A 144,036-nucleotide genomic window follows, 5' to 3' on the forward strand; every position below is an offset into this window, starting at 1 on the left:
GACAACTGGTTAATATTCTAGAGATAATAATAGTCACCCAAAATTACCAATCATGTCGAAGGTAGTTGGCTCTCAAGATCTGTATATTTGACGTTGTAGAGTGAGGTATATATCAAAGTGCTTCACTATTCATCATTTCAGCCAAATGATAGAAGTATGACAAATTGACAATAGGTATATATTACCCCGTCGACGATGGGATTTATCCGATGAGGGCGACTTTTGTCAAGTTTTCGTACCACGAAATGAAAATTGGAAGTTGTTCGATAAAGGTTTGTGCCGACAATAGATATGATGTCCTTCAAGCCTTCAAGGAATCAAGGTTGTTAGAGACAAGAGTGGTTGCGAAATCAGGACTTTTTGTCTCATGTAGCCGAATATATAGTTTACAAGATATTAACAAAAGTCGATAAAATAGACCAGTAACTATAAATTCAGTCTATAGATCGAAATCTAAGTGAACTTTTTTTTGGATGGCCAATTAACCTTAAGTAAATTTTGTAAGTCGTTATGAGCCCCAGATTAGAAAAAATCATTCCCGAAAGTCGATATGAGTTTTTGTTCTTTTTTTTTTTTACTCCGCATTAAATTGAAGTTGAATATCTGACTCTGCTGTTCAAAAATACCAACGCGCACCACTTTTAGTTTTCTAAATAAAATTCTAGATGTGAAAAATGCTTTACTTTGACGTGAAATTAAATCACATCTACTTCCGTAAATAGAATTCCATTTGTGGATATAGTGACATCACCATGCCATTTATGTGACGTTAGATATGCCATATATATGTTTCTTTCAACTTCTTGCATTTTGGATTCTTGACTCAATCTATGCCTCCAAATAGTATGCAATGGCAAATTAGGCCAATCTAATTGAGTTGTAAATTTTTTTTGAATTGTGAATCATTTTGCTCGCAACAGGGTATTTTGCTTACGTTATTTTAATCGGGTCTGTGCTAGATAGAGAGCTCTTTCACCTTCAATACCTAGTAGGAGGAGAAACTTCTAACTAAGTTGTACCTAAATGGTATCACTCTTATATTATGAACTTTTATGATGAGTTCCAACACATAAATAAAAACTAAAATGAATTTAAGTACAATAATACGAGTATAATATAATAATATTTTTTCTTTTTTACTATTTTATCAAACGAACTATTTACCCTTTAAGTTTTAAACTTTCTATCTTTAAAAAATCAAAATATACTTAATTTTGAACACTTTTTTAAGCAACACGTCACAACTACTCAGAATACCCAAAATATTTTTTAGCCCATATAGATACACAAACTACTCATCTCCTTTATTTATTAATTTAAATATTTCGATATAATATATTTATGATATTGTTAATGAAATTATCTATAAAAAAAACTTTCATCAAACCTTAAAATAACTAGATTATCCTTTTTTACATTAATAACTACTTTTACATTAATAACTACAACAACGTTACCGTCATTATTGCTAGCAATCATTCAGTTTACAAATTAGAAAAATGAAAATGTTGCTTCTAGGGATGAGCATAAAGCCCGGAAACCTGAAAACCGGCCTAAGACCGACCGAACCCGGACCTACCCGACCCGGACCGGATGCCAAACGGTCCGGTCCTCGGTTCCTAGTTTAAGGTAAATTCGGTTCTCGGGTCGGTTCGGTCCAAACCCGGTAAAAACCCGGAGACCGAAAAAAACCCGAAAATAACACTAATATGTATGTTGTGGGTATTGTGTTAGGCTTTTCTCGTGTTTATACTGATATGTATTAAGGATTCGACAAATCTTATCTATAAAAATAAAATTAATAAGTTTTAGTTTTGAAAAACTAGACGTTTTCCTCTACCTCTCGATCTGATCATACACACGTACTGAATATTTAAATACCACTAAATATTCAACTTAAAAAAAAAAACCTACAACAATCTTCCTTCATTTTTTTTTCTTTCAAAAATCATATTACAAGAATAATGTCATGGAATGAAATGAAAATTTGGAAATGTAATTTTATTGTTCTCGTTCTTCTGTTTCTTTTGGTTACATAATGTAACTTAGATTCTGCTTTGTAATTTTGCATTTTGTTGATGCGTATTATGTTTCTTGTTTATGTTGATGTATGTCACATACATATAGGTAAGATGAAGCCCAACTTTTATAGCCCAACAAAGTTCATGTCAAAAGATGGGCCTAATCGGGTAGAACCGAGACCGGACAGATAACTTTTGGGTTAGACTGGACCGAACCGATCACTAATTAGGTCGGTCTTCGGTTCCTAATTTGTGCATTTTTCGGGTTTCGGGTTTTGCCGGTTCGGTCCGGGTTCGGGACCGTGCTCATCCCTAGTTGCTTCATTGACTTCAGTAGGTGGGTTCATTAGCTTTTGATAGAAGTTTTCAAAAAGGATACGACAACAATTTGCATTATCACATGATTTTTGATTAATTTATATAAGTGTTAAACATCCTGGTATTTGGAGATAGGGGTCATAGTTTCGATCCCCATCCCATGCAAAGGTTGGGGGCGTTTTTTTACCATTTAGGTAGAAAATGAAAGCAATCTCTCTACTTAAGTAGAAGTAGAGGTAAGATATATGTTTACATCCTAACTTCCTCCATACACAGACGAGGTACTGAGGCTCAAAAACCAAGAAAGATGACACTGAGCAGTTTTTTTATTTCTTTTTCTTACATGATTTTTGATTATTCTACCTTTTAATATAGAATAGGTGTTCAAAATCTCTAATTTTACTTGGTATTAGGTCATAACTTTTTATAACGCTCCAAACTCTTTTAATGATCATTTAATAAAATATTGCACAAGTTGGAAAAATTTTGGTACTTAGAAAAATAATGCAAATTTTCGTCGAAAATCAAAATGTTATAAATCAAGAAATGACAAATTGAATATTCTTATAATGGTATAATAAGACTAATTTACAAGTTTCATGACTCGGAAAGTTCAAACGAAGGCTCGGTAAAAATGATGTCGAGGACAGCAGATGGAGGATGGTATGGCGGATGATCCGCGTTCTCCTGCAGATGCTCTGAAGGATGATAAGCAGCATCCGCAGTAGCCTGCAGTTCTACCACAATTGACAACCTTTCTTGACAACATTTTTATGACCAAAAAGACATATCTCATACTTAAACACACAAAGAAGTTATAATTACACAATCCAACATTTCAACAATGACCATTTCTCAAAAACACAATTCTTTACCATGACGGGTCGTCTTACCCAAGTTGCACTTTTCATGTCAACCACCATTCATACTTTACAATTCCAAAAGACACACTTATGACCATTTTTGCAGAAATGTACCAAACAAAGTTTACCAAAAGAGACATTGCATCAAGAGCCATGGGGATGAGGGATTTCTAAGTCTCTACCAAAAGATCGTCATTCTTCCACGAATGACCTAATTACCTTAAATCTTGCAAAAACTTCGCTTCAAACACTTCAAGCTCTAGATCACACTAGTTCCTTCTTCCGGAACTACCTATAAGAGAGTAAACATCTAAAAATATAAGCAAAGGCTTAGTGAATATACTTGCATACATTTACGGATACGAAGGAGGGCAAAGTACAAGGACTTTTACATGTAACTTATGGCATCGTCATGTCACATTTACATATTCACCTTGTACACTAACAACACATATATGGATCCATATAAGCTAAACAATCATAACAATCATGTCAATCGGGATTCTTAGGCCCCGGAGGTTCTTAGGCCTCAAATCACATCAACTATCGGGATTCTTAGGCCCCGGAGGTTCTTAGGCCTCATAAACAATGCCTCACATGGGCTTAACACCGAACCAATTACCATGCTTGGAACATTCACATCTCATGGTAATTGGCCCAACGTATACATAAAGGTATGCAAATATACTCACCTCCTCCGCAACAAGGACAATAAAGCTATAACAATAATGCTCAACAAGCTCAACCTATAATCATATCATAAAAATGCATTAAACTTACATTCACAACTTGACTAGCTCAACCTAGTCTTACTCAATCACTAGCCTTTCTAAACCCAAAACCTAACCCATTTGTCATTGAGTTACTTCCATTCTCAAGATTAACATTAGGTAGTTCAACCTACCATTTTCATCCATATTCCATTAACAGCAAAAACTCATATTTTCTCATAAACTCAAATTATCACATAACCCTATAAATTTCATAATCAAATGCATCATATAACTCAATGACAACTAGGTTAACTAAGGAATTGGGGAAAAACTACCATAATTCAAATTCTAGCAAAACCCCCAAAATGGTTCATCCATAAACCCTAATTCTCAATAGCAAATGAAATAATGAAATAGAAATCAATACCTCACAATAGAAGATAATAGCTTAGGTTTTCAATTCACCAATTTTTCCCTTTTCTTAATTAATTTCGGCCACCACCTAGAACCACCAAAACCCTAACTTTTAAACTCTTGAATGGAGATAAATTGATGGTGATGATTGTTAGGGTGATATCTAGTCTTGAATTTGAAAGTATTTTGACCTTGATTTTGAAGGAAATGGGGGTGGATTGCATGTGAAAGAAGAAAAAGAAGAATATTGGAAAAAGAATTAGATGGGTGTGTGTGGCTGACACATTCTTTGGGTGCCACGACCCACTTTCATTTTTGAGGGTATTTTACACGCTATCCGTTAGTTCCAACTAAATTAACCCCATATTCAAAAATAAAACACTAGGAAATTAACTTAATGCCAAAACTATAAAAAGAGTTTAATTTCTTTTACCTTAAAATCTTGGGGTGTTACACTTTTTGAATATTATAAATGTAAATTTTTATTATGATTTGTGAACTTTGTAATAACGAATATTAAACAACTTGTTTATTTTTTGAGAGTTAATATAATTTTCAACTGTTAATTATTTATTGTTCGAGTCTTGGTGGGAAGTTACTAGTGTAGAAGGAATAAGCACTTTAAACTAAGCAGATTGGTACACGTGAGAAATTTAAAATAAGCAACCCCAATCACATCACTTACCAGGGTGTATTGTAGAGTGTAGACAACTAGACATGTTATTTTGGATGTTGTATAGGATTAGTAGAAAGTCTTCTTGGATCTACAGTTCTACACATTTGGTGTTGACACTCCGATGACTCAAGGTTTGACCGAGTCCTATATGTTGTCATAAACCCTTAAACTTTTTAAATAACGCATTCTCAAGCAAAATGAAACAAATTTATAGACCCAGAACATTTTCTTATACAACGATGACCTAAACGAATAAAACTTGATAAATGAGTGAAATGTCGTAAAAAAAAAAATCAAACCGGATATAAAAGTAATTTCCAAAAATCGTGTAATCACTTTTGGATTAAATCATTTTTGCAGTTCATTCAAACTATCAATCAGATTTAATATAGATATTTAGAATTTTTGTGTCTTAATAACCAAGTGCCACCAAACGTTTGAGACAAAGACCACTTCATCAGCCTTGCATATGTTATTAATTTAGTGTAATTGAGGGATATGTTATGACACTTGATAATGAGTTAGGAGATACGGAGTGTACACCCATTAAGTAAATAACCTCCCTGACCCAAAAGAGTTTTTCCTTGATCCACAGTTATTATAAATTAAATAAATATTTTAAAGATTCTCTAAATCTTTAATAGATTTCGAAAAGATTATGTAATCTTAAATAGATTTTGTAAAGATTCTCTAAATCTTAAAATTTTTTTGTAAAGATATCAATCTTGAAAAGATTTTGTAAATATTCTCTAAATCTTGAAAAGATTTTGTAAAGATATCGATCTTGAAAAGATTCTGTAAAGATACACTAAATCTTGAAAAGATTCTGTAAAGATTTTCTAAATCTTGAATCGTCTATATATAGTTGAGAATTCATTTACAGAATTCATAAGCAAAATAGAATTATATAGAAAGAAAACAAGTATCTAGTTTTCTTTGTTTACATTTTGGTATTCACAAGGGATCAAGGATAACCTTTTGAATTAATGCAATAATTAGATGCATTAACAGGGTGTCTCTATAAGAGAAAATTATACATAAGGAAACACACAAAACACGAAATACTATATAGAGAACGGGTTCTTGATTTTTGCCAAAATCAAGTTCATTGCTCTTTGTATTATCCCAAAACAGAATTCGTGTAACCCAGGCATATAGGGTCGAATTGTTGTTTTTGGAAAGTGATATCACGATATAAAGAGATATCCGGTCATTGATTTCTAACCCGTGTTACACGGATTCTTCTCCTCCTCCCAAATATATATTATATTATCTCTAACAGCATACACATTCCCATGGATTTCTTTTTCCATCTGGAGGAACAAAACCCATTTGTTCGAACCTTTCACCACTGAATTCCAGCTTGAAGTCGAATTAGAATTGATATGGAATGAAAACTCTCACCGTGCTGGCCGAACATAAACACCTCTATAGGTTAATACGTATTTCCAAAAAAGTATGTTTAAAACCGATTTGTCTAAAACATTTCGGCATTTAATTTGTTACTTGTTAAAGACTTTGGAGATCCGTATATTACGAGATCTGTCACTTCGGCATAATCGCCTACTTAACTACCTAATGAACAAATTATTCGCAACTTCTTTTATCTATATCAAAGAAATCTAGAATATGTAGATAATGCAATGCCAAAAAATAAAAAAAGAACTAAACTAAATATTATGGACGTCTTTATCAGATTATGTTTATCATAATGAACAATAGATCGCTTACCACGGGATACACAATTTCATCATCACTTATCAGAAGAAATAATAAACACTGGAGAGGAGTATTACCATAAAACAACTTTGATTGTGAATGGTGAATTCTGATTAGGTTATGTTACATTGTGAGAATGAAAACTAGCGGCTTATTTGGCACTCTAAAGAGGGTATTATAGGCATTATACAGTTTAATGATTATTACTATTGATTTTTCAGTTTTAATTGTAATTAAATTGATGATTTTGGGGAAATTTGATATTTTTTACTGGGGTTGGGGATATATGATATTTTTAATAAGAATTGGGTATATATGATATTTGTAGTATTTAATGAGGGGAAATTTAAAATTCTCTCATAATTATATATTTAAGACAATTATGAAAAAATATTTGGGTTTTGTTAGTGACAGCCCTTAGGGTTGTCAGTAAAAACTAATTGGGTATATTAAAATTTGTACGTTGCTGTTTTTAATATATAATGTATAAGTTTTTAAGCATGTAATATGTTGTTAGTGACAGCCCTTAGGGCTGTCATTATCATTTTCCTAAATATTTTTAGGGGTTTTGTTTGTAAAATTTTATTTACTTAAAACCCACTCCAAGTCTATGCGTTTTATATATTCCTGTTATATTGTGAACAATAATATAATCTTCTTTGAGTTCTTCCTCTGATTCTCTCAATATTCTCCTACTCTATACAATTATATTACATACATATTATCAACATCTTGTTAAATAATTATACGGTTTTAAGGTACGATTTTTACTCTTCAATTAAATAATTGTGCTTGGTTGTTTATATATATGACTTCCAAATCAATTACAAAGTGCATGTTTCGTTTTTATTGATATGATATGACCGGAGGTATACATTATGTTTTATTTCAAGTGGCTTATTGATACATGGTCTTTTCCACTTATTATTTAAAATCGGTGCTTATTATTTGATCGTCAAATATATCATGGTTTCGTGTCTCATGAACAATAATGCTTATATGCTATTTTGTTTTGTTATAAATAGTTATTTTTATAGGATTGATGTTTAAGATTGTTGATTGGTGTGATTAATTTTACTTGGATCAATTGATTTTATTTCTCAAATTTTATCACAACAATGAAGTTTATATACTAAGTAGTAAGTACTTGATTGTATTATTACGTTTTGAATTATCAATTCGTTTTGTTTAACTTTGTGTTTCTCTTGATCATATGAAAAAAAAAAATAAGTAAGTATCTGCTCAGTGACGCCTTCTGCGGGTTTTGAGCCCAATACCTTGACAGTGTATGAGGAGGTTATGATGTAGGCAGACCTTACCTCTACCTAAGTAGAGAGGCTACTTCCAGTTTCTTAATCATATGACTGATAGCTTAATTAGATATTTAAGACCTACCTATGTTTATTATTTGATGATGATTTATGTATACATATTATATATTGGTTCAAAACTTTGTGAATAGTTGCTACAATTAGCCTTTAAACGATCGATATAAACTGATATAAGATGCCTAATCGGGTTCTATAAGGTTTTCAAACATGAGTCATCTCGATTGCAAAACCAAGTTTTATCATTTTTTATTATTTAACCCGCTTCTTTTTTAGGCCTAATTAATTTGTAGTGTTTAAAGAGATATATGTTTCTAACTTTTTATGAGTGCATCACGCGGATACATATATCACTTCCATTGACTTTCCCAATGTATAATGACTTTTTGTTGCTCGAAGACTACCAATTAAGGCTGACAATTTTGACACGGAACCTGTTAATATGACATGACATGTTTTTAACAGGTTTCGTGTTTGATCTTAACAGGTTTCGTATCTTAACAGGTCCGGACCTGTTAAGACCTGTTAAGATTCGTGTCTTAACAGATCCGGACCTGTTAGGACCTGTTAAGACATATTAAGATTATACATATATATAAAATACCAAGAATTGATATTATGATTTGATATATGATTTTTATAAGGTAAGATGTTTATGAACTTTTGTAATGTAAAGATTATTGTCCCTATATAATTGTTGGAATTTGTAACAATTTTTGTATCCTTAAGTTTTTTTTTTCAATATTAGTCAAACATTCTATAATATACATGTTAACAGGTTCCTTAACAGGTGCACCTGTTAATTTTCGTGTCATGTTCGTGTTTGAAAAAAATAACACGATTAGTTAACAGGTCGTGTTCGTGTTTGACCTTAACAGGTTCGTGTCTTAACAGGTTTCGTGTGACCTGTTATGCCAGCCTTATTACCAATGTTACAAATGAGTGTATTATCGGTGTTTTTTTTTTTATAAATCTTTAGCATTTATGTAGTTTAGGTGTAAGAGTGGATAGATTGTGATTAAGAAAAACATATTTGAATGTTACATTATATAATTTTTCTTATACGATAAATCTTAGAACTTTGACCAATATCAATCTACCTACTTATTTATTGTTTGAATATAGAACTTACTAATATTTATTCCTTTTTATATAGGCTACAAGAAATAATTCCATTATTAGCTTATTCCTCGTTGATTATATAATTCTTCCGTCTTATATTAAAGCTGAAATAATATTTCAATTGATTATAGTTGTTCTCTATACTAGCTAGCATACAACTACCGAACTACGTACCTTTGATACACTTACATGTGTTAACTTTTCATATCAAACGTTGCAAAGCCTGAATTTTTGACTTTATATAATACTGGAAAAATTTACTTTTCATGGATATTAGATGCTAATATCCACTTGGCAGCTAATGGTAGGAAATGATTTTCCTACGCCATCATCTCCATGAGGCTTTAAAAGATCAATATCTTACAGCGAAAGATCCATTTGTTCTTTGAAATGGTCTAAAAGATCGCTATGACTACCAAGGATAGATAATAATGTCGAATGCTCATTATGATTGGACTCTCCTAGGGCCGCAGAATTTTAAGTCGGTTAGTGAATATAATTAATTTGGTTTTGTTCCGAATAATTTCTCCACCTTTCATACATCAAATGTGGTTTTTGCAACGACAATATCATGAATTTTTTTTATAAATGTATTGTGATTGATATCATGTTTACTAGTTTCTAAGCAAAACAATGAGCTATTAATGAAAAATCATAAGACCCATCCATCTGGTAATCCATACTCCACGAAACAAATATCACTTTGTAGAATGATCAAATTAAGTAGTTCTTGGGGACGCGTAAAAGATTGTGGGTGTGGGCATGCTCGAAGAAGTGGTCGTGGAAGCGGTCATGGTCGTGGTCACGATTGAGGCTTCAGATATGGTTGAGTGGATTCTCGTGGTATTCAACTCTAGCATACAACCAACCACCAAAAAGAGCAGGAGATGGAAAAAATATAAGCGTGAAAGAGATGGAAAAGTTAAGGCTAGCAAATGTTATCGTTGCAGAAGCGTGGATCATTGGGAGCATGTATGTTGCATGCCTGAGCATATAGCGGAACTTTATAAATAATCCCTCTAAAAATTAAAAAGAGACGAAACCAAATTTTAAGAGAATGTTCATAAGAATTTGCCCCCATTGGTTTATGTCCACCATCATAAACAAAAGTTACTTCCGCCCCTTTTTATGAACAACTTCTTAAATTTCAAGTCCGTTTAAGATATTATTTATAAAGTTCCACAAGATGCTTAGGCGTGTGACACACATGCTCCCCATGATCCATGCTTCCGCTATGATAACATTCACTGGCTTTAACTTTACTACCTCTTTCATACCTATATTTATGTCTATTGTCATGCCTTATTTGGTGGTTAGCCGTATACTTAAATTAGATACATCGGGAATCCACTCGAACAAATTCGTAGCCTCGAATGTAACAATGACCATGACCACGTCTAGGACCAACTCCTCAACTACGTCCACGCCCACAATCATTTGCGCGTCCCTGAAAAACACTTTGGTCATTCTACAATGTAACATTTGTTTCGAAGAGTGGGGCACTACCAGTTGGACGGATCTCATGATTTTTCAGCAGAAACTTGTTTTGCTCGGCAACTAGTAAGCATGATACCAAAACAAAATACTTTTTAAATCCTCTTTTATTATGTTTGTTGCAAAAGCATTTTTGATGCATTAAAAGTGGAGAATGTTTTTTCAAACATCTCTTGGTTAGTGATGATGTCGCCACATAAAGTCAATTGAGAAGTTATTCGTAACATAACCTAATTATTTTCACTGACGGACTTAAAATCCTTCTATCTCGGGAGAGTCCAGTCATAACGAGATTTCGATACTATTATAGTTCGTAAGTGGTCATAACGGTCTTTTAAACCATTCCAAAGAACAAGTGGGTCTTTAACTGAAGATATTGAGTTTTTAAAGGCTGATGGAGGCGATGACGTATGAAAATCATCGCCTTGGCCTTTATTGAGCAATACATTGGTTTCCAGTTTTGATTGTTTCGTCTAGACCAGTAGCCGCTGAGTGGATCTTAGCATCCAATATTCATGATAAGTTAGTTTTTCCAGTGATGTTTAATGCTAAATATTCAAGCTTTGCAAACAAAATAAAAGAATATGATGACAAAAACTCGTATATCGAGTTGATACATACTCATTGCACGCCGCTAGGCTAAGAGAACCGGTAATCGCTCTTATGTGTTAACCCCCACATGGAATCGGTAGAGACAAGCCTCATACCCGTGTTGGCTCCTCCGTACATGGGGGTTCCCCATAAATAGAGACGGGTGCCAAGTGGCCATCACATAATGCACTAGATCGAGGAGGATCAAATCGATCAGTATCCCTTATGGGAGAAGTAGGTATATTGAACACCTATAATCAAGTTTCATATATATTATCTCCGTTTTAATATAAGACAAAGAAATTATATAGTCAACAAGTAATAAGTTGATAATGGAATTCTTTCTTATAGTGTTTACAAAACGGGATAAATATTACGAGTACTGTATTAGTATATTCATAGAATAACAAGTAGGTAGTTGGATACTCGTTAAAGTTCTAGGATTTATCATATAGGAAATGTTATATAATATAACATTGGTAGTCTTTGAGCAACATAAAACTTGAAGGAAACGAAATATTATGTATCTACATGATGCAGTCATTAAAAGATATACCACTCTAAACTTGATTGAACAACACAAGTTAATTAGAAAGAGAGATAAGACTTGGTTTTGTAACCAACTTTATCCGGCTAAACTTAGCTTTCCTATCTCTACTTAAGATCTAAGTGAAACAGAAGGTTTAACATCGTCTTTTCTATTATGAAAACACAATCATTTTGGTAGCTCCGTAAAATCCCAATGGGCGTGTGAATGACTATGTAAAAAATGATTCAAAATTCTCAACCACTGTGAGTCTTTGACCCAATCATTACTACTAAACTATCGCTCTACCTACGGCTTGACAAGCCCTACAAGCATAGTTCCACAAACTCTCATTATTTGAATATGGAAACTTACTAATATTTATCCCTTTTTTTAAACACTACAAGAAACAATTCCATTATTAACTTATTACTTGTTGATTATATAATTCCTTTGTGTTATATAAAAGCAGTGTCCGGTATACGTACTAGCATAGAATTGAACTATGTACCTTACAATGATACATATATGTGTTAACTTTTCATGTCTCACTATAATAGTTCTATCATGTCCAACCTTGCAAAACTTGAATTTTTGACTTTAGACATTACTGGGAAAATTTACTTATCATGGATATAAGATGCTAGCTGATGTCAACTTGGCAGCTAATGGTATTGACAAAACTGGAAATCAATATAATGGTCAAGAAAAGGCCGAGGAAATGATTTTCCTCCCATCACCTATACGAGACTTTAAAAACTCAATATTTTACAGCAAAATATCTACTGGTTCTTTGAAACGGTTTAAAAAACCGCTATGACTACCAACGAGCAGTAATATTGCCGAAAGCTCGTTATGATCAGACTCTCATGCTTTTGTAGAATATCAAGTCGGTCAGTGAATATAATTTGGTTTTGTTCCGAATAACTTCTGAATTGACTTTATGTGGCACATGATTACTGACCAGGAGATGGTATGTAATATTTGCTAAAGTGTGAAATGAACCTTTAAGATAAATGGAATGTAGGTTTTAGTGGAGAATGTAGGTATTGGAACAATCAATAATTAGTTGGTCAAAAGGTTATTTTTTCATTTCATGAGAGAGTTTATATATGCTTATAATTTGCATATAAACCCCTTAACTAATTACAAACAAGTACATGATTAATTACAAGACAAACCCTTAATCTAAACATATTAAACACCAAGGACATATTAAATACAAGTTTACAAAACACGCACTACAAAATATAAAGTTAACAATCTCCCCCTTAGTGTTGTTTTGTAAAAGATCAACGATTAGCTATTTTCTTCTTCCTTTGGCGTCTATTTCGCTTTTTTGTAGATGATTCTGGTTTGTCGTGAAGAAAGGTTTGATCTTTGAAGGCTCGTTTTTCGTACTTGCGTTTTGATTCCTTCCAATATTTCTTAGGCACAAAATGGTATTTTGGGTCATCAGGTCGATTGGGTGGTTCGATAATATTGTCGAAAAAATTAACTGGAGGCATATTGTGAAGACCTTGTTCATTATTGGGCGAATATCTGACCCAGGTTCCTAATGGATGGTGAATTACACCTTGTGCTTTTGGCAATCTTGCATGTTGGATTTTTCTTGATCTCGTTCTATGATCCAACCTAGACTTTACCTTCTTGATCACTCTTTCAATTCTCTTCTTCTCCTTTTCATTATCTTCAAATTCTTTGAGACTTTCAAACACCACAGCACACTGTCTCAATGTCCCATCAGAGTATTTGCAAAGTTCTTCAAGTCTGATGAATATTTTGTGTCCTTGATCACTGACGAATACAAACCCTCTTGGATTATCAAATATAGCACCAGTATTGAAGTTTTCCAGATTGATTCCTTGGATTCTCTGATTGGGCACCGTGAGATTAACTTTCTTTCTTCTCTTTTCAATAGCCAATTGAAAGTCATTTTGTGTCTGACTTAGGATAAGGCTGTCCATGTATCTCTTGATCGCATAATATGCTTCTTGATTCTCAGGATCTTGTTGAACAAGCTTACTTCCAAAGTGATGAAGAAGAAAGATCAAGTCATCAGCAGACAGAAGATTGAGTCTCGCTTCTCCGAACATGTACTGACGCCCATCTTCTCTTTTAACAACAAACCACATAAGCCCTGGAGGTCTCGCAAATCCTGGTTCACGCCATTCTTTGAAGTGGAAACCAATTACTTCAACAATTTTCATTCTAAACTGGTTTTTCCACATTTTGCTAGCTTTTTGGCTTTTGGCTTTCAACATATCTTCTAAGTACTTGTTCCTTTGGTGATCAAACTCGTATGCTCTTCGTGCTCTTAGTTCATCAATGTTGATCTTTTTCAGCTCTTGTTTTCCTGAGAAGATTTGAGAAGCCTTTTCTTCAAGGAATTTTGTTAATTTGAACAGATTTGGGTGAATGGTGAGGTAATTGATTCTTTTCCTTTCATTAGATCGAAAACCTCCTTCATTATTTTGGACAGGTGGCGCTCTTGGGTTGATATGAATTTGGGGATGATTGAGGTGATGGATGAGTTGGTCAAAGTTCATTTGATTGAGTGACGGTTTTGGTTGAGGGACTTTTGGGTAGTTATCAAAGCTTGGGGGAGGAAGATCGTCATTGTCAGAAGAGTTGTTGTCATCATTAAGATCATTTTCATTACCTCCAAAATCAAAATCATCGATATCTTGAGTTTCATCATTATTTGCATCTTCAACAATCACAGTGGGATCAAGACTGAGACCTCAAGATTGAGCATCATCTCTCATGTCAGAACTATGAATAACTTCTGTTGCAGCGCTAGCTCCAGCCACTGAATCTTCCACATTAACTTCTTCAGTTCGCTCAATATTCTCCCCCTCGTGCTGATCCTGATCATCAGGATCATCACGCCTCTGAGGAGTTGCTGCAGTTGATTTACACGAAGCTTCTAGCTCGGTTATTCTTTTAAGTGCTGCTTCGAGTTGAGCCTCTTTTAAGAATCGATCTTGAGCTGCTTGATCTTGGGAAAGTTTGAGTTGGTGCATATGATCAAAGCGAGCTTGAATGGATGCTTGAATTGCTAGATTGAAAGAATCGGTTTGTCCCTCAAGAGAAAGAAGATTGGCAAGAAGAGAATCATAGAGAGAGTCAAGAGTTGCACGGCTTTCAGAAGACATTGGACCAGAGAATAGTGTAGGAAGAGAGGAAGATAGTGATGGGTGGGGCGAGGATTGTTCAAGAGGTAGCGTTGGTTTTGATTGGCGAGGATTAGAGTGGGGAAGGAGTCCAGCGGCTTCAAGATCTTGAAAGAGTTGTCTTTCTTCAGGATTAGCTTTAAGCCTAATGCCGTCTGGATTTGGAGGAGGGCTAGAAGTTGAAGAGGATGATGGAGAAGTGACCGGGGCTTTTCCTTTATCCATAGTAGTACGGAGCACTATGGTTGGTGGAGGTTGAGGTGAAAGAGCATGAGCGACCGACGTAGATGTCGTTTGCACAACTGTAGGCTCCGTAGGGTTTACAGTGTGGCCTGAATGGTTTTGACCATCAGGGCTTCCCAATGATTTATGACGCGACTGCTCGACATTGGTTGTTTCAGAACGAGTTGGCTGAGCACTAATGCCAAGCACAATGTTCCGGTAGGTGAGATGTCCGGAGTCTCCAAGAGAGCCCGTTGAACTGGGAGTTTTACTTTGAAAATGCACGGCAAGCCTAGCTTCTTCAAAGCTTAACTCCGTAGTGCTTGTCAATGTAACTTGTGGTAAGAACATATAGACAGGACTTCCAGACACTCCTTGAGCTGGTGGAACCACCGTCTCTCAGTCTGTTGTAGCAACATTCAAAGAATGTGCGTGCTCAAAAGTATGTGTCCTAGGGGATCTAGACTCTATTGTGTGAACAAGCGAAGTTGGGAGAAAGGCAGAAGTCTCCACTGCTTCAATATCAACATTCTCCGAATGAGAAGTCGATAGTGGATGCGGTTGGTGCCTGTGCAGTGATGAAACTGGATCCTGTAGAGAGGATCCAGAGTGGCGAGAAGGTGAGGAATGCGAGGTTGGGGAGTCCTCGGCTTTTATCCTAGTGGTGGCATCCCGGTTAATTGGTTGAACTGTCGGAGGGCCATCGTTTTCTTTTTGCCCTATACTTACCCCGGACCGCACAATCTCTCCATTATGTTTTTCAACCTCGCCCTCAAGACCACCTTGTTCCTCCGGAAATCGAATAGAAAGTCATTCAAAGGAAGTTCACTATCATGGTGAGATGAGGATTGTTCTTCATGAGATTCCTCAGGAATTGGTAGGAGAGGAGTTCGCACACGGACAACAAATTTTGGAATTTGACGTTGTCGTTCGGTAGAAGATGATGAAGATGGTGACGAATGAGTTTCAGAAGAAGAAGATGAAGTAGTTAGAGGAGAAGGAGCGGTGAAAGATGGAGTTGTTGATGATTTAGACTTTGATTTTTTAATTTTCTTTCTTTGAGGAGTAGATGATTCAGGTATTTCGGTTGCAGAAGAAGAAGAAGATGAAGGAATAGATGAGCCAGGTGCCAATTCTACTCCAGACCCCTCTTTTCTTTTCCTAGACCTATGACCCTCTCTAGGCGACCTATGCAAGCGTGGGGAAGGCACAGCTCGGTTGTGAGCCGCCATACCTCGTCTAAATACTCTCGGTACATCCTGAGATCAGGATTATCTATAGGCACCTGGCGAAGCAGAGTTTCAGGAATCGGCATGAAGTGAATTGATTCAATTCTGTTATTTGTATAAACGCTTCGAAAACTTGAAATGAGTGCACGCCTTGAGTTGGGAAACCGTTGAATGTTATCGTTGTTGTTGACAAAGTGTGCTACAATGACAGACAAGCAACGGATGAAAGCAATATATTTCTTGTTAGCTGTGAACTTTCCATTTACTTGTAGTCTTAGATGATCAAATGCAATTGCTGCAAAGTCCAGATGTACATCGAATGCAATCCCAAAAAGATAAGAAAGAGTAGCCTTTGTAAAGTCATCTTGACCTTTGCGAGATGGTGACAAGCAATTGTTGATTATTGAGCAAAGTGTGTGCCACAGCGGGTGGAAGTTCTTCTTTCTTAATTTGCTCAGGGCTGCAATCTCTCCATCATAACCTAACTCATGTACGCGATGTAACATTTCAAGTGTTGGTGGAGTTGCAACAAAACTTGTTTCTCCTGGTCTTGAATCAGCAGCAGGGAATTGTAAGATAGTACGGAAATCACTGAGATTGAATGTAAACTGCTGTGAATCACCATCAGTAGTTTGGAGAGAGAAACGGAAGAAGGGACAAGCTCTTCCTCTTGCGGGAACGTATTCAATGGTTCGCCACATTTGAAATAGGAGTTCCTCTTCTATGCCTTCGGCTGTAATAGTTAAAACATTGAGCATTGGGTGATATGAGAGCATCACCGGGATTATTCCGAAAGGACATGTGAATGGGATCATGAGACGAAAATTATTCGTCATTTGTTCTGTAGCACCAGCTTGTAGAAACTCCATTCTGAAATTAACAAGAAGACGAATGGGAAACATTGTTTCCAGGGTTAAGTTAAACACCAAGATTTATCTAACACTGTTTATTCACAAAAGATGTAAAGGTAGTACAACTAGGCGTTCGATACCTTACATAACGAAAAACAATGTAAGATGGAAGAAAAACTCTTAGTTTTTGTTTGAAAAATAAGTTGAACATACACCCCGTTTTACAGAAGATGCAAGGACAGTACATCAAGGCGTTCAATGTCTTGCTTCTAAAGAAAACTTGATGTATGGCAACCGTATGTTTGAAATATATTAATGAATATATAACCTTTTTCACAAAAGATGTAAAGGTATTACATCAAGGCGTTCGATACCTTACTTCTTAGAGAAAAAGGATGTCTAATCAAAAATATGTATAAGAGGAAATGTGGCAACAAATATGTGTGATCTCAGGTAGATTAATGAACATTAGATTGATCACAAATGAAGCTGAAGTGAGAGCACAATGAAATGTATCTTATGTATAGTAAGATCTGAAGATGAAAAAATTTTGGGCAGAGTAACATTTTATAAAGATGAAAATTTTAAGAATCAATACCAGTATGATATACTGATATTATGCAAAGCATCAAGATATCAAGTAAATACTTGATATCGATGCACTAGTAAAGAAAATACATTCAACAAATATAGATAAAGCGCAAAAATAACCATTTAAGCATTCAGTACAGATAAGTATGCATGTATGAAAAATAATTCTAGACATATAGTATATTCACAAAATAAGCATAAATTAAATCATGAATGAAATAAGAAAGATAGAATACCCGAATACTCAACAAGGATAAATGATACACGAAGATCACGTAAGAGTCAAGTAATCACCCCTGGGAAAAATCATGAAAATCTTATGAAAAACAGGTAAATGAGTATTAAAAAGAATGAAAACCGGTATTTCAGAGACAAATGATATGAAAACCGGTATTTCATAATCAAAAGATATGAAAACCGGTATTTCATAATCAAAAGATATGAAAACCGGTATTTCATAATCAAAAGATATGACAAACCGGTTTGACAGTATCAAAAAATATGAAAACCGGTATTTCATAATCAAAGGATATGAAAACCGGTATTACATAATCTAATGATATGAAGTCCGGTAAATGATAAGCTAAACATATGAAAACCGGTTTTTATAGTTTGAAAAACCCGGTAATAGTAAGTACAAAGAAAATGAAAGCCGGTTTTTGCCTGATGGAAGAATAAATACCGGAAATCCTTGAATCAAAATATGTGAACTAATGCTGGGATTTAGAGAAAGCCGGTTTTAAAAGAAGGAAAAGAAAACTTAGAAAATTTTTGGAAAAGGTTAAATGAAGGTCAAAGAGAGGTATTTATAGCGGTCAAAGCCGGGATTTGACCCGGTTGGTTCGACCCGTTTGACTTGACCTGACCTGACCCGGTTTGGTCAAAACCGGTTTTGTTTTTTTTTTTTTTTTTTTAATAAAAGATGGTACTTAAGGTAAAGGAATATGGACAAAACTCCCCCTAAGAAAAAACTCATATAGACATACACATATAAGAAATTTACAAACTCCCCCTAAAAACATGCATTCTACCCTTTTTCTCCCCCTCAAACATTGCATATAAGAGCTAGTAAGCAGATGGCAAGCGTTTGACCAGGAAAATAAACATAGATAGCATGTTATTTAAGGCATATTAAGTTTGTAGATCAAGCATACCTAACTTAGTGATCAAATAAGTAAACCGTTGGCGATCTAATGGTTTAGTGAACAGATCAGCAAGTTGGTAGTCAGTTGGAACAAAGTAAAGTTCGATGTTACCTTTTTCGACATGGTCTTTGATAAAATGATACCTTACATCGATGCGCTTTGTCCTTGTGTGTTGAACAGGGTTGCAAGAGATGGCGGTAGCACTTTTGGAGTCACAATAGATTGGTATCCGATCATATTTGAATCCATAGTCAGAGAGCTGAGTTTTCATCCACAGAACTTGTGAGCAGCAACTTGCAGCAACTTGCAGCAGCCACATATTGAGCCTCAGCAGTTGAGGTGGACACACAAGATTGTTTCTTTGAAGACCAACTGACTAACTTGTCACCTAGAAACTGGACACTCCCTGAAGTACTTTTGCGGTCTAATTTGCATCCAGCATGATCTGCATCTGAAAAAGCTATTAACTCGAATCCGGTATCTTTTGGGTACCATAAACCAAGATTTATGGTTCCTTTAAGATATCGAAAGATTCGTTTTACAGCTTGGGCATGAATTTCCATAGGGTTAGCTTGGAAGCGAGCACACATGCAAGTGGCAAACATAATATCCGGTCGACTTGCTGTCAAGTACATGAGTGATCCAATCATACTGCGAAAAAGTTTCTGATTGTATGGTTTTCCATTAATATCTGCATGAATTTTAGTTCTTTGATCCATTGGTGTGGCAATGGGTTGACAGTTTGACATGTCAAATTTTTTCAAAATATCAAGAATGTATTTATTTTGACAAATGAAAATCCCATTGGAAAGTTGTTTAACTTGTAAACCAAGGAAAAAATTTAGTTCACCCATCATGCTCATTTCGAAATGCTTGACCATTAATGCAGAAAAGTTTTTGCAGTACTTAGGATTAGTCGAACCGAATATAATATCATCTACATAAATCTGGATCAGAAGGATATCGGTACCTTGCCGTTTGATAAACAGAGTAGTGTCGATAGTACCTTTAGAGAATCCTGATTTTAGAAGATATGTGGTAAGAGCATCATACCATGCACGTGGTGCTTGCTTCAATCCATAGAGAGCTTTGTCGAGTTTGTACACATAATCTGGATGTTGTGGATCAATGAATCCTTCTGATTGTTCAACATATACTTCTTCTTTGAGGATCCCATTAAGAAAAGCCGATTTAACATCCATTTGATAAACGGTAAAGTTCTTGAATGCTGCATAAGCAAGAAAAATGCGAATGGCTTCAATGCGAGCAACAGGAGCGAATGTTTCATCATAATCAACTCCATCTTGTTGAGAATATCCTTTAGCAACAAGTCTAGCTTTATTGCGAACAACAATGCCACTTTCATCTTTCTTATTCTTGAATATCCATTTGGTCTTTATTGGTTCCTTGTGAATGTAAGGATTAGAAACCAATTTCCATACTTCGAGACGTTCGAATTGAGACAGTTCGTCCTGCATGGCTTTCACCCAGTCTGGATCACATAGAGCTTTTGTGACATTAGTAGGTTCGACCATGCTTATGAAATTGACGAACAAGCATTCATTTGCGGAGGCGGCTCGAGTGGTTAGACCAGCAGATGGATCACCAATTATTTGACTTGGTGGATGCGGAAGCATGGAGCGTGACCATTTTCGAGAATGAGGCAACGGTTCAGCTGGTTCGTTATTTTCATCGGGATTAAGAAAGGTGGGAGAATGTTGTTCAGCAACTTGTTCATATGTTGGTTCATCAGGGAGAACCATTTCTTCAGAGACTGAGTTGGAGCTAGATGATGGACATGAGATTGATGAATTTCTTGAAGATAGATTATCTGGGGGAGATGGAGTGGGATAGTTTATTGATGATGTAGAAGAGGTTTCTTGATGAGGTGAAGTTGAGCTTTCGAACAAAGAATTCGTTGAAAATGGAGATCCAATTTCAGAGAAGGAAGGTTCTGCTGGAGAAAGAGAGTCATGATAAAATTCTTCAAAAACTGTGTCTAACTCTTCAGAGGTTGGACATGGGAAATTGTGAGAATGGTCAGATACTGATTTAGGGGGCTGAGCTGGAGTTGGAACAGAGGATGATGAAAAATGATGATCTAGGAGCATTCCAGATAATTCATCAAATTTGACATTCATGCTTTCTACCACTTTCTTGGTTCTGCGATTATAAACACGATAAGCAATAGATTCACGTGAATAACCAATGAAATAAGCCTCATCTCCCTTTGGTTCAAATTTTCCAAGATTGTCATGATCATTGAGAACATAGCATACACATCCAAAGATATGAAAATAATTCACATTTGGCTTTCTCTTGTTGATGACTTCATATGGAGTTTTGTCGAATCGCTTATTGATAATCGATCTATTTTGAGTGAAACATGTTGTAGCAACAAAATGATTAACTTGAGTTTCTTTTATGAAGTCAATAATGATTTGAGAGTAAAAAATGACTCGAAGTAAAAAATGACTCGAGAGTTGTGTTTTTGAACTCAGTACCATTGTCAGACCGAACGGAACGGACAACGGTTTGAAGATTAACTTGAGTTCGTTTTATGAAGTCAATAATGATTTGAGGAGCTTCACTTTTCTCACGAAGAAAGTAGACCCACGTGTATCGAGAATAGTCATCAACGATAACAAGAATGTATCGTTTACCATGAATGCTTTGAACACGCATAGGACCACATAAGTCAATGTGAAGGAGATGAAGAGGAGCATCAGTGCTCAGATGTTTCTTTGGTCTGTGAGATGCCCTTTTTAGTTTGCCAACAGCACATGCTGAACAAACATGATTGATGTCATACTTGAAGTCAGTCAGTCCTTCTACAAGTTGTTTATCAACAAGAGCATTGATGGTATGAAAGTTGAGATGAGACAGGCGTCTATGCCATAACCAAGATTGTTGAGCAGAAGCTTTTGAGAGAAGACAAATTTCAGAGGAAGGTGATGGAATGTTATTGAGATCGATAGTAAACAGGTTGTCATCTCGAAAGCCACTCAGAATATCTACCCCTTCTTCAGTTTGCACCCTACATTCATGTCGTCTAAAAAGAACTTGGAGATTATTGTCACAAAATTGACCAACACTGAAGAGATTGTGACCAAGACCTTCCACATATGAGACACGTTTTATAGTGATCCCATTCTGAATGATGTCACCATATCCAAGTATTGGAGCAATATGATCATTTCCAAAACGAACGGTACCCATGAACTTTTCAACAAAATTCTGAAGAATAGACCTGTTACCAGTCATGTGTCTGGAACATCCGGAGTCGATATACCAGACACAGATGTAGAATTCCTGACAAAACAGGAAGTATTGGTTTAGGTCCCCACATGAACTGGGTCCATTGATGGTTAGAGGGAAAACTTGCAAAATGATTTAAAAGATGTAGAGTTAGGATAAGAACAAACCATGCATTTCAAATTGAAGAAACAAATAATAAACACACACAACATTTATACATTTATTGAAGAACCAAAACGCAGTCACTTAGTTTAAAAGAAAATTACAGAATACAGACATTCAAATAGTTCCAAAAGAAGAGAGAGATTAAATAGAACTAGTCCTACAAGACTTGTGATTATCTAATGAATTAGTCCTACGGACTCTCCACACTTGTTTCACAGGAGATGACTCTTTATGATGCTCGACTTTCCTAGATGCAGCTAAGTGTCTATCTTTAGGAAGCCATTTACTTCGACAATCTAAGCACAAGTCACCTGAAACATGAAAAGTTTTTAGGTTAGAAGAAAACTGCTTAAGGTGGGTTGGTTTCGGTTGCCTTTTAGGTGTGGGATGGATGGGTGTTGATTGTTTTTTCGTGTTCAAAGGAAACCAACCGTACTGATCTTGACACCTAGTAATCTTCCCAGAATTATCTTTAAAAACAGTGAGCTTAGTTTTGGTTAGATGAGGTTTGGTAAAGTTAGAGTACTTTCTGTCCTTTGGTTGTTGTGACAGTTTCATTTTGGTAAGTTTTCTTTTTGGTGATGGGGTGTTAGGTTTGACAGGAGTGTTTGGAGTGTTAATTGTCTTTGTGGTATTGTCGGAGAGCTTCAGGTTTGAACTAGTGGTTTTTCTCCGTGGTGTCTTCCTTGGTAAATAAGTGGCTGGTATGGGGTATATGTTGGGAGTCTTTCTTAATAAGGGATCTTCCTTTTTCTCCTTGTTAACAAATTTTCTTTCCAATTCAGGATCATAAGTGTTATTTTCTTCCAAGAAGTTGTTAAGATCCGGGAGGTTTGAAAGATCTAAGTCAGACTTTGGGTTCTTTTGATCGGGTTCTTTAGTCACACTAGGGACATTGGTTTTTGAGGACATCGAAGTCTCATTGAATGACTTTGTTGCTTTGACATTTGGTAACTTAGGTTTGTAACCATTTAGTTCTTTGATGATTTTGCAATATCGCCATTCTTTAGTTGCAAAAATGGTTGATTTATTTTGAAAAACCTTTTTGTCTTGTTGATGAGAGTCGTATATGGCGATTTTGCTCTGCTTTTCCTTTTCTAAAGCTTTTGTCAATGCAGCAATTTCATTCAAGTAGACTTGTACTTGAATGGATGTTTCAGTTGATTGAGCTGACGAAGGAGTAGTATCAGTGGAAGTATCCAAAGTACGAGTTACTTTCAAAAATTTTGAGAAAGGACTAGACTGTAGTAACTTTGACGCCTTTTCCTTGTCATTATTTGCAAAAGCTTGAAGTATGATGTTTTTATACTCCACTTCTATCTTAAGTTTATTAACTTCAGTTAAAAGGTTTAAACGTTGAATTCTTTCAAGTTCAAATCTTTTGGTAACAAAATCAATTTCACTTAGATAAGATTGAGTTTCTTCAGAAAATTGAAGTGGTTCAGTATTAAAAACATTTGGAAAGACATGTTCAGATTGATCCACTGACACTTTTCCTTCTTCATCATGGTCATTGCAATTCATACTGTCTTGTTCGGTTTGGGTGGCAGCATTGTAGGTCTTAACATGATCCCAGTTAGTTTGTACAGAAGCATCAATACATTCACTAGTACTACCAACAGAAGAGCAAGGTGTGGGATTCAATACTACACATACTGGACAGTTAAGATCGGAACAGTCATAGACAACACTGGAAGTTTGAAATTCAATATCAGGGACATCTTTGTTATAGTGATTTTGAGACAGAAGAGCATCTATCACATTTTGTTTCTCATTTAATGTTTGTTTCAAATCTTCTATTTGTTTTTCCAAAACACTTTGTGGAATGTATGGTCGAACTGGAGCTGGTTTTGGAGGAATTATTTCCTTTTCAGATTTGGACTCACATGACTGCTCAACAGTTGGTATATCAGTTGAGCTTTCATTAGAGTTTTCATCTAATTCGACAATTATAACCGAGTGTTTTTTGTTTTTAGGACAAAGTGGAAGATTAAACAATTCATATGAATCATTGATGTGATCATAGTTAATTTTAACTTCACATTTGGATAATTGTTCTTCTGTATCAAAATCATTATAACAGGGTCGGACAAATTGACTGAGCATACCATACTGCATCATGTTCTCATCATACAGTGGTGGTACAATGAGTTGTCCAGTGAGTAAGTTCTTTGGATCTTCAAATCCTAACCCTTTAGTGAAATCTTCAAAATCTCTTGGTTTGTTTAAAAAGATTTGCTTGTTGGATTGATCAATTCTGTAGACCTTAACTTTATAAAACTTGACTTCATCAATGAGTTCATCAATTTTATGTTCTAGTTTTTGGTTTTGAGAATCTTTGATGCAACATGCATGATTTAAATCAGAAATTTGATTTTGTAATTCTTTTACTGTAGGGTTGGAAATGTTGAACTTGGACTGGGGAGCTACAAGATCCTCGGCCAAAGCATTTGCTCTAAACATTTCATTTGATTGTGCAATTTTTAAGTCTTTGATGATTTGATTTAGTTCAAATACTTTGAGCTCAAGTTCTTGATTGGAAAGAAGCAATTCAGAAGAAGTAGTAAAAGAAACCGATGCATTACAGGTTGTTAATTCTTTAAAATTCTTTTGAAGAGTGTAAAACTCTTGTTTGACTTTAGTTAAAGAATTTTCTTTTTCTTGTAAAGCATAGGTTAATTTTGCAACTTCTTCTTTCAATGAGAGATTTGTAGAATCAGTTTGTTCACAATTGTTCACTAACTAAGCAAGATCATATTTAGGAATATGACATACCTCATCATCATCAGATTCTGAACTGTTACCTTCTACTTCAAGCTCTTTGGATCGTTTGATTTTGGTCATGAAGCAAACATTTGCAGCCAGTTCCTCAGTTTCTTCATCTGACAGATGCAACCATTGATCGTCCTCTGCAAGAAGTGCAACTCCACTTTCTTGTTGCTTAACAAGTAAGAGTTTATTCTGATAATAAGCAGAGTTCTTCTTCTTTGGTTTGAGACAATGGATAGCGAAATGTCCTGTTTGACCACAGTTGTAACATTTCTTGTCTTCAGACTTCTTTTCCAGAATCTTCTTCTCAAATGACTTTGGAGCATCAAATTTCTTTTCAGGTACAACATTCTCAGAGGGGGTGTGAAACTTTGGTGATTGATTGTTACGAGCATAAGAGGACACTGAAGATGTACGAAGTTGATTATTTGTTGGCTTCTTGTTGAAGTACTTTGTCTTGAAAGATCGGGTGAAACATGCCAAGTCATTGTACATTTGTTGTTCCTTGTCATCCAACTCAGAGGCCAATCATATTGCAAGAATCAAGATCTGGAATGATATTAGCAACATTGGAATTGAAGAGTGGATGAGTCATTCTGTTAGCAACTAAAGCAAGAGGATCTGAAATGAGTTGTTCACAAGAGGAGGCTTGTTTTGCCTTGACATCACGAACATTGAGCTTCAACTTCTCATACAGAGTGTGAATGGTAAGGTCCTTAAAGTCAGAATGTTGGTTTAGTTGAGTACCATACTCATGCCAGACAGGATCAAGATAGTTCAAGAATTTGATCTTCAATTCCATCTCAGTCTTCTTAACCTTCTCTTTTCTTAAAGCATTAATGACAGTGCAAAAACGAGTGTAGGCATCTAAAAGAGATTAACCCTTTTCTTGTTTAAAGGTTTCATATAGATGAAGAACATTTGAGAGGCGAATGGTGGATGAGAGATCAGATCCTTGAAGTTGTCTTTCTAATTCATCCCAGATGTCCTTTGCAGTGTCATATGAGTCTACATTACAGTAGATATCATTTGGAAGTGCCATGTAGAGATGATGTAAAGCAAGATTATCACCTTGAGTTCTGTTTCTTTGAGTAGTATTCCAACTCTCAGGGGGAAGGGGTTCTTTGGTGACTGGATTGATGTGTTCAAATGGACCATCATTGATTGAAGCAAGGATATCAGTCCCCAGAGGTTGTTTCTTAATCCAGTTCAAGAATCTATTCCTCCAGAGTGGGTAACAGTCACGATACAGTACAGGAGGTCTTGATTCGTTACAAAGAATTAAAGAATCTTGAGAGGCCATTGTTCAGAAAAGAAGAATCGATTGTAAGTCTGGTAAAATTTGAACAGAGTGACTTTTCCTAGAAATTGATGAAAAGAAAGACAAATACCGGTTTTGATGTAAACCAGGTATTTCAACACACAACACCAACTGATGTCAACTAAAACCGGTTTTGAAAATAAAAGAACTAATACCGGAATTGGTTCATGAGGGACAAATACCGGTTTTCAAATGAAAAATTGAGCAGAATCTTGGTTTATCAAAGTAAACAATAGAAGAACAAATACCGGTTTTGGAGTAAACCAGGTATTCTCACTTTCAATCTCAATCAACAGTCAAAACCCGTACTAATACCGATATTTAGTGAATAAGAGTACTAATACCGGTTTTCAGCGACATACTCGAAGATATTAACTAAGTGATTAATAAGGGAACAAATACCGGTTTTGGTATAAACCAGGTATTATTAAAGATAAAGGAAATAGCAAAGATAATCAACTAACTGATACCAGTATTCTGATGATCTTCAGAAAAACCGGTTTTCAAGAGGTTAGTTATTGATTATGAGTAGCCTTTGATTAACTGTGGATAAAGTAACCAATACCGGTTTTGGTGTAAACCAGGTATTATGATTAAAGACAAGAACAGAAGACAGATAAACCCGGTAATGAATCCCGGTTTTAGAACATGTAACAAACTGATGAATTCCGGTTTTATAACTTCTATTCGGAAAATCTGAAAAACCGGTATTGAATTCCGGTTTTCAGAACAGTGAATGAAAAACACAATTTAGCACAAACAATGAACAAAATCAAGCCATGGATCTTTCACATGATGTGATTTCGCTCTGATACCAAATGTAATATTTGCTAAAGTGTGAAATGAACCTTTAAGATAAATGGAATGTAGGTTTTAGTGGAGAATGTAGGTATTGGAACAATCAATAATTAGTTGGTCAAAAGGTTATTTTTTCATTTCATGAGAGAGTTTATACATGCTTATAATTTGCATATAAACCCCTTAACCAATTACAAACAAGTACATGATTAATTACAAGACAAACCCTTAATCTAAACATATTAAACACCAAGGACATATTAAATACAAGTTTACAAAACACGCACTACAAAATATGAAGTTAACATGGTAAAAAAACATTCTCCACCTTTCAAGCATCAAATGTGGTTTTGCAACAACAATATCGTGAAATGGGACTTAAAGAGTATTGTGACTTGATATCATGTTTACTAGTTGATGAGCAAATCAACAAGCTTTAGTGAAAAATCATAAGACTCATCGAACTACTAGTAACCCACTCCCCAAAACAAATATCACTTCGTAGAATGATCCTAGTACTTTTCGTGGATGCTCAAATGATTGTGAGTGTGAGCATGGTCGAGAAGGTGGGCGTGGTCATGGTCGTGGTCATGATTGAGGCCTCTGATATGGTCGTGTGGATTCTCATGGTATTAAATTTTAGCATACAACCAACCACCAAAAGGACATGAGAATCGCACAAAAATAAGTATGACAGAGATAGTAAAATTAAGGCTAGAAGATCTTATCGTAGCGGAAGCATGGATCATTAGGAGCATATATGCTGCACGCCTAAACATATGGAATTTTATAAACATTTTTTCTTTTTTTATAAAAAAGTAAATTTTTAGAAATTGTTCAATCTGCCCCTTTTTGATATCCATCATCATAAACAAAAGTTAATTCTACCCCTTTTTGTTGGTTGATCATATGATCCATGCTTACACAACGATAATATCCTCTAGCTTTAACTTTACCACCTCTTTCATACTTATTGTTATGTCATGTCGTCTTTGGTGGTTAGTCGTATGCTTAAATTAAATACGAGAATCCACTAGACCAAATTCACATCCTCGAACGTGACCATGACCACGTCCACACCAAATCCTCGACCATGTCCACCACCATGTTCATTTTCGCGTCCCCGAATACTACTTTGAGATCATTCTATGAAGCAACATTAGTTCCGGGGACTGGGGCACTACCAATTGACGAATCTCATGATTTTTCATTAGAAGCTGGTTGTTTTCTCGGCAACTAGTAAGCATGATACTAAAACACAATAATTTTTAAACCTTGTTTCATTATTGTTTTTGCAATATCATATTTAATGCATGAAAAGTGGAGAACGTTTTTTCTAACATCTCTTGGTTAGTGATCTTGTCGTCACATAAAGTCAATTGAGAAGTTATTCGGAACATAACTGATTTATTTTCACTGACCGACTTAAAATCCTGCAATCACAGGGGAGTTTAGTTATAACGAGCTTTCGGTACTATTACCGTTGGTAGGTCTTTTAAACCATTCCAAAGAACAAGTGAGTCTTTCAATGTAAGATGTTGAGATTTTAAAGCCTCATAAGGTGATGATGTATGAAGATCATTGTCATAGCCTTTCTTGAGTAGTACATTGATTTCCAGTTTTGATTGTTTCGCCAAGACCATTAGCTGCCAAGTGGATCTTAGTATCCAATATCTGTGATATTTCATAATATCATGATGTTGAAGGCTAAAAATTCAAGCTTTGCAAGGTTTGACATGGAACTATAACATCCCAATATTTTAAGGTAAATAAAAATCAACCATTATCATAGTTTTGACATTTAAATTAATTTTCTAGTAATTTATGTTGCAATTTATGGTTAATTTAGTTGGAACTAACAAAAAAACGTGGCATATGAAGAGAGTGTACAACCATTCTTTTGTGTAGTGACTCATTCTCGATCCCTCCAACATCCTTTCTCCATCATTTTCCTATCTTCTTCATTTTTGTGTGTGTGTTTAGGAATTAAAAAAAAATTCAGTCCAATTCATCTTCAACCCTAAATCTAAGCAAATTAATAAGAAAAAAATAAAAGAAAATTTGGAGGTGTTGATGTGTTTGTGTGTCAATTGGGTAAGAAAAGAAGAAGAGCAATTGAGTTCCAACTAATATATATTTTATTGTTTATTGAGGTATGAATTTTTAGTTTATTGCTCATAAAATTAGGGTTCTTATTCTTAAATTTAGGGTTTTTGTTAATTGAGAATTTTTAATAAGAACCCTAGTAATTTCTAATTAAGAAATGGAGGATTTATGTTAGTGAATTTGGTTATTCCATTGTGGTGTTTGGCTAGTAATTTGATATGATGAAATTGTGATATGAAATTGTTTTGGAAATGTGTTGATTAAATACCCTAAGTGGGTTAGTTTCTTTATGGAATTGTGTTGAACTATGGAAAAGTTATAGAGCTTATATGTTATATGTAAATTTGTTAGATTGTGAAAAAGATTGCATTATTAAGCCTTGTAGCTAAGTTAGAGGTGAGATCATATACATTTATTCATATACATAATACATGTTAATAGAAGTTATGGGTGGGTTAATTTCTATGACTTGTTTGTTGATTATTAAAGACTAGTAGGTGGGTAAAGTCCTATTAGCAATTTGTTATGAAAGGCTAGTAGGTGGGTAAAGTCTTACTTGCAATTTGTTGTGAAAGACTAGTAAGTGAGTAAAGTCCTACTAGCAATTTGTTATGAAAGACTAGTAGGTGGGTAAAGTCCTATTAGCAAATTTGATTATGGATCCATAAAATTTGTAATTGTGTTGTTAATTATATGCAAGAAATGGCATGATAAATGTTGAAGGCTAATATGCTAGTCAATTGATTTTAGGTAACTTGTTTATGATAATATGTGTATGTATTCGCTAAGCGTTTAGCTTATTGTTTAGTTGTTCTATTTTTCTGTAGGAGAAGCTAGTAGTCGAGGTAAAGAAGCGGCTAAATAGAAGTGTTTTGAAGAGCGTTTGGGTAAGAAACCATGTTGTGTTGATTGGAAGTCTTAGATGGTTAGAAGTCCATTTTGGTCCATGTATCCCAATTTTTTTTATTATTTTTTGAACGACACAAGTTAATTAAGCCTGGAAGGAGCGGGTTAATTAGAAAGAGAGGTAAGACTTGGTTTTGCAACCAATTTTATCCAGCTAAACTTAGCTTTCCTATCTCTAGTCTCTACTTAAGATATAAGTGAAACAGAAGGTTTAACATCGTCTTTTCTATTATGAAGACACAATCATTTTGGTTGCGCCGTAAAATCTCTATGGGCGTGTGAATGACTACATCAAAAATGATTCAAAATTCTCAGCCACTGAGTCTTTGACCCAATAAAGACCCAATCATTACTGCTTATCTATATATCGATTTACTATACCTACAGCTTGACAAGCCCTACAAGCATGGTTCCACAGACTGTTACATTTTGAGGTTTATTCGTTGTGTTGGCTTGAAAGACTAACTTTTCACTCTTGAACATTCATTAAAACTTGATTCTTAAGGAACATTTTCCAGCTCTGTACAATGGGTTCTTTTTAGAACAGCAGCTCTGTACAATGTATTAGCAGTATCTACCGAAACTTGTGCGATTGTGTACGAGTTTCAAAAGACAGACAAACTCCTGTAGAGTCATCCCATTTTGGTCGGATTAGTAATTATAAACCACACCAATAAAGACATGGGACAGAAATAAAGAAATATCATCGCAGTCAAAAAGCTAGTAATACATATAACAAAAGCATCCTTATATTTGTACATGTTCTGCAATTGAAGATGGCAAAAGCTATGTTTGTTTACACTCATTCCAAATATTAAAATTTGAAAAAGAAAAAAAAGAAAGTTTGCTACAAGGTGTGCAATATCTTTTATCTCATTTCTTCTGCACTTGTGTTCAAAATCCTTGGGTCTTTAGCATCAACCACTCAAAAAACTGAACCGCTTCCTATGAACACATCAAGATTGACACATGAAAAAACCATTCACTCATCATCCTCATCACAAAGCCTTTGTGAGTCTACACGCAACTCCCACGGGGGAAGACATCCTTTGTAGAGTGAATGCTTATACAATGAAGATATCGACACTTTCCTCAACTTATTATGTGTCGAAAATGATGAAAAGCAACTAAATGAACTTTTCAAACTCTTCTTTTCATAGTCTGAAACATTTGATTCGTTTCTAACGGCAGAACCCTTGATGGATTTTGGGAGTATGCATCGACAACATGAACCTAAAAAACACATGTAAAATATGAGCTCACAAGACCAATATACCCCAAAAAGTAACAAAAAGATGATAATCTTTAATGTTTGAAGTACCTAGTCTGGCAAGCCGGTTGACCCATTTGGGGATTTTATTCCCGGTTAACTGGTAACACATATCTTCACAAAAATGGTTGCAGTTCTTCCCAAATAAGTGGTATGTGTCACCATAGTAGTTATTAGACTGCAGCTCAAAGAATCTATGAACTTGACTCGAAGTTAGCTTTGTTGTACCCATTAAAATCGACTCCCTAAACTTGAAACCAGGACATTTACGAGGCTCAATCTCAAAGACACCACTTTCTGATTCTTGGTGACATCCAAAACCATATTCCACACCATGAACTGTAATCAATCACAACAAACAGTCAGAAAAATGCCATGTAATATGACTATTTTATGCAGTCGTTTTTGGGGTTTAGTAAAGATAACTGACCTTCTAAACCGGTGTGAAAGGCACCCAGACCTGTCCATGATATACAATTGTTGATATTGGAGATGTCATACACATTAAGGTAAACAGGAACGGTACCAGGAGGGTAAAAACGTGAAGAATCATCCCGTGGCAGGATGCAAAAAAGGCTAGATGGAGTTCCATTCATATAGTAAGGAACGATTTTTGATTTCATGCCTCTAAAGGGTGTGAAACTAGTAAACATGGTTCGACGATTCACCTAAACCTGCACAATAAAGTTATCATAAACATCACACATTTAATAGCAATGCTTTGTCCCAAATTATTCAACTAGCTAAAATAATCAACAAATTCGAATAATGCGAATAATATTTTAAGAATTCAATCATATATATTGCATTCTGTCTGTCATTTCATGACAATAATTGAACAACTTCGTAGCCAAAATAGAGAATATGTATACACAATGATAGAGACAGATAACAACATGCAGACTTTGAATTCAATGACTAGAAACAATCAAACAAATGAAGTAAGACCAAGTTCTTGAACTTTTACATGGCAGCCAAAAATCAAAAGTTGGTAGTATAAAACCAAGGAAATGAACAAACTTGAAATGTGATATATCTTAAATTTAGAAACAAATTTTAACTTTTGTGACCAAACTGTGACAAAGATATATAAACTTCAAATTCAACTCATATATACCTTTTAACACCAACCATCTCCAAGATGGCCTGGTAGTAAAAATTAAATAAAATTAGGCTTCCAGAAAAAAGTCTAAGAAATCGACAGGGTAAACGGGTTAAGCCATGTACATCCAATTTTTCTAGAGGTAGCCTAAAAAGAGATTACTCTTGGTTTATGCAGTTTTTAACATCTAAAATAAAAATACTAGAATCCATTAAAAAAATTATTAGGTTCAACTTCTACTATAATACATATACAGTTTTATATATATCTAACAATTCTGTATACTAATAGAGACTAGCTACCCTAAAAAAAAAATCCCAATCAAGAATCCAATTATAGTAAACAAAAACCCACAAGATTGAACAGAAAACAGAACCAACTTACACAAATTTACACCCATTATCATAAAAAAAAAATTGTATAATCAAGAGGGATAATTGCAGAAAAAACAAGAAATGAAATTCAGATTCATATATGCACAAAAAGATGGTACTAAAGGTGAATCTTGAATAAACCCAGAAAATGAGTTTTCTTGAAATTACCTTATTTGGCCTTGGAGACAAGGAAAGAATGATTGCAGACCAATCTTTATATGTGGGTTATAAATTATATCTATGTATATGTATATATTGTAATGAAAGTTTGGAGCTTGAATGAATGAATGCAAGATTTCATACCTTGAGAAGTAAAAAAGGAGTGATTTTTATTAGTGATGATTTCAGGGAATAAAGTGAAAGTGATTGATTGGTCAAAAATGTTAAGAAAATGAGGTTTGAATCTTTGAAATTTGGGTCAAATGGTGGGAAGTAATTTTGTTTACTACTTTACTGCCTTTTATTTTTGGTTGTATTTCGTGGGAGTACCTATAGAATAAGGAGTGTTCGTCTTTAGGTCTCAACAGTTCAATCTCACAACAAAACCAAATAAACCCTAATTTGAGAAACCTAAAAGGCTAAAATGAATTTTAAAGTCAGCTTATGGATTGGGTTGAACCAAATTGATTTCATAATTTCTTTTTTTCCATAATCTATTTTATAGTTTGGCTTTTGGCTAAACTAGAGTACAAATTTGGCTAACCCAAGAAATCCCAAGACCCATTCTAAAAAAAACTCAAAATGATTTTTTCTTTTTTAATTTATAACACTAGACCTAACTAAAATACACCAAGGCTAAAAAAAACCCAAAAACATAAATAAATAAATAAATAAAACTTAACCAAAAAACCTTTAGTCTTGTTATTAAGATAAAATTAAAAAAAATTAGGCCTTTGTCCTCCAAATTTCATGAATCCGTCACTGGATCCATATTATCTCATCCAAATTTTGATTTCTTGCAACTTGGTTTTAGATTCGGTACTTAGATTTATAATGACTATCTTTTATATATTTGGTGACACGAAAATACTTTAGTGGTATGTCAGTGATTCAAACTCATTTAAAAATTTTTCTTGGCGATTTATCGAGCCATGATTACATTATTATTACCTTATTTTGGCTTTGAATATAGAAATCTTGAGATGGTTTTATTGAAAATGGAGATCATACTCACTAATCAATACTCAATTCCCATGTTTTTTGAGATACAGAGGAAACAAAAGAAATGGCTATATACCTAGAACGTCATTTTCTAATAATTGACACACGGACTAGCCAATCAATCAACATACAAGGACTACAGCTGAATAGTTTCATACTTTCACCTTTTATCAAAGTTTTATGCTTTATTTTAACTTTATTTACAGTATCATTTTTGTTAAAAACTTATCCATTTATATACATTTCATTTTAATACCTTTAAACATTGCCATTACAGAAATTCCTTTAGCTGCGTATATTATAGTTTATTATAGAGTACTATAAAATTATTCAGAAATATCTAAACTAAATTATCTACCCAACTATCTAAATCGAATAGCAACGTTACAATGAGCTTATAAATATGTGATAGTATTATGAAAAGTTGTATCTTCTATTATTATTAAATATAAACATCATCAAACTTTTTTTGAATCAGGAATCACAAAATTAGTTGAACTTTTAAAGTTTGATGAAATAATTTTGTATAGGTTTTTGCCTTTTGGAGTAAATACCTTATTCAATCCTTGATAATGGAGTAAATTATTACTATTTTGTGTGACTTAATAGTTGATATATTTGTAATGGTTAAAAAAATATGAAGCTAGATACAAGTAATATACATTTTACCGTACACTATGAGGTTTGAAGTTTGAACCTTTGGTTTTTACATAAAAAAACCTTTTGAACAAATCTACCTAAGCTAAATAAAAAACATTTTCACATAATATATAGATGTGAATTTTGAAAAAAAAAAAAAAAAGATCGAAATGGAAATATCATTATTTTTTCATTTTTTATTTATTTTTGAACAACAAAAAAATATCATTAATACAATTGAAACTTTCAACATTAAATTTAAGTTTCAAACAATTCAAAAACCAATTTCTTTTCGATTTTTAACATTGAATATAATATTCAACAATTTATCAAACCACGTTATATTAATAACATACACTACTCCCCGTCGACACCACCAACTGCCGCCACTGTCGCGCGCCGTCATCACGGCCCCGCCATTACATCATCACCACCCATCACTGTCGCCGTTATTACATCATCACATCGCGCGGGTACCGTTCTAATAGATATAGATAGATGTAGAAGATAGAACATTTGGTTTTCATTTAAAAAAGCCATATACAATGAATCAATGATCCTATATTTCTGCTCGAATAAGGAAGGTCATATGCTCACATGCTATACATGTGAAGATTTATCAAAGCATTAAAATGGAAAAAAGAAAATAATAAACAGATTATTGGGATAAAAACAAAAAAAAATTAGTAACGCTATGCTGGTATTCATGGAGGAGGATTCCCTCAAGTTAGCCAAGCTCTGAAAATTAGTCTTTCACAACAAATTGTAAGTAAGACTTTTACCCACCTACTAGCCTTTCACAACAAATTGCTAGTAAGACTTTATTCACCTACTAGTATTTAACAATTCAACAAACAAGTAAATCAAGGTTTAATAGTCTATAGTTACCATTAATCAATTATTTTAAGGGATTTGTCAAGTCCAGGGTTGTCAATAAAGGAATCATATACATTGCACCCAAACCCAATATGGCAAACAAAGTCTCACCATCATTTCTGTCCCTCTTAAAACACTGCAAAACCCTTAAACCCATTACACAAATCCACACCCACATCATCAAATCGGGCCAACATTCTGACCCATTCATCACTGGACACCTCATTCTCCAATACACTCTTGTAACCCCCAACCCAAACACAAAAACCCTGCATCATGCCCATTCCATCCTGACCCATTTCCCTTACCCAACTTCATTCATGTACAACACCCTCATTCGGGCTTTCTCCGAATCCGATCACCCCCGTGACTCGTTCGCTACGTTCCTCACCATGTGCCGAAACAACGTCCAGCCCGATAGCTTTACTTTCTCATTTGTACTTAAAACAGCTGCTAGCATACAATGCAGTAACATAGGAGTTCAACTGCATTGTTTAGGGGTGGTTTACGGGCTAGATAATCATTTATATGTCGCGACTACGCTTATTAGTATGTATTCTGAAGGCGGGTTGGTTCAGTATGCAAGAAAAGTGTTTGATGAAATGTCTGAACCGAATGTTGTCGCGTGGAATGCTATGATTAATGGGTGTGTTAGGTGTTGTGATGTAAAGGGTGCAGAAATGTTGTATAGACGAATGCCGGTTAAGGATTTGGTTAGTAAGAATATTATGCTTGATGGGTATATGAAAAGTGGTGAGGTTTTGCTAGCTAAGACGTTGTTTTTTGAGGAAATGAATGTTACAGATGATGTTTCTTGGAGTACTGTGGTTGTCGGGTTTTCTCAAAACGGGTGTTTTGATGAGGCATTTGGTCTTTTTGTAGAGTTGCATAGGCTCGGGTTGAGGCCTAACGAGGTAAGCTTGACGGCGATTCTTTCTGTGTGTGCACAAGCCGGGGCGTTTGAGTTTGGGAGAGTTTTACATGGGTATGTAGAGAAATCCGGGGTTGTTTGGTTACGTTCTGTGAATAATGCATTGTTGGATACTTACGCTAAATGTGGTAATATTGATATGGCGCGTTTAGTTTTTGAAAGAATGCCCGGGAAAAAGAGTATTGTTTCTTGGACAACAATGGTGGCAGGATTGGCTATGCAAGGGTACGGTGAACAGGCTTTAAACGTCTTTCATCAGATGGAGAAATCTGGGATTAAACCTGATGGGATAACCTTTGTTTCCATTCTTTATGCTTGTAGTCATGCGGGTTTGACTGAACAAGGGTGTCGGTTTTTTTACATGATGAACAATCAGTATGACATTGAACCAACTTATGAACACTATGGTTGTATGGTTGATTTATATGGCCGCGCTGGGGAGCTACAAAAGGCTTACAATTTCATAATTGAAATGCCAGTTAAACCGACCGCTGTTATTTGGAGAACTCTTCTAGGGGCTTGTAGTATTCATGGTAATGTAGAGTTAGCTGAGAAAGTTCAGATAAGACTAACTGAACTAGAACCTAATGATTCTGGTGATCATGTTTTGTTATCAAATATTTACGCTGTTGCTGGAAAATGGAAGGATGTTGCGACTGTAAGAAAGTCAATGAGCAGTCAAAGAATCATGAAAAACCCCGGTTGGAGCATGATTGAAGTCGATAAAATCATGTATAGTTTTGTTGCAGGTGAAGAAGAAAACGAGGCCACGAAGGAGGCTTATAAAAAGCTTAGAGAGATTATGTTGAGAATTAGAGTTGAAGGTGGGTATGTTGCAGAGGTAATTAGGAGTGTTTTACATGATATAGAAGAGGAAGAGAAAGAAGATTCAGTATCAATGCATAGTGAGAAACTAGCGCTTGCATTTGGGATGTCAAGATTATGCAATGGAAGTATGATAAGAATAGTCAAGAATTTGCGGGTATGCAAGGACTGTCATACAGTTATGAAGCTTGTTTCCAAAATCTATAGGTTGGATATTGTATTGAGAGACAGAAGTCGATTTCACTCTTTTACAAACGGTTATTGCTCATGTAGAGATTACTGGTAAAATGATACAGTAATTATACAGAACGGTGACTTGATATAGTACTCTAATTTGACTATAAAAAAAAATAAGAACATATATACATAAACAAAAGCTGTTAAAAGAATCTGATTTGACCAATTGCCTTGATGATCTCTTAAGTTGCAGCAACGGTTACATAACCATCATCATCATCCTCGTCATCATTATTATTAGAGTCCAAGGTCTCACCTTGTTCACTTTGGTTTGCCATCGCACTTCCCTCTGGCGGCGGGACAGGTGGGATAGGTTGACTGCCATCGTCGATAAAATGTTTCGCTGAATCAAGAAATTGAGCAAAAAAATAGACTTGGAATCAGTCATCATATGATGCTAAATGAAATAAGCATATAAATTGGAGCCAAGAACACTTGAAGAGTATCTACACTTAATACCTGATATCATAATCTTCATTGCAATTGCCTTTGCAAACTGAAATTCTCCTTCGTGAGCACTAATAAATTTACCCTGAAATAGGGTACGTGTGCAATAAACGTTAGATGTGAACGGATAATTATTAATAAGGTCCTTTTTTTGTTGCTTCGAGAGGTTTGATAATGAACTTGTCATATCTGCCAACTCTTCTGATAAACATATTACATATTTCAACATGTAAAATATATGTAACAAGGGGGACTGGATGCAAGTTATATCTACTGAATCTTGTTTTCCCTATATTCTTGAAATAAGGACATTATAATGGCAGTTCAATATTTACTTACCTACAATATAAAACTACAACTATTCAAGGCTAAAAGTATTGTTTTAGAATGTAAATGGCAGGTGCCAAATTTCAAAAAAGTACATTAAGAACTTTACCGATTCCCTGTACACGATTGCCACGAGTTGATCAAGTTTAATTTGATGCCTCAAAAGAAAAGGACGTAAATGCTTCATGTATAGCTGTTTAGCACCCTGTAGAACAACATAAGATTTGAACATGATTATTTCCTTGAAATGCCATTTATATTGGGTCCTGTTAATATACTAAAAAAGCATGCTTACATCGGTAGTGGGAAGTTGAAGCCAAACTAGAAAAGCAAACTTCATGTGATGGTAAAGGGGAACCCTGAAAAGCCACCATTAGATGTGTACCATCATGAGATTTTGTTAAACAAATTGGATTAAAAATGATACCATGATATAATTTTGTCAGCAAACGTCTCTGCAATGCTAAAAGTCCCATATGCTGCAAGCAAATGAATAATTGTTAGATTTGAAAGAAAGAAGGATAATACAACAAATAGTTGATGAAATATCTGATACATGTTAAGAGAACTTCCATTGAAGTATAGGTCACGACATCACTAACCTGCCCAGTATACAAGACACTTTTGTTGCTCAATTCTATTGCGTGACTCGATCGCTTTAAAAGTAGAGTAAACAGGTATAATAACTCCCACAGAACAGCTGCAGAAAGAACACGCTATGTTAAGTATAAGGTACACATGTTACGCATTTTTTAACATTAAAGAACTTAAGAACAATCAACTTAAAGTAATTGAAATATTTTAAAATTCAGAAAAGATAAGATAATAATAAGTCTTATTAAAATTAACTAGAAAAATCCTTCTAATTCTATATCAGGGGCAATGATTGAATGATATGAGGTCTTATTGAAAATAACTGAATGAATACATAAGTATTCAAAAATAACACTAAAACTCTGTGCAATCCTTACCATGCGGTTTTTAGGACTACGTTGGAACCAAGTGGGCAAAGAAGCAATCGCAGACCAACCTACACGAATGATAAAATCGCATGAGTAGTTGCATTCAACATGCAAGATGGAAGTTATCCTATAGATCCTGTATTCATGCCTGTTCGAAATGCACATAACAACTCCTCTCATAACCTGAATCACTCCCCATTCTAATATACCATGGTTCGATAACCATGAATATTATGTTAATTGTTTTAGCGATAAACAGTTTTTTTTTTCTTTCCAATATCCATGTTTGACAGTCATGTTTTAAAGAAAAAGATGCAACAAATCTATACAGAAATAAAGAAATTTATCGTTTTCTTTCAAAGAACTCTTTACCTATATAATATACAACATTTAGCTTATCCGTTAAATCATTTAGAGTCAAGTGTTCATATACCATTCGATCATGTTAAAATAAATGGACAATCGTCTGATACATTTTAATCATGCATGATTCCATTATATACAAAACTGAGTGATGAGTTTGCATCATAAGCCAATTACATTCACAAATTGAGGAGATAAATGTGTATTAAATACCAGATTGTCGAAAATGGATTCAACTTGCCAGTATAGATGAATTCATATAATCTATGTTCTTGTAATTTGAGTGAGATTGTCATGGCGTAAAAGCAGATATGGTTCAGTATTCCCTTGTTCCCTATATTGGTTATGTTCTTTCCGATTAACCTTGTAGAATTAGACACCCTAATTCTAAGGTATATCTAACTCTAACTTGCTCAATAAAAGGCATAGTTAAGGTGCATTTAACTTATCGAGATTTTTTTGGAAACCTGAAAAGGGCATATAATACCCGATAATGTCCTTCAAAATTCTTCTTTAACATGTACAAACACAAGAAGAATGTTGGTGCATCAAATGTATTCTAACAAATACGGTCAAAATTTAAATCATTGGTACATTGAAAGCCAAAAAATCTATAGATATATACACATTTTTTTTAAAAATTTAAAAAAAAAAAAAAATCCAAAACATTTTTGAAGGCTAATCATAAACAAAATTCATTGATGAAGGTTAAAGAAACAAATTCATTTCAATAACAACATCCTGGCAATTTGAGCTTCCTCTGTTTATCTAATTATTATAATTTGTAATGCATAATAAACATTCATCAATTTTAATAACTAAAACATATATCAATTATATGATAATATTTATTATAGAAAAAAAACGCAAAAATTACAGATTTATTAAAGGTTAATAATCAATTAATCATTATAAAAATAGAAACAAAAATCGCATGTCTGGGAGTTTAGGAATGATTACCTCGTTTGGCATATTTGGGCCTAAAATCGACATCCTCCTATGATAGGAACCTGCAATCAGATTCTGTTTCCAAACCTCCTTTTGTAAAACAAATAAGTACGAGTAGTATTTTAAGGTTTCTTTTTTTGTTTTCTAAATTTAAAGTTGTCGGCAAGATCCCGTTGTTTTCCAACCCAACTCTTATCATTATTTTAGGTTCCAGTCCTTCAAGTTTGCTGTATTAATAAAAACTTCATCTAGCGTAAATGGGTTGGTGGCACATTCGTAATCAATACCTTGAAATTAGTCATCCGGGTTCAGTACCTGCTCCTCATATATGTGTGGGTTACATACGGAAGACCGGGTCTAATCATAAGGATTCGTGATAGTTTAGAGCAAAAGTAAGATAATTTATTCGTTTAAAAAAAAAAAACTTTGTTTAAACAAAATATAGTATGTTGAACCTGCCAAATAATTTTATACCTTGTGATTTATAGTATTCAGAAAAGAATGTTCTTCTGTTTCATGCTATTCTTTATGTGAAAAATGAAATGGCCAAAAAGTGGTTCGAGGTTGATTCGGCCTGCTCTACTTTGCCATATTACCCAAATCATTTGCCCCACCCATGTTGCCTCTAGTCGACAGATATGAAGCTGAAGTCCAAACATCATGATTCATTCTCCCGATAAGTAGTACAAAGTATAGTAACATTAGATACACAAATCAATCTCATCTAAGTTGTTCATTTCCATGCCCAAAAAATCCAGAATACCATACACAGGTTCGGCTTCTGAATGATATGTGTCACCAGATGTAAAACTATGAACTTTGCCCCCAACATGAACCCAACTACAACCCGCGGTCTTACTAACCTCAATCCCTCTCATCTTTTTCCGAATCCTCCCCATATTATCCCATTGTCCTTCTGATGCATAAACGTTAGCCAACTGCACATACCTACTTCCACTGTCTCCCCCAATCCTTAACAACTTTTCTTCTGCTTCTCGTGCTAGTTCAACATTCCGGTGCAGCCTGCAAGCACTCAAGAATGTTCCAAGTATAACCACATCTAGTTCTATGGGAATCTGTATCATGAACTCTCTTGCTCTCTCGAGTTTGTTTGCTCTTCCATAAAGATCAATCATACATGCATAATGATCAATTTCAGGTGTTAAATTATACTCTTCTGTCATAGATTTGAAGTACTTTTCACCCTCTTGAACTAAACCTCCATGACGACAAGCTGATAAGACTGCAATAAACGTTACCGTGTCAGGTGTGAAACCACTTTTGAGCATTTTATCGAAGAGTACAAATGCTTCATGTTCATAACCATGGTGAGCAAAACCAGCTATCATGATATTGTATATTACTAAATCCCTAAACTTAACTTGTTCAAAAAATCTCTGTGCATACTTAATGTTTCCACATTTCGAGTACATATCAAGTAAGGCACTTATTATTCTCCCATCCACATGAATCCTCATCTTTAATATGTATGCATGAATCTGTTTTCCAGGATCCACGATTGCTTGTATAGAGCATGCACCAAGCAAGCTTGCAAGAATCGAGTTATCAGGTACCATTTTTTCTTGGTCTATAAACATGTGAAATAGTTCAAAAACATTGTTACAACAATGACAGTTCAGATAACCAGAACACATAGCTGACCAGACAACAGAATTCTTCGACGTTAAAGAATCAAAAATCCTTCGAGCTTCTACCATATTGTGTTTTGAAGAGTATCCCACAATCATTGAACTAGTGGAAAACTTATTCTCAATACCAATTGTTGAATGAACCGATTCAGCATACTTCATATTGCCACACTTGCAGTAAACATCAACAATCCCACTACTAATAAATGGATTCACACTCGTTATTTCTTTCAGGATTCTAGCATGAAGCTCTTTCCCCATTTTCAAATTCTTTAAAGACGAGCAAGCACTTAAAACACTACCAAATGTGTGTTCATTCCATCTAAACCCGTTTTTCTCCATACAAACGGCCAAACTAACAGCATCTATATCACGCCCATTTTGTGTATACCCTGTAATCATAGTATTCCAAGAAACGACATCATTTAACTCCGGGTCACTTGAAAAAAGCTCCACCGCCATGTCTAACTTTCCTTCTCTACAACACGCAGCAACAACCGCATTCTTAGAAACCACATCCACTGATCCACATTTGCATCCATTAAATGCCTCGTACGCTTCACTAAAACACCCATTTTTCGAATACATATCTACTAAAGCACTCACTGCAAACCCGCTAACATTATTCCCAGTTTTAACCATAAACGAATGCAACTGTTTCCCATACCACGAATCTTTAATCTTTGCAGTCAAGTTACACATTCTAGTAAGCGTAAACTCATCAATCCATGTATCGTTACTCATACAATGCAACTGCGCGAATAAATCAACCGCCTTCATTTCAAACCCCTCGTTGTTTGCATAACCTGACAACATTGAGTTGTAAGTCACAGAATCTTTACATGGGGCGATATTGAACAAATTTTGGGCCTGACCCAAGTTATGGGACTTGATATGGGTCGATATTATGGCGTTCCATGTGAAAACGTTTCGTTCAGGCATTTCATCAAACAGTTTGCATGCTTCTTTTATCAGACCATGTTTAGAGTATAGATGTATCAGCTGATTGCATGCATATATTGTGGTAATATGACCGGATTTAATGGCGTAGTTGTGCGATTTGAGACCATCGATTAGTAACCTCATTCGTGATATACCCGAACCCGACCCGATTATGGGACCATTAATCAACAATTTCTGATGGAGATACACGGAGTAAAATCTTGAGGAGGTATACTAATATTGTACGAGTAATTTGTACATTATTTAATTTAGAATGCCACAAATGGTCCTTGTGGTTTGTCACTTTAGCGTTTTGCTCTCTGTGTTTGTTTTTTGTTGCAATTGATCCCTGTCTTTTTCATTTTCATTGCCAGAAGCCCTTGACACTGACTTCTGTTAGGTCAAAGCCGTTAGTAAGGCCGTTAGTAAGGGTATAATCGTCCATTTAAGTGTTAATAAGCCTCCTCACTGTTGCTTCTTTCCCATAACCATCTTTCTTCTTCAACCTGCTTCTTTCTCCTCCACCATACATTTATGACAATCAAAACCATTATATTCTAAATTCTTCCAAAATAAATATTAACATCAACAAATCCATCGAAACCTCGTTCCATATCTAAACCCATTATTGTAAATCAGATACAATATCTAATGTATAAATACAAATACCAACTAAACAAACTTTTTGTCACAACTAGATGAAAGATGTCGTACAAATTTAGATCATATAAACAAAAGAAAAGATTCAGATTATGTAACCAAATGTAAAAGACTAAAACTCATTATGTCACACACACATACACACACACACATATATATATATAGAAAGATTATTTTGAGAACCTTCAAAAAAAAAAGGAACTTTTAAGAACCTTTTCAATCAATTGTAACCATTAAATGAAAATGATCAAAGGCTAATAATTATAATGACATCTTTGTAATTAAATTTACAATTTAATGAAAAAAAAAGTGTGCTTTGTTGCTAAAAGGGCAAAAAAGGAATTGATTTTGACTTTGTATTTATTAAAACGGATCTTCAGGGGTACAAGGATTTTTAAACTTTTAGTGTTCATTTTATTTTATTATCCACTTTTTGGAATTTGTGTAGCGGTTCAGATTTGAGAAATAATATAGTTTAATTAATACAGTGACATTAGGAGAGACAATATGTTCACACACGTAATTGTTATATATATGCATCAAAAAATCTCGTAAAACTTTTTTTGTAAATTACTTACATACATGTTTGTTTACATGTGATCACCAACCATTCTCAAAAACATTCATTTATATATTTGCTACATACATAGACATTAAGTGAAACAATATGTTTAGACACACGTAGTTGATAATATATGCACCAAAATATCCCAAAAAATATTATTTACATAATATTTTTATACATGTGCTTATATGATTGTCTATGCACATCTGATCACCAACTAAACTTATGAAACATTTATCTATAGAATTGTTATAAAATAGTTGCATAGATGTGTTCATATGATTGTACACATGTGATCACCAACTAATCTCACGAAACATTTATTTATATAATTGCTACCTACGTATGCTCATAATATTATTAGGAGAAACAATATGTTTAAACACACTTAATTGGTAATATATTTAGACTAAAAAAATCCCATAAAACATTATTTATAAAATAGTTGCATACGTGTGTTCATATGATTGTCTACATGTGATCACCAACTAAGCTTATGAAAACAATCATCTAAAAATTGCTATAAAATAGTTACATACATGTGTTCATATGATTGTCTACATGTGATCACCAACTAATTTCATGAAACATTCATTTATATAGTTGGTACCTACGTATGCTCATAATACTATTCATGCCTTTATAGATCATGCATCGACATTAGGAGAAACAATATGTTTAAACACACTGAATTGGTAATATATTTGGACTAAAAAATCCCATAAAACATTATTTATAAAATATTTGCATACATGTGCTCATATGATTATCTGTGCACATATGATCACCAACTAAGCTTATAAAGCAATAATCTATAAAAATTATTATAATATACTTGCATACATGTGTTCATATGATTGTCCACATATGATCACCAACTAATCTCATGAAACATTCATTTTTATAATTTCTACGTACAAATGCTCATAATACTATTTACGTACATTGCTACGTAAAAATATGAATAGATGAACAATTTGTATCAAAAGCATAACTCATTTACAACATCTACTAGAAATATATGGGAAGATATTTCTAGAACTAAATTAGGCTATTAATCCGTATTCAACTTATATTACCGATCATTCTGACGGGTCAAACATCACCCTGTGAAGTAATGCTATATCAAGCTATTAATATAAAAAAAATAATAAGTCCAAGATATAAAAATTAGAATATTACTTTTAAAAAATAGTAATCAAGATTGAAAAGTGTATTAAATCTGTTTCTAATAAAACTCAAACAATAGAATGATAGATAATAAATGAACGAGATGATAATAATGATGATGGACACATTGAGAAAAGAGTGTGATAAAAGTTTTTGTAACAACTAGCATAAATTGATGGAGAAAAGATAGGATTTGTTTTCTTAATAATCTAATTAATTTAATTGTTAATAACAAAGTACAACAATACCCTTACATTCAATTAATAAAAAAGGTTCTTGCTTTTTTAACAGTTCTCAATATAACTTTTATCTAAATTATATATATATATATATATATAAAACAGAGAAAGCTGTGTGCTTCTTGAAAACCCACAACAAAAATACGATGAAAATCGAGATCAAGATTCTAATTACACATCATCACCATTTATCAACCATATAAACCACTGTAACATCACCACATTCGGGTGGGTTTGTCAGATCTGTACCCGTTTGGAAGAATAGGTTTAACCACTGTAACACCACCGTAACACCATCACATAATCAAGTATAACCACTGTAACACCATCGTACAACTTATTCGGTAATGAATTCGAAATCACCCACGGTAGTCAGTTCATCAAGCCCATATTGGGGTTGCGCATCCAAATTCGAAAGCAATGGAGGAAAATCATCAACGGGGTCATCAAGATGAGTGTAAGATCGTAGATGGTATTTAGGTGTGTTTGATTGCCTAGGTGAATAAGATCTGCTTTTCTTTTTATTCTTCTTATATGGTATATTTGTGTATGGATTGAAGTAGAGAACATAAAAGAAATTAATTCTTTCATTTTGATGAAGTGATGATGAGATAGATTTGTGATATAGGTAACATGGATCTATAAATAAGTAAGATAGAGATACATTATATATATATATATAAATATAAATTAAAAATATTTTTATCACATATAGTCCATGTGGTTGCTAAAAAGACGATTATGCCCTCACGTGGTTCGCACGTGATGGATTTAAAAGACCCAAACTAACAGAAGTTAGTGCCATGAGCTTCTGGCAACAAAAATGAAAAAGACAGGGAGCATTTGCAATGGAAAAAAAAAAGCACAGGGAGCAAAACGCTAAAGTGACAAACCACATGGACCATTTGTGACATTTTCTCTTTAATTTATTTCTTGCAGAAATTATTTATAGAGAAATTATCACAAATTATCCATTAGGTTTCCTTGTACTTTTCATTTTGAAAAAATTTCATTAGATCACCCTGTGGTTTGCTGCATTATCATTTTTTTACCCTATCGTATTTTTTTATTATTACTTCACCCTATGATGACTTTTTGTGTCATTAGAAACCCCTCTCTCAAACGGACGTTAGTATGGCTTCGTCAAAGCTCTCATGTGCACTGCACATGAGGGTAACTTAGTCATTTTGCTTATAAAACACCTATTTCACTTTCCCATTTCAAATAATCAGATCACATCCTTTTTTTTTTCAAAACAAACTATGAATGAAAGATGAAAAAGTTCTTAGAAAAAAAAACAACTAATCAAATCTATCATATCAATTAATAAAGATATAAACCCAATATCATCAACATCATCAGCATCCTCAGAAAAACTTCATTTCAGATTTCTTAATACAAATCAATCAAAATATATATAAAACCCATATAAAGTTTATACAAAAAAAAAACTCATATCCAAATCAAATAACTACAATACATGATATTAATAAGATATGAAAATTTCACAACCATATCTAAAAAAAATAAGACATCTAGCTGCTTATACTCTTTCATATGGATGTTGATCGTTTTATTGAAACTCAGATCTGCAAGATCCATAAATCAGAATCAATACATATCTACATATCAGATGGAGTCTACCCACCACCACCATCGGAGCACATACCGCTACCTCCGGAGCTACCCACCACCATCAATTGAGAAAAAAAAACATTTAACTGTTGCGGTGGTCCACCACCACCACCATCATCTTCGGTTGTCCACCACCGCCACCATCAACGGTTGATTCCAAAAGAACACGGGGATGATGTTCATAACTGATCTGGAGTATATGTATATATGGATCTTTTTTGGGTATTGTATAGATACATTATGTTTGTGTATGTGTATATATATAATATATACATATCTATACTATATTACAAAGCAGATTCTTTTTAGATTTTCAACATTGAGTTGAAATTTTCAATATTGATTTTGAATGAAATTTTCATCTATTCTATATCTATCTAAAATAACCATAATACTCTTTCTCTCTCCTCAAATCTCAACCAATCATCTTTTTTTTTCTCTCATCCATGAATCATTTATTCCTCCAATTCATTCAAAATCTTTTATCTCAAAAATCATACGTCAATAAATTATAAAAATTTTTATCTTAAAATTTCATGCTCTTTCATTAGAGATGTCATTCAATATATTTTCGACGAATTTTTAAATCTGAGGGTGGAGGCCGTAGATATTTGACTATCACACTCTCTGACCTAGCTATCACCCCCACCATCTCACCGCCGCAACGCGCGGATACTTACTCTCGTATATATATATATAAAAGATTTGATCGACTACCCTTTTGAAAATTTTTTGCTATTCATTTGGAAAACTTTTATTATGAAAGTTGTTTGTGTGTGGTTGGAAGAGTAAAGTTTTATCCATTATAGATATAGATAGAGATAGATAGAAAGACATAGTTCTATTTTGGTGGATGTGTGTGATATAGATATAGATGTAAAAGTGGAAGAACCCTAAAAGAAGCAGTAATACAAAACTATAGATATAGAATATTTTTGGGTGGGTGTCACATCTGGAGGAAAAAAAAAGAGTGTGTTGTATATGTATTTATAGAAAATGAACATGTTTAATACTCGTAAATCTTTATAGTTGTGTATATATGTAGATTTGTATACGTAGATCTGAAAAAGAAGAAAAAGAATAAGGGTTGGGTGTTTTTTAGTTGTAAATGACGAATATACCCTCATGTGCAATGCACATGAGCGGGTTAACGGAATCCAACTCACAGACGTTAGGATGAGGGGTTTCTAATGATACAAAAAATCACCATAGGGTGAAGTAATAATAAAAAAATATGACAGGGTAAAAAAATGATAATACAGCAAACCACAGGGTGATCTAATGAAATTTTCTCTTTCATTTTCATTGTCAGATGTCCCTGGCACTAACATCCATCAAAAAAGCTCCGTTAAACCCCTCACGTGAGGGTATTTATGTCACCTTTATAATCACAGGGACTATTTGTGATAAAATATTCTTTAATTAATGATAATTATCTTATTATCTTCGTCCATTACCTATCTATATTTAAAAATACATAAAAAATAATCCTGTAATTTCCAAAAAATAGAAAACTACCGATGAATTATCAAACTCTTTCCTAGTTATCGAAGCTTTTAACCAATCAACAATCAACAAAAAGAAAAAAATTAACCACCACCATATTTTTCCAAACACCCATTTTCAGATCTGAGTACACCTACATCATAGCTGATTATCTTTGTGTGCAGATTGGTCACTTATTTCAAAATGTTATTGGTATTATGTTTTTTCACTCGGATGTGGCGGTGGTTTTGTTGGTTGTGGTTGTCTATGATTTTGCACTACTGTCAAACAAAGGAATGAAAATCATCACATAAGTGGGATGTGTCATGTTATAATTGGGTGAAGTAATTAAATCTCAAATGTCTTTGTGGGGGTCCTCGAGCAACAAAACAAGAATCAAAATAATAAGATAATGTTAGGATTTATTGTTTGTTTAAATCCCATTCCAAAACCAAGGGGCTGGTTTTTGTTTGCGGCGTCTTCAAGGTAGCACTACCATTTCCATTGCTTTTGTAGTTTTGTTAATAAGATTGGTTTGGAATTTTTGGATATTAAACACATATCTAATACTTGGATAGTTATTGTTTTTGGTCTTTGAGATCTAATAACATCTATAAGAAATCTTTCTCGAATGGTTATGGTTTAGTGATATGTCAGGGATGATGTCGTTATTTGTGATATATTTGGTCCCCTATTCCTATATCCCCATGACATGAATCTTGATTTTTGATTGATTCTCTTAATATTTTTTAATGGTTGATTTCGATTTGATCTCTATAGGAATTCAATTGTGTTTTTGTAAAATTTTGTTGTTTTAGATTTGATGGTGTGATTTTTGTGTTTTTGTACATTGGTGTTTTAGATATGTATGTGGTGGTCGTGGTGGTGGTTTCAAACATATACAACAGAGTCAAAAACATATAGATAGATTTAGAGGAATCTAGTGGAAAAGACCAATGTATCCTCATGTGCATTGTATGTGAGGGGCTTGACAAAGGTAAATTAACGGACGTTAGAGTTAGGGACGTCTGGAAATGAAAATGAAATGTACAGGATACCTAATGATAAAAAATTACATGGACAAGGTTAAATAAATGAAGTTAATTTTCATTTTTAAGCGAAAGTTAAATAAATGACTTGTAAGCGAAATTATCTTCATTTAACCCTATGACTTGTAATTAACAAATGAAGTTAATTTTTTTTATTTAAATTATTTCAAAGTTTTTTCTACATTTAAGGAACTCCCGAACAACGTCAGATGTATCTCAATGGTGACTTATTATTTCGATGAATCATTTTTTCATACTGGAAAAGATTATGGAGACATTAAATGTTTGTCGAGATTTTCCCATTGTATGAGGAACATGTATGTTATTACATTCTGTGATTAAAGATGAGCATATTTTTTCAAGTCCCGATCTCGTCTCGATATTGAGAAATGATACTAAATGAAACTCAGAACCGAGACTGATATTCATTTCTTTTGAGATCGTGGTTCGGGAAATGCTTCCAAAGTTTCAGGAAATGTTGCCGAACAAAAAATGAGACCAGTACTTATTCAAATTTTAAGGAAATTCAGAATCAGTAATGTTGGTACGGGACCCAATTAGGGGTGTTGATGAGTCGGGTTATTTGGGTTTCGGGTTATATGGGTCGGGTTATTCGGGTTTGAGCCATACAAAATGTGACCCATAAACCGAACCGAATAAAGATTTGGGTTTCGGGTTAAATGGTTCGGGTTAGTTCGGGTTGGGTTTTAGATTAAACCGAAATTAACCAATTGAAAAGGTTTTGAAACAACTACAAAAACTTCCACTGTGAAAAATAGGGTTAGTTGCCCATTGACATGTACAATACTGTATTTTAGCTACATAACAATTCCAACATATGAGTATTGAAGTACATCATCCTAAGATAGTACATGCATTATAGTCTAAAAGAATGTTTTTTCTTGTACTTCCAAATCAAATTCTTATATATCTTGTTACAGTGAAGAGTCACTCTAAATTCTTATATATGATGTTATAGTGATTAGTCACTCTAAATTTGAAATACAAATAGTTTTTGTTTCCAATTTTTCAATAACAAATAACATAATATTAGACAAAATTTATATATATTGAAAGATGTAATGGAGAAACAAAATTACAATTGTTAATTTTCGTTAGTATTCTAGTAACCATGTCATAATTATTACTATAATAATTCTACAATATATAAAAAGAATTTAATCGGGTTATTTGGGTTAACCCAAAATAAAGTTTTATCACCCACAATTCAAACCGATTAAGTTTATATGGGTATGGTTAACCAAATAACTAACTCAAAACCCGAATAATCCAACCCGTATAACCCAAACCCAATTGAGGGTCGGGTTAAATAGATTTGGTTATTTTCAACACCCCTAGCCATCCCTATATGACTAATACACCTGTCCCTCAAGAAGGCTATTAATTGTTTAATCAATCATTGGGTCACTAACAATAAGTGTGTTTTCTTTGTGCTTAGTTGCTTACAAATAGTTTAGTAAATAGTTCGTATCATGTCAATCTTATGCATGTAACTAATTTCAGTTTATTGATTTATATTGGCATATTGCAACAAAAATAGTTAAATTACTAATAGACAGAAGATCAACAAACCCATCAATATTGGTTTCATGCATACATTTGTGGACATTCACCTCATTTGTTCATAGCATTTCATAGTATCTCAAACTTAATATTTTATTCCTCTCAGTCTCATTCTTTCTTTCCTTTCACACAAACATCTTTATATATTTTATTCACATCATTTTTTCCGTATGTTTCAAACTTTTGGTATGTTATTTAATATATATTTATGTTGGAAGTTTTCTTAATATATAATTTTCGTTTTCATAGTCTTGTGTTTTTCTATATTAGATAATTGACAAAATCCTTAACCATGTTTCAATTCTGGATGTAAACAGGAATGTAATTATGTAAATATGTTTTGATTTAAAATGAAGTTGTAATTTAAATGTAGGAAGAAAAATTATTTGAACCACGACAAAGATATAATTTGAATTGTGATAGTATAGTGTTTGAAAAATTAACATGTTAATACAAGCAAAATAACATGTCAAAACTTGTGACACTACAGCCTAACTTTTGTGTGAATAACAACCATATTTGAATCATGAACAACTCAAGAATCATTTTTATCTCATGTACAAATTCCCTTGTTAAACGTGAAACACATTTGATGGTCCTCAACTAACTTTTCCAAATAGGCTAGCATTAGGTTGATTTAAATTAAGAAGCCGACTATTATTTCTTTTTGAGATAGAATGGATACAAAGTATAGCTTTTTAACAATCACTTAAATGTAACGTACATGAGACTCTTGAAACAAATTAACAAACAACATAATATGCCTTCAATGTTTTATTTACCCTTATTGTGAAGTTGTTATTGGAGAAATGAAATGATGATAATCAATTCGAAGCACTTTTTACTAGCTCTTTTAGCTTGCATTTCAAGTTATTTGTTTCTTATTATATAAGATTTCAATTAATTAGATAAAATGAATTAAATATCTTAAATCCCATTAAAGTTGGAGTTCGACTAAGTTACTCTAACAATTGCCATTCAGGCCGGCCAACTAATTAGTATGTAATTAGTGATCTAAAACTTGTAACAAAAGGCGTACGAGAGATCTTGAACTTGTAATGAGAGCTTTATTATCGGATCAAGATTGATATTTAATTTTAGTGATCTGGCGAGATATTGGTTGTGTATACACGATTTAACTAGTATTCAGTAAAAATGTCAATAAAATAAAAACGCCTTATAGTGAGCTAAGTAAACTTTTAAATAAGAAATAGTGTCATGTGACTAGTCATTTGAAAGATAATTCAAAAATACATTAAATTATGTCGATGAAACATTCTTACAAATTACGAGCTCAAATGTTTTTAATTAGGGTGTCATTTTATGGATAAAAAGCTAGAAACTTATACTATGTTATTGAGTTTTATTTGAGAATAAATCGAAGGGAAAATGAAAGATGTTATCTTGTTGTATTTTTGAGTTTTTTTAAAGGAATAAAATGATGTGATATGAAAAAAATGAATAGAAAATTTTAATTAATTTAATTTAAATCAATCATGCCACTTTATTTGAAACGAAAGAAGTGAATCTTTTTTTTTTTCCTTTTTTTCTAATTACTTATCTTTTTTCTTTTTCTTATAAATACAAACTCGGGATTCGGGAACTTAGTTTGTGGGGGTGGAAGACAAAACCTTCCAATCTTCCATCTACCCATTTCTTTGTAAGTTTCACTTCCACGCCCTCTCGATAAAACTCCATCTCTCTTTATTTTCTCTCTAGCTCATTTTCCGCCTTCTCTCTAAAAATTGACTTACTTTTCTTAAAAAAATTCAAGATCCAAGCTCACTCTCACCAAATCTTGTACGTTAATCGGTTATATATATTACTTGGTTCCATAGTCAACGTAAGTGTATTGCTTCAAATCTCGTTTTTATTAAAGATTTACAATTTATAACTTTAACCGAACTCTAAGCTTAGAATCAAGAAATAGTTGGGTTTTGGGTAAAAGAAAATAAATCAAATACTTACTTCTATGTTTATGTACAAATTCTAAATATATTATAACTCAAAAACTAGCTAACTTGTGATTTGGAGTCTAAAGAATTAAGCTTTTTCGAGTTGGCTGTTAAATGACTTCGATGAAATCAATTTTAGTTCGGTGGAAATAGTTTCCTTCGATGACAAATTGAATTTGGTGACTAATTAATCTCGATGGACAAGTTTTAATTCCGTAGACTTATTTTACCTCGGTGGGACTTCAGTGGGTTCGATGAAACCACCGAACTCGATAACCTCGGTACCCTTTTTAACGACCTCGTTGGCAATTTTACTTCGATGGATCCTTTTTATTTCGTTGAATGTTGGATTCCTTTTACAAAACAAATAGCTGTGTGTGTCAGTTGGGCCATTCGGCCATTTCTTCATCACGGTAACGCAAATTTGGTTGTGTGACCAACTAGGCAACTAGTGCTCTAAACGAACCAAACCCACACTAACAAAACTTTGTTCATGTTCGTTCGTTTAACTTAACGAACGGTTCACAAACGTATAAACGAACGTAAGTTGTGTTCATGTTCGTTCATTAAGAAAATTGACTGTTCACAAACACAAACGAACAAAAACGAACCTACACTAATGAAAAACGTATAACTAGAAGTATTTAAGATTCGAAATCTATACTAAAAATTATAATTTTAGTATTACTGAACATTCCTATCTATGATTTTAATATAGAACATTCATCTAATCAAAATGAGGTATGTGTTTAAGAAGTATTTGTAATTAATTTTTGTTTTTAAAGTGTAGATAATTAGCTATTAATTAAAATATATAGTATATTTTACACATAAAAATGATTTATACATTACAAATGAACAAATACGAATAAATGTTCACGAACATAAACGAACGAATGTTCTTGAACATGTTCACGAACAAAAAAACCAACGAACGTTCACGAATAGATTATCTAACATTCATGAACATAAATGAACCAACTAAAGTTCATGTTCGTTCATTTAACTAAACCAACATATTTTTGTGTTCACGTTCGTTCATTTAACTAAAGGTACAAACGCAAACGAACTTTCCGTCGAACGGTTCATGAACTGTTCAATTCGTTTACAGCCCTATAACCAACTAACCACTATTTTAAAAGGAACGCCTATATTTTTTTTAATAGATTTTGAACACATGAAAATAATCGGCCTTTCTAATGACACTAGTGTAGGACAAAATCAAGCAGTTAATCGACTTGCTATTCTAAACTGAAATCCACCATTTCACTATGTACCTATGCCTATTCGATGCTAAAATCTTGAAACTCGATAGTAAAAATTCCATGGGTAGTTTCAAATGTTGTTTTCTTTAGGCATCGTGTAAATCTCCATTTGACAGCAGTTTAGCCGAACATTTGACAGGGAAGACACTGCCTTCTTTTAGCCGCAATACAGTAACGTACAACGTCTTTTTCCCCCGGTATTCTCAGATGAGACTCCTTGCATAACCATTATAAACCTGATTTTGTTTTCTTCATTCACAGTCAGAAGTGAAGTTCTCTCACCTGATCTCTCACCTGATCGGTTGTTCATAAAATGTCTTAATACCCTAGCCATGGGCTTTAATGTTGTCATGGCCGATGCTATGGTTGGCACGGTGAGTGAACTTTCTTTTAGCACTTCATATATGCATTCATAGCTTTTGACCCAATTTATTGTATGATCTTGATCAAGAATCCCCGAAAGTGTTTTATCTAATCATGATTCAATCCATAGCGGTTATCCCCAAAGACAAAGGTTTACTTGGATACTTCTTTTTCTGCGGTCATCTCTTGGATCATTGTAGTTTCTTGTGGAATCTTTGGGACTTGTTTACCACCACCGGAACAATGAGTTCCGATCACTACGACACTTGGATCGGCAGTGCGTGGTTATTTTCGTAGGAGCAATCGAGAGAATGCAAGAAGTAGAAAACGAACTCATTCTTTTCTTGAATTTTGTGTGAGTTTAGTTGTGTATGATTTGAACTAAAATCACACAAAATTAAAGAAAACGACCCCGTCTTTTACTTCTCGCGTTCTCTGATCGCCCCTTCAGGGCAAAAACTGTATACCGCAGATTTACGTGTTGTAGGGACCGGAACTCCGTGTTCTGGCAGAGGTAAACAAGTCTTAAGATTCAACAAGAAACTACAATGATCCAAGAACCGACCCTAGAACCAGAATTATTCAAAAAAAACCTTTGTGTTTGTGGATAATCGATATAAATTGAATCGTGATAATCTGACAAAACACTTTCAGGGATTCTTGATCAAGATCATACCATTAGGTGATCGAATGCTGTGAAGGCATATTTGAAGGGCTAAAAGAAAACTTGTTTACTATGGCAACCACAACATAGACCATGAGTGACGGCTATAAAGTGGTAAAGCCCATGGTTGGGATGTTAAGACGTTTTATGAAAGACCGATCACTGGATCAGATGAAAGAACATCACTTAAGACTGTGAATGAAGAAAACAAAATCAGGTTTTGCAAGGAGTCTCATCTGATAATCATATTGAGATATGTGTTGACCAAGAGAAAAATAATCAGGTTTTACTAGATGGCGACTTAAAGACGGTATCCTCCCTCTTAGACGTTGGGTAAACTGCCGTCTCTTGATCGAACCTCCGGAGAAAACTGTGTACCGCAGATTCATGTGTCGTAGTGATCGGAACTCCCTGTTCCGGTGGTGGTAAACAAGTTCGAAAGATTCCACAAGAAGCTACAATGATCCAAGAACTGATTCGAGGAAACCTTTGTGTTAGGGTATAACCGATACGAACTGAATCTTAATCAATCTGCCAAAACACTTTCGGGGATTCTTGATCAAGATTGGGTCGAAAGCCGTGAATGCATATTTGAAGTGCTAAATGAAAGTTCACTATCGGCTATGATGTCTGTAAAGCCCATGGGTGGGGTGTTAAGAGGTTTAATGAACAACTGACCAGATGAAATAACATCATTTCAGACTATGAATGAAAAAAACAAAATCAGGTTCATAATGGTTATGCAAGGAGTCTCACTTCAGAATCATATGAAAATCATGTTAAGACATGGGTTGACTATAAGAAGAAGACGTTGTATATTACTAGATGGCGGCTAAAAGACGGTAGTATCTTCCCACTTAGATGTTCGGCTAAACTGCCATTAAATGGAGATTTCCAAAATGCCAGAAGAAATACAACATTTGACGCTACAAATGGAATTTTTAGTATCGAGTTTCAAGATTTCATAATCGAATAGGAATAGATGCATAGTCAAAATGGTGGATTTAGTTTGGAGAGTAAAATCGATTGGATACGAAGAAGGATTTCATATCCATCTCAAACTTTTTGGCTGTTTTTAATTTGTTTTGCAAGAACTAACATGATGTAATTGTAATAGTTGGTCATATCCTAACATATTCTTTGATTTTGTTTTCTATTCATTTTGCAAGAACTAAATAAGATGATGTAACTGCAATAGTTAATTAATATTTTGTGTTGAGATCTTCATCTGCTTTCACCTTTATAATCATCTTTAGTAGTTTGTTCTCAATATGTGTTGGGCGTCAGCTTTGTATAGTGATTATGTAAGAAATATCAGATGAATGATGATACTATGTTAAAAAGTTTTATGTTTTAATCTAAAAGCTTGTCATTCTATATTTAACAATTAACATACATTTCAACTTAATTAGTATTGTGATAAATTGATAAAACTATAAAAGTGATGACAATATGAAACGATATACATCATTTGATCATGGTTAACCCTACGAATCATGATTGACAAATGGAGTTTTTTTTAATTCAAGTTATCTCTAGAGAACGAGTTATTCTCATATTAGATGTACGCCGAGATTTTCTCATTGTATGAGGACCATGTTAGTTCATCAGTGACTACACTATCTCCCCTAAAAAGAGTAATACCCCAGTTTGATAGAAAGGCCACTTATTCAATTCATAAGGTGTCTTGAACCTCTCCAGTGGGTACTCAATGAAATCAGGGAGACCATAAACCAGTTCAAGCATGTATGACAATGGAATGAGACCATTGGATATAATTGGACAAATCGTACATCAAGATTAATAGAAAGATCGATGGTACAATACAATCGAACTGTTTTTCAATTATCCCAACACCCTATGGCAATTATCAGACAGTATGTGGTTGATGACGATTGAGAATAGAGCTCCCTTATAACGTTGACATCAACATTCAAAAAATGGCTTATGTGACCCTGCTCCAAAGAGGTAGTTTTATAACATGGATTGACAAAAAACAACCTTGGCACTGGTGTACACTGATCTTGCATCAGCTGCAGAACAAGAAACACACATAGATTGCAACTATATGAAGAAAATTGTTTTATGTGAAAATCAAGGGATAATAAGGACTTTTATTATATGATTTGTGGATAATATTATTATAATCCAAATCACGTCTTGATGGTCATTATGACATTGTTATGAAGACCCTACCCATCAGCCACATCGGAAGCAAGGGGTAATTAGATAGGAACCCCTGATCTCATGTACCATTTGGTACCCACTAATCTTGCCAGCCATATTAGTGTCCAGGTGAATCTTAACCACTTAATATATATATATGGGAAAGATAATTATAGTAAAAGCATTTAAAAAAGTACAAAAAGTACAAAGTTTTTTCTCCTTCTTCCTTCTTTCTTCCATCTCCGACCACCATCACCACCACCACCATGATCGTCTCCGACCACCACCGTGATCCTCCGGCGACGGCGACCATCTCCAGCTAGACTTACACATGTGTAAGTACAACTTTTTTAGCATTTTAGGGTTTAAAATTTCTAGATTTTTTCCTTCGCGAGACAACCACCACCAGCCATCATCATCTCCAACCACCCCAACCACGGCGTTGGCGCTGGCAGCAAGGGCTTCGCCCGTACCGTAGCAAACCGTCATCATCTCTTGTATCGCCGCCCATCAAATCCATACGATTCTCATATGCGTCCCTTGACGGTCAACTTAGAACGGATGAGGGCCTCTGGCCCGTACTGTATCCACCCGAAAACGAACCTGATTCTCGCCGGAAAGTTAACTTACACATGTGTAAGTCTCGCTAGAGATGGTCTCCGTCACCGGAGGATCATGGTGGTGGTCGGAGATGATCATGGTGGTGGTGGTCGGAGATGGAAGGAAGAAGGAAGAAGGAGGAAGGAGGAAAAACCTTGTACTTTTTTAAATGCTTATACTATAAAGGGTTAATGACCTGTGAATGTAGCTAACTATGCCAAAATGTCTATGTAATGTAACCATCTTTAAAGCCGTCTAAGCAATGCAACGAAAAACGTATTTGTGTCTATGTGATGTATGTAACCGGCTAATCTATAGGTTACAGGTCATCAAAAGGTTAAAATAGGTATATATCTGGTAATCTGGATTATTCAACCAAATATACATACACAAACCGATCTGTATATTGATTTGTGAGAGGAAAAAAAAGGGAATAATTACTTTTGAGAAAAGTCAGTGGACTGATTTTTGAGAAGGTGAACTGGATCAGATTTGTGTTGGCTTATTTCATGAAGTGGTTGGGTTATTTCTACAGCAGAAGTGTGGGGATGGAGTTCTCTTCCCTGTGGTTCTTTCTCCAAACCTTACACTTGCTAAAACTGTTAACTGAAGCCATCAAAGTAAACAGATCATGGTTGGATTTGCTACTCCATCGATCTGGTGCAGTTCTCTTCAGAGGATTTGACATTTTTTCTGCTTCCGACTTCAACGAAGTAGTTGAGTCATCAGGGTATGAGGACTTTAGCTATGGCGTCGGTGGTGCAGGCTCCAGAACTAAAGATGTTGGTCGTGTTTACATATGAATATAATATATCCATATATAGACCCATCGATTAACCAGATCTGATGTGGAGATAATGAAGATGATGATGATTGAGATTGGATTTAAAAGCACGAGCTAAAGTACCAAAATAAACCCTTCACTTATAAATACATTCATGTATCTGCATCTATATCTATAATGAACTGAAAACCAAAACTAAAACTAGATCTGTATAGAAATCTACTACATCAAAAATTTGGATCCTCACCACATGTTTCAATTTTTGATATATATAGATCTGATCAATAAATAGGTATCCATGTCTATGTGTGTGTTTCCGGCGAGTAGCAGCAACAAGGAGGGTGGGGTGTATGCGTTTTCCGGCCAGTAGCAGCAACAAAGAGGGTGGGGACAGCGAGTTTGCGTAGCAACAATCGATTAATGTGTCACTAGATTTACAGATCGGTTTCTGTATGAATATTTGGTTAGCAACAATCAATTTACAGATCCGTTTGTGTAAGTATATTTGGTTGAATGATCCAGATTACCAGATATATACCTGTTTTAACCTTTTGATGACCTGTAACCTATAGATTAGCCGGTTACATACATCACAGACACAAATACGTTTTTTGTTGCATTGCATAGACGGCTTTAAAGATGGTTACATTACATAGACATTTTGGCATAGTTAGCTACACTCACAGGTCATTATCCCTACTATAAATAACTCACCCGTATATATATAATATATATATATATCGGTTCCAAGAAATAGATTATTAATAGATATGAAGGCTGTAGCCCTGTCCATATACTCCCACCCCATAAATGTCTTCAGATAGACCTAAAACGACAACCTTAAGGTTGAGAGATTACATTGGTAATGTCAATGGGTTGAAATCTGCCTGACAGCGTTTTCTTAGTATGGCAGATTGTGTATTGACTTAATATGGGAGTTATAGGATGAATCAGACACGTTGATTCAAAAAACTTTTTATCCAAAACATAATTAGCTTTTAAGTAAATGGTGCCTCATATATGACTATTATTTCACTGGGAAGTTTTATGAATTTGAAATCATGAGTTTTTGACCAAAGCATAAGAACTAGAAATTTAATTTACCAAAATTGACTGACTCATAAGTTATATGTAAATGGGTCAAACTATAAAATACTAAATACAGTGAAAAAAAAAAGAGGGTAAATGCCCAAAAACCCCTTGGTCCCGCAGAGAAATTTTCCTCTCAAGCTAGCAACCCTACAACGCTGCCTGGCAGTGAGACCCCATAAACATTGGCTGGTTGAATATGCTTTTGCAGGGATTCGAAGTCTCTGAGTGGTGTTCCCACCAAGTCGCTTTTTTTTTTTTTCGGGGGGGGGGGGGGGGGGCAGGTGGCAGATGGTTAAATATTAAATACAGTGTTAAAAGTGAAAAATGAAACTTTAGGAATATACCCGCGATTTGCTCCAAACTATACTCGGTGGGTACGTTTGTCTCGACCTCAACGGTAGCTTTAGCAGCTGCTATTCCAACTGAAATACTTTGCATTACATCTAAACCGGCACAAATGGAAGCAACTGAGCCACCAACTAGACAATCACCAGCTCCTGTTAGCCTCACAACTGATGCAGATGAAACCGCTGGAAAATGCACAACATAGGGGCTACTACTTGAGCTTCCTTCAAGCTTTAATGCACTAAAAAACCGGTCTGGTGGGCATACGTTATTTATTGTTTCATGCAACCTCTTGCCAATATTATGTAACTTATTGTTTCTATTTGGTCCAATATGTTGAAAGTCAAAGCGTCCTTTAGTACATAACAATACCCCTTTTGAACCGAGAGTTAAGACCACCACTTTAATGCCCTTTTCGAGCAAAACCCAGATTGCCGGTTTTAACTGTTGAAACAGAGATGCTACAGTGTGCACATCCTTTTGAATTGGAGAGAATGTGTCTTTAGATGAGAGAGCATTTGCCATGGCAATCAACTCATCTTCATTAGGTGAAGCAAAGGTTATCTGCAAGGAATATTTGTGTCAATATCAGAATATTGTACATATCATACTCCAAAGTCCCAACTTACTAAAGAATCATATATTACTTTTAACTATAAGTTCAAATTAAATCAATGCAATATCACCAAGGGGTGAGTGATTTTGATAACAATGTTATAACGAAATACTTAAAAATTATTGTTGTCAAATTGCAAACAAAATCCACATTTTTAACTTTACTGAAAAGTAAGCCATCTGATATATAAAGTCAACAGGTACCTCTTATATTTTATTTTATTTTTACAAAGCACTCTACGTCTTGTATTGTTATATAAGAGGATCAGTGTAACAATTCATTATCTATTTTGTTAATGCTCACATATCAGTTATAACGGTTGAGGAGTGATATTTAAGATATCAGTTATAGTGGTAGTATAACGGTGGTATAACGGTGATTATAAATATAATAAATTTTGTAAGTTAATATAACTATTTAAAAAGAATGTTCAAACTTAAATAAACATAATAGCCAAACATCAAGATTTTGGGGGTTAAAATGGAAATCTTGTATTGAAACTTGGAAAGTTGGAGGACAATTGATATTATCGGTAAATATCAGTAAAATATCGGTAAATATCACCGATATTATCGGGACCTATATTTTGACCAGTATTTTAAGGAAGGACCGGTAACCGTTATTAACAACATAGTTCATTGTACACAAAAAAGGTTCTGATATTTTCTCTAGTTGGATACGTGTGAACACTAAAGGAGGCAGATCACATATACACAATCAAACCTTCGAAACTTCATATAAATTTTTGCAAGTGTTTGATTGTGTTATTGAGTATAATTTTTGTTACCTATGAACTGGTTGATTAGGCAAATTGTTTTATCTCTAACTGGTCAAACAAGAAATAAATATAACTATTAGAAGCTAAAAGGACACAGGGAAAACGGGTTAATCAAGCGCATTAAGAGGGTGAATGGCCTAGCTTATTTTAGAGGGCTTATGGCTTTTTTTGGCTTCGCTTCCATAACATACGCCATTTAAGTGTTGGTTTTAGTATTTTAGCTTAAGCCTTTTGGCTTATAAAAGCCACTTTTAAGAAGCCAAATTACAAAGCTTTTATAACAAAAGCCAAGAATTTCCTTTCTTTTTCCTTTCAGAAGCCAATGGCTAATCCAAACACTAAAATAAAAGATTATAAACTAAATTTTTTTTTTAAAAAGCCAAAAGCTACTTATAAAACACAAGCATAAGGAAAAAAAATAAAAGCTAGGCCAACACCTAAAGGTCCCCTAATGTGTGTTTTTTATGCGTGAGACCTCATAAAATATATCATTTAAAATACTAGATTATTATTCGACACGTATTTGTTGAAAACTCAAAATCCTCTACCTGACCGCTCATACCAAAAAATACCCGTCTTGAGCCTGCCTCATTTTGAGCAGTCATCCGCCAAAGTTATCCAACAAACCCAAATTTGGGCCATTACCAGCCCCGCCTAGTTTGCCCCCTCTATTATAAAGTATCTAATTTAATGAGCTACTGGCTTAATTTTAAACGTAAGTATCAAATTTAGTGACTCACATACTTGGCAACTGAAACAACTCTTCTCGACTTTGCTACAGATACAGGCTCAAACCACACTGGGGTATTGACCTCTGCCGCCACTGCAAATGTAAATGACATCATTAGTCATGTGGCGTGAACATGAATAGTTGAGGAGAATGGGGGTGGAACATTAGGTTGGACATGGTGGAGATACATACATCGGCAAGCTGCTCCAAGCGCTGGCAGACTTAAATTTGCATCAACCATCACAATAGGAGCAGATGCTATAGTAGATTTAAACTGTACAATCCACTTCGGTGTAAGATACCGTTCCTGAGACACATAACACTTATAAGCACCTATCTTTGATGATTATTTGGAAACAACCGTACACAGATTTTTAAAATTTCATAAAAATCTTACAAGTGATTCAACACTTGCAACACCAGCTGCTGGTTCTCCTTCAGTATCGAAGACAATGCATACAACTGGAGTCTCTATCTCATTTCCCACACGAATGCCTGGTATAAATAAATACTACGATATCAACATTCAAACCCATTTTTTTCCAAGATAATATGAATCATAGCTGTAAAATTATATACAAGTACTTAAATGCCTACCTTTGGTGGATAATCCCGCAGATTTCCAGTAATCCAACAGAAAACTTCCTGTTGAAAATAAAGATCATCATTAGCTGTGTGAGAACAAACATGATTTGACTAAAAGAAACAACTTGAGACACGATTCCTTATATGATAGAGAAGTGCCTCAATAACAAGAAAGTTGAATAAAGTATAGTGGGTATCCTACCACATTCTATTGGATCAATATGAAACCAAAGCCATGAGGGCTTCCTAGCAATCAAAAATTATTCTGATTGCAAGTATGAGAGGAAGAGTTCATGTGGGTCGCAACCCATGATAACTAACGGTCACAAAAATGGGCAGGTAGGGAGGTAGGATAGCTAGGAAAAATGTGTTAATGCACGACAAAATGTAATTTTGGTATGAGTAAAAACAAAGCCTGGTCAGGTTGACCTGAAGAACATCTTCTGCCAAATATGTAAAACCTGTATAATTAGTGTGAGATCACAAAGTAAATAACTCTTTGATCAGATGCTTTAGGAAGTTTTATGCTTTTTTGGGGGGTAAAGGATTCAACCTGGTTAACTAATTTAATGCATTACAATACAATGTTTTTAAAAGTGAACTGGACACTGAACCGGTCTCTCATAATTTTACCGATCAGACCGTAGTTGAACCAGAAACCAAAAAGAAACATCTGGCATAATAAATTAATAATACCACAATAAGTCTAAGTTGAATAAAACATGAATTCAATAATATCAAGTTATGGCATTAACCATTCAAAAGTAACTACATTTTAACACAACAATCCAGAAGCTAAACAATGTCTACGACCAATTCAAAAGTTAAAACATTCATATAATGCCAAGCATCGATACATAAAATTCATATCATCAATTTATTTATAAAACTTTACATTATAATACATTAATATTTGCTTCATCGCAAATAATTGTCAACCTTAAATTATTATACAAATTTTATAATAAAAAGTTTATTCATTTATTAAGCCAGCTCAAGTAATAATAATAAGATTATATAAACAATGTTATTAATAAGAATACAAATTATATGGTCCAAGACGTCTATGGTTGACCAACTTTCTACACAACCTGTGTAAGATACACCCAAAAGTTCTTTAAAATGATATCATATTTCTTCCATCCATCATCATATCATATAATGTGTTTTCTCGTCTGTTAAGATTCAAACAAAATCAAACATCACCTTTAAGTTTTATCAAAAACACTTCTAAACTTGATACCAATTATTAGATCAAAAGTAGCTTGCAAAAACACTGTTCAAAGATGATGTCTAGTGATGGCTGGACCGGCCGGTTAAGAGCATTGTTAAAATGACCTCTGGAGCTTTTTTTTAACTTTACCCGTTGTTATAGAAAATACATAACCCGTATCGCTTATACATAAGTAAATGGGTTGAAATTGCTACCGTTAATGTGTACCCTCAAACTGCTCACCTGACATATCCAATCCTAATGCACTTATCATGCAAGGCTTGGTTCCAAGCTTTGATACACACTCCGCAATGTTCCTGGCTACACCACCTGCTGTATAGCGCACCTGAATAGAGGATCTAGTACTTCTAAATCACTAATGGTGCAGAGAAAATATCAAAAATACATGCATTGAATTATTCTGTGCCACCACTCCTGAACTAGACTATCTTTTGTCTGTTAGGGAGGGAGAGGGGGCGGGGGTATGTTTATGAGTTTGAGCAATGTATAGGTTAAACACCTAACAATCACTCGAGCCATTGTCTTCTACTTCGTCCCTAGTTCCATATTCCTCACACAAGTATTTCATTATCATTTTAATAGACTCAAGAGTTCTCTTTTACTTACATCTTTAGTTCTTTAAAGTATCCAAAAGTTACAACATAGATCTTGCATTTGCTAAAAGCAATCCACATACTAAAAATGCTCAAGCCTCAAGAATTACACTCGGCCATTATGGGTAAAAAAAACTCTTCTATTGGTAAATTTAAACTAATCGTTGTGACTTAAAGCCAAGAGAATCAGTTTGGTGTGTTTGGATAAAAATAACTATCTAGGGGAACCATCATTGAGAAATGTATAATTAACTACCTTTCTTTTTTTGGTCACCCTAGGCACTTTCACAAAGTCAAGACACATTCTCTGCTCAAAAAAATATCCATTTAGAAGTCATGGAAAACTATCGATAAAGATAACCAAAGATCCCAAATTTCCAAGAAACTTTCCCTATAATTAATAGGACAAAGACTCAAAGAGTTCAATATTTGGCAAATAAACCAGCAAAATCTCAATTTTACACAAATGGAGAGGGGAACCCACATTATTACCGATCTTGTTTTTTCATTGTCGAATATCTCTTCATCACCCTAATTTGTAAAAAACTGAACTTTCACTCCAATATTTGTCAAGTGGTGAACTTTAAGTCATAATTGAACTATTTCTCTCCATACCTATGATATTTGACTGCTCTTATAACAACTTTTCCTAAGGGCTAAGGCCAATCCTAGCACTCTCAAAACCTATAAGGTATTGACTCTGAGTAGCTCATTTTTTACCTACAGGTAGTTTAGGATTGCTTATTTATTTGTTGCTTGTTTCTTAAAACAGATAATGGAAATCCCAAACATTCTTGAAGCTGAAAATGCATATAATAGAAAGTAAAAAAAGAAAGAGAGACCTTGCCAGGAGAAGTAGTTCTGGGGTTAGGTAAAATAGAAGGAGTGGCATGTATATCTAACACCATCCCTCCTATTATCACTGCCTCTGCTTCTCCTTCTTCCTCTGATTCTGCCTACACCCATATATATTATATATAAATTTCAGATAAACCCCACTCCATAATATAAACAATTAACTGATAAATTTAACTAATTGAAAGATTGTGAGAATAGTACCTGTGATTTTTGACGATGGTCCATGATGGGATGGGATGGGCTCACAACAAACTTCTCCAAATTATCTGGCTACTCCACTATATATATATACAAATAGTTGGTGTTTGACTTTGAGTGATCACTTCATCACTTGTGTTTGTGTGTATATATATATATGGAAAATGATTAATCAATCTAATTGGTGTGTCTAAAAATATGCCTAAAATCTTAGAAATTTGACATGTGGAATGCACTAATTCTTTTTCCTAGTCTTGCCCCCTGATTTTTTCATATGTTATCATCTTACAATTAGGCATAACTTTAGACATACCAATTAGGTTGATTTATCATTATCCTATATATATATACTACTCTTTCTTTCTATTTTATTTTTTCTTTTCTTTTTATTAAAATTGGATTAAATTAGTGGTAAACACTTTCACTTTTGGATGGATTCGATCATCCTTCCATATAAAAGTTGTTGTAGTATCCATTTTATATTTCTATCTAATTAAATAATGATATGCCTACATCTTAACCTCATATACACGTCGTGGTATTGAAAACAATTCTTTTTATTAGCTTCATTTTATTGAAAACATCTTTTTAAGGAAACGTTTTTATAATTGAAATAATTATTATTATATGTTTACTTTTAGAAAAAAGACTTGTTTATTTTTTTTACTAGCCTTGTACTCGTGCGATGTGACGGGGTATAGGAAAAAAAGCTGGTTAAGTATTAATATCGTGTTATTACATGAATGTATGATTCAACTCAAGTGTTTCTTAGTCCGGCTAAAAGTGCAAACCGCCGTTGTTGTTTTAGAATGAGCGTTTTTTATATTGATTGATTATTGAATTCAGTAACGCATGTGAACTTTTTTGGTATACTATGTGAGCAACTGCAGAAAGAGAAGGGACACGCGTAAAGTATTTTTTAAGGGTATTTTTGTAATTTCAGGGATAAAGTGTTTGATGGTAGTATAGATTAAAAGGGTAAATTCAAGATTTTAAAGGTAGAGTATTAAATTTTAGGGGTAGATTGGAAACAAAAGTAACTTAAAAAAAGTTAGTGTATTTTTTAAAAGTACAACAACAACAACAGGACTCAATCCATGCGCGGGGTATGGGGGAGGTAAGCTGTAGACAGTCTTACCTCTACACAAAGGTAGAAAGACTGCTTCCATAGGGACCTCCGGCCACAAATGAGTGCAAGACGGAAAATGAGAAATGTTTAGAAAATCATACCTGTCTGCCGAGAATCTGAAAAAAAGAAATACCTGTCTACTGGGTCCGGCTACTATGCAGGTCAAACGTTTATCACTCATGCGTCCTACCGATATCTTAGAAACATGTTTGACAATACAAATACTAATACGAAAGCAACCATATTGGGCATATTAAACAACATAAAAGTAACAAACTAATACGTAACTCGAACAAGTAGTGGGAAACAACAAGACAAACATACAAATAAATAAGAAATGACAAAACCTGAAAAGATCCCGATTGAGCCAAGGCAGTAACTACTTTTAAAGAACTTATGGAAAAAAGGACCTTAGGCCACCTAGTGTATTTTTTAAAAGTGATGGAACAAAATAAAAATGATACATGTTTTCTTATCATAACGCCTCAAAACTAATTATAAAGTAAAAACTAAAAAAAAGTGAAGTTTAATGTAACGTTGATTTGACGTCCACCATACTTGATGCCTAAATTTACCCCGAAGATGAGAAGCGGTGCTTTGATGTTAAGATAATCTGTACTCCGAAGTTGAGAATTTAATTATGTTACATTCATCATAGATGATAGTTTCAATGGCTTTTTAAACATCACGTGGGTTAAGTTCATCAATAAAATGTTTTTTCTTGAAATGTATATTGAAATATAATAAACGGGGTATGGGAACTCAATCTCATTTAAAAAGCCTTCTTTTATGTTGAGAAATGGTTTAGGAAAAGACTTTAGAATCGAACGTGTTCCCTCAAACTATTATAAAATTCGTCCTTATCAAAACTTGGATTTGGCTTGTAACTTGACGATCAATTGGAGCGAATCAGACTGACTCAAAATAAAAATCAGCCAACAAGATCAAACTCTGATCAACATTGGTCAAACTCGATTGATTGAGGTCAAATTTTACTGATTCGGGTTAAACTTGGATCAAATATGATCAATTTTAAAAAGAAACTTTTAATAATATTTTAAATTAGTTTGTATTTATGTTTTTACATAATTAGATTTGAACATATATATAATGTTGTAAACAATTCAAATTTAGGCTTAGAAGTTTTTCAGTTTATTTCTAAATTCAATTACATAAAATCTCAAAAGTTATCCTTTTTTTTATAAAAATACTTTAATTCAGGTTTGACCTGAATCAAGTCAAAATTTTCAAAAACTAATGAATCTTAATTCGAGAATAGTGTGTTTATGTAACCCTTTACTAGTAATGTTACTTGCTACGAGTGTTAACTACATGATTCCATTTTATCTAATCACATTGCTACAAACATTACCTAACCTTCGATTTCAATCTAATCACATTATATGTAACCCTTTTGTGGCTCTAGTCGACAGAGAAATCGAATATACAATCGACTATGATTGCTCAAACTTTGAAGGTAAACTAATTGAGTAAACAAATTCAGATAAACGAGAACCCGAAAATCTTGCAAAAACTGAAACAATTAACAATCGAAAACCCAAAAATACCACTTGAAACAAGTCAAAGTTCATCTAAAACACTTTACATTAAAAATATGAAACACACAAACATAACAAGAATAATATAAGAAAAAAACCATGTAAACAGAAACTAATCATCCATATATGCGTACAAAGTGTACACATAATTAAAACTATCAAACTGAACGATCAATGATCAAGAACGTTCATAAGGCCCATTTGGGTCAAGTTGTTTGCACAACCCTAAATAGGTCAAGAAAAGAACCCGATCCTTTGCACCGGTTCGATGATTTCTTGTATGCTTACAAAAATACTTCAATTGGGCCAAACTACAACACCCAACCATTTGCCCAAGTAGCAAAAACAACCAATTAATCGATCTCTTCTTATCCGATATTATTGGCTTCACACAATTTTCTTGAGCACAAAATTGACACTTTGGCAAAACAGGATTCAACCATGTATCCGGAGCTCTATCCATCATTGTATATTTATTCTCCTTAACGTACCGCGAGACTTCTTTAAACTTGGTTTGAACATCTTGTTCGATTTGATATTGTTTATTGCAACGTTTGCATTGCACGTCGCCTTTTATGACATTAATTCCTTTTTCGGTTAGATATTCTAGGCTATAAACCGTAGCACGTTGGTTTGTAGCCCATGTAAAAGGTGGCTCGATAGTTGGAGACTTACCTTGACGCAAGATTTGTCTAGGATTTCTACGGTTGCGACGTGGGGCTGGTGCCACGACTCGTTGAGGTTGAGGTTGTCGAAGGGATAATCGTAAGTCGGCTTGGCCATTATCAGAATCTTGATGAGTGCCCATCAATGCTAATTCTGGTGGTAGTAATGGGATTGTTGTTTTTGAAGTCATTGATGTTTCAGGTTGTTTTCGCTTCATTGTGTACGGACGTCAAAAAATTAAATAAATGTTACGAATTGTCTAATGTTTTGTGATGAAAGAAAAAGTCTATATGTGTACGGTTATATAGAAGTCTGCGAGGAAAAAAAGGGATTGTAACTAACTATCCATCTTCTTTTACAATTCATATACTCTTTAAATATTTGATTATTTTATATTTATTTTATTCTTTAATTTAATTTTTTCGATCATCATTTACTAACTATTACAATTACATTACAATAAGAAATATGAATTAAAAAGTAGTTTTGTATGCATCCATCAATGCTTGTTCGTGTTCTTTTGGAATTCTAGTTGTGTCCAAATTAACCTATAGTCTTTAACTCTTTATGACGGTGTTAAAAGAATGCACAAAATTCATCAACGTGTGAACCGAGTTATGTCATGGATTATTATTTGCGGTTAATTAATTACTCGTACTTTTTTTTTTTTGGTTAGAGAAAACATTAAGAAGAAAAAAAAACCACTTAAACATATATTATATGCAGTATGTGGAATTAATTATTCATGTTGATATTGCTAGGACAACTTAACTCTATTCAAAACATTATGAATAAAAAATTGTGTATGTATCCCATTGATGATTGAACATCGTATCTATTGAATAGACTTTGGACACAATGTGTATTCAAATGGAAAACAAGTTAACATACATGGATTTCAATCCCATTAATTTATTTAATTGATTATTTTACCCAACTAATATTTATCGATTTGTTTGATTCTTTTAGTAATTTTTGAAGAGACAAACTCGGAGTTGACAAAAGCCATTTTTGTGGTGTAATTTGTTGGGAGTTGATAACTAGGGTTAAATCAAATATAATGATGAGACCAAATTTCAAATCGATTTCAAATTCCCTGTTTTATATTTTTTGCATTTATTTTTCATCCATTATCACAAGAGTATTTTATCAAGGTTAATCTAAAACATTTTGTATCACTTTTTTTTCTCTCTGTTTTTTAGTGGTGAATTACTGGATTATGAATTTTTAAGAATTTATTTACATATTGTTTGTCTTCTTTACCACCTCTCCGATCGATATGAACAAAACATTTTTTATTGATAAATGTCATTTAACATAAGTGATCCGTGTTTTTTTTTTTTTTTTTAATTTCATTAATCTTAAATTTTAAATACCATAAATAATCAAAGTTTTGAATGATCATGTTTTCATATATAGCCATTGCCCATTGGGGGTGTTAGTCTAGGGGGGTGTTAGTCTAGGGGGTTTTCTACAATATAGTGTCCTTTTGAGGATCTAAGGTTCGAATCCTGTGTCACATGTAAAATGTGGCGAGAGATCCTTAACAATGTTATACCTATCTAATACATGGAGCAAACCTTTTTGGACATTGCCAGAAGTTGAACTGACATAGAGGTGTTAGCCATTTATCCGTTACTGTCTTTAAAAAAAAAACTAAGCATGATCGAATATTCTAAACGACACACCATCGTGACTTTAAATTAGTTGATACCATTTTTAATATGAAAAGCAAATATAAAATTTTAACTAATGCTTTTGTAAGGTCCCTCACTATTTTACATTATCATTTGAGAGACCAAATTATCACAACATGTATAATATTTTCCTTTACAAAATTCCAATTGTACGATATGTATAATCAAACTGATAAAAAAAAAAACACTAAAACATGAAAGCCGAGTACAAACTGTAACCTAACCAGGTCGACTTAGTAGTTATGGTTCTCGTTATAAGTACTTTTATAAGGTCCCTCATTATTACACTACCATTCGAAAGACCAAATGCTGTGATACGACATGTTTAATTTTTTCTTTTACAAAAAATACCAATTGTACAATATTTATAGTCAAGTAGTCATCTCGTCTCCAACCATTAAAACATTAAAACCGACTACAGATTGTAACCTTAGCGACCAACTTACAAGGTCCGATTCTCAATTCTATATTATGATAATTACATGCTTTTATGGTTCGGTTTAGTTTTTGGACCGGAAGATCGGTATCTATACTTCTATATTACTACATAAAAATTATACCACATGTTGAAAGTTTAAAAAAAATTAAACATGTGAATTGACCAAAATATTCTTAATAAATTAAATCACCATCAACCCTTAATATTAAATTATATCATTGGTCCATTATATTATCAAATATTTTTACTAACCCCCTTTAAGTCAAATACCTTTACCTACAACAATTGATGCTGCCACCACCGTCGTCATCCATCGCCACCATTACACCACTGTTACCGCCGCATTGCGCATATACCATGCTCGTTACATGCGGAAAAAAAAAGGTTACATGAACAAATCCGTGTATATAGTTCGGGTCAAATACCCTGGGTCCATATAAGTAACCTAATTCCTTTTTCATCATTTCTTACAATATTTCCCCAATTTCATCCATCCAATTTCAATCCATCTCTCTTATTCATTCCGCCATCATTTTTATATCAAATTATAAAAAAAAAATTAAAAAAAATGGACAACATGGTAGACGCAATGAACAACGCATACCAAGAATTCGTGAACGCAGTCGCGACAACAATCGAATCCAAAGAACTAAACACATTATCATCATCCTCGTCCACTTCCGACACATCATTAGAAAACGTCAAACAGAAATGGGAATTGTTCCGAGTAGCCTGCGACCAAGCCGAGGAGTTTGTCGAGTCAGTTAAACTTAGAATCGGGTCTGAATGTTTGGTTGATGAAGCAACTGGGATGAAACCAAATGGTCAACAACCTTCTGGGATTCCACCTATTAGTGCTGTTAGGTTAGAACAAATGAGTAAGGCGGTTCGTTGGTTGGTTATTGAGCTGCAACAAGGATCGGGTGGTGGTGGTTCGGGTTCTGCGGGTTTAGGAATGCAGCAGCAGCCTTTTGATGCTAGGTTTCATGAAGATTCTGCACAATAAGTGTACTCGAAGTCTCGCGATAAATGTGATCTAACCGGTTGTTTTTTTTTTAGTTATTAATTACAAGAAGTTTGTTTTTTTTTGGATTATATATATAGTGTAACATGTTTAAGGAATTTGTGATATCTTCATTTGAACTTGAGAATCATTAGTGGTAATTCTATTTAGTTTCACCGGTTTTCTAGACGGGTAGTTAGAGGTGGCAAATTGGGCAGGTTGGGTAACGGGTCAAAACTTACCATTTTTCGGTTAGATTCCTAAAAACATTTTTATGCGCCTCAGTGCATTTTTGGCTTGCTTGGATGCTATTTATTCTTCTGGACTGCTTGGATATCTTGACATTGCATATCTTGGATTCTCTGCACAGTTATGTTTTGATTTATTAACAGATAGCGGTCAACGTTCTCAACTGTTTGCATTCTCCCCAGGTAAAAAACACAAAAAAAAAACAATAAAAAACAGAATGTGTATTGGCATATCGATTGCCATGTCCTGTATTTTTTAATTTTTATCCCCTTTCCGTGAACTAGCATAGTTAAGTTCAGTTCTCGTACTTGATCTTATATAGTTCAATGTAGTTAACTTTGAAAATTTTCCGTTTTTCCTGTTGCTTCATCGTTAATGTAGAAGCAACCACTAGCTGGAGGATTAGACATACATTAAGTGGCGATTGAGACAATTAGAGGTCAATTAAGATCTAAGTTTTAGAAGTAGTAACAGGAATCTTGTGTGGGTAATGGGGAGATACTGACATACCGAAGGGAGATTTGTGCTGGTGGTGGATAAGGGAAGGGTAGCCCCTCATAAAAGAGGTAGCAAAATGTGCGAATCAGATGAGTTGGGTAACATGTCAACTCAGGTGATATATTGGTAATGGTTGGGGTTTGGTTAACCTCTTGTCGAGCTCTTTATATTTACTTTTAGTGGGTCAAACGGGGAAATAAAGTGTACATGAAAGTTAATAAATTTAATGGTCCGAGCAGGTCAATCAAATCAATGGAAGTTTATGTTTCATGCATAAATTCTTCCAAATCATTGTTATTCGAAAACTAAATCATTACTGAAACAATTCAAGTGCTTGACATGCACACTATATGTATAGAATTTGAACCTAAGTGTTTCGGGCCGACCCAACCTGATTTATACAAAATTTAGATATAGATAAATAACGTGTTTTGACCCGTTACCCAACTCGTTTGTTTCTTACTCATACCCATATTGTGGATTAAGAATGTTTACAACTGAGTTAAAATTGGTGAGGTGGGGTCGAAGACTACATGTAGCTATATAAGTTGATGGTAGATATAGAAACTTTGATATTGTGTGGCATAGAAGTTAGTATGTCGTCTGATAATCTTGTTTAAGATTAAGGTAACAGTTCGAGTTAAGAGCATATCTGATTTGGTTGTCCCAACCTCAACGTAAAGCTTCATTTCTCGGAGCTTCTCTGATATCCATCTCAAGTATATTCTCAATGCATAGTCTTTGAAGCTGTTTTTAAAAAAAAACTTATCCTGTTGTTCTATATGGACAACGAGATTTTTGGGTCAACCTGGCTTGTTTTGACCCATACTAGGAATTTAGTTCAGATTATGGTACACAAAGGCTTGATCTGCCCATCTAACCACCATCACCATATACAATTCATCAAAAGTGGACACAGCCACATGGCATTTGTAGACTCGTTACGGGTTGGTCTGGATAGCAGTAAGCCTATATGTTAGTAAGCCTGAAGTCTAAAATGGCTAACAATTTCTCAGTGTAGCAGCTGCAGGCTTAAGGCTTTGATAAACACATATTGAGGTATATGGTATGAGTAGTGAGTCTGGGGTATATAGTCAAAGGTATTCCGTTATTTTTGGTCATCCGGTCACTTGCTTCTACTCATACTATTTGTGTAGGTGTCTGGTTTAATGTTTGTGCCTGGTATAAGTCCTTTGTTTGAAACTAGAATGATATTATAAGTAACCATTTTAACTGATTATTATTTCACGAGCAAATGGTCTTCATATTTCACTTTTACAGTCTACTTTGTCTCTATGATGATGGTATCCAATCGATGTTATCGGCTAGAAGAAAATGGCACACCGGCAAGCTCCCATGCTTGAATCCAAGCACACGAAACGCCACGTGATCAGTGTCCCACTTAGAAGTATCCTTGTGGCACTCAGTAATAGCATCCACTCTGTTACCATTTTCTCCTCCCAAATCTATTTGGAAAACCCTAATTTCCCTTTTTGACCATGGTAATAGTAAACGGCATAAGGATAAGTCATGGTATAACAAGCCACCGTATCAGGGACATAAATTGTCATCGTCCAAGCGGCACACGGCAATAGCATCCACCCCTATCAAGTCTTAACCCCTAATCGAAGTTTCTTTACGATGGTCTTGTAATGTTTCAAATTAAAAACAAGCAAGTCGATGTATGAAATGGTGACGGTACACACTTTGGGCTTTTAGTTGGGCCTGACCAAGGCCCATGCTATTATAACTGGGTTGGTGGAGTAATTCAAGAAGCTTTAAATATAAATTTTCGATCTTAATTAGTCGCTCTATCTCCCACTCATCGGATATAGGTACTATATATTTAAAGCGGACTACTCTGCCGACTCGGTGTCTTAAGGAGTAGCAAGTACTCAGATCGAGTCTCGACTAGGCTAGGGGAGTTTTGCAACACCGTACAAGCTCATTGGAAATGCAACTATAACCATGTGTTGGAGGGAGCGGGGAGAGCCCATAAACATAATTAATTACGTTTATTCATGACAGAATGATATTTGTATAGGTATCGAATCAAGACAGGAATATCTCAAATTGTTATGACTCGGGAATATATCATTAATTAAGCATCTTTGAAATTCAATGTGCACGTTTACTAACATATAGGAGAAAGAGAGAACATTAATAATTTACTAGTATATTTCGAACATGCGATAAGCATATACCCATGAAAAACGTAAATGGAAGCATATATACTGGATTAGATAGAATATGAAAAGGGAACGCAAAAGTGACTTACTTTTGTACCCATTTTTGGCCATTGTATATGACCTTATTCTAAAGATTAATAGGTGCCGGTCGCATTCATGTTGGCAAATGAATGGCAATTAAGCAGTTAAACTCTCTACGTACACTTCTAGATGATGTACTATTGTGTTAAAACTAACATTTCTAAGTATGTTTGAAGTGACCAAGGAAGTTAATTGTTCAAAAATGGTTACAGATTTATATCATGGTTAGGCCACATATATATGGGAAATGATATTTTTACAATAAAATTTAGACATCTAGCTACAACCATATTTGCATAACTCAATTGTATTTTCTGCATTAAAATTTGCCTTTTTGTTGTAGATAGCTAAGTTCTGTAGTAGGAATATCACTTCTCATGAGTTAAAAGTTTGTCTTTGGCCGTTATCAGAATAGAAAAATCTCTTGTGTTTGAAGGTCAATTTTGAGCAATTTTCTTTTTTGAGAGTCTATTTTGGTTATGTTATATCTCGAATGAATCAAATATGTTGCTAAACAAATATGGGTCGAACAACCAAGACGCAAAAGTCGTTTGAAGGGTATTTTCCTATTAACTATAAGCTTTTTAGCATGCCAAATTAAAAGACGTTGAAAGTACAAATATTGCAACAGTCGTATAGAATTTATTATCATAGTTGACACATCAAGTAGGAATAGAGAATAGATGTTTGTGGGTCAACTCAACATATATATAATGACAACTTACATGTACTAAAAATCTAGATGCATGTTTAACCCAAACCCATTTTGTCAACTTTGACCAAATATGAATATATATGATTCAATATCTAAATAGCTTGTTGTGTATCATCCAAAGATGTAAAATAGGCAATCATGAATAGTCCAACAAACTTATTAGAATCCCATTAACAAGTTCATGCACAATTGCACACCATTAAGAACAGTAGTAAAGCCCAATTTAATTTATTACGCTGTAAAAAATATACATTGTGATACATCCATCAAAGTCGATTGTATTAATATCACCTCCCACAAAATATAGTTTCAAAATGATGTATTGAGACAAAACCCTAACAATAACAGATCATAAATCAATATTTACTACTGCTGGTCTACATATTACAAAAACATTCAAACATGGATTACAATCGATGATATATAATACATCAAACTAACAGCACTTCATATACACTATATATGCATCTACGGTGACGCTATCCATACGATATTATCAGTGGGGAGAAAATGGCAAACCGGCGAGCTACCAGGGTGACCTCCAAGCACACGAAACGCGACATGATCAGCGTCCCACATAGACGTCTCCATATGACATACAGCAACAGCATCCACTCTATTTCCATCTTGACCACCCAAAGAAATCTCAAAAACCCGATTATACCCCTTTTGACCATGACAATAGAAAACAGCATAAGGATAAGCCATGGTATGACAAGCCACCATATCAGAAGTATGAATCTCTAATGGCTCTTTTAAAAAAGTATACTCTTGCAAAAGTGTATGATTTGAAATATTATTTGGCAAATCATGGATCTTGGTTGTCAATGTTTTCAGCTTGACTTTATCACCCATTATGCCACGTGTCAAGTCCAGCATGGACTCTAATGAGCTAGCACAAAACCTTACTTCACCCGGTGTTGGCTCAAGTTCACATTGTTTTAGTGTTTGTTCCATGACCATGGCTTGTGGTGAGTCATAGGCTAAAGATGTCAAGTCAAGAATGTATGGGAGTTTCGACGAAGAAAATGGTATCAAATCGGCGTGTTCTTTGGCTAGTAGTCGAGGAGTTGTTAAAGGGTCGTTAAGTGCAAAGTATATAGGCATCTTCTTGCCTGAATATAGATCGTGAACGTGAAAGAACACGTTTAGAGCAGGATCCAAATCGTCAACTTCTTTCCTCCTTCCATAAAATTTTATGTTATTATTCTTTTTGTTGTGATCATCGTCATTTTTCGGGTTGTTGAATATTACACGAGCACTGCAAAACTGTCATATATACACCAAAAGATTTAATTCAAACAATTGAAGCCTAATTATATAGCTATATTCATTCACTATACTATAAAATTCAAATAACTCTTACAAAAAATTTACTGTAGTTAGTTTGTATAAAATCATAAGTTACAAGAAAAGTCACAATTTGTAAAATCCCAACCATATATTGGCTATGATAAATAGAGAGATGATCGAAAATATATATGATATGAACTTAGATAGGATTTTTCATATTTTTAAGTCTTCTATAAACAAGATCATGAAATTTTCTGTCCTAATAAGTTTTTCTTATTTAATTAAATCCAAAAATTCTTATGAGACCAAAAAAAGAAACACTATAGGAAAAAGAATATACCTGTATTATAAGCAATAGAACATAGAAGATGAGGATGCACCTAGAAGAAAAAAAAGAAGTTGTAGTCATGGTTGGTTTTTTCAGAAAAGAGAGAACTTCAGATGAAATGTGAAGTGTGGGAGTTACGTTAGAAGATAGATATACTCTTTTTATTTGTGATAAGCATGTCATTTCTTTATGATAACTTTTTGTTGTTTTATTATTTAAACATGAATAATATTAGGTGTTAATTAACTTCCAACTAGCATGGTACCCGCGCGATGCGGCGGTAGTCATGACGGTGACGGTGTGATGGTTGGGCAACGGTTGGTGATAGAGCAACGTTGAGTTGTGTATATAATTGATGTAAAAGGTTAATGGACATATTTTAAAACATAAAGGATTGATAATGTAATTTAATCATTAATGTTAAGGAGGTAGTGTGTGAAAGTATTTTTAAGAGGTGTCAAGTGAAAATATTACATATTTTCAATATTACCAAAAATAAAAAAAGCTATTCTTTTTATAATATAGTATAGATAGAGGAAATTTATGATAGAATTTAATTTGCTAAAGTCCAATATTTTCCTACCTGTTATTCTAAAATTAGTAATGTTCAATAATATAATAATACCAGTATTTTTGGGATTAAAATATCTAGAAAGTCAAAATATAACTTTGATCTCTGATAATTAATTTATTGCAAAATATTTATGCATACATCATATATATGCATGTTAGACGACCTTGATATATTAGTATAAAATTGAATTGAATATATCTAAGTTAAAATTCATTGAATCATTGTGTAATATACCATTAAAATTCATGTCTACATACCAAGATGTTTATCTATATATACTCTTTTAATTATAAAACAAATTCCCTTTCCCCTTCTTAATTTTAATAACTTAAAATGACATATTTACCTTTTATTTTAATACATTCTTATTTTTATTTTATAGATTGTGACTAAAATGCTCTTAAACAAATTCAACATTTATCTCTCCCTCATGCAGAAACACATAACAAAAACCCTAACTCAAATTTCGTTCCCCTCTTTCCCCGACCCCTTTCATATCCCATACAATAATTCATTACATCTCCGACCGCAATGAAATTACTTTTACGTTAATAACCGCATCATCATCGTCGCCGTTATCGCCTCTGCATTGCGCGGATACCAATCTAGTTTGTTTTTAATTGAATGGTTGATACTTAATTAATTATTTTTATATAAATGTAGCAGTTTAGAGTTCAAATATCATAAATGAGTTGTCAAATGAATCAAAATAATAATATGTCAAATTACCAATAGATGGAGTAACAATGATTTTACATGTGTTAAGTCTTAATTACATCAGGTAATTTCCTCCACTCATGAACATTATACATGGTGAATTCAAAATAATAGTAAAAAATTAAACAATTTACAAAACAAAACAAAAATAAATAAAAAGAAAACATTTAAAACATATTTATATATATTATCCAATTCAGAAAACTTTTAATTTTCATTATTTATTTCATAATTAGACATTCCGATATTTATATATATTATCCAATTCCGATATTCCGATATACTTGGTTTAAAGTCATAATATATTTCAAAAGGATATCGTTTAACGTTTTTACCTTGATCTTAACTTCTTTCAAGTTAAAAATTTGTAAAAAATATAGTGTAGTGTTCTAACTTTATACTATTTATCTTTCACATTTTAAAACTTATTTTATTAATTTAATCTGACCAACTGAAATCTCACATGAAAAGTCCTATTTTATATACACGAATTAAAATTAAAATTAAATTAGTTTCCCTCTGTATATTGTTATGTATAGACAATGACACCGACTTAATTAGCTACTTGAGTCACTTAGTTGAAAAGTAGATTTATTTTAACTAAGGGTATTTTTTAAATCCACTATGTGACTTTAGAGGTGAGTTTACACAAAGTCTTAAGTTCGAGTATTGGGGTTCTCATCCCAAAGGTATTTTCCATGAGTAAAGGTTGGAGGTCCAGAAAATCTATGATTAAAATTGCATCCAACACGTCCGAATTGAAACTTTACAAAAAATATATATATATATATATTATCTGTTGAACAGGGTTCAACAGCGAATCATGTTAGTTGCAAATTCAATCATCATTATCTATATCTATACTATATTATAATGTCATTACATCACTACCACCGCTACCACCTTCATTATCACCGCAATACGCGAATATCGTTCTCTCGTTGTTCTTAGTTATAAAGGGAGTTTCATGAGGTTTTTCTGTTAATTTCTCCTCCTAAGATCCATAGGCCACATAACTTAGTTATCACTGTATTTTATTATATCAAACAAATATTATAATACGAGTAAACGTTCAGAATCAATCATGTTATAACAAATACTTAAGAATATAAAATGTGCAACAATATTTGATAACTAAAGCCGTTTATTGTCATTTATGAATATAAAATGTGCAACAATACAAGGGTTTCGATTGGAGGTTGACTTTTTAGATAGTTGAAAATGATTAAATTGCCGACAATTAACTTGTAAATGGACACATATTCGCATCTTTACATGTCAGAATATATCTCGTTTATATAAAAAAAGAAGTATGTAAGTAACGCCCAATGTCATTTTCTTTACGATTTTGGGTCCCAATACTTCGACGGTATATGAGGAGATTAAGATGTAGACAGTCTTACCCATACCACGACAGTGTAGAAATACTGCTTCCAGGTTCTATCTAAAGATAGAAAAAGACCCCCGGCCTTGCAAGGGATGAGGATAGAACTCATGACCTCTGTCTCTAGAGGCAGGAGTGTTAACCACTTGATCCAACCTTGCTGTTTAATATATCTCTTTTATATTTATATGAAAAATTAATGTAAAATAAATATGACAAAATTTTAATTTTTTGATTTTTTTTATCATGATAAAAATTAATGCACGAAGATTCATGAGACACAAGTATCGTTATAATAAATATGTCATTTTCTTACACTTATTTTTTCATACTTTTAAAAAGTGTGAAAATTTTTGTTAATTTAATCACATTTTTTATTTTGGGTAAAGTTTTTCCTTTATATTTGAGGGAACACCCTGATCCCTGGAACCACATTGGTTCCGATACTCACAGGGTGTATAACCAGTATCCCATTGAAACCCCCTCCACCAAATATCACCACAACGGAATAAATCATCATGCTTGCGAACCAAGAGACTCGAACATGTGTCCCATATTTGGTAAGGGTACACATGGTGGGCCCGACTTTGTAGTAGTCGGCTGGCAACTGGGCTATTAACCTAGTGGTTAATTTAATCACATTTAAAGTGTGTAGAAATAGTTTACCTTTAAAAGTGTGAAAAAATTCAAAAAATCACAATATTTACACACTTATACATATGGAAAAGAAAAGTTCACACTCTCAAGAGTGTAAAAATATATTAATTGTTCACACTTAAAATGGTGAAAGTTAAGTTAAAGAAAATAAAGAAAGAAACTACTCAGTGCCGCCTTCCGCGAGTTTTGAGTCCCAATACCCAGTGGTGTATGAGGAAGGTTAAGATGTCGGCAAACCTTACCTCTATCTAAGTAGAAAGTCTGTTTCCATTGTTTGCCTAAATGGTAGAGTAAAGGCCCCCCAACCTTTGCATGAGATGGGGATCGAACCCATGACCTCTGTCTCTAGAGACCAGGGTGTTTACCACTGATTCAACCACGTTGTTTGTGAAAGTTAATTTGTAACACTTATTTTCTTCACACATGGAGAGTGTGAAAAAATCATGTGCTATAAATTGATTTTCACATTATTAAGTGTGAAAATATTTGACAATTGTTCACACTTTTAAGTGTTAACATTTTGCTTACACATTTATAAATGTGAACAAATTATAATTTTTAAAAATTTATTCACACTTTTAGATGTAATTTTTTTCTACACATTTTTATATTTGATTAAATTCATAAATTTTTCACACTTTTATGACCCAGTGTGGACTAATGAACTTTTTTTTGTAGTGTATATATTGATGCACAATAATTTGCATAATGCACAGTGATTTTCAGTTAAATGAAACCTATTTTTTTATGTGTTTTACTTTAATACTTGCTTTATTTTAACTAAAACTTATATTTTATTATATTATATATATAGGAAAAAGTTCATGTGGAATTATTTGAATCGAAATAACCATAAAAACATTTAATTTATAACTTAATGTTCATATGTTAATGATATATGTGAGCATATCCATCCATATATGAACGTATAAATTTATACTCTATATTACATATGTCCATATGTGGCAGTTGAATGGTGAAAAAACAACTACTCAAATTGATTGAATGATGCATTGTGCCTTAAAAGATGGAAGATTGATGCATAAAGTCGATTGTAAACATTAGTTTTGTTTAGGTTTAGGTAGGGTCTTTTATGTGTTAAACATATAGTGTTGATTATTTTGTGTTCATTGGTATTCCTATCTTATGACCAATTGGTTACAATTTACAACTCTTTGATTCGTAGAGTTTTAATTTGTAGTTACTTTTTAGTTTTATACAATTACTAGCTAATCAGCTCGGGTATAACCCGGGTCATTTAATTAAAAAGTTAAAAAAAATATATAGTATTATGTAATTTGTTATCGATACATTATAATTTAATATGGAGATAGCAATATACTTGTAATAATGAATATTAATATATGAATCTATTAGGGCGATGAAAAGGTAAAAACTAAAAAGTAACTATCATAAATCAATGATAGATATGAAAATTAAAAGTAAAGAGCTAGAATATAATCGCTCATTTTTCATATTAATTAAAAAAAATTAAGATTGGAAAAATAATATGACAAAATATATGACTTGGGGCCTAATATAAAAGATAGTTGATATAGGGCCTAATATAAAAAAAATTTTTTTTTTTTTTGAACAACAGTGGTGATTGGACTCAGCGGCATGTCTCTTCATAGTCTGATAGAGATCGACCACGTCACCAGCACAGTCAATCCGAGGGCATGACTTGCGGTGAAAGTCTCACTACCATTCTGAAGGAAACCAGCTAAATGTTAGAGAAAACCCACATGCCCTACCTCATTGGCAAGGATTTCCCAATATGGCTTTCAAAGGTTTCGGACTCATGACCAACATTTTGCTGAAAGACGTAAGAGATATTAAACGTCTAGTTGAGACATAAAATAGTTTTTGAAAAGAAGAAAAATAATTATAACATTATATACTTTTAGAAAATAGCTTAAAAAAAACGTTGGCATGCCACCCAAGAAGAAAACTTGTGGAAATAATTTTGTTTTATTTATATATAAGAGGCTGCCTTTGGAAAAACAAATTTCATATTGAATTAAAACTTATAAGTAAAAACGTGAGAACGATAACCACTACGTTAAAGGTGGTTACACTTAATTATTATTATATGATACAATAGTAACAGTTAGCCTAATGTAATCCAATTCTTGTGAATTTCACATAGCGACGTTTTCCAGTTAAAGTGATAGTAAACCTGCCGTCAAAAAGTAAGTCCACAAAACCGAAATTACTAAAATGTAAAGGTTGCTTTCAACGTCAAAAGTTATGAATAATCAAAAGTTACGAATAAACAATTATGAATGTTTAAAAAAAGATTATAATGGAAGACTGCCGTTTCAAAGTCGTCAAAGTTTTGCATAAAATGTTTGAAGGGATAACAACAAGGGTTGGTAGCTAGGAAGCCAAAAATATTTTTGTTAATTAAGTTACCCAGTACAGCTGATCAGATGCACTCTCTGTTTTATCGAAAATTTTGATTCTGATCTTCAAGGATGACAAATTTTAAGGTTTTTCCATCCAAATACTTGTAACGACCAATATATGGTAAACATCAAGGTACATGAATACTTCACCATTATAAAATAGAGTTTCCTTAATGTCATACTCCAATTTAATGTTCGAGATAAAAACAAGCTTCAAAAAATTTCACCAACTCAATATCTCTTTCTATTTCTTAATTTACTTCAATTTTCATCACAAGGAGATGTTCACTACTTAAAAAGTTAGGAAGCAAAAAAAAAAACCCTTAGAACATGATATCATTAGTTTACATCTTAAAGTAAGTAACTGCTCAGTGCCATCTTCCGCGGGTTTTGAGCCCCAATACCTCGACGGTGTATGGGGGAAGTTAAGATGTAGACAGGCCTTACCTCTACCTAAGTAGAGAGGCTGCTTCCAGTTTCTACCTAAATGGTAGAAAAGGCCCTCTAACCTTTGCATGGGATGATGATCGAATCCATGACCTCTGTCTCCAAAGACAAAGGAGTTTACCACTGATCCAACCATGCTTATATATATGTATAAACTTTCATTCCGTCATATTCCTAATAACTTATCCAAGTATCCAACAACAACAAATTAACCGCAAATGATGTTCATATTTACAAAGTTGAAGAAACTTATAATAACGTAACAATATTTAAACTACTGTATTTTATTTTTTATAAAAATATGCTTACAAATTATAATCGTATAAAAATACATATGCTCTCGTTTGCATTTAAGTATGATGATTATTCATGGATAATTTTTTTTTCTTTTAACCTAAAAAATTGATAAAAGATAAAATAAAATAATCTTAGTCGACTAGTTGAAAACTTTAAGACGGTCTAAGTTAAAAAAATGAGCTCTTAAAAGACGAAAAGGGTTGTTTTATACCAATGGGATGATCAACATATGGGTGACATGGGCCTATAGACAAAGTTTGAAACTGGTTAAAATCAAAAAATAAAACTATATCTTATAGAACACATGTGACTATGGTAAATCATCACGGATGATCAGTTATATGTGAAATGCGCTATAAATACAAATAGGACCAAAAGCTAACCACTCATTTATCTTTTTATGAAGAGTTGTTTTAGTTTAAATTAAAATTTTCTACAAGTTTAAATTTTTTTTTTTTTGAGTTAAATACAAGAATGGTCCCCGTGGTAATCACTTTTTGCAACGATAGTCACTCTCTTGATTTTTTAGCAACCGTGTTCTCTGAAAATATGTTTCAGTTGCAACGGCGGTCCCTCACTAACAGAATCGTTAATTAATGTCGTTAAGTTTCCCATGTGAGTAGCACACGAGGGTATTAATGTCCTTCCACCTACACATACGTAGGGGTGTTCAAAAGTACTTATATCCAATCACGTTATTTAAAAATCTAATCTGATATTATTTGAAATGTTGGATATTCAAATTTCGGTTCAAATTTGGATTTAGATTTAGGTAAAGATTTTTGAAAACTTCATATATTCGAATATTCAAAAGTCGGATATTCGACTTTTGGATATCCTAAATTTCTAAATCAAATTTCGGATATCCAAAAGGGATATTATGTCTATCTTATCTTGAAAGTTTTAGATATTTCGGATATCCAAAACCTTTGGATAAGTGTTCGGATATTCAAATCAATTATCCGAAATTTTAGAATATCCGTAATTCAGATAGCCGAATTTTAGGGAAAAAAAAATTATCCTAGAAAAAAAATCTCAAGTATCTGAATTTTAGATAGAAAACAATATCATAGATATTGTCGTATTATTAGATATTAAGACTTACGTTTTGGATACTTTTGGATATTGAAACTAAGATTTTTTGATATCTTTTGATATTTTCGAATATTTTCAAAATTTTAAAAATTGATATTGAAATCTAACAAAAAAAAAAAAAAATTCTAAATATTTTTAGATATCCAAAATATCTGAAACTTTTTAAAAATCACTATCCGAATTTGAATCCAAAATTTATTGTATCCAACTTTTCATAAAAAAATATGATCGAATTTTCGGATCATGGTTTAGATACAGATACTTTTGAACACCCATTTATTTATGTAGAATGAAGTACATTAATACCTCTCATGTGCTACTCACATGGAAAACTTAACGACACTAACTAACGGTAAGGTATGTCTACAGCATATACCTCCCCCATAACCCGGCTTATGTTGGTATTGGGTACCGTTATTGTTGTTGTAATTGTATGTGGTAGGCACAACAACAAATAATTAATATTAAACTTGGTGTTGACTCAAACTTGAATGTAAGGTCGCGTTTGTTTCACAGAATTTGATGGAATCTGATGGAATTGGAATTGAATTTCATTTCATTCCTTAGTGCATTTGGTTGTTTAAATAAAGATGAATCTCATTATGTAAGAATGTAAACATTTCATCATTTGATGGAATCTTCATTCCTTGGGGATGGATTAATGGATCATTCCCTTCCGTCACTAAAATTCTCAAAAAATCAAAACATTCCATCAAATTCCATTCTTTCATATTTCAATTCCTTCAAAAGATTTCTTTCTTTCCAAAAAATTTTTGTGAACCAAACGCGCCCTAAGTCTCTTCAAACTAAACCATCATTGACAGACTCCGTGTCAATCTTTAGGTATTGATACATTTTATCAATGTTACCTCTCTTATCCTACTTAGCCGTTTCGGTATATTTTTTATTTTGATTAATTATCAATACATTTTTTTTATATTATTGAATAAATGGTAATAATTTAAAAAGTAGCCTATGTAAATATAAAAGCAAATTAAATGAGAAATGAACAAAGTAATGGTTTTAAGTTTTGCATTGTTCCACATTCATGACAGTCGATCAGTTATTGATAAAATGATGATTTGGTGAAAACTGATGTTATATTAGAATGACTTTCTAGATGGTTATGCATTATGTGAATACATGTGATGCTTTTATATGAGCTGTGCTGTCCAAAATGAATATGCCTCATGAATATTGGCTAGGGAATAAAGAGGAGTAGGTTTTTTGCGCGTGCATGCGAAAACTGCTGTTTGACTATATGCAGCAAATCTTAGAAACAAATACGGCTTTGTCAAATTACCCACAAAAGCCCTAAAATGAAGCCACATGCACCCAACATCATGAAAGAAGGAAAAACATGGCCTTTGATGATGTGTCTTATGTTAACCACAACCATCCATTTGTATCCGAATATACGACAACACAAACAAGCTGATAATATTTATATATATGCAAAATTACATTTGACTGGAAAGGAAGTGGAATAATGTCACAAAGCATTTGTAGTGGGGAGTCATGGGCTTCACATGTGGTGTAAAAGAACAGTTGCTCAAATTGCTCCTACCCACTAAAGTTCAATCAACTTTGACTATTTATTCTTTTCTAAAAGTCAACTAGAATATGAGGATACCATGTTTTGTCGGCTATATGTATAGAGTATAGACCAAGTTGTCACGTGAAAATAGAAGTAAAATGTCAATTGGGAGAAATGTATAGTTGGAGGTTAGTTACTATGTTTTTATAACTATTTGTTATTAAGAATATATATTTTGTGATAAGGTCCTTAAATTATGCATACCGAACTCATCACAATTCACAAATGCCAGTGCTGTCAAGCCCAACATATGTGATAGAAAATCTATGCACCAAGGGACCACTAAGACGACCCATTTGCCTTTTCGTTATTGGGGTATCTTTCAAAAGTTGACTTCTAATTGTGTGAAACCATTTTGGCTTTCTCAATGTGACATAGAACGATAAGGATGGTTAAAGTGATTCCAATATAGGTCTATTTTACAAAGAGATCGAGATAACATATATATATATATATATATATATATATTTCCGGCGACGCGGTGGTCAAAAAATCATGGTGATGGTCGGAGATGATCATGATGGTGTGTAAGTTACAAAAAACACATGTCCTAAAATTGATCCTAAAATAAGTGGTACTAAAATAACTTGCACCCATATATATATATATATATATCTAATGGATTATGTGGCTGTTATACACCCAAGCTTGGGTGTAGAACCCCTCACATACTAATTATTAATATATATATATATATAATTATTAAAACAGTGGGAAACCGAATGATTCCAGAGCATCTCCAATTTAAAACTAGCTTATAACATTGCCACATAGGATAAATCTTATGTGGCATCTCCATATTATTTTTCATAATATTAATTTATTTATGAAATAAAAAATATTAAACATAGTGGTACATAATAAATAAAAATTTGAAAGATATATATATCCTATATTTTATTATATAGATATAGATAGTTATTATATTACCTATAATATATATATATAGTCAATTATTTCTTAATTAAATATAAAAATCATATCGTATTTAATAGCTTCTCAAATCTTAGAGAAAAAAATTTACGTTAGACGCAATATGAGCTTTGTTACAAAAAATCAAGTTTAAAAATAGAACATATATGAAAGACTAATTTCCGCCAACTAACGGTTACAAAGTTTTTAGTTTAGATGAAGTGTTTAATTATTAAAACCACATATATATCTTTTAAGGTTGCAACTAAAACTATCGTACCAAAGACATCTAAAAAAAAATTATAGCTAACAACTTTGCTTAAAAACTACAACTTAAAGCTAAAATAAAAATTACAAGTACAACACTACTAAAAAAAAAGGATAGAGACCGGTCAAAATGACTATAGAGACCGGTTAAACAACCGGTCTCTATGACTACTGGTCTTGAGAATAGAGACCGGTTGTTTACAAAATAATAGGTCTCTATTCTTTGTTCCCTCTCGTTTAATGTCCTCCCGCCAAACACATAGAGACCAGTTTGTTTATATCTAACCGAGCTCTATTCAATTTTTTGAGACCTGCTTATTTTTACTCAACCGGTCCCTATTAATTTTCATAAATTAAAAAAAAAACCTGCTACTGCATGCATTTCAAACCTGCCATGGCACCTGCTATGCTTTATTATATACCAATGCTCTTACATTTCAACATTCATATCAGAACACACAAAACATAAACAAACCTCTTTACATATTCTCATGTCTCGACAATCATACCAAAACATCCAAAACAAACTTGGTACTCATTAAAAAAATATACCAAATCCAAACTACCAGTACCTAATGCAAAATCTATGTAATGGGCAATTAAACTACTAGAATATATAATTCACAATTAAATATCTCCATAAACTAAACAAAGTTAAAGTTCCTAAAGTCATATAAAACTTCTAATAATAAAGTCAAAGTTCAATGCAAAGTCCATACTTTAGTCCTTTGGAGCCGAAATTGCTTTTGTCCAAACTCTAACCATGTCATCTAGTTGTGACAACTCGTATGGTCTTGTATCATTCCAAGGTATCTACAAAATATAAGAAAAAATATCAACATTATTATTGCTTATATATAAAAGAAAACAAATTGCAAAAACCAAATTAAATAATATAATACATATCAAATTACTTACATAAGCCGGGAAAGAATATTGTTGATACTTTACAAAATCATATAGCCAATTCATCACGTAATATCCGCATTCCCAATTAGACTGTTGTTGTTAGATCTAAATTTTAGTGACAATCATATATATAATAAACATCAAGCATACAAATAGAAAACATGTGTAAATTTTCTATATTAGCTCTTGCACATGGCCAGTGGCGGAACTTGAACATTCGTTTGTGGGGGGGGGGGGGGGGGTCAATTTGTACAGGCGAAAAATATTGTCTTCAAAAGGGGTAACGATTTAATGGTACTATGGTAGTAAGGAATTACAGCTAAATGATACAACATATTTAAGCAACTCAATTCCTAAATACGAGTACTATATTACTATTATTATATGTATATATCTAAGATTAACCTAAATCACATTAAAAAAAAAGAAAATATAAAATCAAACTTCTGTTTCATTTGTTTGTAACTAACATACAAGAATCTTAATATTCAAGAAATTAAAAAATTATATTGGCAGTGGGGTGGGTACCTGAAGTAAACTAAAATGTTATTATAATTATTAAAGTATAATTATTGAATACAAATAATATATATAAAAGATAATATATTCTTAGAGAATTATATTATAAATATACAATAATATACCTTTGACATCAAAATAACACTAAATGTTATTATAATTATTAAAGTATAATAAATTTTGTTGTTTTTGATAAATATGGTTGATATTGAATGTAGTTGTATTAAATTTTTGAAAGAAAATTTGAGTTGATAAAACAGAATTTTGAGGAAGAAGAGAATGAAAGAGTTATGAGGAAGAAAAGAAATCAGGTGCACGTACAATTTGTTGCTAAGATTAAGGAAGAAGAAGTCAACAGACCAACAGAGACCGGTTGATTAAAAAAAAACTGGTCTCTATTCTTTTTGGAAAAAAACACGTTACGGGTGTGGCTACATGTTAGGTGCATGTCGTTTATTTGAGGAATAGAGACCGGCTGGATAGAACACAACCGATCTCTATTCTTTTTAAAGTTTAGAAACCATTTGTTTTATACATATCCGGTCTCTATTCTTTTTACAACTAGTCTCTATTCCTATATACCCATAGAGTCCGGTTGTGAATTTTTATAGACCACTGTTTTAGAGAACAACCGATCTCTATTCTTAAAACCGGTCTCTATTACTCAAAATTTGTAGTAGTAGCTACAACTATATTTGCCAAACATACCTTAGATATATAAATTTTATTCATATATTAACAAATAAACAATACATTAGTGTTATACAACTAAATTAAAGAAAAACAAGATAACTAACACATTAGCATTATACTACTAAATTGAAAATAATAATAATAATAATAATAAATAAATAAATAAATAAATAATCATGATTGACGTCTACATTGTAAGCTTTACCAATATTGAATTCAGTTATATTTTTAAATAGCCGCACATCGTGCGGGTACAAGACCTGGTATATATATATATATGTAAATGTTTGGGCCCCTATTAATTTTATGGATTAAAAAAAAAGACGTGAGGGGTTCTACACCCAAATTTGGATGTATAACAGCCACATAAACCTTACCCATATATATATATATATATATATATATGGAAAAAGGGAATATAAGACTGTCCGACACCTAACCTTAGCTGTGGAACCCTCACATACTAATATTTAATTATTTATTGTTTAATGAATAAATGCATGGACCCATGATTTTTATGTATAAAAAAAACAATATGTGAGTGTTTCACACCTAAGCTTAAATATCCGATAGCCTTATATTCTCATCCCTATATATATTAGATTATTTTCCCGCGTAATACGCGAGATAAACATGATAAAATTTCATAATACTATAATTATTGTAAAAGATTAGACATGTTGAAATATAATAGCAATAAAATTTCATAATACTATAGTTATTGTAAAAGATTATAAATGTTGAAATATAATAGATGACTTACACGTGATTTAATGGTTTTAGAAATTAACTTAAAACAATAAGTCATGCATTCGAGGTTGACATATTTATACATTTTAAAGCAGTTATATAATTATTTGGTATGTTGAAATGTAATAGCATTATTAATTTACTATTCAAAAACATATATTTTATATTAAAAATTGTTAGTAAGATATGTATGTTATATGTTTATATAATGAAGATGTCTGCTGAAAAAAGATAATATTGTTATTAGAAAATAAATTTTATCGTAAATGGTTCAACATATATATATATATATATATTTTTATATCTTTCTATAATGACGATGTAAAATTAAATATTGATGAAACATTTTTATTTAGTGTAACAATATAAATCTCAAAAAATACATATAATTTTTTTTACACAAAATTAAGTATTAAATTACTAACTTTAAACTATTGTATGTATCCATCTAATAAAGCAACATGTAATTAGAAATAATGTTACATTACTAAGTTTAAACTACAATATGCATTTTTTGAGCGTGTGTTTTTGTTTAGAATGACATATATAATATATTATTCATACTTTTAAATTACATAAATATCTGAAATGGAACTTAAGATTTTTGAAAAACTCTCTATTAATCATCCCTTACAAATGTGGTAGACTCAAACCCAAGTGGATCTTCAGGTCAAAAGTTTGATCAATTGGCCATCAACCTTATTGGTTTATCTTAATTTATAACATCATTAATCTAATCCAAAAAGTGTAAATCGATATTTGAAATTAATCCAACTATTAATGTAAAAATGATTGATGAGTGGGTAATTTAGTTATTTTAATGGTTAAGAAAAGTGTGTTTTAAATAATTTCATTTAGAAAAGTGGAAATATATGAATTAATGAATAAAGGAGAGAGGTAGTTTGAATAGAGGGTTGGAAAATATTTTAGGGATGTTTTGGGTAGATGTAGTGTATGAGTTGGAAATGTGTTGAAAGTTAAGAGTATTTTGGATGTTTTAAAGATAGAAAGTTGACAAGGGAATATGGGTAGTTTGTCTAATAAAGGAGTAAAAGTTATAGTATCAAAAAACTAAATATATGATTGAGCACCACATTGTTTGATAGCATGCCGTCATGACCGCACAAAATGATTATAGTAGGATATAATTACATTACATGTATTAGATTAATTAAATTAAATAGGAAAATACTAAAAGCAACCCTTAGGGCTGCATTTAACGTGCATAAAAAGTTTGTAGTTTCTATATCAAAAGTTCGCCCCTTAATTTCACATTAACTATATAACTATTTAATGCACCTTAACTGTAACTCTATATAGACGGATCGACATGTTTGTATTAATTATTAAAATATTTATGTGTTATTATTTGGAAAATATTAGAATAAAAGTGGCAAGGTATATTAAATTTTATATAGTATTCTTTTTTATAACTTATAAAGAAATTACTTATTTATATAGTATATATATTACACTTTCATGCATACAAAGTTTTATATATTATATATTTGCATTTTCAATGTAGTTTAATTGAGTATTTGACATAGCTTTAATTTAATATGGGTTCATAAATTGAATAAGATATGTAAGTTTTGATAAAAACTTTTGATAAATTTACTATATGCTTATTTATTTGTTTCTAACATGTACCATTTACTTCACTAATTAGCTTTTAATAAAAAGTTTTATTTGGATGATTTTTTTTTAACATTTTTAATGTAGTTATAATAAAACATTAATAGTATTATATAGTTAGCAAAACTTCCAGTTACATATTATTTTCATTAATAATGTTTTATTTCAACGACGCTATCAATAATTTTCAAAAATCTTTATAATTACATGGTGTGTTGATGTGATTGCTTAAATACATAAATTAAAATAACACCTTTGGTATCTAGGGTAAAAATTTAGTTACAACTTATTGTTAATAAATATATCTCTTTAATATTTCATGTATATAATTTAGTGTTATGGTTGAAAACATGAATTGATAACATGTTTCCTTGACAATGAATATGGTATTATGATTGTTGTCTAAGTATGTAAATATCTATTAAGATGTTATTAGTTTTCAGATATTAAAAGTCTTTTAATGAAAAAATATATACAAATCCCGCGTGTTACGCGGGTTATAAGCTCGTATAAATATAATTATGATCCTTAAATTGCTATTAAAAATAACACTAAATAACATAAATAGAATTTATTATTATAAATCTCATATATAAATAAAAGAAATTTGATATGAGGTAATCATTTAAAATTTTTTACATATGTGGCACCACCAAAGCTTTCTATAATTCATACGTTTCATACAAGAATAATATAATGACATCACTTATTTATTTTCTTTTAATGTTTAATATTTTCTAACTATTTAAAAAAAATGTTTTAAATTTTCATAAATAATGTCATACCATGATGGTTAAAAAAAGGCTCTATTTTAAGTTTAACGATTCTAATCTTTATCTCTTTGCTAAATAAGAAAAATACTTCAATCATATCATCTATTTTTTTATATAAGAAAAAATTATATAGATTATCACAATCAATTTTTAAAATCAATCTTTAAAAAAAAACTATTTTGTGATGTCATATTTACATTATCAATTTTTATTTTTTAGATAAATATTTATCATTTCTAATGGGTAATTGCTAGTTGTTTTAAATTAGCAAGCTAAGTTTTTAAATTTGTTATTTTTGCAAATTTTTTAATTTTTATCTTAATGTCTCTATTGTACATTTCAAATCCAAGCTATTGTCTCAAACTTATTTTCATGAATGGTTCACTAGACTCTTATATTTTATTATTTATAAAATAAGTTGTAGCTTTACGAGTTTTTACATCAAGTTTATCATTTTTATGTTAATTAATGTTAATAACGATTATATGCTTTGAAAATAAAAAATATCATAGTAATGCCCGGGTAGCACCCGGGTTGATAAGCTAGTTTATAATTAAAACGAAAATAAGTTATTTAAAAGTAAAAGTAGGCGTACATAATGATTATTTAATGCTTTGAAAATAAAAGTTTTTTAACATAATGATTATTTAATGTTATATCCATCTTGTAATGGTAGGCGTACATGTAATATTACGGAGTAATATTTATGGCTATTTGTTTAATTTATGACTATAATAAATATTTATGATTTATGATTTAAGGGGTTTTTTTTGTCTAATCATATAAAATATAAGTATCAATATTGTCATTCTTTAAAGTTGAAATAATTAAATTTGATCTAATGGTTCTAAATTAAAGATGAAATTCATCTAAAGGTTCTTATTTGTTTAGGAATGAATTTAGGACATTGTTATATATATATAGGTAGATATATATATATAGTTAAATTAGGAACTTCTTAATTTAGGGATCATTAGGAAACTTCTCAATCATTTATTTTTCATCATCTCCGACCACCGCCACCACGACTTGCACATGTGTAAGTACAACTTACACATGTGTAAGTTATATATACACCCACCATTATCTCCCGACCACTACCATGATCCTCCAGCGACGGTGACCACCACCACCACAACTTACACATGTGTAAGTTACATGTCCCATATGGTCCTTAAGGAGTCCATAATTTAACTCGCCCATATATATATATATATATATATATATATGGAAAAAGGGAATATAAGGTTGTCCGGCACCTATGCTTAGATGTGGAACCCCTCAGATAATAATATTTTATTATTTATTGTTTAATGAATAAATGCATGAGGCCCCCATGATTTTTATGGATTAAAAAAAACAATATGTGAGTATTCCACACCTAATCTTAAATACCCGACAGCTTTATATTCTCACCCCCTATATATATATATATATATATACTTTTTCTCGATATATATAAAAAATGTATGCATTATATATAGTTATATTTTATAAAACAAACTTTGGACGAATGTCTATATTAGGAAATAACTAAAGTTGTGTGTATTGTATGTAAACAATTCGAAATAATGTTTATTGTATGTAAGAAAACATACGTGACAACCATATATAGGTGCCACTTGTCAGATTTTAATTGGTTTGATACATTTTTTCTTACATACAATAAACATTATTTCGAGTTGTTTACATATAATACACATAACTTTAGTTATTTACTACTATAGAATTCGTCCAAAGTTTGTTACATTCCAAGATACTTATCCCTTTATAATTTTGTAATGCATATATTTTTGTATGTTGCCGGTAAATTAACTAGTTTTATATGAATTCATTACTCTTTTACAAACAGTTGAAGCATATTTTTGTTTTTATATAAAAAATAATAAGATATCATATATATCAATCCTATTAAGTATTCTTATCAATGAAGATTGGAGAAAAGACGACTAAGTAGTCTAGCTACATGCAAGACTACAACAATAATCTAGAGAAAAAAATGGATAAAATATTTTGACAATTAGACTTTAATTAGGCATCAAAGCATGATTTTGTTATCTGCTTTAAAGGAGGTCGATGGAGAAAAAATGGCTCCACGTGGAACCATGAGTTTCCATTACGTTTTCTTAGACTAAGAAACCAAATGTATGAACTGCTAATGTTTAAAACGTGTTTAAACAATCTGAAAACGAAGATAAACACAAAGTTTTATATCTTTCATTTCAAAACTTGAGATAATATATACATATAAAATCAATGCATAAGATTTATACTGATTACTGTCTACAAGAATTAGCAAGAGTTTCACTATAAAGATATATAGGAGCCAAAATTGATTAGTTTGTGCATGCATGAAAGGCTTGTATCAAAAGGATCGATGGTTGGAAAGCCAAATTTTAGTTAGTTTTGGCCAAAACTTTTTAAAAAAAAAAAAAAAAAACAAAAGGATATATTAACTATAAAGACTACTAGCAGGTCACTAGACAGTCCAAAAAAATACAAAGATAAGTACATAATGAAATCAACAAATTAAACACCATCTTGTCCGGAGCTTAACTGCAAGAGTACTAATATGGACCGGAAAAACCAAAAAAATCTCGAAGTTTTGGCCAAGTTGCTTGTACACAACCCTTTTAAATTGGGAAATGATATTAGTACCACAAACAATGACTTATTTACCACATTGTACAACCTTAATAACATATTGTACAAGTCAGTAACACATAGGTGTAGTTAATTTATCAATTATTGTGCTACGAATATCCCTTCCCTTTTAAATTGGTAGACGTTGACAAATTTTGACAATGACACGTGTCAAGTTGTATTGGCCTATTGGATATGATATATAGTCATGCCAAAAATTAAACCGTTCACCCTTATAAGAACTATCCAAGCCGCCAACCACAATTACCCGAACTGTAAATCAGAACTATAACTCACAACAATCTACTATATATATATAGCCAGATATTATGCAAAAAGGGTTTAATAAAATTTGGTGACGCACACACGTACATTGATATTGCACGGCGTTGAATATTGAAAGATTATTTGAGTAAGTTCAATTCTTCATAACATCAACAGGTAGTCAAAATATATATTAATTTCCTTTTCAAGAAAACATATTCGTAGTATAAGAGTACTACTACTCTGACTTTTAATAGAATACGTGGTTTTCATTTTAAAAAATCATACTCAGCTCGTACTAATTATTATTGTGTTTGTTTGGTCCAAAAACCTCCAAAGGTTTGACACCTCAGCTAACATGGTCGAAGGTGAATAATCTAGATGGCACGAATTTTCTAGACAACAATGATGACAAGATTTTAGTTTTTAGATCAGTTTTGTAATTCAACATGACTTAAAAAATCTAACACATTGTCGACTCGACATCATTGTCAAGATTATATACAAAATAATGGGGTCTACAAGTACATAACATGGACCCTAAATTTTAGATATATAAAGAGTTTTGAAGTCAAACTATTATCAATCTATAAATAATAGTAAATGTACCCTAGCTAGCAAATACCATACAACACCAAATCATGATGAAATTCTCTCTCTCAACTATCCTAATTCTCTTGTCCTTTCTCTTGGTAAAAATTTAATTCATTCATCCCAATACTTCATCTTCATATTATGTAGCATTTTTTTTATTTTATTAATTTGACAAAATTATGTGTTTTTATGTCATCTTAATTAATATATTGTTTCATGATATATCAGATTGTGAGCACTAATGAAGCAAGAAGCAATCCTAGAGAATATTGGAGAAACATCATGAAAGATGAACCTATACCAAAAGCGATTCAAGACGTATTGCCGTTCGAAGATGTTGAAAGATTAAACAAGAATATGTTCATCAGAAACTTCAACATGAAACCAAACCTTATCATTTATCGGTCTCATGTGGTCTATAGTGAAAAGAACCATCACATAGTTTCTTCTTCTTCTTCATCATCTGATCGATCATGATCACTTAAATTGATTAGAGATAAAATGTTTATGTGAATGTTTTTGTGAGAAAAATGTCGAATCTTGATTGTTTAGTGTTTATGGTAGCGTTGTTAGTAGTTTTGACCGGTGGTTATTATTGTTTATAAATATTGTAGTAAAAATTTAGCATGCATTTGAAAACACTTGTCTCCATTTTTTTAGTTGATTCTTAATTAGAATTTAATTTGTTGAGTTACAGAGTTATGCTTTGATTTGACCAACATAAGAGTATATGTTTAATTAGGGGAAGTGAAGGTGAGGTTATTAGTTAAGAGTGAAATTATGTTTTTACCTCTGCCTATCAGAAATATTTCTAAATACATATAATAGTGAATTAACCTCTGACTTATAGACATGAGATTCTACCAGATAGACTAACCTCGAACACAAGCAAATTAACACCTTCAAGTAATTTGGTCAAGAACCTAACTTTATATCTGTGATTAGCCGTCTTAATTTAATTAACTTGAGCAATCAACACATGTTTAACTTTGACCACATAATACGAACATGGTACCCGCGCAATGCGCCGGCGATGACATTAGTTGCGATGTGGTGACGTGGACGGATGGTGATGGCATCGTCGTCAAGTGGTATAGGAAATTGATACGAAGATATTTAAAATTAGGAATAGTGAATATATATCTTTTAAACATGGGTAAGTTAATTAATTAAGGCTAAAATGGTAATTTTGCATGTCCCAAAATTATAAAATTTTCAACATGGGTGTATAATTTTTATATAGTAGTATAGAAGTATAGATACTAGAAAGTTGCATACGGCCGGGATAGTGGGATACATGTTACAGTATATCTGATAATCGTTAAACACGCTTTCAGAAAACGGAAGCAGCACACAACTTTTTTGTAAATAATGTTTGTCAATAGATAATTTTGTTACGTTTGATGTTTTCTGTCGTCTTGAGAAACATATTTTGTCTCTTCATTATTTAAGTTTATCTATTACTATTAAATAAATTAAGTTTTTTTGTCGAAAATAATTTATATATTAAAGTCAAACAAAAACAAGTACCCAATCACAATATCAAATGTGATAGCTAGATCGATATAAACAGAAAATGACAACTTGTATTTGTATGGTTGAATCACGACCAACAGTATTTTATTAAAGGTCTCTTAACATCAACATATAGTCATGGATTGGCTTAGAAATAGTGTGAGTTTTCAAGATTGTAGTTATTCCAAAATTATGATATTACGAGTAATTTATTAAAAATGGGCACATTAGTAATTAGTAGATATCTAATAATTGAATTGACACGCACGCAGCTAACACGTTGCTAGTTTAACGTCAACGTTATGTAATATTGGAACCTAAATGGAGCCCAAAGATTAGACGTTAAGATTTTGGCCCAACAGTACAAACGGAGTCCAAAAATTAGATGTTAAGATTTTGGCCCAGTTTGCATTTACAAAATTTTCAACCTAAAGTTATGTTTCCAAGACATAAATTGTTTCAAAAATACAGTATTAGTTTATGCATTTATGGTTCATAATGTTAATAATTCCAAGTTTGTGATTAGAATTTACTGATAAATATTGTAGCTTATGATATAGCCATATATGTAGTTACCAGTCAGTAGTCAACGGATATTTTAAATGCAGTATATCTATCCAAAGGTAGATCAATAACAAAAACAAATAATGTCATACTTTTTTATGAAGAGAGCTCAAGTATGTTTTAATAATTACTAGAATGGTGTCTGCGCGTTGCAACGGTTAGGTTAATTTCATAAGATTTGACGATGAGACATCTAACTGTGGTTATCGCTCTATATATGAGTCGCGGATTAGATGCGAAATATTAACCATTTTAAATATATTTGTTAGGGTTATTTAGGGGTAGTTTGAGGATATTAAAAAAAAGTATTAAATTTTTTAAAATAGGAGACCAGTTTGTTTTATAAGTATTATAGACTAATAATCCCGAAATTTTACTCTGTTTGATCCACATAAGCTGAAAAGTAGAATAATAATACTAACTAAGAACGTTAAAAGAATTACTCGCAAAAAATGATTATGAGTCAATTAGGCATCAGCCACTTGTTTGGGACAAAAGCCCAAAATCATGGACCAGAGCAATCTTAATAGAGAAAAAAGAATGAGATATTGTCTCTTGAGTCCAAAGTATGCTAGTCCGTTATGTTCTCATAGATCGTGATCGATGATCATATAGGCCTTTGTTGTTTCTTATCTTATTTTTAAAGTCATGGACCAAAAGCCCAAAGTTGTGGACCATAAATTTTAGTACTTACTATTTGGTAAAGCTTTTAGTTTCAAAAGCAAGTCAAATCCATAGGATTTATGTATGTGTTAGTGAGATGATCTCACTGAGATCGTTGAGGGCTCTAAATCGAGTTTTTCAGTGAGACCATACAAATTATGATACTAAAAGCTTATTTTATATATTAATACATTCTTCATGTCGAAAATTCGTATTTTTCGGGTTGACGGTAAATAGTGGATTATAAATAGCTACTCGTTACTAGAGAGTTAGAGAGTAACTTGACACACTAATATTGGCTTACTTGGCTTACTTCACATCAAACATTAAAAGTTTTGGGTTGTGTTATCTCCTTTTGCAATTCATATATATAGATCATAGATGTAATCCCACCAACTTCATACAATATAATTTTGACATGTCGTCATTCATGATGTAATTTGGTGTAGTGCTTTATGTATTCATTATTATAAAATACTAGACAAATACACGTGCAATGCGGCGACCATGGTAACGGTGACGTGATGGTGAAGGCGACGGACTATGGTTGTGCCAACTGTTGCCGGCGTTGAGTAGGGTAAGTTCTTGACGTAAAAAGAGTAACATAGTTATCTTAGAAATAAAGAGATAGATATTGTAAAAAGGGTATATTGGGTATATTATAAGCTCAAAGATAATGTTAATTATATTAGTAAGGACATTGTGTGTATTTTAAAGGTAGAATAATTGAAAGGGTAAAGAAAAGTTTGTTTATATAACTAAAAATAAAAATAAATTAGAATAATAAACATGAATAAAAATATGTGGATAACCAAACTACATTACAAGAAGAGGGTCTATAATAATATGACTACTCAAATATAAAATCAAAGCTAATGGAGCCCATGTATTACCATATATAGCCTCTCATAATCTCATATAATTAAATTACACGGACGTCGGCCGTATCAATCATATCAAATTAAAACAAGATAAAACACAAAAGATTCGGATTCTAGATGACAAATCTCAATCTCAAATCAGATATAAAACTTAAAATAGTGTTCTCTGAGCCCATGTTACATACATTGTCATATATGATCGTGTTTCACCTTTAAAATATTCTGTTTTCTGATTTTCTGTATATGAATCAGTCCGAGTAATCCACATGAGATGTTCCTGTCCTTTATGTAGATAAGTAGATAACGACCCCATGTATTATGTAAATAGGGAATAACTTAAATGATGTTAACATCATCTAGTTAGATCATGTTACTCTTATAAACCATGAAAATCATGAAAGGTTTTTTGACATATATAAAAATTTCATGTAAGTAACTTTGTGAGTAAATATCATTTAAGTTCGATGATGTTAACATCATATAATATTTTCCTTATATAATTTAGTGCATGAAAATACATTGGGTAATAGTAGCTCACATGAAACATGTTTTTGTGTTTGCAAGTTGTGTATTTACTAAATTTCTCATTCTTTCCAAAAATTAGTATACATTCTACAATTATATTATAATATATGTAGCTTGTTCTAAACGTTCAATACTATAAATGAATCTAAAGAAAGAAGTTTCATTACTCCATTTACTTTGTATTACCTTCTATAATATAGGAATAGAATGTGAACAGTAGTTTTTTCCTTTCCTGTATTTTCAGTATATATAATATGTTTAACAACTATAATTCATGAAACTTAAATGGTGAAGTGGTTGAGACCTCCGCCTTTGGAAGGGAAGGTATCGGGTTTGAAACCTCCCATTTTTTTTTTTTTTTCATTTTTTGAGTTTTTGAATTTCTAAATTATACATATATTTTTATACCATTTATGTTTAAGGCTTTTATAATTATTTTATATTGGGTTTTCTTTTACAATTTCTATAATACTTTGTACCAATTTTGTTTTTTAAAGGTTTTTTGGTTATTGTTATAACTTTTGTACTCTTTTTTGCTAACATTTTCTCTTTTTTTTAACATATTTTTTACGACTTTTTTTTTTGTAATTTTATAATTTTTCCTTTGAAAAGTTTTTAAACTTTTTGCATTCTTTTTAACCGGCACCGTAAAAAACATCCGGCTAGATATGAATACACGCTTCAAACTCGACGCCGCCCAACGGGCGACATGTGAACCACCTAGTTACAAATATCCAAGGTTACAGAACCCGTTAAAAGCTACCAACACGGCCCATTGAAGAGTTGAGAGTCTTCGGGTATATGAGAAACTTGGGAGTCTGGGAGTCAAAGCGGCCAAAGCATAGAAAAGATATATAAATTGAATGCTTGTAATTGATTCTTAGGATACGGAATGCCAGTCCTATGATACACCGAAACTCCAAACAAGTAGACGTACCCGTTTAGGAAACTCCATGGGAACAGAAACTCGTACGAAACGTTTCCTTGAAGTTTCCGTATATACCAAAACATTTCTATGAAGTTTCCATACCGTATCTAATTAATATTAGGGTTTCAATGAGTTTATTGTATTCCAAAGACGACTGTCATCTTGCGACTATACATACCCTTAAACACAAACCATCTAAATATACAATTGAGATCACCATCAAGCTTTTTTTATTCCAAAATTAATTAGTAAAAATTCAATCTATGATCAGCGGGTCACAATCAAGCATATATTATAAAATTATATATATAATTATACTTAATCTCTCAAGTTTCTTTTACTCAAACAAATTTATATTTTTTTAATATTTTTATTGCCGTATCTTTGCCGTACCCGTATCCTAAATTTTTTAGTTTTGCCGTTTTCCGTTCTCGTATCGTTTCGGTGCTACTTAGAATGCCACTAGAAAATGTTTAAGGAAGGTATAGCTCGTATCTAAATTTTCACATATACGTTTGATAAAAACCAAAGGGTTGTACAATATGCAAGTGTGATGGCGTGATTGATGCTTGTGGCGACTCTTGGTAATGGTGATGATGACGTCGAATAATATAAAATTTAAATAAAATTGATGTAAAAAATGTTAATAGAGATATTTAAAAAAAAAAAAACTAATAATATAAACTAATTCATTAAAAGTAAATTGATAATATAATTACGAAAAAAAAAAGCATCATTTGTTTGTAATATGAACCCATATTATATTTGATCGGCTTCGCTTATTACCTTTAGCAACTTTTGGGTCGACTAGTTCCCAATTAGTACATTTGGTAAACTATGTATAGATACTAGAATATTGTTTCGCGTAATACGCGGGTAAATATATTTTTATACTTATAAATATATATCTAAAATACTATATATTTTCTTAATTAATAGTTAACAAATTAAAATATTCAATTTCACTTTATTCTGTTGCTCATTAAGTTTTACTGATTAAATAAATTATTCAATGTTAAAAGTTATTATTTATCTATGTCATCACAAATATCTCGATGTCATTCGGATTTTTATATCATATAATACTTTTGATAATTTATTTTATGTTGTTTTTATATATGATATTAACTATTATTCTATTGGATAAGATATAAGATAGTATTATTTTATTATTAGGATATATATTATAGCTATTAATCTATTGAATAAATTATATTAGAATTATTGGGTAAAAATTGTAAATTTGTGATGAAAAATCAAAAAATGTAAATTAAATATAAAGGGAGATTTTTTTGTATAGTTATAAAAAGTATAAGTATTAATATTGTCATTTAATAAAAGATAAAATAATTAAATTTAATCTAATGGTTCTAAATCAAAAATGAAATCCATCCAAGGGTTATTGTTTGTTTAGGAATGAATTTAACACATTGTTATCTATATATATATATATATATTGGTAGATTTAAAATAAAAAAGGAAAAGAGAAAAAAGTTAAGTGTGTGTTTAGTTGTGCAACATGTTTTTTAGTTTACCATTTTTAATTTCTTAGAAAATGAAATGAATTTTTCATCTCCAAAAAATAAATGAAAATTTTGAAACGCACGCATTTAAAACTAGATTAATACCCGGTCGGTGACCGGGTTACCAACTAAATTTATTAGTAATATATCACACATTGCGAAAAATATACGTCTTATAGTATAATATTGAAATTTATTATGAAAACGGGCATATGTTAAGATAAAAAATCTTGTATTTTTTTTGGTGTAACATATATGAAGTCGGTTATATATGTACTCGATCTTATATGAAATTCGACTTGAAACTAACCTGGAAAAACTGGGTTAGGGTTGTAAAATCTCGACCCAGTAATCTGTCAACTTGAGTTTTTGGGTCGTGGTCGGGTTGACCTTTTGGATTAATAGATCAACCCGTCGACCCAAAAATATTTTTAAGTTATATAAAAAAAATTAAAATAAATCGACCCATCAACTCATTTGATCAGACAACTCACAACCCATTTACTTGAAATCAATCTGCCAACCACCAACCATATCACCTGAAATCAACCCACCAAACCATTTAACTCGTAAACTTTAGTTTTGTTGGTTGGTGCTTGGGTTTCTGTTAACGAACTGACAGAGTTACAGGTTTTGGTTGAGAAATTTTAAATTATAATTATAATTATATACCGGTATTCCGAACCCATTAACTCGAACCAAAGATAATTATACTTATATTTATTTTAATTGTTGTTCTATATAAAGTTATTTACTCTTTCATACAAAATTTTAAATTATATAATAACTTGCTATAAACTTTTAAAATACATTATAGATGATTAAAACATCATGTTAAGTATATTTCTAAACATTACATTGTATTTTATCTATATAAAAGAAAAATATATATAGGCCACATAATTTAAAACATTATTATATATCTGTAAAATTTAAAATCAAAAATCTTAATAAATATATCTTGTAAAAAACTATATGACAGTAAATATGATTGAATTAATAAAAAAAATATATGGATATTCTAAATAATATAAAACTAACAAAAATAATGGATGTGAAATAATGGATTAGACTCGTAGAGTGAGTTATCCTGATAACCTCTAAAAATCTTTTAAAATTTAGGTTTCACGGCTATCTTGTTCACTTTTCTTAAGAAAAACACTAATAATATATCCCCCCCCCTTAAATAAATCACTTTATGATTTTTTAATTAATTAGAAAATCATTTTTTTAGTTTTTGTTGTTGTTCAAATATAAACTCTTAATAATTTGTATTACATTTATATATTTTACCTCTTCCATTTGAATAACAAAATATTACCACTAATCATAGCTAGATTCACCATCCTCTTTTTTTTTCCCACCTAAACAAACAAAAAGACAAATACACTTTTGATATCATTATGCTCATGATGGTATTTTATAGCTAAGATGTGACATTCTCATCTTTGTCTAATTATCAAGATCTACATCAACCTTCCCATCCCGTCAGCCACCATCTCCGACGAGACCTTCCCGTCGAGAACAACCATCATATGGTTGAGAGTGAATGAATGAAAATAAAGAGTACGTGAAAACTGAATAGAAATGAATGGTTGTGTAATGACATTGACAACCCGTTTTAAAAATGGTTCAAAATTACGACGTTTTAATTCCAACCAATTTAAAAATGTTTTTATTTTTTTGTTGAATTTAATTTTTTAAATTTTATTTTCTAACTCATAATGATAAACTAACCCTAATGCAACTTTCGTATATTGTAAGTTACATAATTATTCGTTTAACCTGGTCACTCATCGAATATTAAGCTAGTTTTTATTATTATAAAAAGCGACATGTTTGAAAATGGGTTAAAAATGAGAAGAAAAAAAATCATTAAAACGTTGCCAAATGAGAGATAGGAAAAAGACGAAATAAATCTTAAACATGTTACCATATATATATATATATAAACTACACATTTAGTATAATTAATTAGTTATCATATCTAGATTTTTAATTTCAAGAGCCCAGATTGATTTGTAAAACTAACTTCAGTGGTCCAGATCAAAAGTTCAACTTTATTTTTTTCTCTCTGTTCTACCAGCAATATATATATATAATTAGGAAATGAAAAACAATTTGAGACTTCCAACATTTAGAAAAAGAAATATGATAAGTGGAAAACAACAAAAAAGTGTTTTCTAATTTAAAATAAAAAAAGTGGAAAACAGTGTTTTTTGTTTTAATGTAAAATATTTTTGAAAAACTATGATTTAGACGTGTTTTTTGTTTTCTATTTTTTTTTTTGGAAAACAAAAATGAAAAACAATGAGTGTTTTCCCCACCTAAAAACACTCATCTTCTACGTTTAAGTTATCTTTCCTTTTTTTTTTTTCTTATTTTCTATTTGTCTATTTATAAATTCTTATTCCGTTTATTAACCATTAATCTATACTGTATTATTAAAAAAATAGCTTCTTATTTATGAAAATTTGTATAATATTTACATATAGCACCCTTTAAATTTTTTATATTAACATTACCCACTTAACATTAATAATTAAATTACATTATCAATCATTTATCTTTCAAAATATCTCCATTAACCATTTACAAAAATGACTTCTATATCAGTAACTAATTACACTACTCGACGCCGCCTCCGTCGCTAAGAATCGCCCCCACTATTACACTGTCGTTGCAAAGACTACCACCGTATTATACAGGTACAGTAGTATATATATTTAAAATACTTTAACCGCGCGTTTTTAACTGCGTGTGCATATAGATATGGTTTCGTCAAATTTGATTGTTTCACGTAGATATAGACAATAGCTAGCGTTATTTTACTCTGTAATAACTTCAACTTAAAAAAAAAAAGAAACACAAACCAAACATCTGATTAAGTATATTTAAAAATTAAAACAGTAACAACAATAATATATCCAACAACACGGCCAAGTTTAGGATAACTAATGGGACGTCGATCTCCTAGACAAATTGTAATTTATGATCACAAACGAAGGTCGTGAACTAATTAAACCCGTCGTCTTTTATTTTACATGTTTAATAATTAAAGGATCGTACGAATCATATCGTTGCGGACGTAGGTATGAACACGAAATGATCGCTAGGAAAGAAGTGGCAGACCGACGTGGTTCCTGGCTTGACTCCAAGGACACCAAACGAGACATGGTTCGGGCTCCAATGAGACGTATCCATGTGACAAACACTCAATGCTTCGACCAAATCACCATCTTCGCCTTCTAAAGACACCATTAGCACTTTGTTTTCGCTTTCTTGGCTATGGCAATAGAACACCGCATATGGGTATGGCATGGTGTGACAAGCTACTAATTTTGGTGAAGGTATGTTTTGTGAGATTTCAATAACTTTGTATTTTTGTAAAAGTCCACTTGGCGGATTTTTGAAGTGGTGTGTGGTCAAAGTTTTGAATTGAGTATTTTGTCCAAAAATGTTTTGTGCAAAATCGTGCACGGATTCCATTGAAGTTGCACAAAATTTGGTCTCACCCTTAATGGGCTTGACTTCACATTCTTTGAGTGTGCTTTCCATGGCTATGGCTTGTGGCGAGCCTTGTGAAAAACCGAATAACCGAAGGAGGTTTGGGAATTCGGCAAACGAAAAAGGGATATTATTTGCTTCTTGTTTGGACAATATTTGGGATGAGGAAAGGTGTCTATTTGGGAAGTGGATTGACATAAGTTCACCTACTTTTAGATCTTGTAACATGTAGAAAACCATAAGTTGAGGGTCTTTTTTATCTGAGGAAGATGGATTATGGCCATGATCATGTTGATGCATATGATCATGATGATGATGATTGAGATCATGATCATTATTTTCCATGGTATTGAGTCTTATGACATTAGCTCCATCTCCTTCTGCAAGTATCTGCATATAGCTCAAGAAAATGTCAAGGGTCAATGATAAATCTACAACAACATTTATGTGTCTTTTACAACAAGTAGACGCATGGTATTGCAATATGTATAACTGTATGAAGCAGACAACTGATGTAAATGACAAAAGTTTGTTGTGGTTTTATCATTATCCGATCTATAAATGAAAAATATTTAGCGATTCAGGATTGAAAGAGTGAGAATTACCAGCGTAAGAATAAGGAAAAGAACCCAATTAGAGCCCATGGGCGTAACTTGTAGTGTGAGGGTGTTTTTCAATTGATAAACGAGGTGGATGAAACCTTTTCTATACTACACATCAAATGGAGGAAGGTTTGGATGAGAAATGAAAATAAGTAGATAGAAATTCAATTTTATGGCAGAAACCTTATCTATTGAAATGAAAATGAAAATGAAAATTCCATGTTAAACAAGCTTCAATTCACTAGTATAATATTAAAAATGATGAATTGATAAGATTAATAATGTAGTACAAAAATTTGAGAGGTTGATTTGTTTGTCCATTTGCAAAGTGCGTGTCGTTCAAAATTTTTTTTGTAAAAGTGCGTAGTACAGTTTACCGTGAGGGGATGGGATCGAAAAATAATATTCCTTTCCATCCCGTTATATATTTTTTTTCTACTTTTTTTTTCTTGTTTTATATAATAGTGATTAACTTATACCAATATTATATACATTAAGGGTGCGTTTGGTTTACGGAATGTTTTTGGGAGGAATGAAATCTTTCAATGAAATTGGAATTTGAAGAAATGAAATTTGACGGAATGTTTTTAAATTTTTGAAAATTCAAGTGACGAATGGAATTAGATTTCTTCTCCCACCCTCAAGGAATGGAGATTCCATCAAATAAATGAGTGTTTACATTCCAATGGAATCATATTCCTTCATCTTTGAACAACCAAACACACTAAGGAATGAAATCTCATTCCAATTCCATCAAGTTCCATCAGAATCTGTGAACCAAACGCGACCTAAGAACTCATTTAATTTATATAATTTATATTAAATGTTTTATACAATACAAACAAAAAATTTATGATCAATGTTAACAGTAAAAACTCAAAAAATCAAATTGATACGTTTAAAATGAAAGGGTATTATAATAATAGATTACCCTCATGCGACGGGATGATGTTGACGTTAATGAAACGTGAGAGCCGAGCGACGATAAACTATTGTAAAAATATGATATAAATATTTTATAAGAACTTGAATGATTTAATGTTAACGGACAGAAACGGAAAAATAATATTCAATTCATATACCCCAAATTTGGGGCATTTTCTCTCCTAAAAAATTAAAATACATTTTAATGTGTGATAAATTTATAATTTGGGCTTCATGTTTTTAGCAAAGGGGCATTTTTTTATTAACACTATATATTACGATTATTATTTACTTGATCCATCTATTAATCTTACTAATCTTGAAATTTTTAAATGACATAAATCATGTTGCGTTATTTTGATTCTAAATTAAAGGAACCCACCATGAAAGTAATGTTAATTTCTCATAGATATTTAACATCCTACTATCTTTTAATTGGTATACGTGTATAGTTTTGAGTCTTCTAGTATTTCACTATGCGATAGTTTTGATTATATCCGTTCCTATTCTTTTAATTGATACGTGTATATATAGGAATCGCAAAACAAGTATTAGATGGGATGATTGGTTATCAAATCTCCTTTTGACATTATAATTTTATAGAGAGCTCGTCTTGAGCTATCTTTTTTTCATTTATGATATAAAAATCGGGGTTAAAAAAAAACATCCTACTATCTTTTATTTTTTCTATTTCCTTTTTCTCTTTTGAAACTTACATGAACACATGAGCGGTACTATATAGGGTGCAAGGGGACCAATGTTTTTTACAAATTTTAGATTTTGTCATGTATTATTAAATTTTTTATCAATTTTTAAAATTTCCTTATAAAATTTTAACATTTTGTCACCTTCGAAATTTATTTTTTATTGGTTTTTAATTTGGTTTTCTTAAAGAATTTTTCCTAATACCGTTTTCAGAACACGCACAAAACCTCCTCTCTTTCTTATGTTTGGAATTTGGATAAAGCATTACATAATTATATCTGTTTTGCGTTTTTCCTATGGGTGCTACTAGTGTGACACATACTCAATACGTGGGTTAACAAAAACTTGCCATCGAATTTACCCTATAGCATTCTTAACCGGAATTTGGCCTACACCGTGCGTACTGCGAAGAGATTTCAGGGAGCAGAAGATATCATTTTTTAATATATCGAGATTTAGATAAGTATATGGAAATGACTATATATCCGTTTAACCGAATGACGGTTGTATAATATGGTAGCCATGGGGGCCAAGCGTCGTACTTACGACGTAGGTTAGGTATCTCCACGGAAGGGGTTAATGTAAAGCTTAATATTGCGGAGCTGCTTATCTCATTTTTTATTAGCAAATATGAAATATTATATAAATAGCCACCTAACAACAAGATGTTAGAGAATCGAATTACATACACCAATATCCTATACGAACCAACTACACAATGAATTAACCCCCGAGTCTCACATTATTGTTAAGTTTGTGAAAAGAATGAAAAACTTACGTAAATTATTAGTGATTTAATACATAAAAAAAACGAGTCGTCATTTATTTTCACCTCACGGTGTTTTTATGCAAACTCAAACTAAGCCCCTAGGGGCTAGGGCTCCATACCCCCGAAATAACCACCAATAATAACAATAACCAAAAGCACGTAGTTTACAACAATCCCATTAAGACATCGTATACCACACAAAAAATAAAAGATGGGAGATAAAATTACTAGCAGCTCCTTTTGGATCTTAAGGATACCATTATTGTGACTATACCTTAATCTCGGCCATAACGAATTCCTACTACGATTTTAATATGGTTGAAGGTAAAAGGTTATTCCTAAGTCCTAACTTACGAAATACACCAAATGTGGAGCCATGATTGTTAAGAAACAAGTATTCAAAAATATGCTAAAATGATGAATCATTCTAAAGATGGTACGAAAATAAACAATATTTTTCTATAAAACCAAAGGGCCCTTGAAAGGAAACATAAAACAGAGAGTTTCTTGTAAGTTTAGGAAAAAATCAGAAGATATACTAATTAAAGCAAGCCATCAATGATGTAGTGAACAATAATTGGCTCCTGTGAAACACATCCCATCTTTTTTTCGTAATTATTTGAAAGCAGCCATCCCTTCTCGATTTTAATAAGGCGGCTGGTATCCTGACAGACTTTTGGTAATTAAATCAGACTATTTGCAGTTATTATCGCTGCAAATATAATTAAGCTATATATAATTAATTAAACAAAAATCTTATTCACTTATAAAATATCACAAAATCTAATATCTAAAAGCTAGGAAAGGGCACTATAAATAGAAACCACCATATATTCCATTGCATTCACTCACTAACCACACTACGAAGACGCACACTGACTTCCAATGGAGTCGTCACCTATCTTTTTCACTCTGGTCATATCACTCATCATGGTAATTAAATAGAATAAAAAAAATTATTAATATGCTTGATTATTATATATTTTTATTAATAATCTTATGGTGCAATTAATATATGTTTCTGTATATAAATTTTCTAGTTGTTGTTCTAACTTCTAATGTGCTATTTTTCATACGAATCGCAACAGATTGCGATCAATATTGTAGATGGTAGGATAATTCCTGGAGAATATTATATGCAAGACTCCCTTGTCCAAGGCACTTCCGTATCCGCTGTCCCCATGAAGAAAAGTGATTGTGACAACTTGGCAAAGGCTTATGACAATGATACGGGTCTAAAAGGTAAGAAAAAAACTGACAAAGAATTTGAACCAAAACCAAATGTGTCGATTTATTATAATGGTATGAATTTAAAAGGTAAGAAGACCTCCTATGACAAAAAGTTTGAACCAAGATCAAACTTTTGGGCTGTATATGGCGATGATGAAAACTTAAAGGGTGCAAAGAAGTCTCAAAACGACTTTGAACCAAGACCGAATATCTCTGTTTATGATAATGGTATGAATTTAAAAGATAAGAAGACCTCATTAGACAAAGACTTTGTACCAAGACCAAACGGCTCTGTATATGGAGATGATGAAAACTCAAAGGGTGCCAAGATGCCTCAAAACGACTTTGAACCAAGACAGAATGTCTATGTTAAAAACAACGCTTGAACCAAGACCAAATGTTTCATTCTACGTGTGTTAAGCTTCTATATATCGATCGTTAAATTAGAAAGCTTGGGGATGTGTTGTAATCATGTAATGGATTGTGAAGTTTGTCATTACTTTGAAACAAAAATAACAATAATGGCACTCATGTCTTGTAAACTTGCGGTTGGATGAATTTGTATAAATTTCCATTCCTTAATCTACGTCTCTAGTATATGCTTTTGTTGATCAAGTTAGGTTTTACATAAACTGATTTCATCTTGAAATAACACTACAACATTAAGCCACTAACCCCTATTTGTTCATACTTTTAAAAAGAAATTAAAATAATTTGTAAATTTGTTCTCGCATGAAAAAATGTAAATTTTATACACATTTGCAAGTCTGAAATAATTAAATGTGTCTAACGTCATTGGTAGTTATTAAAACATAAACTTGATAATTCACGATCCAATTTTTTTCATCTACACTAATTTCATATTCTAGATCTCTAGTATTTCGTTCCTTGCAATATATATTTCGAGTAATGAAAAGGAATGAGTATAAACAAAGATATTTTTATTTTTCTTGTGTATCAAAAGACCATTAGCCAGAAGCTGATTATTGGTGAGAATTGAGTGTATCATGCCCTTTAATTGCGAGAATATATAACGTTTAGTTATTGGAAAAATAGATAAATTTGACATATGATCATGACAATACTGTTTTAGATTTGCACATTCCCCTAGCTTTCACTCTAAGGCCTAAGAGCCTCATGTTAGCCTCATGTTAGTGTCATGTTAGTATATAATCATGTAAAATAAATGTATGTCTGGAAATGATTTAAGCCTACGGGGTCACACGAAATGACACGGTAACTCTATATTATTAATTAATATATTAAAGTAATATAGTATTAATTAGTTTGATCACGAAATCATTAATTTAAAAAAGATAAAGAGTTAATTGTATTTAAATTAATTAGAAGAAGGATTAACATGTGAAATAAGATAATTAGGGTTGAACTCTAATTGTTAATGGGGGGCCGGTTTTTGTAGGCTCAATTAGAGGCCTTAATTGACTTGTTAACCAAGTCATTATACCCTAATATCTCCCTATAAATAGAGACTTAAAGCTAATGGAGTGTTTGGTATGATGGAATGAAAAGGAGAGAAAGAGAATCGGAAAGACTTCCCTTGTTTGTTTGCGACGAAGAAAGGGAATGAGAAAGGAGAAAGAGAAATAAATTAGTGAGAATGGAAAAAAAAATTTTTTTTTTTTGAAGATGTTATATGTAATAAATGTATTATTATTTAAAATTTTATTTTTTATATGTATTCATTCTCTGTAGGTACCAAACAACAGAATTCATTCTCTTTCCAAATACTCATTCTCTTTCTCACTATTTCCATTATTTATTACATTTTCATTCTCTATGATTCCCTCCTACCAAACACCTCCTAAGGATTTTAAGCATTCATTCACATAAGATAAATCCTCTTCTTTTCCTCTCTTCTATTTGGCCGAACCTCTAAAAGGTTTTGGTCTTGTATCATTCGAATATATATATATGAACCTTCATATAATTAACGCTAGGTGACTTGATTTTATGCTACAAGTTTGTTTTCGGTTCATGGATTTCGAAGTACATGGGGTTTCAAATGAAAGGGGTATAAACAAAGGGTTGTTTGGTTCGTGATCAAGGTACTAGCATACGATATAAGAGGTGTCTAGTGTGCGATCGTGGAGGGATTTACTTCAAATCCTTTAAAGTTCTTCACTTTATCATCTACGTTAAAAGGTAATACTTAATCCTATTTCAAGGTCAATTATATGATTACATGGTTTTATTTGCTTCCGTTGCATACTCATGAATAATGATATTTGTTATATATTTCAACTGCTCAGCCCCTGCGATCCCGCTATATATTTATTATTATCGTTTGTGTGATCATTATTTATTTATTTTGTTATTATAGGCAAACATTTGTCCTTTATATTAATCATTTAAAGGAAAATCATCACTGGAAAGCAAAAAAATTCAGATAGGGTTCGTCCACATACAACCAACAAAAATTTGGCAAAAACACTCATTTTTTTTGGCAAGTATACCATTATACGCCCGTATCTGTTAGAGCTTTGAGCAGAAAAGCCAAAGTACCATAAGGAAAGTATCTAACGAATACTTTTCGCATGCATGGTGCGTGTTTAAAGATCCACCATACAGGAAATTCAATGTAAACATCATGTGACACGATAAGAAAAGAAAAAAAAGATAGAAAGAGAAGGTTATAAGTTTTGTGGTTGTGAAATTAAAAGCCAACATTTTGATATTTGTTATGCTAGAGATCTACTTGTTGCAGACACGGAGTGGAAGACCTCCGAAGATATGTAGGTTATATACTTATATGTTTTTCTTTCTTGATGTTTTTGTTATATGCCGTATAAATGATGATAGGATAGGCTAAGATAGGATAGGATATGTTTCTTGGTACAATGTAATTTATTTGTTCTGCAAATGCCCGTAACAGTAATATATCATATGCAACGTACGCTTAATTGGTAACGAAATATATCTTTAATTTGGGAGATGTAATTAAAAGTTATTAACATCGACCACGTACAAAAGGGCTCATCACCGTATGAAAGCTTTACGTATTTATGAGTGAATGGTTTATGGGCTTATGGCTTGTATATGAGAAAAAAACCCTATATACTTTTCATTTTGTCCTTAATAGACCATTGAACTTTTTTATTTCCCACTAGATCATTAAAAGTTGTCAAATTGTCTCATCTAGGTCATTAGACTTTTTTATTTTCGACTAAAGATGTTATTAAGCTTAAAGATGTTCTAGGCAGAGTTTAAGTAATCCCGAACCCAAATCCGACTAAAAATCCACATCCCAGACCCGAACCCGAAAACGAAAACGAATCTGACGGGTCCTTGTTTACTTACTAACTATCAACGGGTTTCCCATAAGTAACCGGAGATCCATTATTATATTTTCTCTAAACCCGTTTACTTACTATAAAAATATTAATAGGCGGCAAATAGAAAACCAACTGATAATACAATGATTACAAGGAAGCATGTGCCCATATCAATCAGGCGAAAGAAATGGGTCAAAACATCTTTCATTTGGACGACTTTCGGATTAAAAAAAAACGTCGGACAGAGATTGATATATATGGGTCAGGTTTATAAATGATCGTGGCGATACAAAAGATGGAAGTGACTATTGTAAAACTTAATAAACATCTTTTAGTGACATAATAGGAAATTAAAAAGTTCGATGACCTAGATGGGACAATTTGACAACTTTTAATGACCTATTAAGGAATAAAAAAGTTCGATGGCCTGAAAGGGACAAAATGAAAAGTATATGGGGGTTTTAGAGAAAAAACCCTATATTGTATAATGGAGTTAGTTGGTGATCGGGGATAAAAAAAAAGGGAAGGGTTAGTATTTAACAAACCTTAAAAAAATTTATGTTTATTTCCAACGGCTCAACAAATGGTTATATGTTGAATTTGCAACGTCTACTTGGTATCGAAATAAGTGGTGCTTTTATGTTGCAATAATATATGTGTTACGATTTTTTTAAAATTTTGATTCTAAAATGGCCTTTTTTGTTGTAAAATTGATGCAAATGCAATAATCTCTAGAAGCAACCCTTATTGTATATTATGCAACAATGATGTTTTTACCTGTTAGTCTAATCAATAGTATATATGCTCAACAGTCAACACTCAGCACTACTATATATGACATTTTGTTTTTAAAATTTAACGTTTTAAATTAACTCGTTAGCTAATTATGCTTTGGTATGCTATATATTCAGTATTATTGTCAATCTATATAGCTATTATTTGTCTATTTGATAGCTAAATTTATGCTCTGTACGTCTTATGACTTCGCGCGGGGTCTTTCAGCAATTACTTCAGCAACTATGGAGAGTTACTAGATTTCTGTATTGAGGTGAAACTGCATAAACAAAGAGGATGAGAGAATATATTCTTAAGAAACCTCGGTAGTAATTAAAGTTAAATCATTCAATTAAAGGGTTTGAGTCTAGAAACTTCAGGTTTTAATCTTGGAGGAGGCAGGGGTTTACCCCTATTAATCGTTTTACTTTTGGGCGGATTAGTAGGGGATTTTGCTCCATCAAGTATTTGAAATAGGCATTTTTGCTTTGAGAGGAAGCTCTCTAACACGGACTCGATTATGACAACGTATGCAAGACCTCCCTTGTCAAATCGCGACATGAAGTTTCTAACAAAATTTACCTTCCCAAAGAATAGAAAAACAATTTCCGTGATCATAATGATGTTGGAACCACGTTAGTGTGACCGTCACTGCTCATGTATCATTCATGATATGATAATTGACGATAACTGAAATCCCTATGTCTAGTAAATATATAATGGGCATATTTACTCTTAGAGACGTAGTATAGGGTTTCCCATTAGGTGATTGTAACTAAGAGGACTAATGGTACACACATTAAACACCAGAAGAGTTGAGTGTGTAAATACTAAAGGGTTGAATGTGTAATTACCCTCATTATAAATAGAGGGTAATTAAACCTAAGTTAAGGTTAATCCCTACACACATAATACCCTAATTTTGTGTGTGTATTCCTCTCTAATTCGTGCATCATGTTCCAGCCGAATTTATCATCCCATTATTACTCAATCACCTTGTTATGAGAACCCGAAATCAATAGCAATTATGCTTTATGCTCTTACAGGTTCCACGGGACGATTGTGAATGTTTTATCACTCGAATCGAATCATGTTTATTCCAACAAAAATTACTGGCCGACCACATGGATTTGGATTTGTAATATTTGTTAAAAGGGAGATAATATATCCTCTTAACTCATTAGCCTAAAAATCTTTCTAATAATAAAATGATAACATTTCAAAAGTTCAAAGGTTAATTTTAAGAAAGGGAATTCGTGGAATTAACATGTCAAAAAATTTATAGGGTTTTAGAAGAATTTTAGATTAATATATAAGAAGATTAATTATTATTTTCCCTTAAATACACTAAAAGACAACTGATATAATATCAATTGATCAAAAAAGAATCGATCTTTTTACCCGCAATGCAACGGCCTGCATTTACTACATGCATCCTAGTCATCACTGTCACATCAACTTTTTACTCATTCTTTCTACATGTATTCTCTCTCATCTTTTTAACTTCAACTCATCCTTTCCACATGCAACATCTCTCTTCCACATCATTATATCTTTTTTATTTTAGATTAAAAACTTTTATTTTGTAATCTTAAAAAATATTTAATAAATAAACATAAAAATATATTTAAATAATAAACAATAAAAAAAAGATAAAATTAAATAAAAATTAAACTTGCATTACATAAAAAAAAATTACATTTTCCTAAAAAAAAGTAAAATACAAATATTCAAATTAAAGTAGACCTAAGATTAAAAATCAAAATAAAATTTAATGAAACCATAACCTAAAATTAAGCTTTTTACTCAGAGAAATCTACCCTTCATTAGCTTCCTTAAGATTCCAGAGATGTTCCATTAGATCGTGCGTAGTGAGTATCTTTACTTCGTAAGGATCTAAACCTCTGCAGATAGTGTGCAAACTCGTAGGTGCACCTCCATTATAACTTGGTTGCTCAAGCTCATCTTCTTAACATGACCAATCAGTTATCATATGACATTCATCTTCTACAATCATATTATGTGGAGTGATACATGCATGCACTATATCACCTAACACTGGTATGCTTGCAGATCTTCCAGGGCCTCATATCATTGCCCACCTTGGTTGGAGGACACCAAATGCTCTTTCAACATCCTTTCTACAAGACTCATGTCGTCTCTTAAAGTATTGCATTTTAAGATAATTGTTTGGAGGATAAACGAAACTCTTTACCAGTGTTGATCATTCTAGGTAAATGTCATATGCAAGATTTGCGTCCTCATTCCCATTCACAATGAAGTCGCACCTGTTTAACAAACCAGCGAAAGAAAATTGATGTCTTTGATCCATTTTGAAAGTGTGATGTTGAAAAATTTTGAGAACTTGTAAGATTTTGGGGTGAAAAATGAGTTAGTTTTAGTGGGTACTTATTATAGAGGGAAAAAACTAGTCATTTTTTTTTAAATTTAGTTGTTAGAAAAAAAAAATTCAAAAAAATTACAAAGAGCTGTTAGGCCTTTTTTTTAATAAAGCATGTGGCTTTTTTTTTAATAAAAAAAATTATATTTAATTTATGTGGCCTATTAGTGGATGCATTTGAGTCCTTGACTAAGTATTTGTTTTCCCTTCATGTTTACTCTTTACTCCATCCTTCCAAATGTTTCCTCCACCTCACCAAATGCTTCCTCTCCAATTGAAACATTGCGGGTAGTCTTAATTTGATTTGACCAAATAAATGCAGTTGTTTATTTAATTTATTAAGTAATAAAAAATTACTCGATAGTATTAGTCTATAAACTTATCATAATTTTTTCAAACAAGTTATCGTAAAGTTGCAGTTAATAATAATAAGTAAATTGTCAATCTTGTTTGAAGCAAGACAAAATCGAAAATTACCAAAAATTACCAATAATAGTCAAATCATATCTCAATAGTCAAAAGCCTTTGAAAATGAGAGAAATCAAGTAAATTGGAATCCAAATAGGCACCTAATAGCCAAATGTGGTCAAAGTCTATATTATTGACACCAATAGGTGCTCAAAGTCTATCATTCAATGCTCATTACGTAATATTTTTACTCGAAGGTTTTTTTTTTTTTTTTTGAACAGAAAATTTCATTAAACACAAGGTCCGGACCTCAAATCAAGGGCCGAACACATAATTACAAACCATTCAATGGGTATTTAACCCAATCGTTCCAATCCACATTTTTGTACTTAGTACGATAATTAAACCAAAAAAAGGATAAAACTTTCACCCTTGTCACCATGTCCACCATCCGGGGGTTCGAGCCTTGAAAGATCTTCTTATTTCGCTCATTCCAAATAACCCAACAGGAAACCATCAATATACCTCTTAAAATCTTCATCTTCCACTTAGTACCCTTGGCCACAAAATCCATATTCATAATATCATTTACTGTTCGGAACATGCCTCGATCTATCCTACACCATTTCCAAATAAAAGACCAAACCCCAAAAGCCACCCCGCAATCAACTAGCAAGTGCTGCAACGTTTCATAACCTGTATCGCATAGGGGGCAAGACACGTCCGGTAAGTTCATCGTCCTTCTAATCAGCGCCTCACGGGTCGGTAAACGATCCAGCATCATCCTCCAGGCAAAAACATTCACTTTAATCGGGATCCAAGACTCCCACTTTAGAACCGATCCAGGTCTAGCAGATCCATCATCTCCCAACCAATGTTTAACACCCGCCACACTAAACCTCCCATCTTTGTCCGGCTCCCATATCCACATATCATCTCCACCTGCAAAGCGGACCTTAGACAGCAAAGATACTGCCTCTTGCGCTTCAGAAATAGTCTGCACAGTAGTTGTTTCCATCACCCATGTGTCTGCGAGCATGATACCATTCTCAACCTGCAATAGCCGCATACCAACTTTATCACATTTATTCTTGTCCACTTCAAACAGCCCTGGCCATCTATCTTTTAACGGAACCGGACCTATCCATAAGTCCAACCAGAATCTGAGATCAGCCCCATTCCCAAGCTTACCCCGAAATTGTGATTTCAGCGAACTCCCTTTTATGACCACCTTGTCCAAATGACTGACAATACTCTTCCAACACCCAGGAATGGACTTATTAATCGGAAGGAACACCCACCTATTCCCATGCAGATCGATATTTGTTTTCTTTTTATGGAAAATACCACAACCACGATATCATAATTGTATTTACTTCATAAAATTACATAGAAAAAAAATATATTTATGATCGCGGTCAAGTTCTGTTGGAAATGGAAGGAACCAATCTGGATATGATCGCGGTTATGGCAATAGGTCTCATGGTGACCAGTCTAGGCAGTGGCGAGGTCAGAATTCATATCAAAATGGAGGCTATAATAGTGGTCGGGGAGAGGTGGGGTTCGTAACAGTATTTTGAGGAATTGTATATAAAATGTTCTGTTATAGAAGAGTATTGATTTAAGCTGAATAATGATACCCTTATCTTTAGTTTAGAGGTGGGTTGTTACACTATTACTACTTAATATTTTGTAATCTTTTTTTGAACAGCAAAATAAGTATATTACTATGAGGGCAACTAGCAAGGATTTATTTGCCAAAAGATACAATTAAAAATACAAACTAGTCTAGAAAGCGAAACAATAAACACCATCTAACTGGACTCTTCCCGAATCATTAACTGTGAGGACTTCAAAATGAGTGGAAAAAACTCGTGTCATTTACCATACGGAGGCACGAGAAAAACTCCCAACCAACGAGGACTGAGCCACCGGTTTTCACCTCGTATTGTTTTTGATGAATTCCAAAACATGACTCGGGGGAAGGCCCAAACTACGGCTGGTACAAAGCAAAAACAAATAATGAAAAAGACATAGAATCAAAAAACATCCCCAGTAAGTCTTCGACCAGCAGCCAAGATCAACAAAATTTTTATTCATTCTCTAACGGATTTGCGAGCCAAGTACTCCAGACATACCTTTTCTTCCTATCACGATTGGAGATCCAAAGGAATGATAGAGATATGATCGAATTTCTAGTATCTATAGTCAACGCATGATTACCGTTATGAAGGGAATTGTTCCTCTCCTTCCATATATGCCACCACCATATGAATAATATTGATTCAAACACATCTCGTTTGTAGTCAGTAAGATATAAGTCTTTGTACCAGTTTACCATGTCGACCAGGTTAGTCGCAGGAATAGAATGGTGAGTCCAGGTACTAATTTTGGAGCTAAGATCACGCATAAACGAACAAGTATGAAAAATATGGCTGATATCATCGAACCCATCATCACAAAGAAAACAACGAAACGTGTCGACATCAATCCCTCGCCCGAAAAGGTTTACATGTGTAGGAAGACCATTACGAAGCAAACGCCAAACGAAAATATTGATCTTTTTGGGGATACGTTTATTCCATATAGAATGAGAACTATTGCTTGTGAGAAATTATGATCAATAATTCTTCTAATGTTGGCAACAGAAAAACAAGTGTCACCGTCAAGCTTCCAATTCCATGAGTCCTCCCCACCATTAAATTCTTTTGGCAGCAATCGGGAATCAAAACATGCACTTTACTGTTCATTTCGATCATTATTATTAAAGGGATATAATAATAGAGTTACTAGATGAACATAACCCTTTGCTCTAATAGAGGCCTGCCAATAGTTCGTCGCTTTTGTGATACTATAGGCACCCGTTGTTGGCTTGAGAAATTCAATTCTGAGCATTGATTTAGTGACGAATAGAGGCTAGAAGTGAGAAAATTAAGATTGTGGGTTTCCAACCAATTTAAGCCATTTATTACTAGCATTGTACACGCGCAATGCGGCGGCGGTTTGGTGATAACAACGACCGGTGGTGGTGAGAGCGGTAGTGGTGGTGACGATCTGTTGTTGGTGGTGGGTGTAAGTAGTAATTGATTTAATATAATTGATGTAAAGGGTTAGTGGAGATATTTTAGAAGAAAGTGACTGATAATGTAAATTAATTAATTAAGGATAAAATAGTAATTTTGCATCTAACACTTTTATGAGAGAAAAGTGATAGTTGTTATAATATAGTATAGATTATTTGATATGATAAATGGTGGTTGAATATAATGATAAGAAAGAAAAAAACAAAAAGAGATGTTTAAGTGATGAGATGCTTGGTTGGATGTATTAAGGGATAAGGAATGGAAATGATTATCATTGATATTGCTTGGTTTATTATTTACTAAGTAATCATTACCCATTACTATATAATACATCATTACTCATTAAATTGGGGGTAATAAAACTAGGTAATGAATTAATAACCTCCTATAAACCATATTTGACTTAACTTCCGAAATTAACTTCCTCACTCTCATACGGTTTGTAACTTCCATAAATAACTTATCACAATATTTTAAAATATCCATTATATAATATAGGTGAAAAGTTATTTTGAGAATCTTTTTTTTGCGAGAACCTTTGAGAACTTTTCAAATCAAGCCCAACCGATGATTATTCTTTACATGAAAATTGTTTTTTGATTGTTTTCTGAAAAACTTGTGTGTAATTTTGAAGTTTATAATTGTCTGGAGGCATGTATTATCATCCGTTATACAATTATGTGGAGATTTGGATTCTTGATCACATGTGCACGAATATTGCTATGATTACATGTAATCGACTTGCATACATGTGATCATAGCAATATTCGTGCACGTGTGATCAAGAATCCAAATCTTCACATAATTGTATAACGGATGATAATCCATGCCTCCAAATAATTATAAACTTCAAAATTATACATAAGTTATTCAGAAAACAATCAAAAAACAATTTTCATGTAAAGAATAATCATTGATTGGACTTGATTTGAAAAGTTCTCAAAGGTTCTCGCAAAAAAAAAGTTATCAAAATAACTTTACCCATATAAAACATAAAAAAACATATTTCAACTACGTGCAAACATGCATAAGATGCTTCGTATATATTATAGTATATAGTTATAGCCATAGTTAAATATAATTATGATAATGTTTTAACATAAATGTAAATATTACAAAAAAATCGAATTCCTTTTAATTATTTTTAAGAGAATTTTTTTCTCCCTTTTTTTTATAATATGAAATGTTAACATTTCATAAATCTTTCTTAAATAAAAAAAAAATAATTTAGTTAACTAGTTATTAATTGATATATATTTATAAACCAAGCCATTCCTTTTTGATATATATTTATTATATCAAAAATGAAAGGAATACTAAGAAATACTCATTATATTCCTTGTTTTTCCCATTGTCATTCCTTAATTTGAACCAAACACTCCCTAAGTATTTTTGGTAGAGAAGTATCGGTTGAAAATCAATTTTAAAAATAATGAGTGTAAACTGATATAACAAAACTAATAAAAACTCAGAGATATTATTATTGTGAGCCTTTTAAGTCTTTAACCTTTTTTTTTCCCCTTTTAACCTTTTCTAAATAATATGCATGAAAGTGGTCGCACCTATTTTGGTATTTGAACATTTAGAGAGTGCCCAATGGTGGTCACTTGTCCCCAAGAATTATTCCTTGTCAGCGTCACATCAGCAAAAAAATACTCCAAGTACTAATCCCCTCAAAATGCACCCAATGGACTCATCCCTTAAGGACTAGTCTTGGACCCACAAATTATTTAATTCTACCATTTTATCTAATTATTTAATAATAATAATAATAATAATAATAATAATAATAAGAGTTAATTACTGAAATGGTACCTCACGTTTGCGTCATATTACTGGTTTCATACCTTTCCTTTCGAAATTACGCTGATCATACCCAACGTATGCAAATCTCCACTCGGACCATACTGGAGGCTAACGCCGTCAGCTTGCCGTTAAAACCTCCCCCACGTGACTTGCACGTGAGGGGTAAATATGTAATATCGCGTTTTTTAATTACTGAAATGCTACCTAACGTTTGCATGATATTGCTGGTTTCATACCTAATGTTTCTTAATTACTTAAATGGTACCTAATGTTTAGTTATTAATTTATTTGTTTTTTTGTATTTTTTTAATTTGTTTTATTTTTCTTTTATAAAAATTCTCCAACACTTGTTGTAATTTAATGAAAATAGTCAGAATACACTTATAATCCACTCAAAAATAATATCAAATAGCTATTTCATAACAAAATATAAGTTTTAAAGTTCACGAATAACCAAAAATAGCAATAAAGTATCATAAAACAATTTTTAAAAAATTTGCGAGGAATTTGTTTTTTTTTGAAAAAATTCCAGAAATACCGCAATGGTAATACCGGTAATACCAGAAATATAAGTCAGTATTTCCAGCGACACAAAGCTTAAAGCAATATTTTAAATACCCGTAAATACCGGCTGATATTTCTGGTATTCCTGGATATTTCTAATATTACCATTGCGGTATTTCCGAAACTTTAAAAAAAAAATTATTTTTAAAAAAAAATTATTTTTATGATACTTTATTGCTATTTTTGGTTATTCGTGAACTTTAAAACTTATATTTTGTTATGAAATAACTATTTGGTATTACTTTTTAGTGGATTATAGGTGCATTTTGACTATTTTCATTAAATTACAACAAGTTTTGGAGAATTTTTATAAAGAAAAATAAAACAAATTAAAAAATATATAAAAAATTTAATAACTAAACATTATGTACCATTTAAGTAATTAAGAAACATATAGGTATGAAACCAGCAATATCGTGCAAATGTTAGGTACCATTTCAGTAATTAGGAAACGCGATATTACATATTTACCCCTCACGTGGGGGAGGTTTTAACGGCCACCTGACGGCGTTGGCCTCCGGTATGGTCCGAGTGGAGATTTGCATACATTGGGTATGATCAGCGTAATTTCGAAAGGAAAGGTATGAAACCAGTAATATGACGCAAACGTTAAGTATCATTTCAGTAATTAAATCTAATAATAATAATAATAATAATAATAATAATAATAATAATAATAATAATAATAATAAATAATAATAATAATAATAGAAAGTGTATTTATTTAAAGAAAAAAAATATTTATTTAGTTTAGGGTTATTTTTAAACTAAAGTTAAAGTGCAGGGTACAAAATGAAAAATGTATAAAGGACAAAAGACCAAAGCTCCTTCTTCTTCCCCAACGTCCCCTCCTCCTCCTTCCTGATGATTTGCGGCCGCCGGAAAAACTAAAATCAAACACACGCACACACACAGTCACACACATATATCTATATATTTATGTATTTATAAAATATATATATATATATATATATGGGAAAGAAAAAAGATAAAAAAAAAAAAACGTAATCAACAACTTGTCCCTCCATGAACGAGAGCACCCGACGAGCATTGCGGACGAACCAGGGACGAGTCCCACCCAACGGTGTGGACTCGTCCGAGGAAGTCGAACGAATAGAGGGACGAGCCCATTGGGTAGCCTCTTATAAAGCATGCATGATGGGAAGTTCAATCTTATCTCCTTGATTCCTTATTAGAAATGTTTCACATAATTAACTATTGTAAGTTGTAACTTTGTTGTCGTAACTTTACTAGGAAGTTATATTATATCAAACCATAATAAATCACCAAAATAAGATGCATGCGAAGTGGTCGTACCTATAATTTTAGTATTAAGACATTTATAACCCATGATGGAAAGTTCAATCTTATCTCCTTTTCAGAAATGTTCCACATTTTTATATCAAAGATTCAGTTATTAGAATATGTTATTTTTGGATCTTTGACGCTTGTTTAATTCAGCGACTATATAGTTGACGTGTATAAGTTACAGCCAATTTTAATAATAATTTAAAAGGAGGTGTGTTATTAATATCATATTTTTATAAATAAATGTATCTTAATATACGACTAGTGTTATACCCGGCCGTTGGCTGAGAATAACAACCAAACATAGACTTAAATGCGGCTAATTAATTCTAACATAACAATTGTTTCTAACATAACAACTGTTACCATTAGACAAAAAAACATATCATTAAACAATACACCGTTAATTTAAAACATAAAACTTTGATGGCAAAATTTAAACTTACAATGTTCTTATAAATATAAGAAGCTAAAAGCTTTAATTGTAAAAATTAAAATTGACTTTAATGGTATAACATGAATTGTTAAACATAAAATTTTAATTGTAAAAATAAAAAATCTTAAAGGATTTAGTGGTTAAAGTGTGAAGAACTAAAATATTATCACCTTAAATAAATGAAAAAATTTAAAAACTCAAAAAATTAAAATAACATTTACACAACATTCTAATTTAAACACTAAAATTGAAAAATAATAATAATAATAATAATAACCAACAAAACAGACAGATAGGCAACTGAATCAGCCGTCTACCAACTAACTTCCCTGTTCAGTTTAAATAGGTTCGTAACTTTTTTAGATGTGTTTAAGACATTTATAAAGCATGATGGAAAGTTCAATCTTATCTTTTTTCAGAAATGTTCCACGTTTTTATACCAAAGATTCAGTTATTATAGAATATGCTATTATTTTTGGATCTTTCAATTATTATTACTAAAGTTACTTTATTTGTCTCTGAAGTTAACAGTTTTATCACTTTAACTCCGTTAAGTTTATCTTAAAGTTTTCAAAATTTTACAATCATAATCCTTAGTCCTTACACCTTTACACTTGAAATGTTAAAAGTGACAAACGTAACTGAACTGAATGAAAATTGTAAATTACTCTCATATACAATGTGATTATATATACATTTACAAATATGGATATATGAATGAATATTATCATAAAAAGGACAAAGCTTTTTACATCCAAATCTAATGGCGGAGCTCCACCACCCCGCCACCGCTACCTTCTATAAAACAAAGACATTTGTTTTTATCTACTATAGTTTAAAAGACGGTTACACCCATTCAAATCAAATCTAGATACAAACAGTGATCTTTAAAGCAATGATGTAGAAGTGTAGAACTCATTGTTTTATAATCCTTTCAAATATACCTCTAAAGTTATTTGTAACTTTAAGGAATCTCCATCCTTGTTTTATTGGGTTATTTTACCCACTTCGTTATATTCATATATTTGTTAGGGATCTATGTGTATGTATGTATGTATGTATGTATGATGATTAAGTGGATTCGATTTGAGTAAAGGATTTTTGATTTGCGTTTAAATTTGGATTGATGGTGGGGTTACATATTAGGCATAGTCGATAATATATGTTTCATGACGATGCTTGTTAGCTAAAATTTCGTTGGACAAATGACAAAAAAATATTGATTTAGGGGATTAAAAATGAAAAGCGTAACAAATTGAAGGCTAAAAATTTAAATTTACTCACTATATTAGGACATTATAAAGGTGGAAGGACCATCATACCCTCACACTTGTACGTGTCGTCATTAACAGCCAAATACCACATCATTTGAGGAAAGGACCACGATTGCAACTTTTTGAAACTTTAAAGTAAAAATTAATATTTTTTCACTTAAGAGGTCGAAAGTGAAAAACTGACCATTCAGAGCCTAAAAAGTAATTTGGTTTTATTGTTTTATTTTTATCAATGTACAAAGCTAGTGCGAAGAAGCATCCTGATTGCACTATAAATAGAAGCACCACCATTCCATTTCATAAACAAACCAAAATCTCCAAAGACACTTGTAGTTATGATTATGAAGTCTTCACTTTCTTTCATGGCTCTCTTTACACTCATTATGGTATCACAAAAAAATACATATATATAATATAATAATATATTATATATTTAACTTATGAAAGCACACATAGACACACCCGCACGTTTACATATCCTATACACTAGTTGTTATTAACCATTTAGTTTGTGTTGGGTTGTATTTTTGCTTTGGCAGTAGTTTGGTAAATGTGCTGCTTTTTTTTCATTCTCACTTGATTTATAATGTTGTTTAATTAAACAGATAGTTGCAATCGTACAAGCAAGACCAGATTCCGGAGAATACTGGCAGAAGTCGTCTGTCAACAAAGACTTTGAGCCGAGACCAAGTGCTACGGGTTATGATAACGGAACAGGCCTAAAAGTTCAAAGATCTTTTGGCACAGATTTTGAGTCGAGGCCTAGTGCTACCGGTTACAGCAATGATGCATGCCTCAATGGTAATAAAAAAACTTTTGAAAATGACTTTGAACCGAGACCAAGTGCTACGGGTTATGATAACGGAACGGGCCTAAAAGTTAAAAAATCTTTTGGTACAGAGTTTGAGCCTAGACCGAGTGCTACCGGTTATAGCAATGAAGCAATCCTCAATGATAAAAGAACTTTTGAAGATGACTTTGAACCGAGACCAAGTGCTACCGGTTATGATAACGGAATGGGCCTAAAAGGTAAAAGGTCTTTTGGTACAGAGTTTGAGCCTAGACCAAGTGCTACCGGTTACAGCAATGAAGCAATCCTTAATGGTAAAAGAACTTTTGAAAATGACTTTGAACCGAGACCAAGTGCTACCGGTTACGACAACGGAATAGATGATAAAAAGAAGAATGTCAAAGTGATAGCAAGTGTTACGGGATATGATGCTTAATTTAAGTTGCAATGTAGATTAAAAAGTTTTTATATCTATATACGTTTGTTAGCGTATATTGAAATGTGCTTATTAATGTTTTACTAAAATAAAAGGTAATTCCATGACTTGATTCGTGCTTGGAATTTCGAAGTTGGCATCCACATTTCGAAGTTAGCGTATATCTTTCATTCTATCGATATTGATAAGTTGTTAAGCTTATTATTTTTCTTCTTGCATGTATGCAAGTCTTTTTGTCTTTTAATGTGCATTAATCTTGTAAAAGAAGTGGAAGGTAACTATTTGAAATATTTATCTGTTATATTTAAAAATGCCAGACCAGGTTTGTTTTTTTTTTTTTATAAGAAAACCATGTGTGTGGCTACTGGCTAGTGTACTAAGCACTTAAGCAGTGAAGCAGCGGAATACATACATACATACATACATACATACATACATACATACATACATGCCACTTATAGACATCGAGGCTCACAAAGGGCCGAGGTTGTTTCACTTGTCTAGGCTTGTGAGCCGTCGAGGCCAATTGAGTAGAAGTGTTAATCGGGAAAGGACTCTAGGTTAAGACTCAAGACTAGAGAAGTATTGCACCAAGTCAGGGCCCATTCACGGCTAGACGGGCTTGAGGCCCAACATATCCAACAAGCAATATTTGGTTTGAAAGTAACGTTGTCACCGCACCTTACACGTTGTGTTTTGTCGTCGTCACATCATGTAGGTGTCTATCTATACTATATTATAAAGCAGATCTCTCATGTTTACATTTTAAGTTTTAACATTTAGTTTCCCAAAATGCCCATATACCAATTTTATATTTACCTAACACCTTTTTTTCTCTCATCAAATCTCAACCAATCATTTTTTTTCTCTCTCCTCCATAAATCATTTATTCCTCCGATTCATTCAAAATCTTTTATCTCAAAAACCGTACATCGATAAATTATAAAAATTATATGGGTGTTCTTAAAATTTCATGATCTTTCATTAGAGATGTCATTTGATATATTTTCGACGAATTTTTAAATCCGAGGGCGGACGGCTAAGGCATCTGGCTATCACACTCTATGACCTATCACCTCCTATAACCAATCACACTCTATGACCTATCACATCACCATCTCACCACCACTAACTCAATGGCCGCCGCAACGCGCGGATACCGTTCTCGTCAAATATAAATAAAAACATGTTAATTCAAGAAATTAGATGCTAATTATCTATAATAAATATACCATCACTAATTAACTTTTGTTTCAAACATTCGACCGGGATACAATATCAAGGGAACTTCACCATATTTAATAGTAAATTCTTGCACGTACCTTAGATAACGAAATTTTGACCATGGGTCGTTACAAGTCTCGAATTGAAAGACTCCAAGGTTTGTCCTGAGGATCGAACTCAAAACCTTGGTTAAAACAAAAAATTTATATAACCAGCTGAGCTAACCACTATTGGTAACATAAATTAATTTAAGTAGAACGAGACACGCGTGATGCGGCGGTGTAACGACAGTGATGGTGGTGACGTGCGACAGTAACGGCGAGGGTAAGTTCAATGCAAATAGCAAACGTTTCAATAGGATAACTGAGGCCCCGCGACGCAAAACCCAAACTTTACAAGTTAACTTTTTTCGATAATTATATAGCATCATTCACATTTTATTGATGGCTTAGCCTGTATAAACAAACCATATCAATCAACATCTACATACATAAAATGAACATTAAAACCTAAAATTCTAATAAAAGTATCTGTCATGGGATTTGTTATGACGTATCCTGATTTAATCCATTAAATAATGAAAAATTATTGATTCAAGGAAGCATCTTGGGGAATCATTTTTCTATAGAATCATTTTCTCTTATAAAGATTTTCTCCAGAAAGCAAAATATAACACGTCACTTAATATTTTACACAACTGTCTTTTATAAAATCTGAATTTACAACCTTTTAATTGATAGACAACACACCTACTACTATAATATTATTAGTTAATATTCTCATGTATATCAGTATATGCCTGATAATTGATAACTACAAAACAAAAAGAGAACGTTAAAGATAGAAAGTAAAAGGCAAATAACTTTAATGATTAAAGAATAAGTTTCAAAAAAATGTTGTCGAACAAAATTAAAAGCTCGAAAGATTTAATAACTAGAGAATGAAATTTTAGTGTAATTAAAAGTTACGAGTACAAAAATTCAAAAATCTTGGAGCTTTTTTTTTTCCCGAATACTTGTAACGACCCATAGTCAATATCTCGTTGTTTAAGATATGTGTAAGATTTCACAGTCATACGATAAGGTTTCTCTAATACGGACTAAATGTTCGGGAGAAAAAAATTCAAAAACCAAAATGAAAAATAATTAAATTGGGGACCACCAATTGTGTAACACAACTTGTGTACCATTTATAACCATTCACCTCTTTCCCTACACTTATTCTTGTCACATCAGCATCACTTTTTCATCTCTTTCATTTTTTTTCCCCTTAAACATTCACATATCATTTCCCACTTCTATTTAATTAAAACACAAAATAACAAAACTTGCAAAGTATATGTTTCAAACTCTACCTCACAAAACAAAATAATCCTTGGCCCACATAGCCCACAAAACATAAAAGTCACTCGGTGAATGTAGTATCCGATACCCTCATAACCGATTCACTTCACCTACAGGCTATAACAATTCACCGATTACGTGTCATATATCACTGAATCCTTTAACCGACTTGTTACAATTGGTCTTATGCAATACAATGTCCAACTGTCCAAAAGTTCTTTGGTGGTATTGAATTATTTAGGGATTAGTTTTTTTAATGTAATTATTTTTACCAAATATCTATAGTAGGAAATAATTAAAGTTGTGTGTTGTATGTAAGTAACTCGAAAAAATGTTTATTGTATGTAAGAAAATATACGTGGCAACCATCTACAGGTGCCACTTATCAGATTTTAATTGGTTGAAACAAAATTCTTACATACACTAAACATTTTTTCGAGTTGCTTACATACAATACACACAACTTTAGTTATTTCCTACTATAGACATTTGTTTAAAGTTTCTTACATTCCCGGAAACTAATTCCAATTATTTATCTCTACACTAATGTTTAGGATTATTCTTTTTGAACAAATACTCTCGTCTTATTTTTATGAGCAATGATATATCAACTTAGAACTAAAAATCAACCTAAACTTTTTAGTTTTTATCAGGTGACAAATGTAACATTCTCTCTCTCAATCTTTTCTTTTGATTATGTCAAATGTCATCATTATGTTACTATAGACATAATTTAACAATGATTACATACAATGAACACAAGTTTAGTTATTTCACACTATAAATATTCGTTCAAAGTTTGTTTAATTTCAGGATACTAATATCTTACCCTTAAGTTTCTAACTTAGACTTTTAACCCAATTTTGACTTTTGACTCATTTCATTTTTACCTTCAAAATTTCTATCTTTTATCTTTTAGCCCTTATCAAAGATTTTATTTTCAATTTTTGACACTAAACTTTTGAGCTTTTATACTTTCACACATTTACGTTCACTTTTTTTAAACATTGGTTATATATATATATATATAACACTTATAATACATAATAATTTTCATCATCTTACTTTATACGTTCATGTAACATTAAAAGAAAGACACTATATTACATGACCATCATCATAGTTTTATTATTTGCGTTAATATAGTAATTTTTTATTCTATGCTTTTATACGCCCTATAATTTTTATTGTTCTTAATGTTACTTTTAGTATTGTTACATAATTTTTTGCCTTTATTTAAATTTGGGTTATAAGATCTGACATCAATGTATTTGTATTAAACTAATACTATATCGTATTCAAAACTTTTAGCGTATAAAAAATATGTTTTGTGGCAACGCGCGGGTTTATAAACTAGTTGTATCTAGTTATCCGATAAATATAAGAATTTGTTCCTAATTAGCTTAAGTAGGCCTCAAACCCTTTAAACATAGTGTCGGGCTAATTTGTTATTGTGGTACAATTGAAAACTTGGGACCGACCCTAGTCTTACTCTTACAATCAATATGAAAAAAGATAAATTACATAATGCTATGATCAACGAAATATATATAGAGAGAGAATAGAGATTATATGGTTGTTAGATATTTAAGTTTGGGTATAAAACTTCTCACATGTTAGTATTTTAATTCATAAAAAATATGAGTCTATGTGAAAGGTTTTATAACCAAACTTAAGTATTTAACAACACTATATCACAAAACAAATGATTAATTAAGTAATTTATATCTACACTATCTAATAAAACAAACAACATTTTTTTTTCCTTAAACTTTTTACCTTTGAAAAATCAAAAATACTTTTATCCTTTATTCGGTAATTTAAATATTCTCATCTATTATACTTATAATACCCTTAATAGTATAATTTATAATATAGATCCCTTTACACTTAAAATAACCACAATCGTCTCCCTCATTATTGTCCCCACTGCCGCCCTCATCACCACCACCTCCGCCATCATAATGCGGGCATAAGTCTAGTATAAATTATAAATGATTAAATTTCGTTGGATGAAACCTCACTTTTTCATATTGCCGTTCTAAATTTAACTTCACTCTTTGAGCTTGTGTTTACAAGTGTTAATATTCTGCTATATACATATAGTTCTGCCAAACAACGTATATATACGGACCATAAAATAAGTTACCTTGCAATAACCTTTAGCGCATATATGCAGACCATCAAATCAAACCATTTATAATTCATGATCATATATTATTTTATACTTTTCTTAAATCTTATCTCTAGAAACGTTTTAGTTGCATTATAAATTGAACATATCTTATATATTTTTTATGTGTGGTGTACTTAGCTTATCTTCTTCTACAGTACTGTAAAAGAATAATCTCAACTGACTATAAATAGAGCCACCATTCTGTGACATGTATATATCAAAAACTTAAAAGACACTTGCATTCAAATATGAAGTCACTACTTTCTTTCTTGGCTATTACTTCAATCATGGTACGTAGTACTCATACCTTTTGTTTTTAACAGCAAGAAATTTTTATAAATACATATACGTTTATTAATTCTTTTACGTTTTTACTTTATAGTATATGGAGGAGCATTATTATTAATTGTTGTGAACTTTTCTTTAATTGGTGTTTAAGTCATAAATTAGCTATATACTTTCTCTTTTTATCCTAAATAATGTAGGTAAAGGACAATTTAACAAAAAAAACTTTTTTTTTTAAAAACACTAATATATTTTACATATATAATTTTTTAAAGTAATAATATATTTTACATATATAATGTTTTTTTTGGGATTAAAAATTGAAAATACGTTGTATATATAATGTTTTTTTTGGGGGGAGAGTATGTATATATGTTACTTTACAAAAATTAACCTTTGAAGTATATGTAGCCAATATGTAGTTTAAGCCTTTTTTTTTTTTTAATATTGATGGAGTATAACAAATTTTTTATATGTGTATTAATTGTTCAAGCAGATTACCCTCACTATAGATGCTAGACCATCACCGGGAGATTATCAACTGGGCTCGATTTCTCAAAGTGGGACTTCTGTGTCACCTCTTCCTACAAAAAGGCATTGTCACACATTGTCACATATTCATACGAGTTTAAAAGAGAAGAAGACTGATGAAGAATTTGAACCAAGGCCAAACATCTCGATTTATGACAATGGTGTAGTCATAAAAGCTAAGAGGGAGTCTAACAAAGACTTTGAGCCACGACCAAACGTTTCAGTATATGAAGATGGTGTGAAATTAAAAGGTGAGGAAACGAGTGATGAAGATTTTCAGCCGAGGCCAAACATATCGGTTTATGGTGATGATGTAGGCTTACAAGGTAAAAAGACAAATAATAATGTCGAAGACTTTGAGCCAAGGCCAAATATCTCGGTTTATGACGATGATGTAGGCTTAAAAGCTAAAAAGACAAATAATAATGTCGAAGATTTTGAGCCAAGGCCAAACATCTCGGTATATGACGATGATGTAGGCTTAAAAAGTCAGAGAAACTCCAACAAAGAATTTGAGCCAAGGCCAAACATCTCGGTTTATGAGGATGATGTAGGCTTAAAAGGTCAGAAAAACTCCGACAAAGATTTTGAGCCAAGACCAAACCTATCGGTTTATGAGGATGATGTAGGCTTAAAAGGTCAGAAAAACTCCGACAAAGATTTTGAGCCAAGACCAAACCTATCGGTTTATGACCAAGGTATAGGAGGATTGAAAGGTAAAAAAATGACTGAAGATGACTTTGAGCCAAGGCCTAACATTTCGGTATATGAAAATGAAGAAGGGTTAAAAGGTAAGAGGAACTCTAAAGATGACTTTGAGCCAAGACCAAACATTTCGGTTTATGATGATGCTGCAGGATTGAAAGGTAAAAAGACGAATGATGACGACAAGTTTGAGCCAAGGCCAAACATCTCGATTTACGACGATGCTACAAGCTTGAAAGGTAAAAGGACGTCTGAAGAAGACTTTGAGCCAAGGCCAAACATCTCGGTTTATGAGAATGATGCAGCTTTGAAAGGAAAGAAAACATATAGTGACAAATTTGAACCAATTCCAAATATCTCAGTTTATGATGGTTGATCAGGATTTCATAAAGATTACACCGGTATCAATATATGCTTGAAACCAAGTACGTTTTTAAGATGCAATATTATATGATGAATATTGTACATCATATATCGAAGTGTATGTGCTAGCTAGTATGTGATCGATGTTTTAAGTTGATTTTATTGTGAAGAATAAGGCTGATTAAATTATTACCAATTTTTAATAGTTGAAATGTACGTGCAAATATATATGTTGGATTAGGGATGCTATCGGTACCAGTACCGTACCCAACGGTATCAATATTGAAAAACCTCAAAACCCTTTACCAAGTACTGTACCGAACGGTACTGAACCGGTTCAATACCTATTGAACCGAATTTACCTCAACATGCAGAAAACAGAAATATATATGTACGTGTATACACCGTGACCTGTATATTTGCCTCGATATAAGGATAATCTGGTAATCATGTAGGTGGTATCTACCATGTGCTCAAAGGTCCCTTATGTTTTAGTATGGTTGTCATGAAAGCCACTAGCGTTAAAAATGTTGTTGTGAATCTGTACGTATGTGGTTATTTTATAGCGATGACATTTCATTATTGTTCTTGATTTTGACACACATCCATATAATTCCTCGTCAAGCGCGAGTCTATAGGCTTTTGAGGTATAACTATTTAATTTCTAATGTGGTTACTAGATGACAGTTGTTTGTAATACATAAAATTATAAGCCCTCATTGTTACAAACCAATTCGGGAAAAATACCGTTTACACCAAAATTTGCTTTCCCGGCCAATACCTAGCCGATTGGTACTAGCCTTGATTTCACCAAATCTCTGGAACCGATGCCGAATATCGATTTCGGTATCAGTTTTTCGGGTTTTTTTTTCTCATGCTTAATAAATATGGACACGGATGACAAAAAGTCGGGAATTATCGCAAATCTTATTCTCTATCATTATATCCAATGTTTTAAATATTAGTATTACCGGTATTACTGGTATCGGAGAGTACTCCGGTATTTTAAGCCCTGGTATTTTTCCGGTATTTTCAAAAAAAAATTCCGAATTTTTTTAATAATTATTTTTATGTTACTTTAATATTATTTTATGTTATTTGTGAACTTTAAACTTATATTTTGTTATAAAATACGTATTTGCTATTATTTTTGGGTGAACTATAATTGTATTTTGACTATTTTCGTTAAATTGTAACAAGTTTTGTAGGATTTTTATTTAAAAAAAAATTAATATAGTCGTACCAGCCGGTATTTTCGGTAATATCGGAAAATTTTTTCACACCGATTTGACTAAAATACCGGTTTTTAAAACATTGTTTATATTTGATTCTCACTTGCAATCACCATTCCCGTCGGAAAATAAATTATAGCCCCTTAAGGTAATGCCTGTCCTCGTCAACTATCGAGAATCCTTATCAAGTACTTGAGTATATCATATACAATTATACAAAAATTCAATTATATAGACTTGATAGACATATATACTTTTAAAGTAAAAGTTAACCAAGAGCATAACTTTTTGACATGTACTAATATGAATCTATATATAAACTAAAACTTATATTAAGTTATTAATAAAGAAAAGATGACACATAAAAAGTATTAAACAAAAAATTAAAACTTAAAGTGATCAACTCAAAATAGAAAGACTTGTGAAACAATATAAATTGCATGCAGTTAAAATTAATTTTATGAGGGTTTATATATATAAATTTTGGCCTTTGAAAACAGAGGTCATGAGTTCAATCTTCATCCCATGCAAAGGTTGGAGGGTCTTTTTTTTACCATTTAGGTAGAAAATGGAAGCAGCCTCTCTACTTAGGTAGAGGTAAGATCTATCTACATCTTAGCCTTCCCCATACACTGTCGAGATATTGGGGCTCAAAACCCGCAGAAGGCAGCACTGAGTAGTTTCTTTCTTTCTTTTTCTTTCTATATATAAATCTTCAGTTGATATATGGTTTTTCATCTCATTCTTGATTTACTTGATGGGGTTTCCTCAACTTCATTATCCTCGGCCAACTCAGGAATTTCCTAATCAAATTATGTTTCGAATATTGAATTTTTTTCATAAGGTAGGGGTATTGTCGCCATCTCTAATTATGAACGACGATTTCACACATATTATGGAATATGTAACGAGAAAAAAAAAAAAGAATGGACGGGGTTTTCCTATTTAGGTTATATAGATATAGATATATATATATATATATAAAAGATGAGTTTTTATGGTTCAGACTTCGGATATATACAACATAATTGTGGTATCTTGTATTCATTTTTGAACCTTCTGTAATCACATTCAAGATTGTACCTAAAGAAATTCGAACTTGTGATTTCAGAATATTAACCATTAGGCTACCTTGATTGAAGAATTAACAAAATATCTTAAATCTGAAAAATAATAAATAATATAACCTATTAATCAAGACAATATTTAATATCATACATGTATGACAAATTACATTTTATTTTTCATCTAAAAAACATACATGAATGTATTATATATATTTGCTACATAAAGGTATACCTTTGTACCATATGCAAAGACAAGCAAACATTATATATAGGAGAGTGATATATCTACTTAAAAGTAAGGTGAAGACTCTTTCCCCTAATCCATCCATGAATATACTTTTTTCGCTAATAACTTTTAGTCACTCATAACAATCCATATTTTATACAGTTGTATACTGTACAATATAACATGTGCATTTGTTGTGAATGACAAAAAATTGTTGTAGATATATCACTCCCCTTATATATATGTGGTACATATGGGTATACCTCTATACCATATACAAAGACAAGCAAATATAAATTATTAGTGAGATGATGCACAAATAGTTGAGATAAGTTTTGTGGTGTTTATTGTCATGCCAACATCACAACCATCTTTATCTTTATATATACCAAAAGATAACTAATCAAATAGTTTATTGACCATTCATAAAGCTCGATTTCATCTAATTAAATATTGTTGTTGTCATAATTATAATTACAAAAATAAAAATTTAAAATTTACGGATATCAATATATATCTAGATGTTGAACATTTAAAACATACGCATTAATCTCTAATTCTAATTGCATCTAAGCCCAACAGACCTAGGCCCATGTCTTGCACAAATTAATTTATTACAGAAGTATGGAGTATATATATCCATATTCTTTTCTTGTAAATTAATAAATTGTAACACCCCGAGCTAGGCTTGCAATGCCACTGAAATGTATAGCGTATGCATGAGATTATCGTAGAATAAGTCTTAATGAATAAAAAGGATCCGGTGAATCCAACATCAACAATCAAGTACAAAATGCATAAAATATGGTGAATGAATCTTGGATCCATGTAAGTCCAAGCTCAAGTCCTAGCACAAGCATCAATCAACCAACACGTCTTGGATTTACAAGATTTCCTGAAAAATATACTAAACAAGGTCAACACTAGGTTGATGATTTCGTAGTAATGGATCACAAGGAACCATCGACAAATACACAATATGAAAAGGATAGACAAGTAATAACTTACATGTAGCCCTTAAACAACCATGGCACGTATTATAGGTCTGCTCATAGCGAAACCTCGTCACACACAAGTAATCGTACAAGTAACTACACAAGATAGTTAGTAAACGTATAATGAACATGCAATAACGAGAAGTGCACCAGATGCGTGCCAGTGTCCAGAATTGTACCAAATGTATGTCAATGTCAAGAGTGCAGTCATATGCGTGTAATGAATATGCATACGAGATGTCATTATCAATATATGTTAGAGCACATAAAGTGCACAATCTGTTGTCCGATGCAATAATTCTAAAAGGCTGAGAAATTCGTACAATTATACTTACGAAGTTTAAGTTCGTAAGAACTATTAAGTTAGTAAGGCCCAGCCCATTTGTACGAATTTGACAGCCCAGTCCGTTTGTACAGCCTATAAATATAAGTCTTAGGTCACGAATTTAAGTTGATGATTTAGTTGCAACATAGAGTCATTCACTAGGTTCTCGAGGTAGAGATCTATACCTCGAGATACCGCCCAAACTATCACGATTCATCTCAATGATTGTAATCCGTAATCATTGTAGATGTTGTTCATACGGATTCATCTTGTAATCATATGATTAATGATAGTATTTTTGTGTTTATATCCTGTTCTCATTATCTTCGTGTGTTTTTATCATGATAATCATTAATTAACCCTAAAGACGATCATAGACGGATTCCGCACATCTATGATTGTTAGATCTCGTGTTAATCGATCCGGGAACGTGCTGAAACACGTTTTCACAAGTGGTATCAGAGCTTTGGAGGATGATATTTCCTCAAACGAGATCTGAAAATTAGGTTTTTGATGAAGAATTCGACCAGATCTGCTAAATTCGTTCTAAGTTCATCTCACGAAGATAGGAAACGAATTTAACTTTAAATTCGTTCTAAGTTCATCTCACGAAGATAGGAAACGAATTTAACTTTAAATTCGTTCTAAGTTTTTACGAAGTTAGTGGTGCTTACGAACTTAAGTCTTAACTTCGTACAGATGAGGTCTTCACCTTACGAACTTAACCCAAAATAGCCAAAAACACCTCACGAACTTAACCCTTTTCACCTAACGAACTTACACTTACGAACTTAGCATTTGGTTGCAAAGTAACTTTGTTCTTACGAAGTTAGATTGCACTTACGAAGTTAGTTGTTCTTACGAACTTAAACTTCGTTTCATGCAGATTTAGTTCTTACGAAGATAACATCTAAGTTCGTGCTGATGTCATCCAGAAGTTAGTTTAACTGAGAGTTGATGTTATCACGAAGATAGTCGTTCTAGCTGAGACAAGTTCGTATATGGTTCTTATCAGACGACGAAGATGTTCTCAAGCTACTTTAGAGGTTCAGTGTGTTTCAACATCAGAAGATCAATTACATGGAAGCACACAACAGGGTAGTTATTAAAAAAATAAAATAAAATAAAATAAAATAAAATAAAAAGGCGGGAAATCTTGAGTAAAATTTAATTTCTTCTATGGTCTTAGAAGTGGATTTTTACGCGAGATTCAAAATTTGGTAATGGTCGAAAAATTTTGGTCCGTTTTCGCGCATATTTGGCACGGTTTCGGTACAAAAATTCGATAATCATCAAATTTTTCCTACCATCTTAGATTCAATAATTTACGTGAATACCAATGTTTCACGTAAAGGTGTTTTTCCCAGAAAATTTGGAGGGAAAATGGTGTACCCTGTTACCGGCGAAGAGTTTGCAGTTGTTATGTGCTCTAGGCCATTTGGAACCTCATACAGGATAGGAGATACCTAAGACAGGCTGAAGTTCAAGATTTTTGCAGAGAAATGGGGGGGATAAAACTTTCAGTCCTCGGTATTTCTAAGCAAAAATATGAACTATTCGACATTCATTGAAGATCAAAGGTTATTCTGTTCATTCATTCAGTTTAACGGTTGATGGTGATTAAAGTATTATAATGTTCGAGTTTGAAGATCATCATGTTATTATTGGAGTATTATTAGAAGTTGATCTTTTTGATATAGCGGTTTGAACTGTTGAAGTGTTGTTGCAATGAAGCTGGTTACTTGTTGTTGAGTATTTGAAGATTGAATCTTATATATATTCCATGACATAAAGATGATATCAGGTGACTGAGAGGAGCAGTCACGAAGATAAAGATCTTTGTGTATGGCAGCGTATACAACTGAAGAGGATATCTGATTAGAAAGGCTTCGGGTGATTGGTAGAGTTGTGAAGATACAAGACAGAGTCAGACACTGCTAGTTGAGACAGGATTCATGATACTACAGTTTGTGATTCAAGCTACAGAGTTTCTTATTTTTGTGAGAGCTGATTGACTTGATGTTGATTGTTGGAAATTCAACTCCGCCATTACATGCCAATTAAGCAAGATGAGCAGAGTCTCAGGCAATAAATCCTAGGGTGGAAGATTGCTGATGTTTAATTTGGAGGTGCTACTACTGAGGGGGAGAACTACAGCGAGAAGTGTTGGGTTGGTTAGTTTTCATGAAGATATAGAGATTTTGCAGGTTGAAGATCAGATTGCAGTTTCAGAAGATCGAGTCTCAACATTGAAGATCCGATATCTCAAGTTAAGGGGGAGGCTATTCATTTAGACTTTCTATAATTAATATCGGTTTGTGAAGAATTGATTGCACCGGCCAAGGGGGAGTTTGTTAGAGCACATAAAGTGCACAATCTGTTGTCCGATGCAATAATTCTAAAAGGCTGAGAAATTCGTACAATTATGCTTACGAAGTTTAAGTTCGTAAGAACTATTAAGTTAGTAAGGCCCAGCCCATTTGTACGAATTTGACAGCCCAGTCCGTTTGTACAGCCTATAAATATAAGTCTTAGGTCACGAATTTAAGTTGATGATTTAGTTGCAACATAGAGTCATTCACTAGGTTCTCGAGGTAGAGATCTATACCTCGAGATACCGCCCAAACTATCACGATTCATCTCAATGATTGTAATCCGTAATCATTGTAGATGTTGTTCATACGGATTCATCTTGTAATCATATGATTAATGATAGTATTTTTGTGTTTATATCCTGTTCTCATTATCTTCGTGTGTTTTTATCATGATAATCATTAATTAACCCTAAAGACGATCATAGACGGATTCCGCACATCTATGATTGTTAGATCTCGTGTTAATCGATCCGGGAACGTGCTGAAACACGTTTTCACAATATATGTGTCGTATGTATGTCAATGTCATAAATCATATCACAAGTGTGACCATCAAGTCATCAATGCAACGATACACACATGTCATCCAAATGAACAATGTGGCATCTCAAAATCATCGTTGTATATATGTCTATATAGCCGGATGTCCATGTCTGTCTCACAATTACAACTCAAGTGTATACATCTATACACTTGGAGGTCCATGTCTGTCTCACGTGTATCCATATCAATGCGTACATGCGTTTGTCTCAATCACAAGTCCATCAATCATTAAACCACCAAACCAACCAAAACTATACGTATATACACTTAGGAGGATTCTACTTTCAACGAGTCCTAGATGCTTATATATAGGGTAACCGCAACCTTTCCACCACATCTAAAACCCCTTGAAGGCATAATCGACTTCCATGTATGTACAAATGTCCTAATCACAATATATAGTCATAAACGAATGTATAGCCAACCAAATGACATATAAGTATATGATGCACAGCTAATACGTGTAATGAATGAACACAAGTAATGTCACTATCAAATCATGTACCATATATGTGCAATTGTCATAATGTATATCAAATGTGTATCAACCATGTCATCAATGCAAGAAGAAGTGTATGCTTGCGTGTGTACCGCACAAATAATGTATGCTTGCGTGTAAACCGATTAAATAGAGTATACTTGCGTGTAAACCGCACAGATCAAGTGTAGCAATGCGTATATGTTCATTTCAAACACAATCCCAGTATTCATCATTTCCATCAAAACAACACGTTCATACACTTTGGAGGGTTTTACTTTCATTAAGTTCTAGATGCTTATATATAGGGTCACTCGCAGCCTTCCCACCACATCTAAAACCCTTTGAAGGCGTAACCACTTCCATGTAGGCACAACTATCCTAAATAATCATAATATTACAATCATAAGCCAAAATCAACCAAACAATCGATAAATCGTCAATCAAATCAACCAAACAATCAAACAAGCACATATGTGTACACTTTTCAGCCCGAATCTCAATTGAGTAGGGAGCTACGGAACTCACCTTGATCGGCAACAACGAGTTAGGATGAGTAAATGTCAAGTCAAAACCGTTCAATGTTCCCCGCACGTTTAAAACCTAGAATTGTATAGCACATACACGTTATAAACCAAATCGAACCTTAACTAGTTCTTTAAATGGGATTTAGGACTTTGACCGACTCCCGGGACTCGACATGGTTATGAGAGAGGTCAAGACATAGTTTAGGTCGAGTTAAAGTCTTCTATGGATCGTCTCATGTCTGCCACCTATCGTTATGTCTATTATACACATTATCATACAAATGTACGTCAACCTTTCATGTTCATAAGGATCCTAAGTTGCACACTAGACTTTGATCAGCCCGTATGACTAGTGTAGGACTCCATAGGAGTTAAGAAATGACCCGATTAAAAGCTCGACTCGACCTTAAGGAAAAGGGATGCAAAACTAGACAAATCTGAAAAACTCACAAACGGTGGCACCATTAGCTACGCCGGGTAGGGGAGTAGCTTACGCCGGTCTAGAAAAATCACTTTTTTGGGCAAGTTTTGGCATAGTCAGCAAGAAAGTGGCGTAAGGTTCAAATAATGAGGCTTTATAAGGCACCATAAGCTACGCCAGTATGGGCGTAACTTACGCTGGTCGAGACCTGGGCACACCAGACGAAAAATAAGAAAAGCTCATGACCAAACACACCCAAAACCGAACCAAGAGCAACCCAAATCAAATTTTGATCACCATTTGACCTTGTACACCCCTAGTAACTCGAATATAACCTTAGTGAAGTATAACCCATGATAAAACACAATCTTTAACACCCCAAACCACCACCAAATCCGGCCATGAACCACCACCAACACCTAAGAACCCTAAATTTGACCTAAGACCCGTTTTTGGAGCTCAAATATGTTTAGAAGGCTTGAAACTCAATTTGGAACTTAATTAGACATAATTTAACATCACCCAATTCACAATTTCTATCCATAACATTAAAACCATGTCAAGAATTCATCTTGGCGCATTTCAGCTTTATAACCCTAATTATAACCAAATTCGGTTTTGACTCAAATGGCCAAGTTTCACTTCAATTAGACTAGAAACAAGATTATGAACATAAAATGGTTGATTTGAGAGAAATTTGACTTACCAGTTCTTGCACCAAAGTCGAAACCCGAAATTTGAA

At 32.6% G+C, this 144,036-nt stretch overlaps 12 protein-coding genes across 14 annotated transcripts; 5 read left to right on the forward strand and 7 right to left on the reverse strand.

The window, feature by feature from the left end:
- Positions 1 to 31,015: 31,015 nt before the first annotated feature.
- Positions 31,016 to 33,418, reverse strand: LOC122593773 (deSI-like protein At4g17486). Its single transcript, XM_043766221.1, has 4 exons — positions 33,237 to 33,418; positions 32,023 to 32,266; positions 31,644 to 31,931; positions 31,016 to 31,555 (listed from the first exon to the last, which is right to left on the reverse strand). The coding sequence occupies exons 2-4, from the start codon at positions 32,243 to 32,245 to the stop codon at positions 31,305 to 31,307; spliced, it is 762 nt and encodes a 253-aa protein (XP_043622156.1). The 5' UTR covers positions 32,246 to 32,266; positions 33,237 to 33,418; the 3' UTR covers positions 31,016 to 31,304.
- A 2,418-nt stretch (positions 33,419 to 35,836) lies between these two features.
- Positions 35,837 to 37,839, forward strand: LOC122591874 (pentatricopeptide repeat-containing protein At1g74630). Its single transcript, XM_043764103.1, has one exon. The coding sequence runs from the start codon at positions 35,837 to 35,839 to the stop codon at positions 37,784 to 37,786; it is 1,950 nt and encodes a 649-aa protein (XP_043620038.1). The 3' UTR covers positions 37,787 to 37,839.
- Positions 37,739 to 41,322, reverse strand: LOC122590825 (HVA22-like protein k). Its single transcript, XM_043762995.1, has 8 exons — positions 40,797 to 41,322; positions 39,483 to 39,541; positions 39,114 to 39,211; positions 38,939 to 38,990; positions 38,807 to 38,870; positions 38,621 to 38,716; positions 38,197 to 38,269; positions 37,739 to 38,080 (listed from the first exon to the last, which is right to left on the reverse strand). The coding sequence occupies exons 1-8, from the start codon at positions 40,827 to 40,829 to the stop codon at positions 37,920 to 37,922; spliced, it is 636 nt and encodes a 211-aa protein (XP_043618930.1). The 5' UTR covers positions 40,830 to 41,322; the 3' UTR covers positions 37,739 to 37,919.
- A 101-nt stretch (positions 41,323 to 41,423) lies between these two features.
- On the reverse strand, positions 41,424 to 43,573 carry LOC122590823 (putative pentatricopeptide repeat-containing protein At3g18840). The gene has a single exon (XM_043762993.1). The coding sequence runs from the start codon at positions 43,517 to 43,519 to the stop codon at positions 41,486 to 41,488; it is 2,034 nt and encodes a 677-aa protein (XP_043618928.1). The 5' UTR covers positions 43,520 to 43,573; the 3' UTR covers positions 41,424 to 41,485.
- Positions 43,574 to 57,758: 14,185 nt separating this feature from the next.
- LOC122590824 (pseudouridine kinase) lies at positions 57,759 to 66,700 on the reverse strand. Its single transcript, XM_043762994.1, has 9 exons — positions 66,592 to 66,700; positions 66,375 to 66,488; positions 65,162 to 65,264; positions 63,718 to 63,765; positions 63,518 to 63,615; positions 63,313 to 63,427; positions 63,131 to 63,213; positions 60,996 to 61,560; positions 57,759 to 58,042 (listed from the first exon to the last, which is right to left on the reverse strand). The coding sequence occupies exons 1-9, from the start codon at positions 66,613 to 66,615 to the stop codon at positions 57,984 to 57,986; spliced, it is 1,209 nt and encodes a 402-aa protein (XP_043618929.1). The 5' UTR covers positions 66,616 to 66,700; the 3' UTR covers positions 57,759 to 57,983.
- A 2,754-nt stretch (positions 66,701 to 69,454) lies between these two features.
- On the reverse strand, positions 69,455 to 70,159 carry LOC122591875. Its single transcript, XM_043764104.1, has one exon. The coding sequence runs from the start codon at positions 70,157 to 70,159 to the stop codon at positions 69,455 to 69,457; it is 705 nt and encodes a 234-aa protein (XP_043620039.1).
- A 2,373-nt stretch (positions 70,160 to 72,532) lies between these two features.
- On the forward strand, positions 72,533 to 73,257 carry LOC122593898 (mediator of RNA polymerase II transcription subunit 32). The gene has a single exon (XM_043766350.1). The coding sequence runs from the start codon at positions 72,647 to 72,649 to the stop codon at positions 73,082 to 73,084; it is 438 nt and encodes a 145-aa protein (XP_043622285.1). The 5' UTR covers positions 72,533 to 72,646; the 3' UTR covers positions 73,085 to 73,257.
- A 3,899-nt stretch (positions 73,258 to 77,156) lies between these two features.
- LOC122594511 (BURP domain protein USPL1) lies at positions 77,157 to 78,515 on the reverse strand. The gene is made up of 2 exons (XM_043766956.1): positions 78,447 to 78,515; positions 77,157 to 78,082 (listed from the first exon to the last, which is right to left on the reverse strand). The coding sequence occupies exons 1-2, from the start codon at positions 78,513 to 78,515 to the stop codon at positions 77,282 to 77,284; spliced, it is 870 nt and encodes a 289-aa protein (XP_043622891.1). The 3' UTR covers positions 77,157 to 77,281.
- Positions 78,516 to 107,032: 28,517 nt separating this feature from the next.
- LOC122592668 (BURP domain-containing protein BNM2A-like) lies at positions 107,033 to 108,509 on the reverse strand. The gene is made up of 2 exons (XM_043764952.1): positions 108,281 to 108,509; positions 107,033 to 108,065 (listed from the first exon to the last, which is right to left on the reverse strand). Exons 1-2 carry the CDS (start codon positions 108,317 to 108,319, stop codon positions 107,241 to 107,243), a joined length of 864 nt encoding a protein of 287 aa, XP_043620887.1. The 5' UTR covers positions 108,320 to 108,509; the 3' UTR covers positions 107,033 to 107,240.
- Positions 108,510 to 111,522: 3,013 nt separating this feature from the next.
- Positions 111,523 to 112,491, forward strand: LOC122593904 (organ-specific protein S2-like). Of its 2 annotated transcripts, XM_043766360.1 has the most exons (3): positions 111,523 to 111,608; positions 111,764 to 111,917; positions 111,993 to 112,491. In XM_043766360.1, exons 1-3 carry the CDS (start codon positions 111,561 to 111,563, stop codon positions 112,289 to 112,291), a joined length of 501 nt encoding a protein of 166 aa, XP_043622295.1. In that variant the 5' UTR covers positions 111,523 to 111,560; the 3' UTR covers positions 112,292 to 112,491. The 2 variants fall into 2 exon arrangements, with proteins under 2 accessions (XP_043622295.1, XP_043622294.1); XM_043766359.1 differs by having other exon boundaries at positions 111,764 to 112,491.
- Positions 112,492 to 127,556: 15,065 nt separating this feature from the next.
- Positions 127,557 to 128,610, forward strand: LOC122593657 (organ-specific protein S2-like). The gene is made up of 2 exons (XM_043766088.1): positions 127,557 to 127,638; positions 127,858 to 128,610. Exons 1-2 carry the CDS (start codon positions 127,588 to 127,590, stop codon positions 128,476 to 128,478), a joined length of 672 nt encoding a protein of 223 aa, XP_043622023.1. The 5' UTR covers positions 127,557 to 127,587; the 3' UTR covers positions 128,479 to 128,610.
- Positions 128,611 to 133,412: 4,802 nt separating this feature from the next.
- Positions 133,413 to 135,294, forward strand: LOC122593647 (protein PRQFV-amide-like). 2 transcript variants are annotated; one of them, XM_043766077.1, is made up of 3 exons: positions 133,413 to 133,511; positions 134,003 to 134,403; positions 134,485 to 135,294. In XM_043766077.1, exons 1-3 carry the CDS (start codon positions 133,470 to 133,472, stop codon positions 135,116 to 135,118), a joined length of 1,077 nt encoding a protein of 358 aa, XP_043622012.1. In that variant the 5' UTR covers positions 133,413 to 133,469; the 3' UTR covers positions 135,119 to 135,294. The 2 variants fall into 2 exon arrangements, with proteins under 2 accessions (XP_043622012.1, XP_043622011.1); XM_043766076.1 differs by having other exon boundaries at positions 134,003 to 135,294.
- The last annotated feature ends 8,742 nt before the right edge of the window (positions 135,295 to 144,036 follow it).

The sequence above is a fragment of the Erigeron canadensis genome, chromosome 3 (assembly GCF_010389155.1).
Source record: "Erigeron canadensis isolate Cc75 chromosome 3, C_canadensis_v1, whole genome shotgun sequence".
In the NCBI taxonomy this organism is placed as follows: Eukaryota; Viridiplantae; Streptophyta; class Magnoliopsida; order Asterales; family Asteraceae; genus Erigeron; species Erigeron canadensis.

Excerpts from the sequence above, each read along its gene's own strand:
- LOC122593773 (XM_043766221.1), bottom strand. The coding sequence starts at position 32,245 with ATGTTTACTAGTTTCACACCCTTTAGAGGCATGAAATCAAAAATCGTT. Across the intron at positions 31,932-32,022 it reads CTTTCACACCGGTTTAGAAG|TTCATGGTGTGGAATATGGT; the intron begins GTCAGTTATCTT and ends GATTGATTACAG. Across the intron at positions 31,556-31,643 it reads CAACCGGCTTGCCAGACTAG|GTTCATGTTGTCGATGCATA; the intron begins GTACTTCAAACA and ends TGTGTTTTTTAG.
- LOC122591874 (XM_043764103.1), top strand. The coding sequence starts at position 35,837 with ATGGCAAACAAAGTCTCACCATCATTTCTGTCCCTCTTAAAACACTGC.
- LOC122590825 (XM_043762995.1), bottom strand. The coding sequence starts at position 40,829 with ATGTCGATTTTAGGCCCAAATATGCCAAACGAG. Across the intron at positions 39,212-39,482 it reads GTAGTCCTAAAAACCGCATG|CTGTTCTGTGGGAGTTATTA; the intron begins GTAAGGATTGCA and ends TTCTTTCTGCAG. Across the intron at positions 38,991-39,113 it reads GTGTCTTGTATACTGGGCAG|CATATGGGACTTTTAGCATT; the intron begins GTTAGTGATGTC and ends ATTTGCTTGCAG.
- LOC122590823 (XM_043762993.1), bottom strand. The coding sequence starts at position 43,519 with ATGAGGTTACTAATCGATGGTCTCAAATCGCACAACTACGCCATTAAA.
- LOC122590824 (XM_043762994.1), bottom strand. The coding sequence starts at position 66,615 with ATGGACCATCGTCAAAAATCACAG. Across the intron at positions 63,616-63,717 it reads TGCGGGATTATCCACCAAAG|GCATTCGTGTGGGAAATGAG; the intron begins GTAGGCATTTAA and ends TATTTATACCAG. Across the intron at positions 58,043-60,995 it reads TAGTTTGGAGCAAATCGCGG|CTGATGCAAGATCAGTGTAC; the intron begins GTATATTCCTAA and ends CTTGTTCTGCAG.
- LOC122591875 (XM_043764104.1), bottom strand. The coding sequence starts at position 70,159 with ATGAAGCGAAAACAACCTGAAACATCAATGACTTCAAAAACAACAATC.
- LOC122593898 (XM_043766350.1), top strand. The coding sequence starts at position 72,647 with ATGGACAACATGGTAGACGCAATGAACAACGCATACCAAGAATTCGTG.
- LOC122594511 (XM_043766956.1), bottom strand. The coding sequence starts at position 78,515 with ATGACTACAACTTCTTTTTTTTCTTCTAGGTGCATCCTCATCTTCTAT. Across the intron at positions 78,083-78,446 it reads TTCTATTGCTTATAATACAG|TTTTGCAGTGCTCGTGTAAT; the intron begins GTATATTCTTTT and ends TATATATGACAG.
- LOC122592668 (XM_043764952.1), bottom strand. The coding sequence starts at position 108,319 with ATGGGCTCTAATTGGGTTCTTTTCCTTATTCTTACGCTG. Across the intron at positions 108,066-108,280 it reads TTTTCCTTATTCTTACGCTG|ATACTTGCAGAAGGAGATGG; the intron begins GTAATTCTCACT and ends AGCTATATGCAG.
- LOC122593904 (XM_043766359.1), top strand. The coding sequence starts at position 111,561 with ATGGAGTCGTCACCTATCTTTTTCACTCTGGTCATATCACTCATCATG. Across the intron at positions 111,609-111,763 it reads TGGTCATATCACTCATCATG|ATTGCGATCAATATTGTAGA; the intron begins GTAATTAAATAG and ends GAATCGCAACAG.
- LOC122593657 (XM_043766088.1), top strand. The coding sequence starts at position 127,588 with ATGATTATGAAGTCTTCACTTTCTTTCATGGCTCTCTTTACACTCATT. Across the intron at positions 127,639-127,857 it reads CTCTCTTTACACTCATTATG|ATAGTTGCAATCGTACAAGC; the intron begins GTATCACAAAAA and ends TTAATTAAACAG.
- LOC122593647 (XM_043766076.1), top strand. The coding sequence starts at position 133,470 with ATGAAGTCACTACTTTCTTTCTTGGCTATTACTTCAATCATG. Across the intron at positions 133,512-134,002 it reads TGGCTATTACTTCAATCATG|ATTACCCTCACTATAGATGC; the intron begins GTACGTAGTACT and ends TTGTTCAAGCAG.